Source organism: Tachypleus tridentatus, chromosome 4 (genome assembly GCF_004210375.1).
Source record: "Tachypleus tridentatus isolate NWPU-2018 chromosome 4, ASM421037v1, whole genome shotgun sequence".
Lineage (NCBI taxonomy): Eukaryota > Metazoa > Arthropoda > Merostomata > Xiphosura > Limulidae > Tachypleus > Tachypleus tridentatus.
Window position 1 is genome coordinate 66,317,101 of NC_134828.1, and position 106,058 is coordinate 66,423,158.

Genomic DNA, 106,058 nt, shown 5'->3' on the forward strand with positions numbered 1-106,058 from the left:
TTTGCACTAGCCATCCCTAAGTAAGCAGTGATATACTAGAGGGTAAGAAACTAGTCAACACCACCTGCTGCCAATTCATAGGCTACTCTTTTACTAACGAATAGTGTAATTGTCCATCGCATTACAACGTCTTCCACGGCTGATTCGAACCCACGACCCAAAGATCGTGTTTTTCTGTGTTCACCGTGAGGAATTGAGCCCCAGATTTTAGCATTGTACGTCCGTAAACTTACCGTTTTCCTATCGAAGGATGGTAACTACGTAGATAAAAAGGTGTGAAAATTACAAGTAAGCAGTATCATAAAATATTCATTTATTTATTGACAGCAATGAAATTATCAAATTAAAAACATTTAGACACACGGAGAGGTAAAACTGATGCTCTTCTGTTACATTTTAAAAAAATATTCATAATTTGTTATTAGAACCTGCAATTCCAAAGCTTGTTTTCAGTCGCGGGGATTCAGGAATTAATGGTTATAATTAGACTGTCGTGAGACATATTAGTTTTCCCCACCTACAAGAAATGGAGAAGGATTCTATGCGAACAGCGTTTGAACGTGGATTAGACAGTTTTAAGAAATAAAAGAAACCAATTCTGAAGTGGGACGTAAAAAAAACAACTGCAAGCAATTACTAGAAAATTGGAAGTTGGCTTATGTTACGTCTCTTGTTAATGGAGACGGTAACATGTATCACAGTAATTATCAGACTATTAGTGTTATATCATAACTGAAGAAAAAATTTTCGAAAGTCTCATAAAAGAAAATTTACAATTTCATTTAACAAAGTCGAGATTTCATTAGATAGTCAATGTGGTCTTACAACGAGAAAATGTCTTACTAATATTTTCCAATGTTTTGAAAACGTCACTGTTTATGTAGATGAGGATAATAATGTATATTTAGTGTATTCATATTTTTAGAAAGTATTTAACATGGTGCCACACAACAAGCTTCTTTAAACTTATTTTTATGGATATAGAGAATAAGTTGAATTGTTAGATCGAAAAATGACTGAATAGATGAAAGCAAAGAATTGTCAAAAATAGAGTTCCGTCAATGAAATACAAATTTAATACCTCAGTGCTCGATGCTAAAACATTTGCCTTTCTTGATTTACTTAATGACGTAAAGGAAGAAAGGAATAATAATTGCTCAAATTTGCTGATAATGTCAAGATACAGGATACATGGAAATGCAGGCTGTATGTGTACTGGAGGGAAGTTAAAAACAACAATGACGTGGTAAAAAGTTTGTAATTCTCGCCGAAAACTATAACACGACTTCTAAATGGAAAGTGGTCCTTAAGGAAGGCAATGATGAACGCTAGCAGTTGAAGATATTGTTAGCGTCGCCTAATTCTAGTCAGCAAGAATGTGTACAAAGCATTATACAGAGTTTGGCGAGTGTTCCGGACATCTGGAAGTTAAAACATAAAAGAACATGTATATGCAAAAACGGCTCGTTTGGGTTGAGAAAATATTTTACATAGAAGAGCGAACAACGTTTCGACCTTCTTCGGTCATCGTCAGGTTCACAAAGAAAGAAGTAACTGACCGGAAGCTGACCACATGTTTGGAAGGGGTTGTGTAACTGAGTGTCGGAATGTAGAGGGCGGTGTTAGATGTTTGAATATATAATTTTATTTTATTATATTAATATAGGTATAAAGGCGTTTCTTTATATTGGTTTATTTTGGGTTTAAGTTGTTGTATAAATAAGGCTTTAATTTTGCGTTTGCTTATGTTTGTTTCTTTATTTAGTATTTGAGTGGTTTCTATGGTTATGTTGTGTTTATTTGACTTGCAGTGTTCGAAAACGTGTGAAGGTGACTTTTTATGTTCTTTGAATCTGGTTTCCATTTTTCTACTTGTTTCTCCATTACAGAAGTCGTGGCAATTATTACATTGTATTTTATAAATAATGTTAGTGTGGTGTTTGTCAGTGTAGTTTTTACATAGTATAGACCTCAGTTTTGTGCCTGGTTTTTGAATAAATTTGGTATTAACTGGAATGTCATATTTTGTTACTAGTTTTTGACAAATGTTGGTTATTTGTCTGCTGATGTCGGGAATATATGGTTTGCAGCAGTATATGGTTTCGTCATTTTTTGATTCGTGAGATATATTTACTTTTGTTGGTTGATTTTGCTTTCTGTCTAGGTGTGTGCGTATAATGTTTTCTACGGTTTGTGACAAATAACCAACATTTAGCAAAAACTTCTGCTAAACAAGCTTCTGAATGCCACTTCTATAAAATTCTTGGCGTTTTGGAGGAAAAGAATGTGGCGAGGGTAGTTTTGACATTTTCATATGTTCCAAGTTCTTCTCCATCAAGATAGTTCTGCAAACTTCGAAATAAATGATAATCAGATGGGACAAGGTCTGGAGAATAAGGAGGATGTGGAAGTTTTTTCCAGTCTAGCTCTTCAATCTTTGCAGATGTGATCCTTGCTGTATGGGGCCGTGCATTATCCTCGTGTAACACAACACCTTTACAGTTGATCAAAGCAGGCTTCTTTTCTTTCAGTGCAACATTTAAGCGCTCTCAGTGTTGACTATAGAAGTCTGATGTAATCGTTAGATTGAGTGGCAGCAACTCAAAATGGATCACACCAGCAATATCCCCCCAAACACTTAATAAGACTTTTCTAGAATGGAGGTCTATTTTGGGCTGTGCTTTAACCAGTTTACCTGTATCTCCAGTTACTAACTTGTCCAAAAAAGTTGAGTTACGTTCACGAGAGTGCAGAAAAGTGCAAATGTCCATTCTTGCTTTAAGGTTGGCTTCTGCAAATCATGGTGGACCTATTTTCCAACTTTTGACACCTTTTCAAGCTGTTGCAGATGACGACGAACTGTTGAATAAGTTGAATTAAGCTTCTGTGCTAGTTTATCAACTGTAACAGCAAAATCTTCATCAAATGCAGCCAGCAACAGGTCATCATTAAACACAACAGGACGACCTGAATGTGGCACATCACTTAAGCTGTAGTCACCTGATTTGAGCTTCTGAAACCACATTTTACATTTTATTTCAATGAGTGACTCCGCACCTTAAACACCTTAAATGTTTCGTGTAGTTTCTGCTGCACTATTACCTTTTATAAACTCATAAAACATTATATGCCTAATGTGCTCCTTAGACACATCCATCTTCATAAGAGTTTATTTGATTAATGATCTGAAAAAGTGGAATTGGGTTAGTTTCTTTAAATTGTCTGAACATTTGTATACACGTCCTACAACATATTTTAGTCATTGAAGCCTTCTACAAAGACAGAAATGATGATGTACTTTCTGTATTAAATTTTCGGACATTACTTATGAAATGACTTGATATATATGTGTGTGTGTGTGTATTGTAAAATATTTCTTGTTATTTATTTGGCTTTTCCTTCAGTGCACATGTGTAGATATATCAATAATATATTTTATTCTATATATATATTTGTATAAGTATTTTGGTTTGGTTTTTATTTTTTTAATATACTTTATTTTTATATGCTGACTTTAGTAATTTCGAATCTGAAATAGTCATGTTTTGTTTTGAACTGGTTTGAAAACAACAAAAAGATTATTTTAATTAATAATTATTATAAAGGTTTTTGTGTTTTTAATATTTAAGTTTTTGATTTACGTAAAGTGTTTGATTTCACTACAATGTGTTATGATTATTATATATATTTTATATGTCATTCATAAGTTCATTTTTGGTACTTCATCTTTGTATGTACTTGTGTTGTTCTTTCTTGTGTTAAAGGGTATTTTATTTGTTTTTAATAAAAGAATGTTATTATGTTGCATTTGTTGTTAAAGAGTATTTTTGTGCTGTGTATTTCAGTGCTATTTTTGTAATAAGTAATGTTGAATTGTGAAATAAATTATTTTATTCCTTGTGTAATGACAATGGTTTGTTTAATTACCACTTTATTCTGTAAAACGATTAATTTAATTGTTAAATACAGTTAATGAGTTGTATCTTGTGATAAATGCATATCTTTGTTAAAGGATTGTGTCATTTATGCAGTGTGTGTATGTCCTTTGGAAAAAGGAAAGTTAATGTGCTCCTTGACCACTCAAAGATTATTAATTTTAAAATTAATTTCAATTGTCAGCTTGCGAACAAATCTGAAACAGGGGAAAAGAAAAAGTGTTATATCCAAGCATATTATTTGCTTTATGTCTGCTTTTAGTGATGTCAGAGTTTTGAATTTTTTCTTTTAATTTTTTTATGCACTTTGACATAAATATGTTGGCTATAAAGTTGTTAAAGATTATTATTGTACTCACCTTTATGGTTTTTATTCTCTATATCAGGTAATATATACTCTACTTGAAAGGATATTGCAGTATCTTCATATTAAGGTTGAAAGGATCAATGGCCATAAATTACATACTTGTTCTCATCAACTAGTGGAGCACTGGATAACACAGTTTGAAGCATCAGAAGAGATCCACAGAGATCAGGAATCTAATTTCAACGTCATGTTATTCTGTTAGATGTGATGAAGATCACCCATACTCTAAAGATGTAACAATGTGGTTAGTACAAACTATCACGTTTGTTGATCCTAGTCCATTCAACTAGAAAGAGCTCTTACTCTACATTATGATGGCACATAGAGTAAGTGAACAGGTGAACAGTCTACTGTCTTTCACAAAATATGTTCATGTGTGAGAGAAGGTGGGAGAATCTATTCCCTGCTTTAATCGAGAGTTGAGACTGAGAATGAGGAATTAAACGAGAATGAGGATGTCATATCAAGTCCTGTGGATTCACCTCAGTATAAGAGGAGATAGTTTATAATCATATAAGTAGGGAAGTTACTTTCTGTAGGGTCGCTTGCTAAAAAAAATTAGTCGTCCTTGTTTTCCAAGACATCAATGATGTTCACAGTACAATGTATGGATTACATATTGTCCTATTCTTATTTGACTATCACAAAGCTAAGACAGTTTGTCGACTGTAAGACTAACAGGACCATAAGGGTTTAGTGATTCTTGCGTTTTGAACTATCAACCAGGGTTTGAGGATTTTTAATGATTCTATATGCATTGAGTTAGTTGTGTTTCCTGTGACTGTATAATGATATACAATAGTGACAGCACGAATCTGAATCCTGACTGACCAGAATTTTAACTGAAAAGATTTAGCTTGTCTGAACTCTGGTAATGGTTATTTAATTTTTGTGTCTTCTGGTTGACCAATAATAAGTCGACAGACGTACAGTGTTAAAGTACGGGATTTAATTTCCAACAGTGACCAGAGTGCAGATACTTCATTGTGTAGGTTTGCACTAAGAAAAACGATGAACAGTTTACTTTGCAATACCCGAAAAGATGGTACCAAATTATGGAACGACAGATGCAAAGACTTCGGGAAATAGCCTAATAAGGATAATTAAGGAAGTACATTTTTGTGAAAGTATACAATTGTGGTGCTATTTGCTATATACAAAACATTCACGCACACGAACACATACTCAAACTTCAAGTTCTATCATCCAACCTCGATAAAACATGGTAAAACCCAAGCCCTAAACAAGCGCGCAGAAAACATTTGTATAAGATACCCATCAGAACAGAAAATCAAAAAATCAGGGAGTACTTTAAACAGAACGATTACATCTGATGGAAAGTTTACAAGACATTAAGATTCATTTGGTGAAAAAAAAAAACAACCAGAAACCTACCAGTGAGAAACATCATTTATAAAATTCCGTGTTCCTGCAACGAAACATATATTATAGAAACAAGAAGAAGATTTGTGACAAGAATGAAAAAACATAAAGATAGTACAAGTTTCATAAAAACATAAAATTCAACCATTGCAGAACACATCTGCAACTGGACACAGAATAAAGTGAGAAAAACTAGAATCATAGATACAGACAAATTTTGAAAAATAAGAAAAAATTAAAGAATTATTTTACAATAGCACAATAAAGCCATAACTAAACACATATTTCACATTAGATATGGCGACCATTGGTTGAATGTACATGAAGTCTCTCAATCAATCACAAACAGAGATAAACTAACCAATAAGAGCACATTCTCCGTATTCCGCCAGAATATTGTAAATATCTAAAACACTATATACATATCGACCTTTTAAAAGAACTGAGTTTCGCTCCTTTTTCAGGAGGGTGTATGTTCCGATCGCTCGTTAAGAAACTTTCAGATCACATTTTCCTTTTTTGAAAAAATAATAGCAGTGCAAGTTAGACGCTTTCTCGTTGTTACCTATTAACTCGACCGACATTGATGTAACAATTACCTCCTTCACCACCACACAATGGGGTGGAGAAACAGAAGACGTCGAGTTCCAGTCCTGACTCAGAACACAAGACTTAGTCTGTCGAGGGCTTACCTACTCCAGTTACCTCGCCTCGAATAAGTACCAGATCTATCTGCAAGACTTGTCCAACGCAGTACAACTCGCCATGATCGAGCGAGTTAAGCCAAGCATCTCCCAGCAACTCACTCACTCAGAACCAGTAGATCAAGTAACAAATCCTTACCAACAAAAATACGTTACCAGCTCACCAACAAACAAGCAATCAACCTAATCTCAAACATCAACGTCTACCACCCGCAAACCCAAAACTTTTCCAGCCATTTTCGTAGAAGGTATTCCCATTGAACTACGACGCCCAGAAATCATCCGCAAACTTAGAGACTCTTTCCGAAGATCTGCTTCACGAAAATCAGCAGACCAGCCAAAGAAAGAGTCGTCATGGAGACTAACAACACAGCAGAAGTCGTCAAGTTCCTCAAACCATGGGAACTCTCAACTTTCCAAAACGCAAAACTAAATGTCCACGTTCTCAGGAACAGCCAAACAAAAACCTCTCACTCAATAGTAATCAAAAGTGTTCCACTGGATATAACGACAGATGAAATTCTTAGGGCATCTCAGCCAGCAAAGCCAAAATAATAAAATTTGTCAGGACTGGCCAGGAAACTACTTTAGTACGTCTCAACCGAACCAACGAAATCTTCATAGCTGATCTGATCCTGAAAGGGATCAACTACCATCCAGATGAGCCTGCAAGACCCAAACAACTAGCCTTTCTACACTGCTTTCACTGCCAGAACCTTAACCACACCCAATCAGTATGCAAATTTAGAATCAAGTGTGTTTAGTGCGGGGGGTCAACATACAGTTGCAGAGTGCCGAAGTTAGCAACATGAAGTCACTTACGCCACTGCGGAGGACCTCACGCTGCCTCCTACCGTAGATGCTTCAAATACCAACAAGTATTCAGAGTAGCCAGAGCAACCAATGGTCCCACCCAAGAAGCCCCTTCCATCGTAACCCAGTCAACTTGCCACCAGCTCTACATGAACTCAATATATCCGCCCGTGCAGTAGCCAACGAGACTAGATCCAGGACCTATACAGACATCACAAGATTCTTGACTCGATCCCTGATCCTCGCCAATTGCATCGTAGTCTTCGTTGTAGACATACTATTCCGTCTCAACAGAAAGGATATCGTCACGTCGGGAGACCTCATCAACGACGCCTGCCACGCCGCTAGATATTACTTTGCCCTCTATGAAATTGACCGCTACAAATTGCTTAAATTTCTGCACATAAACATTCAAGGTGGTCTAAAATATAAAAACAAAAACGACCTCTATGTGTCATAGCAAGAAATAATTTCAACATAATAATGACAATACAATGTCATTAATTGTTAAATTTTTAATCATATGGTAGAATTTTTCCTCTGATCCATGATTTTCATCTGGTGGTTGTAACACATTCTAAATTCTTTCTCTCCCTTAACTCTCTAAGACATTAGTCTTGATATTCTCAACTTGAAAAGACTAATTCATTTATTACATAGCTATATAATATATACATGTGTATATACATATAATAGTGTATATCTGTATAAAAAAAGAGAAATAGAACAACAAATCAACACTGTACTTCACGATGAAACAAGAGAAACAGAAAAACAAATTAACACTGTACTTCACAATAAAACAAGATACAGAGATAAACAAATCAACACTATACTTCACCGTACAACAAGATACAGAGAAAAACAAATCAACCCCATACTTCACTATACAACAAGAGAAAGAGAAGAACAAATCAAATTTGTACTTCACTATAAAAAAAAAGGTAGGAGGCAAATAAGTAATATAATTATAATCTATCAAACTATGGTACCAGTATTGTTTGGATTTGAAAGAGATAGGATCACATTTCTGACCCATATTGTAGTAGACAAACGAAATACGGTGTAATCCAACCAGAAGTCTGGATACGCTGTTATCTTAAACCCTTAAGAAGCGGAACTCCATTCCAGACCGTTTTGCCCAAGTTACCAGAAAATAAAGATCGTATTATGAGAATTACTTGGTCTATTTATAAAGAAAAACTTTACATTATTAGAGTATCACAAATAACGTATTACTTCAGGGTATATTCGAAAGATATGTACAGATTATATTAATACAAATTTTTGCGTTGTATCAAGTAATTAATTTGTCACTAACACTACAAAAAACTATTGTTGTTTCACTCAATAATGTCTCAGTGGGTTTTACTTTTATTTTATTTTTCTCCTTTTGTGTTACACATATTTTTTTATCTATGCTTACTTAAATCTGAAAACAACACAAACAAAACATGAAACATCTCGAATGTGTCTAAAAAAGTCTTTCAAGGTTTTCTTTTACATTAACGTAATTGTTTTTGTATTACACATGCATTTAAAAAGCATTTCGATACAGAAGTTTAGGTTTTATTAACTGGAAATGTCTTAAAACATCTGTACTTTTAAAGAAAATTATCAGAATTTGAAAACGTTTATTTTGTGAGCTGTTACATTTTGTTTTATGTTTAGAAAAACTGAACATCAAACACATTATGCTGTGGTAAAATACAACAAAGTGATTATTTGATTAAGCAATAAACTGTAATGATTGGCTATATTTTAATTGTTGTTATTCTTTGTTTATTTTTACACAAAGCTGTTCATGTCTGATTGCTTTAGCCGTACCTAGTTTTGAAACGATAGATAAGTCATCATTCCCTCCCCTCAACCACACTAACCTGTTAACTACTCTAAATGAATAGCAGGAATTGAATGTCTCAATTTGAAACGTACTGTCGTAGAGAAAGCAATCGCATTCTTGATAGAAGGACTAAACTGTATGGGGTATTACCAATTCATAATTTTAGAATACTTTAAACATTCATTAAAATATACGTTAAAATTGGCTTGTTCTGGGATCAGGAGACATTTTAACAGAAGTGGAAAGGAGAATACGACTTGCTAGCATGAATGCTAAGTAGTACTTGGAATTAAATCATCATTTATAAAACAGAGCATTGTACCAATATACACAATAGTACCAGTTTCAGTTTCACATCGCGTACGTTCTGGAGTATGACACAGTCTAACAACTTGTATCCTAAAGACAGTATTAAATCTTCAATTAAAATAAAGTACAGAACAACTTTTCGATCTTCGGGTTAAGAAAGAGAGTTTGCACGAGACTCTTGCTGTGCACATATCTTAGGGAAGAGAGCGTAAACGGGTACGAGGTTGTAGGAGCGCTGCACTTAGATTTTAGGTTATTAATTAATATATGTATAAAGTTGTTTCTTTATATCGATTTAATTTTAGTTTCAGTTCTTGTGTATGTAGAGTTTCTATGATATTGCGTTTGTTTGTATTTTTTTAGAATGTTGATGTTTTCTATCTGGTTTTTAAATAAATTTAGTTGTTTTCTGAAATATTACGTTTTGAGCTAAGTTGTTTTTTTCCAGTGTTAGTTATTTTTTCGCTTATATCAAGAATATATGGAATGTAGCAGAGGAAGGTTTTTTTCTTTCTTTGGATTTATTATTGTTTGTTTATTGTTGAGTGCGTTTTTGGTGTATGTGTTTATGCATATTTTTTACGGTTTTTATTAATATATGTAAGTAACAATATTGGAGGGCTGAGGAGGGTTCTTTGTGGTATAGCAGAAAAATCAAAACTTTTTATTTTTACATATGTTCTCAATGTGACGCTTGTGCCTGCTTTCGAGAGCAAATCAAATTGAAGCGAAGCTCTAACGTAGACAAACAAGCTCGCATTTCATCATCGACTGTAAAAAGCCTCTCTCGTTTTCTGGCTGTAATCTCAGTCAATGCTGACAATTCAATTTCACAAAACCACGAAGATGCAAATGGAAGCAGAACTTCAACTGATTTTGAACTGATTGCATGTTATGAATTTTAATGGAGATCTAGAACTCATCCAAGCTCTTTTCGGGAAACAATGACTGATAAAATTTGTTGTTTCGTAAATCAATGAGCTGTTCTTCCTCCTCAGTTGTAAGATTTGTTGTCTCGTTGATTCCGAATGGATATGTCACCCACTTATACTCGTCGACAGCAAGTGATGGGAAGTAATGCTTTAGTGCGGACTGTAGGTCGTTTAATGTGTTCAAAATTTGAGAGCAAATTTTATTCTTTGATGGACATTCGTTAACAGAAGGAAAACAATCAAGGACTCCTTTCGAGATCTTATTCTTCCACAGCGTCACCTTTTTAACGAAGGCCTTCAGTTTGGACGTTGCAGTAATAATGTTTTCAGACGGTCCTTGGAGACTTAAGTTCAGAGAATTTAATTTGTTAAACAAGTTGGAGATAATCAGATGATGTCGAGAAAACATCTTCGAGAAAACATTTACAGACTAACTGGGAACGTAATGTTCTGATACCAGTTAAGTAATGAAAGGGATATTTGAATTGTATAATACCAAAACTTTGAAGAAAAGACAATAATCCTAGAATGCCATCAGTAAATATTAGTAAAATAACTCAAAAGTAATTCTATCAATAAGTAATTCAACGGATAATCCTTTAATAGTGTTGAAATGATGAAGAGCGAACAACGTTTTGACCTTCTATGTAAAATGTTTTCTCAACCCAAACAAGCCGTTTTTGCATATATAAGTTGGAGTGAAATTGAACCTTCATCCACCAGATCTCATCATGAACAGAAAATTCAAATTCTGCTTTCTCAACCTCCAAGAAAGAAATTACTTCAGTTTTAATTGGACAATACGCCTTAACACCTTTACTTTTGAAAGTTATCGAGTTTCAGTGTGGTACAGTAGCTTTTTGTAGTCTGAATCCATTGCCTCACAGAGAAGAGAGAAAAGTCGATATTGAGTGGCCGAGACTTGATCAAATTCACTACTTGAATAACTTGATTCATAACAGACTGCAAATCTATCGGCAAAGATTTGGAGGCGAGCGCCTCTCTGCGAATCATGCAGTGAACAATCCTAATGTTTGGATTTTGTTGGTGCACCAGAGTGACGAATCCCTTCTTTTTTCCTTGCATTGAAGGGCAGCCATCGGTGCAAACGCTGACACAGTTATTCCAATGTAATTTGAAGAGCAAAATGTTTTCATTCACCAACTCGAAAATGCCTCGGAAAAGAATTTTATAGTGAGTTGATGTTAAATTTGTACTCAGTACTAAAATATTATAGATAAAAACTACATTTTTGTAACATGTCATTAAGTTCTAAAGAAATATTATTGTACTTTAATTGTATCACTTCATCAGTCATTGAGCCCAGTATGGCCAGGTGTTAGAGTGCTCAATTCGTAATTTCAGGGTCACGGGTTCATATCACCTTCACAACAAAATTGCTCGCCCTTTCAGCTGTAGGAGCATTATAATTCTTTGTTAATTCCAATAACCGTTTGTCAAAGAGTTGCCAAGGAGTTGACTATGTGTGGCAATGACTTTCCTCTAGTTTTACACTGCTAAATTAGAAATGACCAGCAGAGATAACTCTAGTAACTTTGTATAAAATTCACAAACATAGATAAAAACTATTTCAGTGCTGCTTCTTATGTGTTAAGTTCTAGCTATTCATGGGAGAGGCTTATATTCAAAAGTAGTTATTTCATTCCCTGTAAAAATAGTTGTATATTTCAGAAATTGTAACAATTTGAAAGTAAATAATTTTACGTTGTGATTTAAAGGGGGAATTTGAGAAAATTTTCAGAAGAACACAATAATATTGAATGTTATTTTGTTTTGCCAAAGAGGCCCGGCATGGCCAGGTGGTTAAGACTCGTAATCTGAGGATTGCGGGTTGGAATCTCTCTCACACCAAACATGCTCACCCTTTTAGCCATGGGAGCATTATAATGTGATGGTTAATCCCACCATTCCTTGGTGAAAGAGTAGCCCAAGAGTTAGCAGTGGGTGTTAGTGACTAGCTGCCTTCCCTCCAGTCTTGCGCTTCAAAATTGGGGACGGCTGGCTCAGATATCCCTCGTGTAGCTTTGCACGAAATTCAAAACAAATCATACCAACATTTTGTGCTAGCTGTCCTTAATCTAGTATTGAGACAAGAAGGAAGGTAACTTTTCATTATTACAGACCACCAACTCTTGGACTACTCTTTTACCGAGGAACAGTGTAGAAAGACATCTTTTGACATGACAACTCTTAAAGTACATTTGATTACACACAAGGTTATAAGGTTTATAGATCAAAATAATTTATTGTATCATTAATATTGTAATGCTTTAAAGCAAATTGTCACTGCAATGGATTAATTTTTGGATGTTGACTTAGCTAAACCGTAGTATTAGAAGCTGGAAACTATCATCACATTATGAGTACATTTTGTATACAATGGCTAAACACTTACAAAAGTTTATTAATGTAATTTTAAAAGGTTGTACTTACTTTTGTGAATATAGTCTACCTTATATTTTTTATCAGTATGTCAGAGTAACATTTATATAATAACAAACATTTAATTGGGAACAATTTTTTAATTGCTGTATTAAGAAGCAATTTCATCACCTTCAAATATATAAGATTAGAAACATATAATCCTTTTTTGTTTTATCAGTAGTGCATGGTATTACATTCACATATTGGCACATTACAGATTCTTATGATATTTTATTGTTTCAGTTGTTCAGGAACTGTGTGTTCAGCAGTAGAAACAGAAACAGGGTTGGAAGTGGTTATAAAGCAGATTAACTTAACGGAAGAAATTAGAAAAGAACTTCTCATCACCGAACTTTCAGTGCTCCAGGAGAAAAAACATCCGAATATTGTGAACTACTTGGACAGCTTCATTGTCGGTGATGAACTCTGGGTAAGTGTTTTAGCGTTATATATTAGTTAACTCTGTTTTATTTTTAAATTTACCGATTATGGAGTGTAGGTAAAGGTACTGGCTTTATTTAATTAAGTGGGATAGTTTTGAGCAACCCTACAAGTATAAGAATGTTTTTTACATATTACTCGCAGATGTGCGAATTTTAAAATTGTTGTTATAGAGATGGAGACTGTGAGTTGCACTGTATACAATACTCTGAAATGGAGTATGAAATGGAAAATTGTAAACATTGTTTAATGTAATAAATATTAAATTTTCAGTTTCTTACACAAAATGCCATCCAACATAATATTTTATAAATGTTTTGGATGATATCACAACTTCAGTGATCAATATACATGAGTGTACTTCAAAAAATCTTTTCACGTAGTAAAATAAAAGTAGAAATAGATAAAAGTAGAAAGGATGTATAAAAGTGTTCTTTTGTAATTCACTCTTTAAATTGAATTTGTAATTTTTTCTTTGAACTGCACATTTTACTACATCATAAGTGTCTAACTCCTGAACAAAGTTAAAGAAGTGATTTTAGCTTGTTTCCTTCGTCATGAAGAATTTTTTAAACAACTTTGCTATTTTGATTAGGTATATGATTTTTGTCAGAATCTTAAATGAGGAAAAGTAAATTATTCTGTCTCATTATTATGTATAACTTTATTAAGTAAAAAACTGTAAGTTAAATCATAAACTTTTTTTGTTTAGATAATAATGGAATATTTAGAAGTTGGGTGCCTGACTGGTATAATCAACAAAACCTGTTTCTGTGAAAGTAAAATATCAGCAGTTTGTAAGTAAGTAAGTTGTATTGATTGTTATTAATAGGTTTCTCTTACTTGTCCTACTACATATTTCAGTCATTATAGCCTTCTACAAAGACAGAAATGATGATTCACTTTTGATATTAAATTTGCAGACATTACTTATGGGATAACCTGATATATATGTATGTATGTATATATGAATGTATATGTAAGATATTAAATAACTAAAGCACACTGAATAAAAATTATACTGACATCTTAAGATATTAATTTTTAAAATAAACTAATATTTTATACAGGTTCTCAAGAGATATATTCACCGAGATATTAAAAGTGATAACGTTTTACTTGGAAAGGATTGGAGGATAAAACTAGGTTAGTGTTTGGACATGTATGCCTTTGTGAACATATGCATTTCTAAGTGTTTTAACTTGTTTATTTCTCAAAGCATCATTATGTAAAGAATTTATTATAAATTATATGTACGTATGAATGTAAAGTAACATTTGGCTCCAGATACTATGAACCAGTAGTAATATGCAAAGAGCAAACGCACAAAACATATTGTTTTTGAAACCTGTCTATCTGAAGTTTAACTTTTCAAGATTTGACTATTATAAAACAAGTTATGTACAGATGTATTACTTTTGACATAGTTTTCTTAAATTGTGTGTTGTGGCTGAAAATCAAAAGTGTGTAAAAAATGAAAACATCAATCTTTCTTTTATACACCTCTAATTTTGAACCTCAATTAACAAATTACGAGGAACGTGTGAAATGAAATACAACTGTATTTAACTTGAATTCTAATATCGAATGAAAAGCTTGTTTGTTTTTGTATTACAGGATATAAAAGATAGATTAGAAGTGCTGTTTCTCACATAGCTTTAATTTTAACCCACAATGGAGAAACTGAGAACATTGGAAAAGCATAAATCGATATCTGTACTTATTTATGTTTACAACACACTTTAAGCCAATATTTTATCTATTTTCCATGCTTAAACCATAATTATTGTATTTAATTGTATTTTAAACTTTTTAACACCAGCTACTTTATTGATAGGATAACTTTCTTTTGGTTCTTTCCATCACACAGGTGATTTCGGACTATGTGCAAAAATATCCAAAGAACGAAACAAAAGGACATCTCTAGTTGGGACTCGTCATTGGATGGCTCCTGAAATAGTAAGAGGAAAAGTGTGTGGGCCTAAAGTTGACATATGGTCAATAGGTATCACAGCAATTGAAATGTTAGGTGGTAGCCCTCCTTACTACGACGAAGATCCTGATGTGGTAAGTGCTGGCAATCAGTACTTGAACCAAAGAGTAAAAGTAGATTGAATTTGAGTTTTTTCTTACTTGAATGTCTCCCATTTTTCTTTTATGTAAGTTGTTTAAGTTTTAAAAATCATCAACATTGAATTAGACAGATAATTAAAGACTTTGGTACAGCAATAGTATAAAATGTTGAGGCTTTCAGTGAATAAAATTATAGTCTTTTAATAATTTAGATGCATTAATGCTTTGATTTAATATTTTGTGTTGTTAAAGTTAGGTTATTGATTTAGTCATCAAGTCACAATTCTTTTTCAGGTAAAAGATTTAATAGCAAGAAATGGGAAGCCAAACATCAAATATAAAGATAACCTGTCTTCAGTGTTTAAAGATTTCTTAGACAGGTGCTTAGAAGTTCATGAAGATAAAAGATACAGTGCTTGTGAACTCTTAAAGGTATGGTAGAAAGTACTGTTATTTTACTAGGTTATTTTGTTTTGTTTTGAACCTTTTATCTTACAATGCTCATCTTAGAATCTGAGAGGTTCATCTTAATATGGCATCATCTGATAGTTTCATATTTGTTTATTTCATAATATCCGTTACTCTGTACAGTATCAACTTTTTATTAGTGAAAAATGGAGTAATTTTCACTTCCCTAACCAACATTTACTTAAATATTTTTACTTTATAAAAATGTCTTGTTACATTTAATCCCATCCATTCACATTTACTTCAGTTGATTTCTTATAGGTAAAAGTGTTTTAACTTGATAGTGGTGCCAAAGTTATAAAGGTGAAAATGCTGGATTTTATTTTCAGATACTTTAAATTGAAAAAAATAAATTTGTGTGTTACTATATTGTATGGCTTATCGAAGAGACAGTTCTCTATTTATATTTTTATGACAAAAGTTGTTTCAATGTTAGCATTTTCCCTTGTCTTTATTCAGATATAAACATGATGTACATTATTATCTACTTAGTAAAAAAACAACTCTTCCATAAATTTATTAAGGCACAATTTGTTTTTACAAGTAAGAGTCACTTAGCTGTTTGAGGTATTTCCATAAATTTTTAGAATTACAAATGTTTTTGTTATTTTAATATCTAATATTTATAAAATAAGCACGTTGTGAAGAATTGCATATCTACCATAAGAGAAACCACTTGTCAATTCATGTTGCTGTGAATGAAATATACCATATGATGTCTTGAAAAGGAAGTTGCACTGGAGCCTTAACAATTAGTCTATCTCATATCATATGATCAAGAGTGGTATGATTTTGTGATGTAAACCCTCAAAGAGTAAAATAATTTATGTAAATCTGTATAAATATCATTTTCACAAAGATATCTGATCCTTCGGTTATTTTGAATACTTTGCTAGATACATGGAGCATGGTTGTTTATATCATGTTTGAGATGAGTGGCAATCTTATTTCTGTTCATCAAGCAAAGATGTTCCAATTTTTCTTTTCTCATTTATCAATTTACCTCTTTTGGTTTCACAGTATAGGTGTACTTGACAGTGTTTGGGAAGTCATTTAAGTCTATATTTCATCAAAGGTTGGAGAGCGTAGCAGTATTACGTAACGCAAACTCCCTGCTCTACTTATTGTTCTCTATGCTTTGTGAACCATGACATAAGAAGAAAACGTAATATTTCGTGTTAATCACGTTCTTATCAACGTTTATATGTATGTTGCTTGTAAGTTGAATTATTCTTGCATATACTAGTATCCTATGTTAGCTGTATAGTTAAGACACTACATAGAGTACAATGGCAAGTATTTCAGGCTCTAAGTTTGATCAGTATGTTCTTCTAAGCAAAATCCTTATATGTCCTTGGTACAAGTACAGGGAATTCTGAAAAGTGACTATTTTCACATGGGTTCACACAGTTCTGAACAAGGTTCAGTGTTGAAATTTTACAATGAGTAATGGCAATGAAGAATACAATGAAAGGAATGACAAAATATTCTCTTGTCCTAATACAGTAAAATCATCTGTGTAACAAAAGTCTTTATTCTACATTTTACACATTTTGTTAAACAGATGTCTTTTTTTTGGGTTTTTTAAATTTCTCACACAGCATCTATTCATGGATCTAGCAAAAGAGTGGAAATTTTACAACCTCTCATAGCGACAGCAGTGAAATGTGTAGAAGAAATTATTAATAGATCAGAACCAGGTACCCCAATATATTACTAATGTATAATGCTGACTTATCATTAAATAAACAGAAATAAAGAGGCTCGTTTAATTGGTTAAACAGGAGATTATGAAATTAAAAAACACAAGTAAAAAACTATAAGAAATAAGGTTGGCTGAATGTTTGAATATTATTAATATGATTTTCTGTAATTACATTAAGAATAACCAAAATGTTAGGATTGTGGAAGGGATTTTTAGGAGTGATACAGAAAAAACTAACATTTAATGATTACGGAATGGTTAATAAACTACATTTTTTAGATATAATTTTATTTTAATTCTTGAATAGTGGACAGCTGTAAGAGATTATAAACTTTTTTTTCAGTGGAGGCAATACAAACTGTCCAGATATGTATATGTATTGTCTTGCTTCAGCAGTGAGAAGAGTGTTTGGTAGTCTGAGATGTTTAGGATTGTCACAGAGTGTGTGTTTTTCTTATAGCAAAGCCACATTGGGCTATCTGCTGAGTCCACCAAGGGGAATAGAACCCCCTCATTTTAGCATTTTAAATCCGTAAACTCGCCGCTGAACCAGCGAGGGATGATTGTTAAGGAAACGGGTGTTATTGAAGCATTGTTTTAGTTCTGACTTGATAAAAAGAAAAGTAAGATTAGGATACACAAGAAGATACAATTGTTTTCCTTTAAAAGGGTGGTTGGTCTTTCAATGTTTTTCATTCAAATGTGATATGTAATTTATTAACAGATCTGAATTGAGGACTTGATAAATATTTTAATCATATTTGTTTAATTTGAGTATTTTTTCTTTACTTTATAGATTGGTATTATAAATGGGATGGCCTGTTGATTCAACAGGTTCCCATGTTGTCCTTCAAGTATTTATATGTATTAATAAGAATCATTACTAAAGTCCGTTGTGTTAATTCATGTGCATAGTGATGTCATTACTGTTATGAATTCAAAGTATCAGTAAGAGTACCTTATTTATTTGATTTATTGCTTTAATTATGGCATCAAGTTTATTTGAACCTTTTGCTATTTTTGATATTATCTACATTTTTGTGTAAAAATCGAAAAGAAATATAGAGGTTTATTTGATACAGTGTATTCCATTTCTCTAATATTGTTCAAAATTATCGAGAAAATATCAATAAAATAAGATAGGAATTTTGCATAAGCCACATTTAGTTAATGTGTAGAGTATGATTTTGATAAAAAAAATGTTTTGTTGGTTAATTGTCATAATGGACAAACCTATATAATGGGATATCTGTAGTAGTTTTAATTGGTTTATATAGATTAAATATAATTGAACAAAGAAGGTAAAGACCCAACTATACTTATAAATACATTTTATTAACTGTAATAAAATATTGAAACTATAAATATCCAATTATTTAACATACACATGATGCAAATTTATCTTCAAAGCAAGATCTGATAGTTACAAAGAATTAACTATAATTTTAAGAAGTTTATTGCAGGTCATGAAGACTGTGGCATCTGAAATTGTATCCACTTTTTAGAAGGTCAACAAAAACTTGTGTAAGTCACAAAACTGTTGCACTTGTTTATCAGCTTATAAGCATCACTGTTATCAAAACATAACATGAACAACCCGTGGAAATACTTAAGACAATTATTACTGCAATAATATTAAACAATGAAGAGCATTATAAAAACCTTGAAACCCCTTTCTGTATGTCTGTTTTGTGACTAAATTATTACATCATGATAAGTACAAATTAAGGCAAGTTAAAAGGATAAAAGTTAGGTTTTATCTTGATAAAAGGCCAATTTCAGTACTAATATAGTGTAATTTCACCATGAAATGTACTTTATATATCTTATAAAATTGTTTTTTTTCTTAAATTCCTATGATATAGTTGTTTTTATATTTCTAAAATGTTAAAGTTGTGTAGTATTGTCTTCTTATCTAACAACTAGTAAATCATCTTTCTAGGTGGATAGCTTCATGGCCATTAGGATTTGATATCTTCAGTCCAGTGTACTTAATGGTCTGCCTTCTTTGGTGGTTGTCCGGCCAATATTGAGGATCGAGAGCAGAACTGGCCATTGTAACGATTACTAGAGTATCGAATCTTGACAATTGTATGACAGTTAGAGGGATAAAAAGGACTGTTCATGTATTAGGGAGAAGTTAGTGATTCTGTAATAGAAATACTTAAAGCCAAACTCATTAGTTATTTAAATATCGAAACACAGTTGTATAGGGCTCTTTACAGTTGTAAAGAGGTGGGAATGCAACAGAGGCTTTTACACATACCCTCTGAAACAGAGAAATTCCAAAATAAAATAACCCTGTGTCATTTCTCGACACTGATCTTCTTTGCGAGACTAAAATTTTTAATATTATATATTCTAAAAATTAATATTTAGGATACAATCAAAAGTAAGCATGGCATATTTTCTGTTTTGTTAAGAGTCCTTTAACACCAAAAAATATTTGCCTGAAAAGTATGTAACGTTTGATTTGAACTACCGGTTTTATATAAAATAACTTTATGAAAAATTATAATTGTAATTACAAATTATATTTGAACTCGACTTTTAATGCTGATTTTATATGTTAATGAAATATACATGGACCTAGCTAAGACACTTTTTAAAAGAGCCACAGATTTTATTTTTACACTGAGATGTAATATTTATGTTACAGCTCGTGTCTCCATGTCCAATCATGATCTGCCAGACAGCCATACATTTCTACAATAGTTCGTCAGTTTAAAATACCAAAAGGTGTGTCGTAATTCTGTTATGTTGAAAACAAACCACGTCTACCATTTGGTTTTCATGATCCAATAAGTATACAAATACGACTGCTTATTAGCACAGAAATCCCTTGACACCGTGTTTGGTAATTCAACTGATATGTTCTCTAATTTATTGACACAAATCCTTATGTTATTAATAACCTTCTTGAGATATACAACGTCAGTATGGGAGATGTGAACCAATAATACTCTGATGATCTCGTTTTTGGACATAATTTTCTTTTGTTTATGTTATGTACAGTTGCATATTCAAGACAGTTTTAATATAAAATACTGAGCTTTTTGTGGAATTTATTTTAAAATGATCCAGAAAAATAACACCTGCAAAGATGTAATAAATGTTATGAAAAAAAAATTGTTTGTTTGTTTGTTTGTTTAAAATTTCATGCAAAGCTACACTTAATAGTTATCTGCACTTGTGGTCCCTAAGTTAGCAGTGTAATACAAGTGGAAAGGTAGGTAGACATCACCATCCACCTCCAACTCTTGGGTTGTTATTTTAGCAACATTATACCGCCCCATACGTCTGAAATGGTGAAGTTGTTTGGTGTGATTGGGGATTCGAATCCCCGCCTCTTATATTTAGAGTGGAGCATCGTAAACACCTTGCCATGTAGGGTCCAACTGTGAGCAATAATCATATTTGATATAGAAAAATATCATTCTTTTGTAATTATGAGTAACGTTACTGATTGTTCAACAGGAATTTTAAATCGCTCTTTGAGGAAGGACAAATGTTTATAACATCATCCCAGATGATGGCGCTCTTGTATTTGGTTTTAATTTCCCACAAAGTTACTCAAGGTCTATCTGCCCTGACCGTCCCTAATTTTGCATTGTAAGACTAGAGAGAAGGCAGTTGGTCATCACCACTCGCCGCCAACTCGGGGGCTACCATTTTGCCAACGAAAACTGGGATTGACCTTTACTTTATAACGCCTTCACGGCTGTAATGGCGAGAATGTTTCGTGAGATAGGGATTAGAATCCGCGACCCTCAGATTACGAGTTGAGCGCCTTAACCACCTGGCCTGTTGTTTGTTAAAACCTTAAACTACACAGTAGGCTGTTTGTTGTTTTCGTGCCGCGGGTAATGACACCCGATTTTTCGAGGTGAACTTACTATTATTTTGCCTCCGTGTGGTAGAAGGCGGTCTAGATTTGAATTATACTAATGTAGACAAAAAGCTAAGTTCTAAATACGTTTTAGTTTCTTTTAGTGTCGCAGGCATGAAAAGAGAACAAATGTTGTTAGTATATTTATGGCTCTGGTTAGGTAAGTGTTGTTAATAAAATATAAATAATGAAATATCTGTTGAATATATATTTCTGCTTTAATGTAAATAATAAAACAATATTCTAAAAGTTTGACATGAAAATCATGCAGTAGTGCTACCTGTACATAATGTGAATTATAATATTTTTGAAACGTTTCATTAAAATCTTCAACTTGAGTTGGCTTTAATTAAAACTTTCATGCCCTTAAAAAGACAATTAAAACAAATGAAAGTATAAACCGTTTTTTCGGATTTTCTGAGAAATATCAATAGACCGGAATATCTGTATCGTGAAATATTATTATTTCAAGGAAATACAGGTAAATACCCACAATCAAAACTGAAAAATGAAATACAGCAGGCATGTTCAATAATGATTTTGAAATGTCTCATTAAAATCTTTAATATGTGTTTGTTTTAATTAAAAGTTTCATTCCTGTTAAAAAAGTCAAATAAAAATAAGTAAAGCAAGAACTAGTTTTCTGTTTTTCTAGTGATAGCAAAATATTAAAAAAAAAATCTGTCACGTGACATATCGTAAGAAGAAAATGTAAGCAAACGCCCAGAGCAAAACACGTTGCTGAAATATGATAGGAATGACATACAAAGATATACAGTGGAATCATGTCACGTTTCTTGTTTAATTTTTGAATGTATTTGTCCACTTGTTTTTCCAGAACCATTAGTTGACCCTGATGTTGTTGGATGATGTCGTGAAAATCTCTTACATTAAAGGTCTTTCCTAACAAGAAAGATAACATATCTTATTAAGTGGCGAACTAGAAAATAATGTTTTTGCTTTTACTTCCTAAACTTTTAAAACAATTAGAGTACTAACTGTAACTGAAATAATCAATTCCTTTCAAACATATCGATAATATAAACACGTACAACTTTTATACTGTTATAGTTTTAAAAGTTAATATTTAAAAAATTAAAAATAGCCAAATTATTAGAGATGAACAAACGAGTAAATAGACTACTCGGTAAGGATTATGTAATGAGGGTAAAATCTAATATTACCTAATGGTTGCTATCAGTGCAAAAGAACAAAGCTCATGAAATAGGTTCCAAGAACACAGTCTTTGAAACCCTACAATAAAAATCTTCGAAACGTTGCTATCATGATAACCTTATACACTTTATCGTTGGATATAAAAATTGGTTTGGGTTAAAAGGTCAATAAGTGACAGAAATTTAGCCAGTCTTAGGGATTAATGGATTACAGCACTTGCTAGAGAATTATTAGAGGAGGCCTTTTTAATATTCTTCGAATTTGAAAGCTACAAGAACCGCTAAGATTATAAAAGTTATATTCCAAATTACGGAAAATCGATGGAACTCTATGATAAAGGAATTTGTTAGTGGTGGTGTTAAATATATAGAAAAGTTCAAGGCGATTAAAGAGAATAAAAAAGCCCTTTTGGTGTGAGAGAGAATGAATAAACTACAATAAAATTACCTCATATGTGGGATTAATTAATTATTACTTGTGTGTAGATTGTTTCATAACTTCATAAAGCAATCATATATTCTCATTTGGAGAAACCATGAGCCAAGGTCTCATATTTTCAAGGCCACTATAATTCATATTTAATTCTTGATCTACCGTTTTGGGATATTTGTAAGCCTACTTATTTTCGTGTTCTAATCTAAGACTCTGACATATTTAGGATTAGCTTTCTGGGGATAAATGTAAAGTGATTTTAAAAAGCATCCAGTCCCAAAAAAAGTGGAATGGTGATTCATTTATATGCGAACATCAGGGTTGAGAAGATTAGTTTGGTAGCATTTAGTAGTCGAGAAATACAGCGGTTCAGACTAAGGGTTTCTTGAAGAAAATATTCGGGTTCCCCAAAGAATGATGTCAAAAGTTTTACGTTTGCGCAAGTTTTCGGACTGTAACGATTAGTTTAGTATCTTTTTACAGTTGATGTAACCAACGATGTAGGAAGAGTGACGTGACACACACAAAGACACTTACAGTTTTATTCACTAGTGCTAAAACTTCATGAAACGTTATTGAAGGGATGAAACAAAATATAATCGTATATGATGAGAAACAGATTGGTACAGTGTATGAAATATTACCCGTTTTAAGAAGAGAAAAAATACAAATCTTAAAACCATTTTATTCTTGATGACGGGAAATTCCCTTGAAATAAAAATGTATCTCAGAACGGCTGGTAAGGGTATTAACACTTTTGTTGATAAGCACAGAAGAACGTTTCGACCTTTCCAGGCCATCATCAGGTTAGGAAAGAGAGAATTTGCAACTGACCATTGTCTTAGGGACGAGAGTATAAAGGGGAACAAGATTGTAGGGTCTTTGCAGTTGGATGTTACAAATTTATAATTCGTCTTCAGCTTTCAGTAACATAAGTTCATTCTACTGTTAAACGTTGGTACGTAAGAGGTTTAGTCAGTTTCTTGCCAAGTTCCTTTTCCGCTTTTTCTCTTAATTCTGTTATCTTACCTATCTTGTATACACAAACCTAAACTCATGGATAAAACAACCACAACAATAAATGTTTTAAATATTAAAATCAGTTATCAAAACACCTTCGAGATTACTGCAACAGCCATTAACAAAATATGTCAAGCAGCGGGGAACATTAGATAAGTAATTCGCAAGATATACGTGGTCCTTCCTCAAAATCAGTGTTAAGATTTATTAGGTCCATGAAGGGTACACAAAAGTTTGTAATTTTGTGGTTTTATGAACATTTTTGCGTTACAAAGAAGCAGCTTTTCATGTCCTAAGATAATATTTCATAAATCACAAATTGTATACAGGTTCTGTCCACGGGACGGTTACTTCGGGTACTGTATAAAAAATCATGAAATTTACTCTCTCTGGCCAGACCACATGATTTAGCGATCATTTTTTTTCTGAATGATTTGTCTAGTTGATGCGGTTTTTTCTTACACATAGGTAATAGTCTCAGCCGTGGGAACGTTATAATGTGACGGTCAATCCCACTATTCGTTGGTAAAAGAGTAGCCCAAGAGTTGGCGGTGGGTGGTGATGACTAGCTGCTTTCCCTCTAGTCTTACACTGCTAAATTAAGGACGGCTAGCACAGATGGCCCTCGAGTAGCTTTGTGCGAAATTCAAAACAAACAAACAAAGTTAATGGTCTTATCCCGACTCCATCTGTAATTAACACACAACCAATCAATATTTTTAATTGATGCTTTACGTTTATTTTCAACAGTCTGATTAATATACCAAGTACAATGCTATAATCGCTAATATCCTCTATGTGAACTTGTATTTAACACGCATAAAAATAATATACTAACTACATTACATTGAACACTCTATTTAATATAACTTTCTCATCAAAACAAAACCAGAAATTTTCATTTCTAGGTGGCTTTAATTCGACAAGAATCATTGGACAAAATTCCAAGAAGTCAACGTTTAAGAAATGAAATGAGTAACTGTTGTTGGTTGATGAAATTTGCGCAAAGCTCTTCTACAGCTGTCTACACCAGACGTCCATACTTTGGAAGTGAATGATTAGACGGAAGGAAATTATACAATATCATTCACTGTCAATACATTGGTTATTCTTATCGAATATTTGGATTTGACTGTCTTTCTTATAGCACACCCATTGCACTAAAGTGCATAATACCTTTTTTCTCTCTATGGAAAGGAGGTGCGAATCACTGATCCTTGGACGTATGGTCCAGATCAATAACCACAGGACAATAAACACTGAAGTCTTTAATAGGAATATAAGTTAAATATTAATTACGTTGCAAACATTTCCTGAAAACTATAGAATAATTTAACACTAAGAATTGTGTGTTCATAAATCAAATATTTGGATGGATATTATTCTACGTAAACTTCACAAAGCTACACGAGGGCTATCTCCACTAGCTGTCCCTAATTTAGCAGTGTACGACTAGAGGGAAGGCACCTAGTCATCACCACTCACTGCCAACTCTTGGGATGCTTTTCTACCAACGAAGAGTGGGATTGACCGTCACATTATAACGCCCCCACGGTTGAAATAGTGAGCATATTGTTGCTGGACCAGGATTCGAACTTGCGAACCTCAGAGAGTCGAGAGCGCTTTGGAAAAGTGAACTTTTCTTCTTCAGCAGCAAATTATGTAAATGATAATCAAATGTTTCATTACGTATACAGAAAACATTGTGGATTTTAATTTTACAAGGAATAATTCACATAAAAATACCCTTATAACTATAATAATTTGGTTTCCATGCCCCCGGTGAGCACAGAAAAAATGACAAATTGCGTAGCGTAGTACTCAAAATACAGTTTTCACGACTTCAAATATAGCTTTGTTTTCTGTGTCAACGGTAAGCCTGCAATCTCAAAATATTTCCAAAAAATGTCCCAGTCTGTTGAGGTATAAGATAACGCCATGTAACACAAATCTTGTTCCTGGATAGTATGTGTTATTTTTTAATTGCTTATGTTCCAAAGTACAAAAAATGGCCATAATTCCATTCAAACTTTGCTTTTGTGATCTGGATAATGAAATTTAGAAATTAACCTATTTTCTCTGTAAAAATAGGCAAATTTGTACATTTTCATTTACATAACGTATAATAAAAACGAATCTAGATTTACATGTATTTATTCTAAGGTTATACAAAAATGAACAAGAATTTTAGAAATGACTAGTTTTTCGAAATATGCGACTGTAATGTAAATAACTACACTATAGTCCCAAAATATAGTCTCCCATCATGTTTCCGTTATACGCTCTCAGGTCGAAAAAAGCAAAGTTTGAAGATAAAAATTGGTCTTTCCTATTTACTTTATGCGTAAGCAACTGGAAAACTACACTTTCTTCCCAGAACTGTTGTTATTTAGAATTAAACACAAAGCTACACAATGGGCTATCTCTGCTCTGCCCACCACGGGTATGAAAACCCTGTTTCTAGTGTTGTAAGTCCGCACACATACCGCTAAACCACTGAGGGGCCCTGCCCAGGAACCACAAAAAAGAAAAATTTTGTTACATAGTGTAATACCAAGACATGATTCACTGGAAAATTTCAGATTATTAAGGTTTTATATAACTGAAAGCGATAATTACACTGAACAACAAAGTTTTGCTTCTTGAAAACTGTTGGGTATTCTTTATATATTTTTGGCTGCTGATCACAAAAATCACATCCATATTTGCCCATCACGTACCGTTTCATCGAAATCTTCAGTTTCGTCATGTTTTTTCTTATATTTGTGTCTAACAATTTTCGTTTCTGTAAAAGACCTATGAATAATGTTTTGTGCAGTTTGGGCATGTCCAGGCATGAAATCAGGCCAGGGTGAAAGCTGTTCTGTGGAAGCATGCAGCTTGGGCATGCCTAGGCAAGCGGGAGCCAGCTTGGCACTGTCTCAGCAGGCTATAAGTGGCTTGCATACACAGACGCTGCTTATTGGATTAATATAGACCTTATAGTGTGTACGTATTGTTTCAGCATATAGCATTGCCTCAGTAGCACTGTAACAAGTAAGTTAGATGTTATAGACGTTTAACAGGACGATTGGTGTCGGTCAATATGTCTTGTCAATGTCGTAACAGCCGCAACACATTCTGCTATATTTGTAGCGAGTATATGCTTGTTCATCAGAGACGCTCAATGACTGCTCATGTGAAGAAAGCATATCATCTGTACTTCGACTGTAAAATTGGTGATTAAGATCACGAATGGGCGCCTCACATTTGTTGTGCGACATGTGCTGTCTGTCTGAGAATTTGGCTCAGAGGCACTCGAAAGACAATACCGTTTGCTGTCCCGATGATATGGCGAGAACAGAAAGACCATGTGACGGACTGTTACTTCTGTTTGACTAATGTGTCTGGTTTCTCTGCCAAAAAACAAAAGTCAATTGAATACCCTAATTTGACTTCAGCAATGAGATCCGTGCCACATGACGACAGTCTTCCAATTCCAAAACCACCAGAGGAAAGGACCTCAGACGAACCAGACAAAGAAACTGCAATGCAGCGAAATTGATCCGGATTTTGAACCGTGCTCCTCAGGTGATCCACATCTCATAACACAGTCAGAATTATACGATCTGGTCAGAGATTTGGGTCTGTCAAAAGCAAAAGCCGAATTGCTGGGTTCGAGACTGCAGGAATTGTGTTTGTTGTCACCAGGTACGAAAATTTCTGTTTCTCGAAGCCGCTAAGATGATATAAACAAATTCTTTGCACACATTGACAGTCTCTGTTTCTGTGTTGTTATAAAAGGATTGTTCTTTGCTTTGGTTTGTGACTATGACCCGCAAGAGTGACGTCTCTTTATTGATTCATCAATGTTAAGCCTCAAAGCTGTTCTGTAACACAATGACAATGTTCACCCTTCAATACCCGTTGGCTATGCAGCACACATGAAAGAAACCTACGAGAGCATGGAAATGTTACTGAAGCACATCTAGTACAGCAAGTACAACTGAAATATCTGTGGAACTCTGAAAGTCGTTGCTCTGTTACTAGGACTGCAGCTCGGCTATACAAAGTACTGTTGTTTCATCTGTGAATGGGACAACCGTGCCAAAGAGTCACGTTATTCTAGACAGAGCTGGCCACTCCGTAAAAAGTTACTTTCAGGATAGAAAAATGTGGCGCATGAACCGCTTGTAGACTCGGCAAAGAGTTTTTACCTCCTCTTCACATAAAATTGGGACTTATGAAGAATTTCGTGAAAGCAATGAACAAATAATGCAAAGGTTTTCGTTATTTAAGACAGATGTTCCCAAGAATAACTGATGCCAAGATCAAAGAGGGCATTTTTGTTGGCCTTTAGATCAGACATGTTATGAGTGACAAGCGGTTCGAAGTTCTGTTAGTTGGGCCGGAAGAGATTGCCTGGAAAGTTTTCAAAGACGTTGTTGACAATTTTCTTGGCAATTACAGAGCCCCACATTACATTCAGCTGGTAAACAAACTACTCAAAGCATATAAAACAATGAAGTGCAACATGTCACTCAAGATTCATTTCCTCCACTCACACTTAGACTTCTTCCCCGCAAATCTTGATGCTGTCAGTAACGAACACGGGGAAAGGTTTCACCAGTACATTGCTACAATAGAAAAACAATATCAGGTCAACTGGAATCCGTCAATGCTTGCTGACTACTGTTGGACACTGCAACGTGATGCACCGGACATTGAATACAAACGAATATCAGGAGCAAAACACTTTTAATTATGTTGAACTTAATAGCGTATTACAAACGTAAACGCATTTAAATACGTTATTGCCGGTAAACAGTTAACTGTCTAATTCTCAGAGTTCCTACGTGATGAAACAAAACCCAAACTATATTTGTGCATACCCACCAGGTACCTGTCACAATCAACAAAAACTTTTCAGGAAGCAAAACTTAAAAAAAAAAAAAAATTATTGTGCAGCGTAAGAAGCTCTAAGTACTAGATACAGCCGAAACATGATAAAATAACTTATTTATTTGAAAATACTTCTCGTGGTATCACAGCATGACAGATGAAAAAAAGCTACTTCCAAGTACTTGGTGTGTTTTCTCATAACAAAGCCACATCAAGTTATCTGTCGAGTCCACCGACGGGAATCAAACCTATGATTATAGCGTTGTAAATCCGTAAAGTTACCACTACACTAGCGGAGGACTTTGAATACTGTCTACAATTAACAATGGTTACAAATGAGAAATACTGGAGAGGGTACCGCCACCATTCTGATGACGCAGACGTAATTTGTTCTTTGTAAAATTAACCAGATAGAAAATACAGATTGTAAAGGAAGAAGGAATTATATCATATGTCTTCCTTATTACAAGAGTGTGGCTTATATTCGGACAGAGAGGGAGTTTTCAATAAGCCTGCCAAACTTTAACCATGAGGCTTACATTCAAGTGCGGCTTATATTCAGTACAATACAGTATATAGGAATTCTGGTATTTGAATTTATCTCTGTAGTCAAAAAACTGTGCTGATATATATTTCTTAATTTATCTTTAAATTTATTATCATCATCATTATCATTTATGTGATTTGTTTGACTTTTTTAGATGTCAGATTATCCTTGGATAATGCTGCGAAGAAGAAAGGTCGGCAATATTCCATTGAGTATCTTGCCCGCAGATTTATTCCATCACCACACTACAGTGGGATGCCAGTGTGGTTAATATGTATAACTACACTTTCAAATGAAAACATGAGTCCATGTAAGTTGCGGTAGCACTTGGAGACAGCAGACAAGAAAGACAAACCATGAAATGGTTTTTGCTCGAAAGCTTACAATAGACATCAAAGGTGATATGTAACAATTTTTGAAGATGTGAAGAGTTGTTTAAAACAAAACAACATCTTTTTTGAAAATATAATGGTTTGTGCACGTGACGGTGCTACTTCAATGGTTGGTAAATACAGAGGATTTATTGTTCATTTAAAAAATGCTGAAAGTTTTAACGTTATAACGTTAATGTTAATCCCACTATTCGTTAGTAAAAGTGTAGCCAAAGAGTTGGCGGTGGGTGTGGTGTTAACTAACTGTGTGTCCTCTAGTTACAATTTACACTGCTAAATTAGGGACGATTTGCACAGATAGCCCGAGTGTAGCTCCGCGTGAAATTCAAATCAAGTTGTTTATTTGTTGCGAAAAAAGTGAATAATAACCAGTGTCTTATATCAATTTTTTATGTCTACTAACGATTTTAAATACTTCTAATTAACACCAAATGATATTGGAAACTTTGTGAACTACATGTAATTTTCTTCAACTTCTTGAAACAAATTATAAATGAAACTGTTTCACGTTAAATATAAAGAAAACACTTTTCCAATGTGCACTATCTTGTTTATTTTGTTGCTAAATGATAATGTATTACATACATGTGTATTTGTTATTTTTGCTATAATTTCGCTGATTTTTGTTACATGTTCTTGTATATTACATGTAAAAAACTTCAAATGATAATCACTTAATATTACAGAACGGTAAATCTAAATTTAACCACTTTTCTTGTTACCTATTGATAGATTTATACGACACATGTTTATCAAACTTTAAAATTTGATATTGAAACTTTTTAAACGTGCTGAATATCTTCTTATTCATTTAAAAGTACATAAATAACATGCCTACACACATAACTTATTCAATTTTCACAAGATCACCTGGACAGAATATTTTTCTGTTATTCCTGATACTGTCCACCGACTCGAACCAGTTTCTTCCTCTCAACAACCATGTGAAATGCTTACCCCTACACTTACAGGACAACCTATTCTTTTTCATTTTTAAGATAATGTGTTTACCTCTTTCTTGGAAACTAAACTTTTAGCTTTGGTTTGAATTCACTAGACCAAGATGATCCTATAAACATCATAATTCAAACTCATTTTTCTCCATTTTAACTCACTCCATTTGGTATACAAACTCAGAGTTATACCTTTTTAAATGTTTCTTTAATTTCTAAGTCTTTGAATGGTTCTCAGAGATTGGTAGAACACAACTGTCCAAACGCAGTAACTTATTTTCATCTAGACTATGTTTCATCATGGCTTCCTATTCTTGTTGCAATTTTCTACACATTTCATTTTCGGTCTGGATTTTATCCTAAACCCTTAAAAAAACTGACTATCATTCCGTTGTTAAAGTATTCCGAATATGTTGAACACTGTTTATTATGTCGACCTACAATTTTTTTAAGGATTATGATATACTATATAACTCACAAACAAGATTTCGACCACTCATTTCTACCATTATCCAAGTTCTCAAACTTTCTGATATATACATCAATCACATTGATTCCAACAAGCCGTCTAATACGGTTTCCTTTTATTTTGAACGCGCTTTCAGTTCAGTGTGGCACAGGGACTAAATCTTTCAACTTCACCATTTCTTACTTCCGCTTACATCCATTTTGTCGAACCTTTCAAACAAGTAGACGTATTACAACATGTATTGTACGATCTCTCTCAATTCCTTTTTTCTATACTCCAGAACCTCAAAAAACAATATCATATTATTTCTCTTCTAGATTGTATATTAGTGACGTGATCACAGTAACTCTTAACCAAATGAAACTAAAAATTTATAAAGGTTTTACATGAAGTAAGTGATATTAGTTTCTATATCCTTTGGAGTGCCTAATTTCTTTGAAACATATCTGATACCAAGAGGACACGAGCGTATATGTGTATCAATATTTTTGTTTATGAAATAATTGCGAAAATTTTGTATATGTAATTAAGTCAATAGTATAAAAATCCTATAGCATTACGGTCCGGCATGGCCAAGCGTGTTAAGGCGTGCGACTCGTAAGCTGAGGGTCGCGGATTCGAATCCCGGTCGGACCTAACATGCTCGCCCTTTCAGCCGTGGGGGCGTTAGAATGTAACAGTCAATCCCACTATTCGTTGGTAAAAGAGTATCCCAAGAGTTAGCGGTGTGTGGTGATGACTAGCTACCTTCCCTCTAGTTTTACACTGCTAAATTAAGGACGGCGAGCACCGATAGCTACTCAGCTTTGTGTGAAATTCAAAAAACAAAACAAACAAACAAACATCCTGTGGCATTAAAATATTATATAAAATTATAAGCTCACTTTTGTGGACTATTCTCATGTAACTTGTAATACAAAACTGGCTGATGATATGAATTTAATAATTTAGTTGTATATTGCCTGAATTATTACTTCGGATTACATATATTATGTGTTTTATAAAGACTTTTAAATGCTTGCGTACGTATATTGATATTTCACAACGTTTCTGTCTATACTTAAATAAAAATAGTTGTTATGTTTTAAGTGACTTTCTCTTTATTGCAAAATACATTTGTAAACTACAACAAACAGCATAAAAATATTTGATAAAATTCTGAAATAAAAAAAAGGTTTAAATAACATGTTGAAAATAAAAATAAAAAGCTTGTGTATGCAAAAACATGACGTAATTAAAATAAACATACAGACGTTGGTAGTTAAAACAATTTTGCGTTTTCGGAAAGCCGGATTTTAACAGAATCGTTCTAGTTACGATGATTACCTATATATCATTACATTTGATTAATATAATTCATCACAATTCTGAATATTAAGGCGAGGATAAAGTCCTATGTTTTCAATCGATAGACACGTAGAAATATTTCGTAAACAGTGAATATTAATTAACATTATTATAATTTTTACCTTAGGATACATATTTGAGTGTTATAAGTCTTCGTTTACTGTAAAACTAGCTTTTATCAGTGATATTGCTATAAGTAAAGTATATTTACAGATGGTTCCTCAGATGGATAAGTCTTTTAGCGCTAAAAATCGATTGTCGATACCCGCGATGAGCAGAACACAAATAGTCAATTGTGTAAGCTTGCGCTTAAGAGCAATCAAACAAGTCAAGGGTGACGTAATACGTTCTAGACATTAAAGGCTATAATTTTGTTATTTAATAGTTTATAACATTATATATTCCTTATCAGGTCGTTTTACAGAATTTGTTTCTGTAATTGATAAATACTATATTGATTCGAAACATTTGATAAATTAAACAGTTTAACAAACCAATTGTCTTCTTCACTGAAAGTAACAACGGCATACCTTACTTTAAGAGTACACAAAAACGTTAACTATTGGCTTGTCTTATCTGTCATTTAGCATACTCTCTAATATATGTAGTTCAAGTTTTCTTACAACCAGAAGTTTAAAAGTACATATTTTTAATTTGTGGATGTTTGTTTTGAATTTCGCGCAAAGCTACACGAGGGCTATCTGTGCCAGCCGTCTCTAATTTAGCAATGTAAGATTAGAGGGAATGCAGCTACTCATCGCCACCCACCGCCAACTCTTGGGCTACTCTTTTACCAACGAATAGTGGGATTGACCGTCACATTATAACGCCCCCACGGCTGAAAGGGCAAGCATGTTTGGTGCGACTGGGCCTAAATAGTGGATGAACAACGTTAATAATTTGATGAATGGCGAAATCTAAATATAAAATTTTATGTTACACATTAATATTGCATTGCTTAGGTTATGATAACAATTCAAAATATCAAAAACAAATTTAATAAGTGGAACTTATAAATGGAAGAAATTTTCAACCAGTTTGAATTAGAACATAATAATTTTTTTTTGTAATTTTAATTCAACCTTAGAATTTTTTTATTTTAGGCACTGGTGTACAAAAGTACTTATAAAACAGTTTCATTGTTTAAATTCCCAAATATTAAATGTTCAGAGTTTATCTAAAATTATTCTTGTTATATATTTATAAAATGAACGTGAAAGAAATGAAAGTAATTGACACGTTTTGTTTGAATCTTTTCCCTAAACAAGTTTTTGATAAACCAATCCATTAAGCAGAAAATGGAAAATTTATATAAAATGGCTAGCCATGAACACTACTGCTTTTCATTTTCTAAACCGCCATCTATTGGTTGCGTAATAATGAAATAGGCTTAGTAATATTGCAACAACCTGTTAAAGTTGGTTATTATTATTATTGTACGCATTTACTGAAAATAAAGGTTAACAGGATTACGGTTATATATATATATATTACCAACATTTGAAAATATAGTTATCAAGTTAAAAAAAAAAAAAAAGACCTCAATGCTTAGTGCTGGATTACGTTGGTTGAACGGGTAAGATATTAAAATGTTTATCTAGTGTTTTATTTTAAAATAATAATTTATACTTTATAGAAACATTGTGATTCCGGTATACTGTTTTCAATGCTTGTAGTTGTACGTTTTAATTTGTATTTTGTGGTAATTCAAATGAATAATATATGTGACTTGTAAGACTAATGTTATTAACGGACGTTATTTCTGATGTTTGAAGTTGAACTAAATTTGTTAAATTTCTGATGCAACAAAAAATTGACACCGCAGCAAAGATGACGACAATGAAACGAATTTGCCACGTGATAAAACATATTTTTACGACTGTTGGTGTATCTTTGTCCAGATAAAATGATTAGGTTATTTAATGTACAAGAATGGAAATACAGTAATTTAATTTGGTGTTTAGTGATCAAAGTTTTAACTTTTCTGGTAGCATGAAAATACGAGTAAATGTAATTTACGATCGTTAATGACAGACTGAGTAAAGTCTAAAGTAGAAGTTCAGAGCTTATCCAAACTGCTGACGATTTAATTTGACTGTAGTATATCACAATTTCTCAATTTGAATATTCATGGAAGCATATGGTTAGCCTGCATTAATATTATAATTTTTTTTTTTAAGTCCTGGACCTGATACAGTGGTAGGCTAGATTCAAAGTTTATATATATATTTGGTTTTTATTCTTATCTCATTGTTAATGAGTTGGATTTTATCAAGTTTGATGTAACAGTTTTTCTTGTAAAGATTTTGAACTTGCAAAAGTTCAAAAAAACAAAATAAACTTCTTCCAACCAAAGCATAAGTCCAAAATTATATATTGTGCTTCATTACAAATTATATTGTTCCAAGACATGTTTAAAGGAATTTAAGCTAGCAGCACACATGAATGTCCTTTCTAGGCAGAGTGTTTTACAAGATTATATAACTTAAACCATAAATTTATCTGAATGCAGATATAAATCAAGGTTTCCAGTGACTAACTTGTTAACTTTAATTTTTAACTTTGTAATTCACATTTGTCCACTCAAACAAACCATTTACAGAAAGAGGCTCACCAGACACCTGAATATTTTGAATACTGGCATTATTTTTACTTTAACTGATTTGTGATTCAAAGAAAAAATAGTCAAATTTTTAATCTTGTATTCATAATTAAAATTTGTCAAACCATGTATATACAAAGTCTATGCATAATATTTTTCAGCAATGTGAAGTTTTTGTGTTTTTTTTATTTGGTGAGGATGCTTAAATTATACACACTTTTGATAAGCCACATTATTATTATTTACTACTTTACAGTACTTTTAAATTCAAAATACTTGTAAATGGATATCAGTACTTGGTTAAGTTAATCATAGTTAAAAATCCAGTGATGACTGAAATGTTTAAATTTGTTAATTATACTGGTGAAGATGGTGAATGTAAAGCTTATTTTATTTTATATCAATACTAATATATTGCACAAGTTAAAGTTATGGTTGCAGCAACCATATTAGTCTCTTAGTATGTAAAAACCCTGTTGAAGAATAAAAATATTCTTGGTTTTAGATTTCCAGATTTTGTTTGAACACAATCTATGGATGACAAGGAACCAACTGCAATTTCAAGGTTGTCCTTGTACTTTCACCCTTTTAAAAAGCAAAAATTTAAATCCACTTTCTATTTTTAGGAAGTTATTGATTTATCTACTGTAAAGTGGTTATCAACTACTGCACATAACAACTCATTCCTTAAGTCAGTAACCCTCCTGGAAAATAAAACTTTCATAAGTGGAACCTTGTCTGCCTTTTCTAAAACTTGTTCCTTCTGGTCCACAAAATGTAACAAAAAGAAATCAAAAGCTTTTATTGCATCAGTCCTCTGATCAATTTGTACCCTTCTTTCCTCAAAATAAAATAAGTTGAGAGATTGTAAACTAATCATGAAAAATAACCCTTCCATTCCTGGATCATTCTAGTGGCCTTCCTCTGAACTGTTTGAAATAAGTCAGTATCCTTTCTTAGATAAAAACCAAAACTTTAATCAATATTTCAAATGAGACTTAACTACTGATTCATATAGAGAGATAATTATCTATTTTGACTTACAATAAACATACCTGTAAATATATCCTAAAATCATATTAATTTCTGGGAAAAAGAGTGCTGTTTATTAATCATTATACCAAAATCCTTTTCTTCAGTCTTGCACCCTCCAATGGCTCAGCTGTAAATCTGTATACTTATGTTAAAAACTGGGTTTTGATACTGATAGTAGGCACATAAGCATAGCTTTATGCTTAACAACAAACAAACAAGTTCAGACATAATGCTATTGAGTTGAAAGCTCATGAGAAAGTTATATTTCTGTGGTTAATAAAGCTATGAAGTATGTTTAGGCAGAAGTTTTTAAAAATATTCATATTAGCAGTTTATACAAACCTTGTAATATTGTCCTTAGCACTGATAGGAATATGTACAAGAAAATTAGTTATGATAGAAATATATTTATTTTTAATTTTTGGAAATTGCTTTTCTTCTTAGCATTTATAGCATCAAACTATATGAAAATTTTATTGAATGTAGTTGTATTATAAGCTAAGAGTTGTCTCTCTAGGTTTGGAAGATGACTTCCAAATATTGTATTATACAGAAGAAAAGCTACATGAATAATGAACAAAAATAGTTCTAAAAGATAACTGTAAGATAGAGATATCAATAGTTATTTTCTTTTTATTCAAAACACTTCTAGTAATCACCACAGTATTTGGTATTAATGTTTTAACTTCTCCATAAGATTCAACATTTTTTATGAAATGTTTTGTGAAACAGTTTATCAGAAGCTTTCTGATTTCAAAAATCTAAACTTACAAAATAACAAGATGTTTATCATTCAAAGAAAAACAGAACCTTTTTGAAGATGCTGCTAAATGGGAAAAGTAAAACTGTTTCTAAAGTTGTGTTGGTTGCTATTTAAATGCCAAACTACAAAATAAATTTGCCAATGGAAACTAATATCTTGCTTAACAACAGCTCTTTAAATGTAAAATTCAAACTGTGGCAGTTTGCTGCAATCATAACTTTTTGACAGTTTTGTCATTAATATATGATTCATTGTTCTTTTTATTTCAGAGAAATCCGAATGTCTGGACTGAAGGTATGTTTTAAAAAAAATTGTAATGTTCATTGTAAACCTTCTCATTGATGTACCTGTTTAATAAGTATCTGAATGAATTTATATTACCTTCACACACACACACACACACACACACACACACACACACACACACACACACACCACATCATGAAATGAACCATTCTAGAAGTTTTGTAATTCCTGTACACAAGTAGTTATGACTAGACACAAGTATGGATTCAGACCTTAACTTGTTATTTTTCATTCTTACGCTGTAAGTTTATATTTCCATCATTACCATTTCAGAACTCAAACAGACAGCAATGGAGAATATATCAAAACACCTAACAAATTTCAAATACCTGAGCAAAGTGGCATCTAATTTTACTGTACTCCAATGAAATGAAACTTGTTTTTAATAATTTAATATTTTTAAAATAAGGTATTATTTTAATACTTCTCTTGCCATTTCTAGCATGCCAATAACCTTTCCATGGTAAAGGGATGAAAGTGAATATTCTAAAATAGTCTTGAGTAGACTTATACAAAGGAAACGAGAACCTTGTTATTCATAAATTCAGAATTTGTGTTAAAACATCAAACACCTCTTTTCACATATATGAAGAACTTAAATACAGATTTTTTTTTTACAACACTATATGTTTAAGTCAAAGAAGATACAAACTATTTACAAATTTTCTAATGCCAGATGCATCATTTGAATATCATTTAATGCCATGGAGAGAAAAAATTTTATCCAACAAAGTCATTCCAACACTTATGGATGAGAGTATAGAAGAATATATAACAATAAGTAACAAAAAAGCTCATAAAAGCATAATTTTGTTTGTTTCTTTATGGTCTATCAAACATTACATGTTACTCGACAAGTTTTAGTGACACTAACTTGCTAACATTTATCTTCAAATGAAAAGAGTTATATAATTTTTTAGTATTCTACAAATTCATCACGTATTTCATTAGGAAGAGGTGGTGGGTTAGTCCCAAAAGTGCTGTTTTTTCTCCATCATTTAACAGCTATTTGTTTCCAAACTTTGTTGCATCTTATATGCAGTGTTTGGAAAACATTTGTTTGCTGAAATTTCTTAAACTTTCAACAGAATGGCAGGCATTATTTTACTGTCTTTTACACAAGTACTGTACTGATCATGTGTACACTACTGTATTTGAAAGTTTCTCCTTACACAGTTCTCAAGTACACAGCTTTCAAGTGAAAATATAAATGTATTTGATTTATAAGGTACATAGTGACACCTTTTTATTATTGTAGGTAAATTAACCTTCTGCAACCTGGAAATATTGTAAAAGAAAGTTGTCTCAAACATTGAGTTCATGATGTTTATAGAGAATCAGTCAATGTTGTATTTTGTGTCTTTGTAATAAGGGAATTGTAATTATATATCTTAAAATCAATTATATATTCCTTTATAAACTTTACATCTCCATACATTTTTATGCAGTTAATGTAACTGTAGTTAAACCTAAATTATTTCAATTTTTTAAAATTATTACATTTATTATGGAATTTGACAAATGTTCCAGTTTAAAATACTTTCTTCATGTTGAGTCTGTGCTTGTTAATAGCTTATGTTTTTATGACTTTCCAACTTCCTAGGGGGAAGAATTGTTTGTGGTTTTAGCATCATAGCAGAAAATAACAAAATGTACAAGATATATTTAAAGTAGTTTCTTTTGAAAAATTAACAAGCTTGTATTTTTGAATTGAATATGGAAACAAACTTTACACTACTCACAAAAATTAAGGGACAGTGAGATCTAGATATGTTTTCAAAAATTTTAAGAAAAAACCCAGAGAAACATTCAATATTAATGAAACTTTTTTTCTTTCAAACATCAGAGAAAAAACAGCTTTTTAAAAATGAACAAATTTAAGAATATAAGCCTTTAATAGCTGGTAGAACCTCCTCTGTTTGTGACATATCTCCACCTGTTTCCCATACTGCTGATGACATATTAGATGATTTGCTTGAGCAGCACCTCCATTCCTCCATAAGAAACAGCTTTTTTTTTTTTTTTTTTGAGCTCCATGAGTGTCATAGGAGCTCAAAACAGGATGTCTGTTTCTAACTGCTCAACCTAATAAATCCCAGACATGCATTACTGGATTTATCTTCAGTGATTTAATTGATAAAAAAACAACAACAAAAAAACTTGCTTGATCCTGACAATATGAAGACAGGGAAACAATTATCAGGATCTCATTCATGGAATGTATTGTTATCAGGGATCCTCCACTTGTATGCCCCTGTACACAGTCCCCCACACCATACTGTGATTGAGCCACTACTAAAGGCATTATATTGAATAATGTTACAAGCCAAATAATGCTCTCCTTCATGTTTCCAGACACATCAATCACTTGATGATACATTGAACCTGCTCTCATCTGTCAGTGGTATAGGAGTCCATTGCTGAAAGATCTAGGTGACACGTTCCTGGGCAAACACCAGCTGGGCTGATGGGTGTCTTTGAGTTAGTACAGTGCTCTAACTGGTATTCTGTATCTGATCTCAGCCTCATGGAGCCTGTTATTGATTATAGAGCATGATACATGCTCTTTAATCTCTTGCTGAAACTCATTCCTGAGATCTTTAGCACTGCTGATGCAGTTTCTGAGGGCTAATTTCTGCAGATATTGGCTGTGATATTGGCCTGGCCTCCTGATGTATTCTTTTGTGGCATAGTATCTGAACAACAATCTATTGACACAAATTGTGACACTCCCATAACCTGTGTCACCTCATTCTGGAGCAGCCACCCTGTAGCCAGAGCTGGCGCTCTGTGAACTTCAGTTTCAGTTAGTTGGTTCTGACACCTTTAACACTCTTTGCAAAAGTCAATACCAGCAAAAAATAAAAAAATCCATAAATCTAGCATTATCTCAGTAGTAAACATTTTACATAATCAATCAAATTAGCATTTTGTTTTGTAGAATTCAGAGTTATTTCTAATAAAGACCTATTTCATAAGGAATCATTTGTGCGTAACCTTGCACGTCCTAGGCATGATTAGTGTAAAGCCCTACAGTAATCGTGATAAATTTGAAATAACTTATAACCTAATATATATGAAATTAGAAAAATCATGTTATCTTTCGTGTGTTGTGTATTTCATAAAACAATACAATTTTAAAGATCACTACAATAGTTGTGTATGCCAATAATGCAAGAAATAAAAATACCTAATTATATTCATTTATTAGCATTAGCGTAGACGTTTAATCAGTTCAAGTAGAAGAGTGGAAAAAATATAGATGACCTACTTTACAAGTAGATAGTTCTTTTTGTATGCCCAGAACTTTTTCTTTAAGAGATGAAAGTGAAAAATACAGGAAGAACAAGAAACAGTTAATAATTCGCTGTGCTTATCTTTGGATGAATGAAATATCTAACAGCAACCACAAGCTTTAGAAAATATTTGTTAAAAACGTAATCGGTTTAGGATGTGTATATTCAACGCGCACGTAGACTCAAGAGTGTTCACTGGTGAAATTTAAGATTAGTATTTCATGAAATAGGTTTGTTTTTGTGCTGAAATAAACTTTTGATTTTTTTTCACTTCGTTTTTCATGTATATAACACAGCATACGAAATATATATTAATATATTAAATCGTGGGACATTAATAGAATAAACTGTCCATTTTACAATTCTTTAATGCTTTTACCTTCTATTACAGAGGAAGAAATATATTTCGTTGAATAGATGACGTTGTGAGACGAGCGATCGCTATCATTGTCTGGGTGATGCCTAGAAGCGCGCGTCTTTCATCGTTGATGTGATTGAATAGTCTTTTCCTGCAATTTATTAATATAGTTAGCAGCTCGCTGTCCAGCATTAGTATTATAGAGAGCATCCATGTATGAGACAGCGCACAAGTTGTGCTATAATTCGTCTGTAAGATGTGAAACAACTATAAATATTCCGAACTGGAGGTTTAAATTCCGTTCGAAATTTTTACTTTACTCGTACATTTAATGAACTATTTCTACCGAGGTAAAATTTCGTTGTTTGTTTTTATTCAATATTGTCTGGTACCCCATTAAATCGTTTTGGGACACCTAAGTCTTCCTCTTTTAATTTTTGTCAATAACCTGTAACTATAGCAAATGCTTATTCTACGTATTAAACACAGATGTCCTGAGACTCTTCATGTAAGGCATGAACTACTCTAATAGAATTCAAAATTTATGTTGAATAAAAATATCGATTTAATATAATATACAGGTTAAGCAAACAAATGAGAAACTGCGAATTTTTGACCAAGAAACAAAGTATTAGCTTAAAAGTTGGGTATATTTGGCGTTATGTTTCCTGTTTCATCTGTGGCACTAAGGAAATTGTCTTTTGATTAGTATTTTCAAGCCAGTTCAGTTGCTGCCAGTTTTATTTACGAGTATAAACTACAGTTATTTACCGAATATAAAGGGTTGTTTTTATAGGTTAGTCATGAATGTTTTTCTTAACGTGAAAAGTAGATCGTAGTCAAGCATGTGTAATTCATAAAATTTAACATAATGTATAGTAAATAATTATGTTTTAATCACTATAACTTATAGTATATAAATCAACCTGAAAAAAGTTCCCAATTTTCTCTCTGAATATTCAGAATCATGCGTTAAATTTCATGGGACTGTTAATTTCGTCTCGGGTGTTCGTGTTGTTCGTTCATTCGCAATAGAAGGTGACCGTGATTTTTCAGGCCTTGTCACGTGTCAAGGACTTTTGTGCTGTTTAGGTGCGCTGTCATGTATACAATTGGTCTGCTACAGAAATTCCACTTCTTTGTTAGGTGGTTGTACTCGGTCCAATCACGTCGTTCGGCGCAATCGCTAGTGTTCATAATTCGCTGGTTGTGTTGTGCATGCGTGTTATGCTCTTCTTACCCATCATCTTCATGGACTACAGCATGACAAAGGTAAGTCAATACTGGAGTATTTTCTTTTCGAAAATATTAAATTATATAGATTTGTGTAATTATGTGTTTGGTAATCAACTGTTTACGAACTAAACATTAAATCTGTTGTTTTGTTAGCGTATGTATGTGCTGTCATCACTGTGTTCCGTCCCGGGACGACATGCTGGTTGGTTTGAGTTCAAACCTATTGTAAGTGTGTGATACCGATCTGAAATTTGCTAACATGGCTTTTATGTTGGTAGAAATGTGCTGAATAAACGTCTGTCTAGTGCTAATTGTTTACTGTAACCCAGGAGAACTTTTTCTCAACTGATTCTTACGCGTTTAGACATTGTATACTCATCCTGTTTCTTGTCAAACACGAACTTGTAATAATAAACCATCCATTCGCAGAATTACTAAGTAATAAAATCGCGTACCTGTTCGTTTTTGCATGAGTCGTGTACCTCCTCAACCACGTATTCTTCCTAATGGCTGTAGTTGAACGTGATTCTGGTTACTGTAGTGATCATGTTTCAAGTATTGGAATGTTTGTGGTATTCATAATAATACCGTATACAGTTTATATTAACTGTTATGATGAACTGAACCTGTTAGGGGAAGAAAGTAAGAGAGTTTTAATTATTCACAAAACTTCGAAATTGTATATTTTCTTATATATGCATGTGATTTATACAAAGGAAGTATATGCTGTAAATCTAGGCCTAAATCTTTAATCCCGTCATATGCTAAGAGAAGCACAGATTTTTAAAAATAAGTCATAAAACATTCAATGAAATATCATAATTTACATTACACAATAAGAGAGAATCACCATATATCTAATGTGCATCTGAATCTTAATATTTATTGAAGTATTTACTAAGAATGGTGATTCAGAATTAAGGCTGGTTACTTGGAAGGTTATAATGTGTGTGTCTAGACTTAAGTTTACTCTTCCGATCGAGTTGGTGTTGAATTGTGGCAAACGGTTAGATCATTTTTTGTTATTTAAGTTTCATAATATTTACCTTATAACCGTAAATATCGTTAGCAGCGAGGGTAAACCATGCATTCTAATCTATATAAGTAGAAATGTGAGAAAATCGTGTCTGATGAACTATACTGGCAGCTTGCTTGATTTTTAGTTTTGGTGAGAGTACGTATCTTGCTCTGGTCGGATGTGATTAGAAATTTTAGTCAAGCACATTTTGAATATTTCAAGTGAATGTATGGCAGCATTAAAAGTAAATTTATTTTCTGTTGTTTTTTTAAAGCTGTATTATCCTATATGGATTGTTATATGCGAAGTTTTAACAACGTTGTGTAGCTATAAATGAAAGTGCAGTACAGATTTTCAAATTTAAGATTTATGTTTTTTAAAACAACTATCTAGCAACATTAATGATAATACAGTACCTGTATTGTTTTATGTTTTAAGCCTTATTATATACAGGTGTTTATATATATGTTTTAACATCATTAAGTAACTATGAAGGTACAGTATATCTTTTCAGTTTTATGTTTCATATTATAGGTACATGAAACAATAGAAACATTTTCTGGCAGCATTAATGATTGTTTTATTTTCTGTTTTAGACTTTATTCTACCTTTTTTGACATAGCAATAAGTATGTAGAGCAATCTGGCAAGTCTAGGGATGAGTCGTGTGTTTATGTAAGGGGTTCCCAGGGGGAAAATTCTGTGGTGCGGAATCTTCTGTAATCCGGCACTTGTCAGGTCCCAACGGTGCCATACTAGTTTAAACTATGTTAAACGGAATTGATTACGTGATGAATTCATTTTATACTTTTATACTTTTACAATCAAAACTAGAAGTTTGAAAGAAAGGAAATTACAATATACATATAATTGAAGAACAACAGAGGACTTATTGGCACATTGTAGCCGTTCCATCCGCTATTATAATCTTTATAAAATAAAACACTAAGCATATTTTGTGCAATATTTTGACTATCGTGTGAAGTTAATCAGTATTTGTATTATGATAAATCCTGATGACAGATGACGTTTAAATCATCGGTCCTGAATTTATTGACATGAATATCACAGTTATTTACTTCATATTGATAGGAGAAAACCGTTACTCTTTAGTAATGTCAAAACGAACGAATGCGATCGCGTTAAAAACAAGTATTCGATGAAGATAGTCGGTTGTAATTGTTTCAGATTCTAATATTTTGAACTCTTTATGTGAGTATCTTCATATTGTTTTGTCAGACTTGAATGTTTTATATTTTTTTCGTTAATTCCCAACTTTTATTTTTTAAAGTTACATTTAAAGTGTCGGTTATCACTGGCACAAAATACTTATTTTTTATGTCTAAAAGAGAAGCAACGTAGAGCTAAATGTAACTATATAAATAAAACGTACTTATCAAAAAGTTATCTCCTGATAAAAAAGTGTCAAGATGGTCGATCTTTCAAATGTGATAGGAAAGCACTTTCAAAAATTTGGAACACGCACAATTGTGGATAAGATAAGATAATACTTAATGTATTAAGTCGGTAAGTGCAGGCTACAGTAGGGTGAGAAATATACACGTGTAGTATTAGCTTTTACCAATTAAAATATATTAAAAATCGGGAAGTTTCAGATAACTTACTGGTTTAAGATACCAATTGATTTAGATGCACAACATCAGCAAGTTTTACTATTAAGATTGTACGAAAATATTTCTATTGTAAAACTGTTCACAATATAAACACCCCTGGGGTCCCTATCTCGCAATGTTTGGGCGTGAAATGTTACCTTGTTTTGACACTTGTGTATCATTTTCTAGATTTATTTGCTTTTCATTTTGTTTCAGTTATCACGTTGTAATTGTTTGACAGTATTTAGTCTTGCAGAGGCTCACATTATATTCAGAATTTACAGCTGCGATACTGAAAAAAGTTAAGTAATAACGGCAATTTGAATAACCAAGTAATAAAACTATCGAACTGAAGATGGAGATAGTACATTGACCACCACCAGTCAGTCAAGCGTAATAGAAATGGTTTATGTGAATTCTGCCTTATATGCCAGCATGGAATACTGTTATGAAGTTTCTTGAACACCCAGTACAAAGAAAGTGATAAACTATGTAATAGATATTAGTGTTGAGAAGGCTGTCTTCCACATAAAGGCACCTGCGTTGAGTTCTTTAAATTTTATTGATTTTATGTTGCCTGCAGATAGCTGATGATCCCAAAACCAGCTGTTTTTAATATTCATGTGTTTATTTTAAACTGAGATCAGTCAGTCCTGTAGTAAGTTAACTATTAGCGCTTACAGATTTAAAATCTGTATATAAATGACATTTTTTAAAATCTAAAATATTTTGTCAGGTTCTACTTTATCTACTATTACATATGTTAAAGTACAGTGGTTGATATTTCATTTTTGGAAAGATTTTAGATAAATAAAAATGTTATCTTCATGAAGCATGGGGGCAAGCATGAATCTACATCAGTAGATTTGTCGAACCACAAGTCACTGTATTATAGAATATTCTGTTGTTTTTTACAGTGCTCACTTGGGACTTTTGTGATGATTTTTGGTTCTTTAAAGTTCAATTAACAAACCTTTCATTTTTACACTTAAATATGTCTTTGTATAGAAGATGACAATACTTTTTAAACCTGTTATCTGGAATATTTTAAGCGTAGAAATGTGGAAAGTTCCACATGAATTGTGGTTTAAAATTTCCCGACACCTTAGTATAAAACAAAAGTTATATGTAAGCGAAAGATAGAGTATATGAAATCCCGCTGTGTTGATAAATACATGTGTGGTCTTCACTGTCTTTTCCTTCCCACCGGCCCCCTAGAGTTTTTGTCTGTGTCTGTTACCCTTATGGGTGAGGTTCAGTGGTGGAGTCTAAGATTTCGATATGGGTTTGAATCTGTACAATACCACAAAATGTTCTCCGCACGTTCAGCGACGGGTATGTTATACGATTGACACCGAGTCCTTTAGCGTGAGTTATTGAGTGCTATTTTAGTTACAAACTAGGAGCGGCGTCAGAGTCTTAATAATATTGCTATGAATACAAAGTACAAGTTATTACCTGTCAACCTCATATTTTCTGTGTCAAATTTTTACTATTCTATTGTGTGTTTACTTGCAGTTTGTATCCATACATTTGTTGCTATCTTTTTTGTGGTTATCTCAGTGACAGAATACAGTTATTATACTTTGCTGTGTATCTGTTTAAATACCTTTGAGTATGTTTTCATATTTTTTTATTTTTACGCTATTATAGACTTCGGTGACCTAACCGGCCAAAATAAACTGTTTAATGTTTTTTGTCTACTAAATGTAATTTCTCTTTCAGTAATATTGTTACTATTGTTAAGGGCATCATTGAAATATTAGTGTATTGTTAGGAAAAATTGGTTTAAAAAAATCCGCGTGCTGCTTTAACGTTTCCAACATTCTACAAAAAAAATTTATATATATATATATATATATATATATATATATATTCAGAATTTCCTTTCTATGAACATCTCGGTTTTTGAAAATGTGTGAATTACAAGTTATTGTTTTAAGCAGTATAAATTTGCATTTCTAATATCCTTGTTATCGTGACGGAAACTATATTCTTCGTGTACCACTGCTGTAAAAGCGTCGCTCTGCAATTTGGATCAATGAATGCATAATAAAAGTGAGAGTCAAATTTCACTATTCAGTTAAGGTTGTTACGTGTTATAATTTATCTTGGACGTGTCTCCGATTTATGTTACGTTTGACGTTTTCAAATAGTTGAAAATTTGAACTTTTTAAAGTTAATTAAATATCTATGTATTAAATGTGTGTATTTGCCAACACTATTAATACACAGAATTTCCTTTCTTAGCACAAATACATTTTAATATGCAAAATAAAAAAATAACTGTTATTACGAGTAATGCTTTATATACAAAAAAAAATCAAACTCGCAATATTCAGAGTTCTACGTGGGCCAGGACTGAATATTTAGTGGATGATCCAGGTCCACGACGAGCAACTTAATTCCGAGTTGATATTGTTACACTTCGCTTAAGCAAGTTAGCTGTCTTTTCTTGGCTGGCCTCTCACCGCTCACAAGCTAACTTTTTACCGATTAAAATATTTAATGTATTCGTAGAAATATTAACGTCTGAAGTTAAACGGTTTGTAATGTTCGAAATCTATAAACGTTTCTGGTCAAATACCTGTAGTTTTACAATTAATAATCGTTTATTACAATTTTAGCTTCCGAGGTTTATATCGACCTTAGCAATCAACAGTATTCAGACACTGTCTCTTGGTGTGTCGATTTAGAATCTTTTACAAATTTAGAGAACAGGTGGACTTGCGCAATACATATTTAACAATATAAATTACATACATTTCTAAATATGTATTAAACTGAAACGAGCATAGATATTAAAATAATAAATCCTTTATAAGGTATCCCGAGTTGGTTGATAATGTTGTTGTCTAACTGCCTTAATTTTACTGTATCAGTTTGAAATTAGTGACGGTTAGTACTTTATGTAGATTTGCCCGAACCTTTCAGCAAACACTAATATAATAGTTGTTCCTTCTGGATTTGAATATATTTCTTATAGATGGGTATTAATTTAAGATCAAGATATTGTTTCTTCCCATGATAGAAGTGATGTGACAGTAATTTTTTAGTGTGGTACAAACTGTAGTACTATGGAGGCAATAATGTGCTAAGTATGGTCAGTGAAGCCTAGTTAATCACCAATATACGTAAAAGTTAAATGTCAGTCGGTCTTGCCCGATTTTCTGACTTTCGTGAGTTACACAAGTTGAGTCCTACTTTTTTCCTATAATACTTCCTATTTTGATTGACTGCTGTTTTAATTGAATTTAATCGATAGCATAGGCGTAAATAGCTCCTGAATTTTTCCACTTTTTCTGCTATGTGTGTGTGTATGTGTGTTTTCCTTATAGCAAAGCCACATCGGGCTATTTGCTCTGTTCACCAAGGGCAATCGAAACCCTGATTTTAGCATTTTAGCGTTGTAAATCCGTAGTTACTACTTTCCCAGCGGGGGGGGGGGCTTTTCTGTTTTGTAAAAGCCTCATCATGGATGGAGTTTTTATACCAAATATTTATTTAGCACAGAGTGAAATTAATTTGTTTGTTATGAAGAGGAGTTTTTGAACGAAAAGTGTTCACAAGAAATGTAATTAGAAAATAACTGTAAGCAATGAATGCTTGAAAGAGACATTCTTTAGGTAAAGATATTACTCATAATAGGATTTGGTTTCTCGAAGCTAGAAAGGCATCTTGTTTTTAGGCCTGTTTACGTACAGCAAAGTTGCAAATGTTTATTGGAGGATTCATATTTGGTAGGCTTTGGTTTACCCTCATTTATGACGCGCTTTCATACTAGTTTCTAGATACTTGGTGATATCAATGATTTAATAAAAATAAACACGGTCGGGTCAAACAAACAAAAAAAGCGTTGTGTATACTTGTTCATTTTTCAAGTTATTACAGAAACAGATAAGTGTCTGTTAGCAACACAAGAACAGTTTTCTGGTTCATCGGGTCTTTTGAATGATAGTGAATTTAACTTAAAATTAATAATAATAAAAGCAACTGTTTGAAATTAAATGAATATTATTGATGTTATTAATTTTCACCATAAAAATCTGTTTTGTAAATTATTTAAGTTGATAATTATAATTTACTTATTAATGTAGTTCACACCATAACGTTCTTAGTCAGGCAAGTTGATTTAACTTGCACTACGCTTACGTCGTACTCCAGGCCTGACGAGCCTTGATATTGGGTGAAATGAAAGTATTTATTGGCACTCGATATTATAGGTTTAATGTGCTTCTTTTATTTTTCACTTCTAAGTTTTTAGGATGTTTGATTGAGAACAAAACGTACACGAACACATTACCAGCATTGTATGTGGGAAGGTAATGATCCATACGAAAAATAATTACCTGCCACCATGAAAGATAGTTAACGTTTTGAATACTAAGATGATGAAAAAGTGCATGTTATGCATGTAAAAAAACCTGGAGGAACACATCACCAACATGCAGGGGGGGGGGCGAAAAGTTAGCACGCCTAATCTCGCCAATTTAGATAGTGTTTAATTTGCATCATCAAAAATGGTTGATCCTTTGTCAGTTTGCGTGCCGGACTTATCTAATGTTCACATATCGTCGTTCCATTCACTGAAACAACGAAAAGTAATTAGTATAGTGAAATTTACTTAAATTGACGGCAACTGCCTTTTATAGAAACGTGTGTAAAGGACGACGTTTCGAAAGCCTTTCGTCTAATACACTGGAGGATAAGCACTTGTTTCAACAGATTACTTACTGGTATTATTTAAGAAGCCCGTCCTTAAAAAGTTTGGAGATGTATTCTTGGTGGACAAGAAATACACAAAAGATCAGTTGTTACATTCTTACCAAATATGGAAGATGGTACTAAAATCCCTAGCTATATATTGGTAATATGAAAGCTGTCTTTTAGTTTTAATTTATATTGACGTTGTGTAAATCACGCAATAAAAAACTTTGTCTTGGTAGGATGGGGTTTGTTGTGTTTATTTGTAGTCATTTTATCATATGAAATTTCTTCTGTCGATAAACGAGTTTAGATTTTAAAAAATAAAAGCCGTATACCTGGACTGGGAATTGCATCTGCTATAGCCAGCTTGGAAAGCACGTGTACACGTGTATTAGTTGAGTAAAATAGATTTTAATATTTCGCTAAATATAGTTATCCTATCTGTATAGGCTGTATCCTTCAGCCTTTTTTTTTATTGTTATTACTGTCAGACACAAATACACTATACGGAATTTTAACTTTAAAACATTTTTTTCGATTTAGTGCTTTTGAAACATCCATATTTCATAAAGTCAGAGTTCTTTCATACCTTATTTTCTGGAGACGTGTGGAGCTCGACTTTTTTCTTTTTCTTTTGAAATATATCAAACACATTCACACATAGATGTGTTAACACATCTATAGTGATGAGGCCAGTTACTGTCACTTCATCAAATTTACACTTGCTGCTAATAGTCTTCATACACATCCAAGAGGATATGTGCTGACCTTTGATGGAAAAGAAGTCCATATTCTCTACCTCGTTAATGAAACTTCTTGCACTCTATTTGATACTATGAAATAGTTTCAGTACTGAAAACAATAAATGTTTATACTGTCTGCTTGACCAGTTTGCTTGCGGAAAAAAAGTTAAATGCCTGAAATAAAAGGTATGGCTGTTGATGAAATAGAATTGGTTCTCTTGCTGTTTAGCTGAGAACTTAAATCTACAGTATCTCGCTCAACGACAACGACGTATGACACTCGTGATACAACGCCAACAAGCGTAGAACTAAGGGCTGAAAAACCTGATTTGATTTACATGGCTGTTTGTTGCAAGAGCTGCCGTAGAATATCACACATACATAATTAACCTATACTACATCTACGGAATTGTTTATCTGTTGCCTGAATGAACAAGGGTTAGTATACGTAGTACGCAAGAGGGAAGACTAACATATTTCCATTCATTTATGATTTACATCGAGATGTAAGGGCGAGAATGATTGTTCTGAACACACCCAACTTGGATTATTAAACTGCTATGTGTGTAATATTGATTAGCACATTTGTTATTTTTTTTAACGGTCTACCTGATTTGCTTTTATTTCTTCGCACCACAGTGGGATCCATACACACCATGTTGCCGCTTCCTTTCTATAACTATGCAGTTTTTTAACTCGCCACTGGTGGTACGCGAACGATGGTAAATTGAAAATCGCAGCACCAGAAGGTAATTGATATTTTCAACCCGAACGGTGCTTTATGTGACACGTAGACTAAACAGCCAGGTCAGAAACCTTTAGTTCAAGCATAACTATCCTTACTTTAGAACTGTTGACCAAATGAAGGGAAAACCTATCAGTAACACCTGCCGCCTACACAACTACTTTCACCCAAATAGCGAGAATGACTATCACCATTAAAATACGGATCTTGTTCAGCGACATACTGCGAATCGTACTTTGGACCTTTCGATCCGCATCCCTAGGTAGCAGATTTATTCAACATTAAAAATTAGACATCAATAACTTTGTGCTATTTTCTATTTGTTTTAAATACTTAAACGGTTATGTCTGTGTAAGTTACACAAAAAAGTGTATAGTTTCTTCAAGACAAATACGCTTGTATTAGCACGTAGTTTTCCGTTTTAAGTGTACTACTTTCACGAGTTCATATTAAAATGTGTAATATATATCTAATATTCAAATACATTTAGTTTCTGAGAAACTGTGAAATGTATATAAATTGCTCTTTGTATTAAATTTACCGAAACTCATATTGTGCACGTCATGAAAGAATGTGATGAGTCTTATCTGCTGTCATATTTACTCCAGTACATTTCATGTATTAAAATAATGGCATATTACTTGGAGATTTTATTCCTGGAAAAATACGAAGAAAACTGTCAGTAGTGCTTTTATGTGTATAGCAAACACGCCGATTTCTAGTCCCTTTTCAAACTATATTTTATGTTACTTAGATTGAAAGCGGTAATAAATTTTGTTTGAAGAAAGACTGCTGTAAACGTCAAATTTGTACGCATACCATGTGATGCTCTCTTAAATTGAACGTTGTTTTATTCGCATATATATTAGAATTGAGGATTTGTTTGTTCGTGGTTGCGGTCAGTACATTCTCGCTATTTTAAACTAATTGTAATATAACTTTTTTTCTTTTTTTTTCTGGAGGAACCTATATATATATATATAAAATGAAGTATTTATTTTTTGCGTGGTTCGTATAGGTCGTCAAAATGTTGGTTAGAATCTTTATTATGTTGAAGAGATCTCAACATAATGCATAAAAATCAGCATGTCTGACCACCTTGTCCTTGGTCATCCTCTTTAAAAGTCTTGACCCTCTTGTTGCATTTCACTTGGACTGATTTGAAAATGCAGATGGTGCTTGAAGTTGACATGTGTGGGAGGGTTACGTTATAAACTTTTTGATTTGAGATTACTGTATTCTATTATTAGAAAAGCGAGTAAAGCATGACGTTTAAGATTTGACGGATTTACTATTATACCTTTTCTAATATCGATGTCTAAATATATAAATTGATATTTAGAAATGTACAGTACCTTGTACTGTTTAAATATCTATTGAGAAATTCCCGTCAGTCCACTACAGTTGTAGAAAGTTCTCAACTGTAAGAATCAACGATATATGTATGTACGTAAACACGAGTGTATAGTGAGTATTGTTGCGCAATCTGAAATTTCTAAAAACTCCCTCTCACACCTGTAAATGTTTTTATCTTTTTTGAATTTCGTGCAAAGCTACTCAAGGGTTATCTGCGCTAGCCGTTACTAATTTAGCAGCGTAAGACTAGAGAGAAGGCAGCTAGTCATCACCACTCACCGCCAACTCTTGGGCTACTCGTTTACCAACGAATAGTGGGATTGACCGTCAAATTATAACGCCCCCACGGCTGAAAGGGCGAACATGTTTAGTGCGACGGGGATTCGAACCCGCGATCCTCACATTACGAGTCGAACGCTTTAACCCACCTGGCAATGTCGGGCCACCCTGTAAATGTAATCAACACGACTTGCTGAGAGACCATATATATTACTGATTTGTTAGAGTTGGTATGCTACTAGCCTCCAAAGCTGTGATTAACGCTTATTAATTAGGAACTTCAGCTATATTGATCAGGAATATTTACAGGTTTCGAACATTGCAAACCAGTTAACTTCAGAGGATTCACATCGGGCATTAATGTTTTTTATGAAGACATTATTTAACCTTAGTGGTGGAAATCTCGCGTGTGATCAGCGAAGAACGTAGAGCTAGCTAGCTTCCCGTTAAGTGAATTGTACCTATATAAATTCAAAATTAATTCGCTCGTTGTAAACCATTAATAAGATATACAGTTCCAGACCAGAAAAAAAGACTCAATAGCTTTGCAAGTTTTTAAAACTTTTGCACATAAATCATTATTTTAAATAAACGTTATTATAAATTGTAATTGTTTGTATATTAAAACATTTGTATTAAGAAAGAAAACTGTGTTTGAAAAACATCATAAATTGGATATATATCGACAATTAACTTTAAATTATCATTTAACTCGGTTCCAGACTGTTTTTAATTGTAATACGTAACAGAGTTTCGAGAAAAGAGGTGTCTGTAGTGTTGTAGGGGATGCATGATTTCAACAATCAAGAAATATTCTATTTTATAGCCCTCACAGTCCCACACTGGGGTTCTTAAAAAAATTAAGCAGTTAGTCACAAAAGAACACGACGAGATATTATAGCGAAAATAAGAGTCTCCTTTAGAACTGTAAACAAAATAATTCACAACGATTTGTCAACAGAGAGTAGCAAGAGCCATGTCGCAAAATTCACCCAAAGCACGTAACTGAACGGAAGTCGAGTGTGATTTATGAGCAATACCTGGCATGCGACAAATGGACGTGTGCCTCGCCTTTGACAAAACATATACGTCTATTTAAATATCTTCAAGAATGTCCGGGTGAGTTATTATCGTTCTACTGATGAAAAGACGTGGCACGTATGGCACAGAACATGTCACAAAGGTTGCAGGTTACGGCTTTAATGGTAAGTTAAATTTCCGTAAAGTTCGAGGACATTGCTAAAGTCAACTATGGACACTTTTAGACGAACTCACTGAAACTACTATAATGCGATATCTTCCACCCAGATTAGATAATCTGATCAGGGCATTCATCCAGCAAGATACAAGTAGAGAAACTGTAATCGCAGACATTTCCCATGGACTTCTGTGTTTTGGAGTTGCTCAATCGAACCCTCAGAAGTTGTCGTCTAGACCCAATTGATTGATTTTATAAAGAAATCATGTGGTGAATATTTGGCAACGCTGTCTTTAAGTTACTGTGTAAAAGTTCACTGTATGGAAAACTACGCCCCGCAACAATAATTTATAATCCATAACTAGAGTTATCAGTGGTGGAATATGGGTTGTAATGTCTAAACCAGAGGTGGGCAAGTTATTTTTCATAACGGCCACAACTGTGGCTAATGAAAACAGCGTTGGCCACACTATTAAAAATAAATAACATTGAAAGATGTTAGTTTCATTAAAATAATTGCATTTCAACTAAGATTCAATGTGAAAATTGATGGGTTTTCATCATCAAGTTTCGTGAAATTTGGCTTAATATCTGTGCTCAATGAGCATTTTACCTCTGCTTCTAAATTTATGTCAGTAAGCCGAGATCTGTATCTAGACTTCATAAAATCTAGCGTATAAAATGTTGACTCGCACACCCATGTGGATCCAAACATGGAAAATAATTTTGAAATTGCTATCTTTAAATTTGGAAAATCATTTATCAAAATAGTGAGCCACATCTCTGATAGAACATTTTGTGTATTTTTTATGCGTTCTACATCTCGTCTTCAAATCCACACTTATCCAAAGACAAAAAAGATGTAATTTCCTTACTGGAGTTTCCTAAGTCAAATTGAAATGGATAATGCAAAAATTCAAATATCAGTTTCAATATTTTTTTAAATTCGGAGAAATATAATTCAAATTTTTGAGATAAGATTTTTGATCCAGTTTACATAAAGATTATCTTTAGCATCGGAGAAATCAGTATTTATTATTTTCTAGAAAAGTATTCAACTTTAAAAAATGTGTCAAATCATTCTTTTGTAATTGTTCCGCAGGGAGGTTTAGCTTTAATTGAAATTCATGAATAGACTGATTGCTCGCGTATTATTTTACCTTTTCCCTAAAGCTTCGTATTCAAATTATTTAAGTGAGTCATCATGTCACACAGAAAGTGCAAATCACATTGCCATGACACAGTTTCAGGAAAATTTTCAATCTTACCTTTTTCAACAAGATACTATTTTTGCAAAATTAGAAAGATAATCAATGGTACAGTCAATGCTTTTCTTCATAGGCTCAAACTGTCGATGGATGAGAGAGCTTCCACTTGTAATATAATTCACAATTTTTACAACAATGTTTATCAAATTTTCAGTTCATCACTTTTAGACATCTGAGCACACCAGTTTTACTGATGCAAAATGCAATGAAAAGATGACAGCGTGAACTTCACATTATTTTCAATTAAACGCTGCTTCAAAAGAGAAACAAATCTCAATTTCGCTCCAGTCATGGCAGAGCACCGTCTGTTGTGACAAAACCAGTTTTTTAAAATCCAGATTGAATTTTTTTGACATTTGAAGAAATTTTTCAAAGATGTTTTTACCACATGTTTGATCCCGTAATCCACAAAAGCCAAGTATTTCTTCCCTCGTTTGAAGATCTGAAGTTTCATATCGAATCCAACATATCAACTGTGCAGTGTCACTAACATCTGTTGACTTATCTAGTGCTAAAGAAAAATACAAACAGTCTTTCAGTTGTTCAAGCAACTGATTTTCTATGCCTTTCACTAACTCTACCATTCTGAGGACAATTGTTCTTCGACTTAATTGAAAATTATTTACGTTTTGAAGAATGTCATCTTTTATTTTTGAATCATAATTCTTCAACAGTTTCAATGACAACAATCAATATTTCTTTTACTAGTTCATCATACAAAAATTATTTTTTGAGCTAGAATCGAAGCTACTTTATAGCTAGCTAACGTAGCTAGTTCTATCAATGATAAAAATATTTTCAGGCCTCACTTTTGTTCATGAAGTTGGGGTTTTAGGCGGCTAATTTCATCCATATGATTTTTGCTATCAACTGGAAAAATTTCACATAAAATTCGTTATGAAAATTGTTAAAATGTAGCTTAAGGTTGTATAATTTATTATTTCTAAAAACTTTGTTACACAAAAGATGCACTGGTTTATTATTTGCTGCAATCACTGCAATTTTCAGCTTTCAGCGTTCATCAACTTCTCGTTTCACGTTTTATCAGTCACGCACCATTCTCTTTTCGGCAGTAATGTTAGAATCAATTAAATTGTCTTTTATTTTTTGAATGTTCACCATCATCTGGGTTTTTTCGTTTTCGAATTATCCACTTATCCATATTATGGGATTAAAAACAAAACATTTAAATACTTGAAAGTTGCACAATAAAAATGTTTGCAAGCGCATGCAAAACAACGCACACTCGATAACAAATATCTAAACCAGACTGACGTTACAAAATGGGCGGATTCTGTGGCAGTAATGAAGCGCGCGACATCAGCGATGATGTGAGGCAGTGCAGTTGCTGATTACCAAATTTGCGATAAAAAATGTTGATAAAAGTTGGTTCCTAAACTCGAGCTAGCCACATTTGGCCATTGGCCATGGAGTTGCCCACCACTGGACTAAAGTCATTCGTAGATCATGAACATCGCTTCTGTAGTCAGGTTAACTTGCGCTTTTTTTAAAGTGATTTAGCTTTCTAAAATTCTAACTGTAAAAAATGTATTTGTCTAAATAAAGATGTCTAGTTGAACAGTACAAAATATTATCGAACTAAACAAAGAGTGTATATGTAAGTAGATTTTACCCTACGAACACTTATTCTGTGTGGTCTTTGTTTTCTGCGGTTTCTGAAGGATGTGAACAGAGTATTTACTATGCGAATAGTTTTTGCTTTAATGAAGTAAAGCAGTATTTTGAAAGACTAGATGGTACAGAATGTCCTTGAAAATCTCGATCTTGTATCATGCAAAATACCCAGTCTTTCTGTCAACTTTGGGTCAAGAATATCTTATCGCATTAGTTGCTGAGCAACGTATGCTATTATATGTGACGTTTTCTAATATTTCTGCGTATTTTGTTGTATAATAAGTAACCCCGTATTAATTCACATTGAAGTTTTTGTCCGCGAATTCCTCCCACGTATTTGAAGTTAACAGCACCAAAATTAGCAGACAGACTCGGAATGGCCGTTGGGGTATTTTTATATGGCGTAGCTCTCTTAATAAGAGAGTTTAAACGCTCTCAGAAGGGTACCCACGTATTAGGGGTGATATAAGAGTCAGCTTTCAGGGTCAGTGAACTAAAATTTGCCATCGCATTTCTCTCCTCGTATCTCATCATGTTCTGGGGTACCGTTTTTGAAACTGTATTCATATCTCCACTCAGAAGCTCGTTGGATGAAACCTGGTATTTACTGAAGGACTTGCTCTTTATGTGGATGTGGATGTGATTTCTGTTTAATTTATTAAAAAGATTAGCAACGTATGTAGTTGTAGGTATGTTTAATGAACAATCTGGAGCAATGATTCAGACTGTTTTAATTTAAATCTGATCATGTTTTTAAATCCGAAACCTGAATAGTGCCTACAACACTAGATTGTTTCGGCCTATACTTGTTGAAGTGTGTTAATAATTGTAAACAACTCAAGTACTTGAATAAACAACACCGTTTCTGACCCTTAGCGGAATTGACTTTGGTTGTTAAAGTGCAAGTCATAGGAATACCAGAGGCGGTAGTGACAATGTTTGTCTTGAACTTCGCGCACAGTTACACGAAGGCTATCTGCTCTAGCCATCCCTAATTTAAAAGTGAAAAACTAGAGAGAAGGAAGATAGTCATCACCATCCATCGCCAACTCTTGGGCTACTCTGTTACCGACGGATGGTGGAATTGATTGAAAGTTTACAACGCCCCACGTCTGAAAGTGCGAGCATATTTAATGTGACGGGGATTCATGCCCGCGACCATCAGATTACGAGTTGAGCAGCTCAATCACTTGGCCAAGACGAGCCTATAGTGACAATATATTATGGACTATATATTAAAGAAACGTAATGTGAACAATAAATTATCGCTTCGAAAATTTTTGTTATTGGTTTGGTGTAAAGATGAAATACGTTTTGTTTTTCTATCCGATCGTACTTTAAGCCTATGGTTAGAAAAGGGATAACTATTTATATACGCTTGTTAGCTAAACTTGTTGAGCTTTAAATAGCTTTAACACTGCACGACACGTATGTTTTTTCGTTGCGGAAACAAGAACCATCTTTCTGGGATTGGAAAGTAAAATGATATATACTGTGAAAATGATTATAGCTATTTTGTTTTACCATGGAATTTTCAAATTCTTTAATATATAATATATTGAAACAGAATCATCGGGAATTCAAGTGTTTGAAACTGTTTCATCGGTTTCACTTCTCATTCTTCTATAAATTACCAAACTCATGCACTTGCTTTCAACACAACCGTTTTACCCTTGATCTGGTGTGAACGTTTCTTTCTGAAATGTCTACAAGATTATTTTTATTCTATCGTTTGTTTTGTTTGTTTATTTTTGAATTCCGTGCAAAGCTACACGAGAACTATCTGCGCTAACCGTTCCTAATTTAGCAGTGTAAGACTAGAGGGAAGGCAGCTAGTCATCACCACCCACTGTCAACTCTTGGGCTACTCTTTCACCAACGAATAGTGGGATTGATCGTCACATTGTAACGCCTCCACGGCTGAAATGGAGAGCATGTTTGGTGCGACGGGGATTCGAACCCGCGGCCCTCAGATTACGAGTCGAACACGTTAACCCACCCGGCCAGGCCGGGGCCCTTTTATTCTTTTTCTCCTTAATTTTATTCAGCATATACTTTTACTTTTTTTTTTCGTATTTTTGTTAACAGCTGGTAAAACAACGAAGCTTGTGATAAAGCAAAACATAAAATTTCTCCATAATTTTGAATTACATTTTATTTTACTTGTTTTAAGTACGCTTACTTAATGAAAACTAAGCTCCAGCGAATAATCATAAAAAATACGGGATATTTTAATTTCTTAGAATCGTTAATATGTTTTTATTTAACTACATGTTAAACGTGTTCACTTGTGCGGAAACTGAATATATATTTTAATTTTTTATTTTATTTTATGGGTTGATATTTTAGTACACGTACTGATAAGACGTAACGCGTCCAAAAACCACTCTTCCGTCATCACGTGTGTCTGTATATTCTGGACTTTTCTGCGGTGTCAACAAAAGCAAGCTGTATGACTCAGAACTCGCTTGAAAATATTTTCCTGTTATTTGTCACACAAGTATCTATAAAACTTTTATCTATAAATTATTTTAGATATGTAAATCATGAGATTAATTGGACGGTTTTAAATAAGAAAGATGTGAACTGAAATTGTTTTAGAATAAACTACGTGTTTTGTTATTTTTGCTAATATTTACGTTTGTCGTTATTTCGGACTGTGAAGTTTTTGAATGATTAAAGGAAAGAATAGGAAAGGTGTGCTATTACCAAACACTTTCTACAGCGCTGTTAGGTGTCAAGTAATAATTAAAACTGATAATTTATTGTCTGTAATGGTATTTGGTGCCTGCAGTTAATAAAATATAAACGGGTATATACGAAGTACGTGTTGGTGAAATGTACTAATAGTATAAATCACTGAAAATAAGGCTAAACATTTCAAACTAGAATAACAAGATACTGGAAAATGTTATCGGTATGCCACTTGGATAGGAAATAATTACCTGTTACCGTTAACTGGATTTACAAGCTAAGATAATTAGACTCGCATTGTTCTCACAAGCTCATTTTATTGGTTTATTGACAGGAATAAACCTACCGAGTTTCATGATTTTAACAGGTCTTGTTTTGTCTCAACGTTACAGTTGTTTTTTGTGGGTTTTTTTTTTAACTATAAGTACACGTTGATTCTCGGAGCGTGAACAGATAGCTTTTTGTAAAGGAAAATCAAAATAAGTTGAACGTCATTTTATGAAATTGATCTAAATTTCATATTTTTGATAATGTTGATTTGTATAATCCTAGGTGTCGCCATAATTCCATATGAGCTTTGCGCGAAATTTAAAAATAAATTCCATACGAATAGAACTACATTATATTTTCTTATTAGAATGTACACAAGGTGGCGCGGGCTTTGTTAAGCCTGAACAGCAATCATAAGTTAATAGTCGCGTGTATTTTGTGATATGGACCGTCAAACAGAAATAATTGATGTGTGTGGAGTCACTGAGAGATACACAAATGAAAATAAGAGAGAGGAATCGCAACATTTATACCACTTGATTTATGTTGAGGGCATATTAAATTTGTTTTGTTGTTCAAATAATTGTCTTTTTATTTAACGCATATTTGGGGAAAATACATTGAATTCAGTAGTGCTTGAAAGTATGACCTTCTATGTGGAAAACACTAACTTTGATGAAAGGGTAGTATTGTCACTTGCTTCTGTCTGCTTTTATAGCCTAAATACTTGCATTTACTTGTGTTTTCAGTTTTGTGCTACGGTAAACAAGTAATTGGGGACATCTTGTCTTGGGTGGTTAAGATTAATCTTTCATGTTAGTGTGAACTCAGTAAGGTAGGTTGTTAGCATTCGGAAAACACAAGTAAGGTAAAGTGTTTTTGTACGTGTGGTACTTGTAAAGTGAACAGTTACATGAATGAGCTTGTTGGTAATGGAGTTAAATGTGAAATCACTTATTTTGTACATTTTTTTTTATTCAAATACCAAAACGCATTGAATTATTAACTCGTGGGAGAAAAGGGGAAATTGATAAGTCTTTCTGTGTAACTGGCAGAATCAGCTATTGCACATGATGAAGTAACGTAACTACTGCTGTTTAAAACTTGATGATTGCCATTAAAGTTAAGTATGTTTAATATATATATATATATATATATATTGAGAAACTTTTGTTAAACAATTGGTTCATAAGTTATACCTGGTGACTTAGTTTCCACTAAGCTTTTTCAAACTAGTTGAGCCTTCGTATTTAAAGGACTTAATACAGTAGTGTTTCCTCCGCCCTTCATAGAAGTCTATTCTATATACGCAGTTGAATGCGGGGGTGTGTGACTGATAAAGTGGTGAGGCAACACAGAACTTTTTCTTTTTTTACTTTCTCCATGTTTTGTATATCTGATGTCCCATTATTTCTTTTATTACTATTGTTTTTCTAACAGAAAAGTTAAATTGTTAACTTTCCTAACAGCTTTGTTGAGGTACTAATTGCTTCTTTTAAAACTGTGAGGGAACAAAATGAACAGTTATGAATGCTAGATACTGTATTATAAAATATATAAAAGACAACCTTGCTAAAGTGGCACTTATTAAATGTATAACGTGTTTTTTAGATAATTTAAACTTTTATGTAATGGAAGAGTAGTGTTTCAGTAACGCACGTTTGAAATAAAGGTATTGTGAATAAGTTTAAGGTATATGTGTGTACCTATATATATAATATAAACATGCACACAGAGAGAGACAATCATAAAAAATATATAAGTAAAAGCAAGTAAGTATTATCACAGAATATTTTGAATAATTCTGGACTATGTATGGAAGACAAACTTCTAAGCTAACTCTTTATTATGTCTGGATAGGTGAATTCTACCTCAAGAGCAAAACTGTACCACTGTATTAAAAAATAAACTTGTATTCGTTCTTCCACACATTTAAAAATCAAGATGATTCATTTTTGAAATTTACTAAACTAGAAATTTAATTAATTTTATACATAAAAATAATACGTTTTAATTTTGGTTCAATTTCAGTACTATTCAACCAAACTTGTTACCGTTTTTGAATTTCCTGAATTTCTTCTGAGCTTAATATGGTAAGAAAGTGATAATATCTTTGAAATAAATGATGCTAATTTGACCTTGTAACTTGATTAAAGATATAGTATCAATTTTAGCCAATAACCGTTTCTCAACTTCATCTGTCATCATGTCATATAATTGTCTATATTTCTGCTTCAGTGAATAGTAAATTAATAATGTCAACCACACAACATACCACATCCAGTGAGGAAGAGGTCTTTCACCAGTAGTAATTCTCTTCAATCAGGACTACGACAGATGTGATAGAGGTATAGACGTTATTTATGTTACTGATTGTATGGTGTGAACTAGATTAAGAAAGTGAATCGTAATTATTATCAATTCTAGTAAAGTCAGTTAAAAATCAAACTTACGTTAAGGATTAACAACACAGTAATTATTTAAATTATTCTCTGAAAGAAGACAAGAGGTAGTTTATTTTAAAAAATAAAACGATTAAAGAGGAAATAGCATACAACACTCACAAGTGTTTAGTGACGTTTTTATGTGGCATATGAAAAACGTCCCACCATGTTTACTGTTTTTTTTGTTTTTTATAACCGAACATATTCGGCAGTTAAAAACTTTCGACAGACCATTTAATACTCCAGGTTGTGTTGTCATTTGTACGTTATATTTGTTCAAATAAGTTGATATTAGTGTAGTTTAGGTAAGTATAATGCTTTAATAAATTAATTGTTTTTGTACAGCAGTATTTCTGTTTAATTTCGTGGTCATGTTTTAGAGGTTTAATGTTACGAGAGAGAGAAAAAAAAACGTTTATTTATGAACGCTGTGAAGTAAATATTCTTATCCTACAGTGTGTAACAATGAACTTATAAATACCCGAATTTGCTAGACACTTAAATAAGACTACCAAGGAAATAATCATAGTTGGTGTTTGACCACAGAAATTACATTAAAGAGGTCGAACCATCTGCAAATAAGATATGAGCAAAGTTGTTAATTTCATTCCGAATAAGTTAGAAAAGTTCGAGTAAAATATGAAAAAATAAGTAGCTGCAACCGTCTTAAATAATGTTAAAATTTTGTTGCACAAATGAATGACAAATAAGATAAAAGTAATGCTCCAAACGTAACCTCTTAGAAGTGAAACTCCATAACTAAAGTGAAAGAATTATACACTGAACTTGTATTTCTGACCTGTTTGAATACACCATGAAGTTAGTTAACTCGTTCATCAATCACTAATTAGATCAAAATTAAGAGTAACAGTAACTTTGCTTAAAGGAAACGAAAACATGAAACTAAAAATTAACTTTATAAGCGTTAATATTTGACACAGGGAGAGAACACCATTGGCATGTCTGCGGATTTTCAACGCTAGAAATCGGGTTTAGATACCTGTGATGGGCAGAATATAGAGATCCCATTGTGTAGCTTTGGAAAATTAATACCTTATATTCACGTCTCTCTGTTGAAATTATGTCGGTGACTTCTCACTCATGAAACATTCCTCCATTCGTATGATTTTGGTATCAGGTGGAAGAAATTATGTACATTTTAATGATAAGGATTGTTTCCCTTAAATTAGCTCTGAGTAAAAGTAGTCGCTAGTAGAAATATAAATTTTGATTGGCTGGACCCGTAATTAAATTCAAGTTAAAAGTAACTTGTTGGAATTTCTAAGTTTTATAATAAGCAGCATCATATTGTGTACCGTAACGAAAGAATGGTTTAAATGTCAAACATCATACTATTCACGTCTGTTTCCGTATATACTTAATTTCTGTTATGTATATTTCTTTAATTTTTTATAAATTTTATAATTGTTTAACTTAGTTGTAGACAAGTACTTATTTTAAATTTTTTCATTGTTAGATAAAACTTTTTTCATATTTTTTATTATAATATATTGTGATACGTTTCATTGAAATATCAGGTAATCAAAACATTACAAGTCTGTAATTGTTTACTATAGATATTGCATAATTTTCAGTACCCTCAGAGTGAGTAAATTAGAAAAGAAAATACTGCTGAATAGACATGCGATATGTAGTAATGTCATAAATTACTATAATAGCTCGCTATGAGTATCAGAAATGGGCATTTTGTTTTGGGAACTTTGAAAATAACTACGCTATCTGTTGTCACTAACACGTGAAATGTCATTTTGGAACGCATGTGATTCATCAGAGCCGTGTACATGTGTGATACAAAGAAGACCGATAATAATAGTAATATATGGTTTGAGATAATTATATGATTGGTTTTATAGGACTTGTACGGTATAATTCGTGCTTTCCAAGTTCAATGTGTGTGTAAAATATGTGACTGTTGTGATTGTAGGTACTCATACTTGTAAATCTGTTCGGTGAAAAAAATACCTGTTAGTCAGTTAGGGGTTGGGCGTTGGTCAGAGGTTAGCTTTTCCATTTGCGGATTGGAAGATCCAAGAGGCGCGCTTTGATGCCGCAAACTCTACTTAATTTCAGTTGTATGTGCGTTATAAGAGTGACATTCAATTCCATTGATTGGTTTTGAGCCGGCAGTGGATGCTATTGACTTCTTGCCTTTTCTCTGGTTAGTAGATCAAAATTACGTATCTATACATATTAACCCCATGGATGGCTGACCTGACCGTTTAACCGATATGTCGCATGAGATATCTATTAGGTTGAAAGTACGAAATAACCCACTGTATACGTAATAGCACTTACGACAAGCATGAAAACGAGAGTTTTTACGTCATACTATAATAAATATAATATTAAACTTCTTGTAAAGTGTACTGACTAGATATTTGTTGCTTTTATTTTAAAACTAGCTTATAGCTCGTCAAAAGTCACGAGGCAGTTACTAACCCCTTATAGTATACCCTAACTTTACATTTCATAGCTAAATGAAATAAATTTTGCGAAATTTAAATTTAACCAACAAAAAGGCAGAATAGTACAGTCGAGGCAGTCCAACGTTGGTTAATTTGTTTGTAAACCTATCAAAATTAAGGTAATTTATGAAATGTATTCATAGAGTATTCATACCATAATTATTGGGTTAAAATCAGCTAGATTAACAACTTCTAATATATATACATGCAGAGAAAAAAAAACTGCGTTTTGGTAACACTGTGTTCTAACAATAATTTTTATGTCATGTTGTTTAGTAACAGAAATATAACCTAGTTAGTCTATATACTGAAGGTATAAAATGAAATGTCTAGACAACAAAATTGGAAAAATATTTGTAGATTTCTCAGTTAGGTCCCCGTTGATTAAAGAAGCATTTTTTATATATTAAAAACATTGTGGATATAAAATTAAATAGCTTAATTCAGAAAAGGTTTGTTTAAAATTGAATCGATATTTTTACTTTCATGATAAATTGTATGCACTTGGTTCCAGGCTAGGTAATCCCATATTACGTCTTTACTTTAGGCTTATTGTATTAACACTCACTACACTTAAAAGGCTTCACAGCCTCCTTATATCCTCATCACTAAACACATAATAGGCAGAAGCGATCAAACTATTTTATCTGGATAAATGCATTTTAGCTTTTCTGACACCTATTTTGAGAAACTAAGCGTTACATAACGTGACGCACGCTGGTTTTTACATAGGTTAGTAGATTCTTATGTATTGCATTTTACATTGATTTTATTGGTTTGCGACATTATTGTGAACTACTGCCACTGGCATTGTTTATTTTGTTGTTTGGTGAAAACGTGTGTAATAATTAAGAATTAAATGATGATTTTTTGTTTCATTTTTCTTTATGTTAAGTACGATGTGATTATAAAGATAATTCCATATTTACATTTTTTTTTAAACTACTTGTTTTAGAGAAACGAAACACAGAGGCCCGTTGTCATATAGAGACTATCAAGTTTTATTCAGAGATGCAAGGTTTTCTAAAATTGATAAAGAAAATGAATTTTAGTATGCTCTCCATCGTTCCTAACATTTCAAGTTTAACCCTAAATGAAACATTATTTTAACTGTGTGCGCGATCTTCGTTAATCCAAGCTATAATATTTTATTCAAATTGTCTTGCTGAAAAAGTAAAAACTGTGTTAGTTTGGGAGAAAGTGATTTAGGTGTGCATTGTAATGTACAAGTCCAGAATCTTCTGAATGTAGCCTGTGGTTCTCAGTGTGACTTGACATTTTTTCTCAGCTCTAAAAACTGAGTTTCTTTACCCGTGGTGGAGACATCTCAAATGACCTATTGTGTAGTTTTGTGCTCAACAAACAAAATCCCTAGGACAAGTATTTTTAAGATATTTTAAACGTACAGGTTTTTTGAAAATAACCTTTTATACGCTGTACTATACTTTAGGGCTCAAACTACGGATTTCAGCACTGCTGTTAATTGAATGTTGTCATTAGTCTTATTGTAAATAAGTTTTTAAACGTGATAAATTTTTCAATTTATTTCGCACTACCAGATTCTGCGAAATATCCGTTGATATCCATAGTCCTTGGTAAAAGCGTCGCTAGATACTTAAAAGATTCGGGACTTAGGCCCATAGGCGCGTGAATTTTGGGAATTTCAGTATGATTTCGATCATGTTTTTCTAATCTAATTTTTAAAGACACCAACTGGGAATTGAGGGGAGGCACTGTAAAAATATATCGGGGCATAAGCTTCGTGTGCTAGCGCCTAGCGACGCCTCTGGTCCTGAAGTAGGATACAGCAAAAGATGGGAAATAAGCCACATAAATATTAATGCTTTTACTTATATATCATGTAACAACTTGGTATATTCTAGAAAAGCTATTATGCTGTGATAGATTATTTTCTATATGTGTATATATATAGTTAGTTAATTTGCAGTAACAACAAAAATATGTTTGTGACAGAATGAATTTATTCTTTAATAAACGTATACATTGTATATTATTGTATCAAATATTCATAAATTCGTGTTTTAAGATACATTTGTTTGATAAGCTTAATGGCGGGAAAAGCGTTACCTAACTCTTGAGTATGTATGCGCAAGTACACTATGCTTCTGACAATCTGGTTAGCCTTCTGGTCTGTTGCGTGCAGCTCCAACTCTTGTGAACGAGACTATCACCATTGGGAGAGAAACACTAAACATACTGGTCGTGTTTAGATACTCTCGTAACTCTTTGTTCTCGGTTAACGGGAGTGAGCTAACACTTATCAGAGAGTTTGCGCCCTGCTGTTATTCTCGTTTATATAACTATTCTGTTGTAACGCTTACTAGCATTTTCATTCTATCCCAACTTCCATCTGTATATTCTGTCTTATTATCTTGCCCTAAACCTGAAACACTACGGTAGTATAATTGTCTTTACACTGGAGGAAACTGTCGTAAATATTGTGTGGATAAATCGCACGTAAACTGAAGAAAGAAAGAATCTCGTAGAACAACGTTACCAATTTGTCATTACTAACCAGATGGTGAGTATAATTATATAGGAGTTGTCTAATAATGTTTGCTGAATACCTTTGTTAATTTAAAGTGTCTTAACTTTTGAGGAGACTAGGATTGTGTTATACAGTGTGATTAGGTTATAATATTTGTTATGGAAAAGCTCGTGGGCACGTTTTTGTATATCCCGGATGTGACAACTATATAAAAACAGAAGAACGCGTGGCATGCCTATCTGTTGTCTGTGAAGTCCATGGTCGTTTTCTTGTTCCTCCTTGTAAGAATAAGGCCATACAGTCACGGGTTCTGTCTAGAGGACTCTGTGTGTGTGTGTGTGTGTGTGTGTGTGAGTGAGTTATTGAAGTTACTTATTCTGGCATTCATTTTTGATACCCTAGGTGAGTGGGTACTTAACCATACTAAATGTTTGGCTTTTAAATATCTAGTTTAAATGTGAAATCATCTTGATCTCTCCTCCCCCCCCTTTTTTTTTTAAGCCACCTGTAAGTATTGACACACGTTTAGGTAACGTGCAACTGCAACATCTTTTATTAAAGTATTTAACTTTTTTAATTCATACTGTAAAGTAACTTGCTTGATTAATAAAAGAACAAGACTTGCACAGTGTGCAAGACTTATTAGCACCATATTCCGTGTAGCATATTTAAAATTCGTTCAGTAGATTTAGAGAAAATAATTAAAACTCTTATTAACGTCATTATTTTTCACTTGGTCAGTATACGACATCATTTCTGTTCCTAAGAACAGTAGGCCTAATTTATAGAAGGCAAAGGTAGATTGTGCGAATTATGTATAAATTGGCTACTTTTGAATAGCGTTCAGTTTACAACGTAGCGTTGTACTCGGTTTTTGTATCGTATGAAATTTGTTAATGATGAAATATCGCGCCGTGTAATATTTGTAGAGGTTTCATTTGTGACGTCAGAGCATCTAGTAAGTATATGTACGTGCCAGTCTTTGAAACCTAAATACTAGCACTTTCAACAAGTGAGCCTGTCTCGTATACAAAAGTTGCATCTGATGAAGATAAACTCGCTTGTAGAAAACGTTATTTGTTCAATCTGCATTGTTTTTATAATTCTAGGCGAAACTATTCTGTGTATACAAGATTATAAAACGTAGTAGTATTGCAAGGTGTTTTATGTACCCATATAATGGCATAACGTGATAATTTATATTCCATTTTCGCTCTGCTAGTGTTATATTTAAACCTAAACATTAAAGCTGTGGCTGATGTTCGTTCGAATAATTGTAACATTTATTGAGAGATGCAACAGATCTACATCTTTTTCTTTTCTTTTGATAATATGAACTTATTTGTCGCTGTGTTTCATTATGAAATTCTAGTGATATAACAAACACTGAGGCTGGCATATTTTTGTGTAATCGTAGTTAGATTTCACTGATGTGTATGTGCTGCAACAAGGAAATCAGTTGTTTTTGCATTATAACCTGAATATTTAAATTATATTACGACTAAATTTCTTTGGGTTATGTAATTCTGCAAGAGAAATTAGAAGTTTGTTTATTCATTTTTTGTAACCTAAATTTTAATGCATACTTTAGGAACATAGATGAACCTCTTAACTCGTCGAGGTTGAAAGTTGACTTGTTTTACACGTTAGCACACAAACGCAGACAGACGGGAGCCAGGTTGTTATCTTTTCCCGCAAAGCACTTGGGAAGCATGAGTTAAAAAAAATAAATCCATGTAACATGCACTTCAATTCTATATTTAGATTATGTCTGATAAACGTTTTAAGTGAAATGTCCAAATAAAAGTGTTAACGCTGTAATACCACAGTTTACTTTTTTTTTTTAATCAATAGAATAAGTTTACTGACTAACAACGCTAAAACAGGAGGTTTGATACCCTGCAATGGATAAACAGAAAATAACAATAACTTTTAAATAAAATGTATATTAAACGAGACCACATATTTAGTTTAGCTCTAAGAAATAGCACGAGATTTCCTTCTGGCAACTGCGCGGTAAGATTTAGTACATACGCTAGTGCCCCGTATGTTTAAATAATAATTTCAAACAAAACTGATCTTGTAATTTCACAAAGTTCTGATTGACGCTTCGTTATATTAGTTACTGTCGAGTAGACACTTAACTATGAACACTTTAGAAGCATATTGATTTTCATTACAACTTGTTATTCTGTGCGGTTTAACAGTTGATATATCTTATGTTGAATTCTGTTTATTCACACTTTCACAGATTGAGTGTAGCTATATTTAACCTGTTAATACACTAAATTAAAAATACGAAATCTTTTAGTCCAACAGTCAAATGTATATTTAGCATTGAAACCCACAAATGTGTCTCATTTACTAGTTTGATTACTATTGTTGAATTCTGTTTATTCACACTTTCACAGATTGAGTGTAGCTATATTTAACCTGTTAATACACTAAATTAAAAATACGAAATCTTTTAGTCCAACAGTCAAATGTATATTTAGCATTGAAACCCACAAATGTGTCTCATTTACTAGTTTGATTACTATTGTTGCGTTTCTTGCAAGGAACATATACGTGACATCTTGAAGCTTTTAGTTGGTTCAGAGACAGCTTTGACCAGAAAAACCTGCTTAGTTATAAGTACTATCACACGTTGTTCTGAATGTTTCCGGGTTATTTTGGCGTTTCTTTTGTGAAGTATATCAAAGTTTTTGTCGTATTTTTGAGATTTCGTTATATAGATAACGTGGTTAATTAAAGTGTTACTTTTATATCCGTAAGCTAACATCTTAAGGCATATACCTTTTTTATTACCTAACTGAGAATATTCGCCGTCACTCTATCGTTATAACTGTAAGAATAACTTTGTGCAGTTATCCTAAAGAAGTCATTTGTGGTTAATTTGTATTTTATTAATGTGAAAGGTAGAAAGAAGACGTGCATGTACTGTTACTATAAAATCTATGTTAAAGATGCAGCATTCTAAGTTGGTTAAATAAACAGACATTATTTCATCTTCATGTCCTTTAGAAGTAATCGTTGTAACAGCGTAAGCTGTAACTCAGCCAGTTGTACTTTCTCAAGCTTGACGTCATCATGGTGATCAGTATGTAGCTGTTTATAGAGTGTGTTCCGGGAAATGGTAAGTAGGGAGTGGTGATTGGGAAGGAAAATGGAAATTTGAATACGAAGTTCTATAGTTGTTTTTTCCAAGAATTGTAAGCTAGGCCTAAGTGCGCTTTCTAATGCTGTGTGAAGATTATTAGTGTGTACTTCACCCCTACATCTGGCCTACAAGTAGTCATGTATTTTATATGGTAATTCTGAGATATTATTACAATCACACACACATACACACACACACACACACACACAATAGTCTGGAGTTTGTTTTATTCTTTGGGAAAAGAGACTGGTATCTTTGTAATCTCATGTTTAAAGCAAAAGTATACAAATATGTTTTTTTTTTGGTATTGTACTTACGAGTAGTCTTAGAATCTTGTGAAAGCGTATGCTTAAAATTTTTATAAACACTGGCTCATCTTGTCATGTGAGTTTTAGATTGTTTTTAAAAATTGCTGGTAACAAGTTTAAATGATGCCCTTTCTTTTCAGTTTGTATTCTTTAATACAATCTGCTTAGCTTTCATGATTAATGAGATGGTGTAGGTTGGTTTTCTCTGGTATCCAGAATAAGGTATCGTGAGTTAGTGTCACTTTCTTCTTTAATTTAAAACTTAATTAGTATACGCTTTGCATTATTTATTGTTAAAAGTTGATATTCCGTGCAATAGTGTCTTCTAATTTAATTGTTTTTGTTTTTTTTTCAAGCGAGGTTCTGACGAACTACTTTCTCAAACAGCTGCAGTTAGTAATGGTGGTATTATGACTCCTAAACCTGGCCATAAAGAAAATAATAATGATGCCAAAAAGGTAAGTAGAATTTTTACTTTGAACAAAGTTAACACAAATCAAATTGTTACCATTTTCTCATTCAACTCTTCCATGTGTCCTTTTACTAGCTCAAAAATATTATTTTTTTTTAAATGTGTTTTTACAGCATTGGAGTAAATAATTGTGAGTAGAATGGTAATCTTTTACTCTGGGAAAGCAGCATTATAAAATGGAGTAATAAACTTCTATGATAATAAAAATAATAAGGTATGAAAAATTACTGGAAGACATTAATTAATATAACAGTTAATTACAATAATTTCAAAGTATAGCTAAAATCATTACCTTTTATTATAAGCTTGTGAACTGTAAATTAAGTATGATGAAACTAAGTAACAGAAAAACAAAAATAAAAGATCCATGAGAGTGAATAAGGTTTATGCTACATCAGATGTAGCAGCATTTCACTAAATGAGAAAAAGTTAAAATATGAAAAGTAATAATACCCTGTAGGATATTTGATTATGTGCAGTGGAGGCATTGTAATTTGATGGTCAGTCTCGTATTTTTTGTTGATAAGTATCCCACCAGTTGATGGTGGGTGGTGTTGAATAGCTGCCTTCCTTCTAGTCTACCATTTCTAAAGTATGGATGACTAGTGTAGGTAGCTTTTGAGTTACTTTGCATGAAACTCCAAAACTAACTTGTTGAATATACTGATGTGGAACTGTTATATCTTGTGCCATAGAACTATATTCTGAGAAATCAGTGTCATGAAAACAATTTCTGAATAAATTTTGAAATTAACATGTTATTTCAGGCAAAGCTGGACAGAAACTTGAACAACCCTTCTCGAGTGGTCCATGTACGGAACATTCCAAATGAAGCCGTGGAGACTGATATCATCAATCTTGGAATTCCTTTTGGTCGAATTACAAACCTTTTGCTTCTAAAAGGAAAAAACCAGGTGAGTTTATTTCTGTTTGGCCATTAACGTGCCAGAGATCTTAGTGTTAATTTACAAGAACTGTATTAGTTTTTGATAATGAAAGAAATTGGATAGAATAAAATAAGTATTTGTTTTCAGTAAGGTTGAGCATTATTTGTTCTCATTAAGAAAGAATTTTAATAGCAATTATTCATTATCGCTCTTTCATGATAGACTTTTCAAGTTTAACATTGTATGAGAACAACAGTCTGGAACTGAGTTTAAAAGAGTGGTTAATGTTTTGTTGTGTGTGAAATGTTATCATTTGGACCAAAGGTATTAGGACAAAACTTCAAAAATGTATGAAGATGAACTTTGCTATGATTTTGCTTTTGTGATTTAGAAATTATTCCATTTTGAAGTTTCTACAGCCATTTGTTTATTTATGGACAAAGAAAGTAATTAAATAATTCCTTTATACCTTTTTTGCATTTTATTTAAATAAAAGAAGTGATAAAATTAGGATAGAGAAAGAAAAACAAAACAAGACAGGGAACAATCTACTAAATGGAAGCTGTAAAATGTATTAGTGATATACCTGAAGTGTATCTTTATAGAATGGTACTTCAGAAAGATACTTCAGAGTTAATCATTTTTTACAGCTGTCGTGATTTAAATAGGAATAAATGTGAGTACTCAACCCAACTACTGTATTACCTCTCACTGCCTACACTCAGTATACAAAAGTGGTTGATTTCATTAAAGTTAATTATTAACAATCAATTTTTGAAGTTGTTAAATGAATAAAGCTTGTCTCTCCAGGTTAGGTTTTTCAAAAGAGTTCCATGATGTGATTGAAATGCTAATATGTACTTCTTGGAAAAACCCCTAAGGAACTGAATAAATAATGCAGCATTTAAGAATACATTAAACCTAATATTGTTGTCTTATCAGAAATATAATTTATTATATTCATACTTAGCCAGCCTAAAAAAGTGTTCCAATCATATGTTAACAAAAGAAGAAATTGTGTGAAAGACTTATTTGGCCAGTAGAGAAATTTAGGAGTTACTAATATGGACAGTCTTTGTGGTGAGCTTGTTCTTAGAGTTTGTTCTGATGGCTGTTTTGGTTTGTTAAAATAGTTATGAGATGGTTTGTAAAATTGTATGTACATTTGTAATAATGGGGACTCTTTGTTACTGATACCAAAAGTTGAAATATTTTTGCCTGATTTTTCCATTGTATATTACTCTGTTGGAATGCATAATTAAAAGAAAACTTGCATAGCTAGATTTTTTTATGCTTGGAATATGTTTCAGCTAAAAAGCATTCAAGTGTCTAATAATTTTCCTAATTTTGTAAGTTTTAAGGGAAAGTAAAGACAGTTTTAACTAATTAGAAACTTAGATTTTATTACTAACTAGCTCTAATACCAATCTAGGTCAGATATAAAGGTAAGATTGCATTATTCTTTGAGTGACACCCTTTGGAAATAGGATGATAATTGATTAAGAAATGCAGTAACTTTTAATGTAATGGAAAGAATTGGACTGGGTCTTACTATCTTGTGTACTAGAAAATAAAGAACTATAGATAAGTATTCATGATTTGTGTTAAGGATATTAAATCTTTACAACTCATGCTTAAGCCTTTGATAGTGTTATATGTCATGGTCCTTCAGTGAAATGTTTAGGATACTTTTATGTAACGTGAACGTTGTTACTTCCCTACTTTTTGTATGATCTTCAAAATGTGTTAGTTGCTTCCAAATAATGACTTGCTAAGATTAATTTTTTAATGACTGAAAGATCAAAAATAGTCTGTAGATGTTTGAAAATGATATTGTATAAATTTGTGTTTGTGAGAAGACTAACATTAACATGAATGGAATTATATTTTTCAGACATCCATTACATACAAAAATATTTCCTTGCAGTATAGTGGTATTAGCATAATTACCTATTAATAGTGCTGTGCAGAGTTTACTTTAATCTTGCTCTTAGTTCTGCATTGTTAAGGTTACCATTATAGCTGTAACCTATAGTAACATGCAAATCACTGAGGGAAAAAAATTGGGACATCTGTATATCATTTCTGAAATTTTGTATCACTGGCAGAACAACAGTGAATTATCTGGATTTTTGAAGGCACTTTAACTTGATAAACTTATAAACATAACTCTTATGTTAATTTTCTAGTCCTAAAATCTGTGTAAATTATATTGTTTATAGCTTTAAAGTGGGAATCTATTTTAGCTACAATGGACCATTGTGTTATTTGTTTACTTCCAGTTAGAGCTTGATGATTTAATCAATGTGATCAAATACCTCTAAGCAGGGGTTATTATCAGTTAGTGTCACATAATTAATCAAAATTAAGATTATATCAATTGCCACAAAAATAATCAAACAGTTGATTAATAAAATTGTAATTAAATTGTCATCAAAATAACCATCTAATCATCATTAAGGTTTATGAATTTTCCAGTTATTTAAATAATTAAAATATTGTCACAGAATCTCCTTGTCTTATCTTTGTTATGATAAAGCTAGTTAGGCTATCTGCCACTGTCACTAATTTTGAACCACCAATTAGAGGGACAACAACCAGCTGATAGCAACTATCACCACTTTTTTTAACAGCAAACTACCAACAAATGGCTAGCAAAACCTTTTTTTTTTTTTCCTTGCTTGCTGGTACATACCATGGTTTGAAGAACACTATACTAATTGAATAATGGGGCCATTGATTAATCAGTTAATAATTACTACTAGTTGTTGAGCTAAACATCCAGTTTAAGCTCTAACTTTCTTCACTATTTCTAGTGGGAAATTAGTAGGCAGTCATGGAATTACATTTTTCTAGTGAGAACACATTCCATTGCTATATTAGTGTGGTTCAATCTTAGATATCCCTTGTTTCAAAACATTAACATTTTGTGTATTGCATTTTTTTCACTAGTGTGGAATAAAAACACTTCATGTTTAAAGTCCTTAATGTAACCCTTCCAAAAGGTTTCAGATTTGGGAACTACCTGCACATGCAAATCACAATACTTTAATTGAACTGCAACAAGAAGGTTGGGGATTTTAAGATGTATTGTCACAGAGGACAAGGTAATTGAATATGCAGTTGATAAATTAGATATTCAACAACCCTATACAGATAAATAATCCATAAACACACTTACATAGCAGTAAAGATTAACGAAACGTGTACCAGAAATTATACACTAAGGATTCCAAAGAACCATGCAAGATATTAAAAATATTCAAATAGACAGCAAGAAAACGAGGATTAAAAGAATATAATAAACTTAAGTTTAAAATCAGATACAATTTTAAAACCATAAACAAGACACCTGTTACAGACTTTCAGAAACTTTATTTTTTTCTGTAGGCATTTCTAGAGATGGCTGATGAGAGAGCTGCCTCAAAAATGGTAAACTATTATAATAATTCAGGAGTTCCAGTTATCCAGGGCCGTACAGTCTATGTACAGTTTTCTAACCATAAAGAATTGAAGACAGACAGCACACATCCTGGTTCGGTCAGTAGCATGGTAATTTTTGTGAAAAAGATTTAGATGATTTACTAATTAAAAATCTAGTAGTTTCCCAAGTTATATGACATGTTTAGAATTAACAAAGAAAATGTCAATAGTTAGAGTAGTCTGTTTATTATGCATATTTTTGGAAATGTAAGAATAGTCATCTGATTAATAAGTTGCAGGTATAACAATCTTCAGTTTTTAACTGTTACACACCAGATATCGACACAAGCAGCTTTACAAGCAGCCCAAGCCCTGTCTAACAAAATTGAAACCCAGGGTGGACCAAACACAGTACTTAGGGTCATAGTAGACAACCAGGTCTATCCCATCACTCTTGATGTTCTATACCAGGTACAGTTTGTAGTTATTGTTCTTATTATCTCAGTTTTAATCAATAACTATGCATGATTGAAAGCAATTTTTTTCTCAGGAATAAAATTTGTTTAAAGTGCTACTTCACTGTGTAACTTGCTTTGGTATCTGTGTATGGTGTTTGTTGTATGCAGTAAATGTAATAGTATAATTTAGTGTACTGTGATTCTGATGAGAATGTCTGTTTCAAATATGTATTAAAAGTTTCAGTAACCTTCAGTATATTATGTCCTTAATTGTTACTTGTTTCTTCTGTTTTGTTTCAGATATTTTCTAGAGTTGGAAAAGTTTTGAAGATTATAACATTCACCAAAAACAGTAAGTATTTGATATGAATAATGAATAAATATTCAAATATTATGTGCTGAAAACAAACATTGTAATGTTATTTGTAAAATGACTGATCTTTTAAATTTTTATAGAAGTATTTAAAATATTTCATCTGAGTGTTTTGTAAAGTAAAATAGGTAAATGTTCTTTTAATGCTAGTGGCAGGTTCTCACACTTAGATAAAAGCTGCGCTACATCATTTGAAATTTAGAAAAAATGTTTAAATGTATTTCAATTGCTTTTGTGTGGACAAAATTACGTAGTCCTTTCTGTGCAAGTTGTTTTTTTTTTAATGACTTCATAAAAACTTGGATATTTAATTTTGCTTTTTCTTAACATATACTTATCTATTAATGAAGAAAGAATTTCTTATGTGATCTGTTATATTTTTACATACATCTATGGCCTCTAAAATTTTAAATCTTCTTGATTCAGTGTTTCTCATGTCATTATTACGATCTCACTTGCAAGGTAATAGTATCATATTTATTTTTCCTTAACTAAATTATGTGACCAGTACTTAGGATTACTATTTTTACATAATTCTTAGAAAAGGTCCTGTCACATTCTTACACAGATATTCAGATCTCCTCTGTTTAATAATTCATTTTTTAAAACTTTATTTTTTCTAAAGAATCTTAGACATTACTGGCTGTAATTTGCCATGTAAAGTTCTGTAAAGAAAAAGATACTGCCTGGTTTCTAACACTGCACACATTATTATTTTTTTGTTTTCTTTTAGACACATTCCAAGCTCTTATTCAGTATCCAGATGTCATCACTGCACAAGCTGCAAAATTGGTAAATAAAGTTTGAATAATTAAGAGGCTGAGAAACAACATTGATCAAAGTCAGTACCAGGTAGTATCTTAAAATACATAGAAACTTGGATTTCTTTAGACTAGTTTAGCTAAATGGAGCAAGCAGAAACAAAATGGTGGATGTTTACGTTTAGTTCATACATAGTGCTGTTCTGTACGTAGAAAAAGAAAACAAGTTTTTAACATATTAAAATAAAATGATTATATAGAATGTTAACATATTTGATCTCGTTTGTAAGAGGATTTCATTTAAATAATTTTGTCATTATATTGACTCTTATTTCTGGGGGGGAAAGGAATCTGCTACTGCAAAAAGTGAAAAAAAGATACCAGAATTTTCTTATTTGTTATAAAGTCCAAGGTACAGTTTTGAAGTGGTTATTAACAGACATGTATGACACTGATGTATTGAAGCAATGCAACATAAGCATGGGTTGAAATAAAGGAGTCCGAGAAAGTAAAGAAATGTGCAAGCATAATGAGGTAAAAGAAGATATATATTCTAATACAAATAAATAAAAACACCATTGAAATAAGAAAGTTTTTCACATATTTTATGTATTATTCATAGCTCCTCAACTGCGAGTTAAAAATCAGTACAGAAATTGTTTTGGGAGGGTGTTTAGGGTATTTGGGGATGCAAAAATCCTTTGACTTGACAGTGATAATTGTATTGGTTATTGACTGAGTAAATCATGAATAGTAGTTTGTAACTGTAGCTTGAGGACAGTTAGTTTTCAAAGTGTGAAGGCCATAGCAAAAGTAATTAACTACTATATATTGATTACAGTTTTAAACCATTAATAAGTCCGAAAAGTTTTAACATTAGGTAACCTGTGAAAGTTATTGATCTTGTAGAAACTAACAATCATGTAAATAAATGTTATTCTTGGTATTTGAAAAATGCAAATGTCACTAATCCAATTCTTTAATTCCTACTGCTGATAAAAATTCAATATCATACAAACTGCTATGCTGGTTAAATGTAGCTGCAAATCTAATACTGATGTATGCTGTGGCTTAAGATGCACTTGTCAACATTACAGTCCCCATCGTAGATGTATATGTGACAATTGTTTGACAAAATTGCATGAATTCCCAGCTAGTTATGTGTTACAAAAATATTAAGTAACTTGAGTAGGCATGATGAACTATAGATCCTGATTTCTGCCTTATTCTTAAATTGCATTGTTACTTTTTATTATTGGTGAATGGTAAATGTTCTGTTACTAAAGCATTGCAACAATAAGTTATCTTGTTCAAAAACATAGTTAATTCTTATCCCAAAAACATAGCATTCTGTTATATGACCAGTACTTATTGATCTCTAATCTGTAAAATTCTTGAAGTCAAGATTTTCATATACTTCAAATAGTTGGCTACTCATAGAACCATTTTCCATTGATCCATTTTTTCCCTAATATTTAGTATCTTGTCAACCATCTACAACTTTATAAGTTAAAATATGAAAAACAGTCATAAGCCTCTACTTGCTAGATTATATAGTTAAAATTTTAATGACACAAATGAACAGTGAATTATTGAAATATATCAATCAAAAATATTCTTACCAATTTTAGTAACATACCACTTTTTGTTATGTGATCAATGCTCATTGATTTATGATTCATATAATCTCCAAAGTTACTTGGAATACAACATACTGTTATAAAGAATGTGTCTTGATAACACTGTAGTGGAGTTATTTCTCTTGCCATTTTTTCCTATTCAAACCCTCTTTCTATTAAACTAGTAATACTATATCTCCAGATGAAGTGTAATTAGAATATTATAGAACTTGTAACAGTAATAAATCAGTATAGATTCAAAAACTTGTGTGTCAAAATTCCCCTCTTACAAAATTGCAATATATTCACAGTATTTTATCATAACCTTATTGTGCTCGTGTAGGTTTTTTGACCTTGAAACCCCTTATTGAAATCCTACTTTAACTTATTGTTCAGATACTTTGATATATCATTAAGTACTGTGTGAAGATATTTTTCTGCTAAATACTAGCTTGAAAACTCAACTATGGATTTCAGATTGTGGCAAATGATCAAGTTCCAACAATTTTTTTTGGTATTAGATCATCCATCTTTTTCTATAAATAATTAAATTAAAAATATACAAATAGAATAACTTACATAATTCTGTTATACTTAAAGTAGTCAAACAAACCAGTGTAATTTTTTTATGTAAACATCTTTGCATTTTTGTACGTGGTAACACACTTTGAACAAAATCCAAATGTTGGTCATCTTGTTTCTGTTGACCCTGTTGGCCTAAAATGGTTGTAAAAAAAGTCCATTTTTCTATGTATTTCAAGGAAATAGTACTTGAAAACTAAACCTTACTGACTTTTAGTTACTAATTTTGCTTGTTCTTTAAAAAATTTAAAGGATAAATTGTGTGAATATGAAATGGTGAGAAATTTCTAACTTCATGTCTCAAAATTACATCTTGTTAAGAAGCTAAGTAAAATTAATTGAAAAAACTTTTATAGGTCAGTGTTTTTTAACATAATTTGAACGAGATTGTTTGAGTTTTAAAAGATGACATTAGTTATACATGAGAGGTTCTCAAGATAGAAATGTAAAAGATATGCTGTGTAGTACAAGTAGTGAAATGTCATTTATTAGAATTTTTTATTTACAAGTAACAAGCATTTTTCAAAAACATGTCTACAGTTAAATTTAATATATCTGTGTATCCTGCAGTCTTTGGATGGACAGAACATCTACAATTCTTGCTGCACATTAAGAATAGACTATTCCAAATTGACAAACTTGAATGTGAAGTACAACAATGACAAAAGTAGAGATTTTACCAATCCTACTTTACCCATAGGAGATCAGGGATTAGACAGTCTTGGGATTGGAGGTGAGAATGAGTTACATGTGTGTGTGTGATGAAAAACAAATCTTTTAAAACTGATCTTTTTTTTTTTTTTCTTGGGTGATTTTTTGTGAATATAGTAGTAGTATAAATTGCATGTTACTGCCACGAAGCTGACTTATTTATTTCAGTAGTGAATAAATGCTTTGTAATTATTGCCTGTTTAAACTTAAAATGATTTTGTCATTTTCTGTTTCTGGCTGCAGATAAAAATTGAAGTTAAAAATAGTGAGTGAATTAGTATCATGTTATGGATATAATAAGAACCTTTTTAGATGTGTGTTGATTAGTTTTTGCCATTCCAGTATATGATTTTCAGTTGTGTGACTTTTTTTTGTGACTAATTTTGTTTTTGTTCATAAATGTATTATGTGTACGAACCTTGTGTTGTGGCACCTCAAGTTAGTAGTGTAGTTTTGCACTTAAAAGAAGCCAAAAATTGTATTTTTCTTATGGTTTTAAATAACTCTTTATTTTACTAATAGAAATATTTTTCTTTTTCTGTTTTTATCGCTTATCCAACAATGAAATGTCTTTGTCATACAATATTATAATTAAAAAATTGCAAGGTTTTTTATGCATGAAATAGTTTGTAGATTTTATTCAACAAATGAAAACAAAGATTTAGTTGCATCTTGAATGTACGGTTTGTTATCCTAAACAAGGTGCTATGGGCATGATGGGATCCCCTTTCACAGGTCTGCCCAGCCTTGGATCACCACTAACAGCTGCCTATAGTGCTGCTGGAGGTATGCTGTTTACCATTTTTGTTTTCCTTAAATGTGTGCTTCAGTGTATATATAAAATGATATACTAACTTTTTTAAGGAAACCTTTTTATTTAACATTTCAATTTTCTGTATTTTTCTTTGAAAGTATATAAAAAAATTTTAATCCTTTGTGTATTTTCAGTTTTTTTTTTATTACCTAAAAGTATGGTTGTTTTCTTGTACAATTTGATCTTTATTTGTTCATTTCTCTTGTCTGGGGTGCACAGAGGAGTATTTCAATTTAAACATTTTTACTTGATGGCATACCTGAAAGTAATTTGAAAGTGAAGATATTTCTTTGTCTTGTCCTAAACTAGAAATTGTTCCATTCACATGATAGAATAATAAAAGAAAGAATACCTATTGCAACATTTAAGAAACTAGTTCTCTTTTGTTTACACAAGCATGCACAATAAACTATATTTGTCACATACACTGCTGGCCAAAATCTTAAGGCCAATGAACATAGAGAAAAAATGTGCATTTCGCATTGTTAGACTCAACCACTTATTTGGCAAGAGCTTTGAAAGATGAAAATAAGAAAAGGGAAAATAAAAATAAAAAAACATTTCACATTTTCCCTATTAAATGCTAAAACACTATGAAATTAATTTAAATACTAGCTGGTCAAAAGTTTAAGACCATACTGAAACGAAGCATTAATCGGTAAACACGTAACGAAATTTAGTCATTTGTGTTCAAGCATTAGCATTGTCAACATCTCCCACTGACATCTCCTGCATTACATTGGGTCAAAATATGGCAAAGGCTAAAAAGTTGACAGAATTGTCGAGCTGCAAAAGCAAAGTCTCTCAACGTGCCATCGCTGATGAGATTGGGTGAAGTAAAACTGCTGTTGCAAATTTCATAAAAGACCCTGAGGGATACAGAACGAGAATTTCAAGTGATCGGCCAAGAAATTGAGCAGGAGGATTTGACGGGTTATCCTGCAAAACACCAACTGATCGTCAAGTCAGATTAAGGCCCTTAAGGACACAGAATGCAGCTCAAAAACAATAAGACAGCATCTACAAGAGAAAGGCTTTAAAAACCATAAATATCTTCAAAGGCCACACCTCCTTCCACACCACAAAACAGCTTGGTTGAACTTTGCTGAGAAGCACCAAACATGGGATGTAGAAAAGTGGATGAAGGTTTTGTTCTCTGATGAGAAAAAATTTAACCTGGATGGTCCAGATGGCTTCCAACATTACTGGCACGATAAGGATACCCCACCGGAGACATTTTCTACATGACACAATGGAGGAGGTTCCATCAGGATCTGGGGTGCTTTCTCCTTTCATGAACAATGGAGCTTCAGGTTATACAGAGGCATCAAACAGCAGCTGGCTACACTGGCATGTTGGAGAGAGCATCCTTATTGACTGAAAGCCCTTGCTTGTGTGGAAATGACTATCTTTCAGCAGGACAATGCTGCAATCCACAATGCCTGCAGGACAAAGGACTTTTTCATGGTGAATAATGAGATTTTTTTTAATCATCCAGCGTGTTTGCCCGAACTGAATCCATTTGAAAATGTTTGGGGTGGATGGCAAGGGAAGTCTATAGAAATAGACATCAATTTCAAACAGTGCATGATCTTCATGAAGCCTCTTCATCGTTTGGAATAACATTCCAGTCAGCCTTCTGCAAACACTTGTATCGACCATGCAAAGTGAATGTTTGAAGTTATTCGCAATGATGGTTGTGCAACTCACTACTGAGACCTCTTGTTGGGCATTTCCTACCCTGTTTAGGACTTCTCTTTGGTATGGTATTAAACTTTTGACCAGCTAGTATTTAGGCTAATTTTATAGTGTTCACATTTTTCCCATTAAATGCTAAAAAGATTTTGATTTTGATTTTCCCTTTTCTTATTTTCATCTCTCAAAGCTCTACTCAAATAAGTGATTAAGTCTAACAATGCAAAATACATATTTTTTCTTTATGTTCATTGGCCTTAAGATTTTGGCCAGCAGTGTATATTAAAAATATTTTAGTTGCAAGCATCAATATTTTATTTTTATTTTGTGAAGTATATTTTTTTAGTAATTTGTTTTTTCTTGAATAAAGGAGTAAAAATCTAATTTCTGTCTGGTGTAAACAGGAGAAGTTTTACTGTTAAGTAGTGGATAAATTTGCCTTTTTTACAGTAAGATTGAGGCTTGTAAAATGAAATTTAGTTTCTGTTCTTCATATTCACATAAATTATTTAAGGAACAATACTAGATATGACCAATTCATTGAGTTTTGTCATGCATTTACCTAAAATGTTGCAGAACTTTCATCTGTTATGTTTTTTCTTTTATGTCACAAAGTATTACAACAAGTTTGCTTTTAAGTAGGTGTAAAACAGTTGTGTTACAGACCTTGCAAGCTTTGCATCATTATTGGCATAGTAACATACATGCAAAAATACCTTATGTATAATTTTTACATTTTCATGTGTGACTTTAAGAGCAGACAAAATAATATTCATCAGTTTCACACTTTATTAGTTTATTTCACCTGGATGTACTGTTGTTTTTTTTTAAAGGCATTCCATTAGGGGCATTTGCTCTATCTCCTGTTGCTGCTACCAGTGCAACCTTAGGCCTAGGTGGGATTAGGCTTTCTGGTCAGCAGTCATTTGGAGGGTGTGTTCTGTTGGTCAGCAATCTCAATGAAGAGGTATGTGATGGTTATGTTTGTGACTTTTAGCCTGTAAGTGGAATGTGCTCACTGAAACTGGCTCACACTGACAATAATCTACATTTATAACATGAAGTTTCCATTTAATTATCAGAATTAATTAGATTGATAAACTGTAATTTTCACCTGAATAATTTTGTAAACTAATGACACCTGTGTTATGATATGACGTTAGTTGCTCAACAATTAATAAATTTCACGTTAAAAAGGCTTTATAGATACTGTATAGTATTTTGTATAATTATCATGTTAAAATAGTTGTATATGATGTACTGTAAATCATCCAGTTTTTAAAGATAAAGTGGAAAGAAAAAGTTTCATATTTTTTGGAACATAAAATTTTATATATTTTCTAGGTTATACATCATTTACATCAATATAAGAACATAAGCTGGAGCTGTAACATGAGTTAATGTGTTAGTAATTCATTTTTAATTGTGCCTTTTACATTAATGGTAGTGTATATACACATATTATACAAAATGGCTCTTTCTTTAAATTTATTAAAGGAATATCAGTTAACTGATGATTGTTTTATGTAAACATTTCTCTGTAGTACTGGCTGTAAATACTCTGATTTTACAAATATACTTTCTCTTTATGAATCTCAAAACTTTATATGTATGTATTTACTTCAGAATGTTTGTATACTTCGTCTTTTTCTTACTTTCATAGTTTAATAATCATCAGAAAACACAACTTTAGTGTCTTGTGAATAACATTCAAACCTCACATATTTGCAAAAGTATTCATAACATGTATTCTGTGTGTCTCAAGAAAAAGTATTCTTAATACCCAACATGTACACTCCATGTAAACCAGTAACTTTTCGAAAAGTTCAAGCCTTGTAACTTCTATAAAGCATAACTGCATACTTTTTTTGTGGAAGTATTTAACATGCATACATACATGTTATCAGTTGTGAAAGTTGATAGGTTTGAAGAAGCTTGACTTATTCAGAAAGCTAATTCCATTGTTCTTGTGCGAAACTTTTCAACTCTGTTCACTAACGTTATTGTCAATAACTGTTGAATGGATAATGTTAATAAAACATCATTGTTTTCTTAAACACTATCAATTCAGGTTAAATAATTAGCACATAGGATCACCTATCAAAGTTGTAATATTTTCAAAACGAGACCCAAAACTCAAGCACTTTCAATTAGTTGATTCTTCTTCTTCAGCAGAATAAAGGGTTATGTTTAATGAGCATGATTAAATATATAGGCTCGGATGTCATTGTCACATTAACCAGATGTTCAACATGAGTTAGCCTTGAGAACTAGCTAGTCGTAACCTAGAGTTACTTGTGTCAGGTTTAGTTTTGTGTAAAATTCATAATAGTTATAAGAACTATTAACTAATTTATATAAAGATAAAAGAAACAATAAAATTAAGTAACAGCAAATGGCAGTGGGAAATACAGAAAGTAATGTAGCTCACTATATAGGAAATCAAAGCAGTATATGTGTATATGTATATATATTTATATACACATAGAGAGAGAGATTTGTAAAGAAGAATAGTACTAATAATGTAAAGTAAGTTTAGTCATGAATTTAGTTTTGGGAATCTTTTCAGAGACTTTCAAAAGTCAACAACCCTAGGATTGAGATTGATACCATTTGGTGTTACAGTATTTAACAGTCCCAGTTTCTGTTATATGCAAAATTTGTCTTTATACCCATAAGTTTAATGTCTCCAAGAGAGTGTCCAAGCATGTTAAAGTGTTTTGCAACCAGAAGCTCTTTCTTTGTTTCTGTTGATTTGTGGTTATTAAAACATCCTCGTATAGTTGTTTTGGTTTGACCTACATATTGAAAATTGTATTTTTGACATTGGATTAAGTAAATAACATTTTTCGTAGATAAGTTTATGAAATTAGTGATTTTGAACTGCCTTTGTTTGTCTTTACTGGAAACTTTATCCATTTCCTGTATGAACTTACAGGTTTGACATTGCTTCCTATTGCAAGGTTGACTTCCACCTGGTGTTGGCTTAGAGTTTACTTTAGCAGGAACTGAGTGTTAATGCAAAGTTTTATTCTTTCTGAAAGAAATGACAGGAACGTCCGTAAAAAATATATTTTAATTGATCATGAAGTTGAAGGAGGTAAAAGTATTCTTTCCGTATGCAGGGTAGATTTTTTAGTTTTGGGTTATAGGTAATAACTAATGAAACATAAAAAGAATTGGTTTTTAGTGATTCTTTTTGAGCAGGCATACATGGTATATTGTTAACTTTCTCAACTTGTTGGGTGATAGTGTTTTGTTTATAACCTCTTTCCGTCATAGTCTGTTTCAAAGAATTAATGTGACAGTCATAGTTCTTGCTATCAGAGCATATCTTTAGTCAAAGTGCTTGATTGAATGTGATATGTTTGAGGTGTGGAGGGTTTTGAGTACAAATCAGTGTGTAGATCATCATCTTTTAATATTAGGGTTACATTCAAGAAACTTATTTAGGTAGTGGAGTAGTCTAGAGTAAATTTGATAGACTTGTGGAAGGTGTTTGCATGTTTATAAAATGATAGTAATGAATCTTCATCTCCTACCCAAATGAAAAAAATGTCCAAAAATGTGTCCAAAATGTTGGTTTATCTGTGCAATTTCGAAATGTTTCTTCTCTAAGTCTCCCACAAACATGTTGGCATAGTTTGGTGCCATCTTGGAGCTCATAGTTGGGCCTTTTGTGTGAATATAGAATTCATTATTAAATTCAAAACCTTTAAATGTAAGTACTAGCTCAACTAAGTCTGTAATAATTTGAGTATTGGGTTCGTCTAGTTTTTGCAGAGAGGATTCTAGGGTTTTTAGGCCTCTGTCATGGTGATTGTTTGTGTATAGAAAAGAAACATTCATAGTACAGAAAATAGTGTTTGAAAGTTTTCTATTGCTGTTAATGTGAGAGATCATGTTTAGAATATATATTGTGTCTTTAATGTATGACATCAAATGTGGGGGGGGGGATATTTTTGATGTGGTGGTCAACATAAGCAAGTAAGTGTGCAGTACGTATACTGCAGTTAGATATAATAGGATGACCAGGATTATTGAGTTTGTATATTTTTGGTAACATGTAAAAGCAATCTGGAACTGGGTGTTTAGGCAAAAGGAACTGTAATGTTTCACAGCTGATGCATTGGCTAGTCTCTTAAACTACATCGCTTTTCTTCGACAGTTTTTTAACAAATTGCCATGAGGGGGTACAAATCAATCTTTTTATAGTGGTTTGTGTCATTAAGTTGTCAGTAAGCTTTGTTGATATAGTCAGTTTTGTCTTAAATGACAAAGGCAGTGAGTGCACTTATCATTTGGTTTAATAATAATTTCATTTTCATGTTTCAGTGAAATTAGAGCTAAATTCTCACTAAGGGAAAGATTGTTTTGTACTTTTGAATCAAAGTTTATAACTTCAATAGCTGATTATCCAATCTGAAGTCTGTCTTGTCATGAGATTTCCATTCATATCACTAATCCTAATCCTTCTAAGTTAACTATTTGAATGCTATTATTTGTACATTTGCTTGGCTATTAAAGCCAGGAAATCAAAATTCATTTTTCTGGGACTAATTTTATAATAATTAATCATTGTCCAAGGAAGAAGTGATATGCCTCAGACTAATGCATATTGTTCAGTTTTCCATAATTGCTTACAAATAGTTGTTCTCTGAAGGTAAAACATGTATTATTTGCTAAGCACACTTTTAATATTGATCTTCATTCTTTTTTTATTATTTTAATCATTTTGTGTGTTATAGATGTTATAAATATTTTTCATGTTAAAATAATGAAATATGTTTTACCATTGAAAAATTAATATGCATATTAAAGTTTAGTGACATAATGAAAAGATTGACACATTGGTATGTTTAAAGCAAACATTTGATTCAAAATAACCATCTAATGGTCATAAAATTAGAAATATTTAACCCTTTCATGATGAGCTAAGGCAATTTGATGAAATCAAGTCACAACACTCTCTTGTACAATAATATATGTAGGAACTTTATTTCTTAACATATCCTCTCAAGAAACTGGTGAGAGTTTTTTTAAAGATTTTGTGCACAAACTATGACAGCTTTATAATTGTTTTTTACTAAAAATGTTATTTTTCTGTTGTAGTTCCTTGCATTCAAACTGTTAACAAATCAAGTGTGAGGTAATATCATTTTAAGTATAAAAATAGTTTTTTTCATATTTTGTTTGCATAATGTCTAGAATCTCATGAGAGGATGCCAAAAGTTTTTAAGGTAAATGTTTATATCTTATTTTTCATTTTTTCTACCATATCAGTAGCTCAAGCTATTATAATCAAGAAACAATGCAATGAAGTAATGAAAATTAGGAAATAGGAAACAAATGCATATCTTTTATTTTTTGTAGAACATCTTTAAAGATTTTCCTTTTGAAATTTCACCAATTTTTTTTTTCTTTAAATTTTAATGTTTTATTTTCCTTTCTTGTCCTTTATTACTTTCATCTTGACACAAGTCAATGTTGCCCTCCAGGCATATCACAGTTTCTTTGAGAGACACGCACAAACCATGGACAAATTTTTGTTCAGATCATAATTTCATACACCTTGAGAGTGAAAGCAAAGCATCACGTATAATACAAAAATGTTTAGACCTTCTACTTGTGTATTTCAAAACATACCTAATACATTAACTAAAATAGAATAGTAAAATTTAAATACAATGTAAGCTGTATCTCTAACAATAACATATTTAGTTAAAAAATAACCTCATGTATTATAGTCAATCAAGCACCCAACAGTACTAAAGCCAATTTTACATGAACCGTGACAACAAGTACAGTGGAGCGCCGTTAAGCAGCGGTATTTGGGGGGTCAACCTGCTTAACCGAGGCTTAAACTTTTGTGACTGAAAAGCCGAAGTCGCCAACACCTCCGCCAAGGAGCCTCATCCGGGCCATTGTGTGATCATTATATCGGATTATCGAATTAAAAATAATACTTCAATTATTGATCACTTTTTTCACGGATTAACTTTAATGTATGGAGAGGTATGATTTGGTAACAATGGCAGCCTCCATAAAGCTGACATAGAGAGCGGATAAGGTAGATTAACGGTCGATTTCTATTGTAATATATTTTATTTATTTCCCAAATTAAAGCAAATCCTTTTTAAATATCCCCTTGAAGTTATAAAGCCAGTATTAAATTCGTAAGCCGCATTTTTACACGTTCTTAAATTAGCAGTGAGCCGCGATAATCCTCGCTCACAAGACTTGTTACAGTGGCTTAAGTGATTTCATGGTATACTGGTCTGCAGCTTAATGGTGCTCCACTGTATGCACCAATGCAAAATAATTGTTATTAAATTATAGTGTAAAATGACCTTTTTCTTATTACTGTATACATGTTATGTACACATCTACATGTAGGCTATAAAACTCAGATCTGTTATAGGTGGATATGGTATCTGTTAGGAGTTAAAAATGTGTTACTTGTTTTAACTGTATTTATTCAGAGTACTTTGGAAACAATAAGTCAAGGTTATATAACATTTTTAGTGGCTGGATATACTTTCTATTACCATTGCGTAACTAAAGATTCAGAAAGCCAAAGTAGAAATTTTTCATAGCTGGTTGGTTGCATAACATTACATCTGAAGTTTTAAGTAGTTTTAAAGGTTTGGTTTGTAATAAAGGATTTAACTTATGACATAAAACTTTGAACCATAACACATATAATAATTTTATTCACATACCTTGACAGTAAATTTGTTTAACTAAATTTTGAAAGTGACACAGTGATTTGGGCAGAAAAGTATTTAAAGGGAACTCCTGTTCCAAGAGGGTTAAACTTTTACATTAATGTTGTATTAAATCATCTCAATGGTCAAGAAGACTCCATATAACATGCTCTCTGGATTTTTACTTTGTAATATTGTTATGCATAATAGTACTTATGGCAACATATGCTAACAGCACATATTCCCTCTGCACTGATACATATAATATAAAAAAAATAGTACTTTGTAAGAAAAAAAATGTCATGTTTCAAAAGTTATAGAATATAACCATCTAAAAAGTTTATTACCTTTAATGTATTAGATTTCAAGATTTCAGTTCATCAGTATTATTAATTGGAATATCTGTTGTTTCCAAACTGAATGTCACCATCTATATATGTTTTAAAAAGAATTAAATCCATGCAAGCTTAATTTTTTTAGATAAGCTTGAAACATTCTCTAACATTTGGTGATAGCCTATTTTCTTTGCCTGCTCAAGATTGCTATGGTTACAATATTTGTATTTTAGACCATTCTATACTTATGTAATATAAAGTAGTTTTAGTTAATTGTGAAAAGGTTCAGACAGAACCAACTGTCAAAATATGGTAAGTTTGAAAAATAATTTTTCTGTTTAAAAAAAACAGTTTGCAAAACATTTGTAACCTATTGCCTGGGTCCTTAGGTTTTTCTTTTTATTTATTTCAAGCCTTTCATCTCTTGCTAGTTGTGGTTTTTGTTCAAGAGCAAGTTTGTACTTGTGACCTTTAACTTACTATTAATCTCACACTGATCGTTTATCTTTTATGATTTTTCTCTCCCTACTTGGCCCGCTGATGTCTTCCTGTGTGGACTTCTTTATTCATTCGCTCGGAACATTGATTCCTTCCACTATGCTGCTCTGCTCCACACCTGTTGCTCTGACCTTTAGATGGTCACGCCCGATGCTCTCTTTACCCTTTTTGGTATGTTTTTTGATCCAGCACACTTTTTTTTTGTTTGATCTTTCAAAATTCTAGTTCTAGATCTCTTCTCAGTAATAACACACTTACTTCCCTAGTTTGTTTTACCTTTGAATTTTACAGTTTTCATTTCACTATACATCAGTCTTTGTTGAAGTAGCTTGCCAAGATTGTACTTTATTTTCAGACATTCTAAAAAGATTTATTTTTGTACATAGCATCACAATTATATGTACATCTGTTTCAACACAAAAGTATTATCACAGACCAAAAGTGTTGATAAACTAAGAAACTGAATACTTAAATTAAAAAAGAACAAACTTGAAATCTTAATGCTATAGGACTTTTTAGTTGTTTTCATTAAACAAGTATTTTAATAAATCTTCAAATATGGACATAATATTGTTTCATTTTAATATTCACAAATTTGTCTACAAAACTTTATCCCTTGATAATTGTGAATATTTGTATTTTAAACTGGCAGAGGTTGAATGTCTTGCTTATATTTTGCAAATTAAGTGTCATTTTGTATTTAAGTATTGACTAACTCAGTCAGATCACCCAAATATTATGTTTGAAACACTAACATGAAATTTTAGAAACAGTGAACTTCTAGTTTGTCACTTTCTTTATTTTGTGCATGTGTTTTTTAGAGTAGTGGAGAAACAATGTGTTAAGAGGTTTGCTAGCATGTATTTTTCAAACTGTATGTAAATTTTGTTTTTACTGTAAACATTTTCCCTCCCTTTCTGTCTGATCTTGTTTTAATATATAACAAGTAGGCTGTGTGCAGAACTTTCACATTGCTTCTACCTGTGTTGTTGTTGTTTAAATTTCATTAAAAAATGTTAACATTTCTTTGTAAGCTCATATCGATCTATCTTCATCCTTTCTCTCTCTTGAATATCATCTTCTATTCCACCAGGAGTGTACGGAGATGTTGTGCGTGTTAAAATATTGTTTAATAAAAAAGACAATGCCCTCGTCCAGATGTCTGAGCCACATCAAGCACAGTTAGGTAAGTTTTCAAATGATTGCAGTTGTTTATTAAAGGACAAGTTTCTATAAGTTTGGATTTTTACCCACTATTCATTACTTGCATATATTCTGCTCACCTTCCTCCAAAAATGTTCAAAGCCATAGTAATTATCTGAAGTCAATTTTAATTTTTTTTCCAAAATTCATATGTAGAAATTCCCTATTTCACATTACTGTGTTCACTGAATGTTCACATTCAACATTTAACCATTCTCTGATTCATCAGAAGTGTAATTGGTGATTGTACTAGCATCCTGAGCACCTTCAATGATGGAATTGGTCTTGCGAACTTGTGGAAATTGAGTCCCTTACTACTAACACATATTTTAACAGCACTACTGTTTTTACAGTCAGTATCAGACTAGTATAGCTCATCACTCTGTCATGTGACATCTTGCATCTAAACTCACAGGACATAAAGTTGACCAGTTGAAAAGCTTATTATGATCTTCAGTATATTTGATTGGAAGAGTGCTTTCTGTCTAATGATTATTGCAGCACCAAATTCCAGCAATAATGATAATACTATGCATATGACAAGTTTTCTCTGATTGTGCTTCAAGTGATATAACAGTCTACTGAATACCTTTGGACAGATAACTCAGGTAACATACTTGTTGCCCACTGATTTGATGTTTGGTCTGAAACACTAAGGGTGTGCTTGAGAGTGTATCAGAAGCAGAATCTAAGAGAGAAACATACTTTTGATTACTTCGGTTAATTTTATTTAATCTGAAGGGAATTCATCAGGCACACTATATTTGGAACAATGGTACTTTTGATGACTCTTGGTAAAATGGCATCACATTTTGGTGGGGTTTTCTTCTTTCTCTTTGAAGATATACCTTAGTTCAAAATTTATATAACCCTGGCATACTCCTTCCACCTTTAGATTCATATTTCAGAATAACTGAATGATATTCCTCACATTACTTAAGTATGAGTCTTTAAAACTACTCAATAAGCAAAATTACAAAACTATTGGTTCCACAATTGCAACTTTATTGAGTAATCTCGGTTCCAATCTGTAACCATACAGTTGACTGTATTGGGCAAATTGTAATTTCTTTAGCTGATTTGTAGGAAGGTTATAAGAATAGTTAAGAATTATTTGGTGGTTATATTTTGCATGTTGTACACTTCACTTGAAAGGTAAACAGTTTAGATATCTAAAAATGAGAATGATTTGATCTTGAGACAATTGTTAGATTAATTTTACCAGTATGACCTTGTAAAATATACTTCTCATAATTATAAACAACGTACTGAAGATTAATGTTGTTGAGAAGTGGCACTCATAATTAAGTGTTGGAAAGTAGGAAAGCTTACCTTAAACTGGATAAAACTACACAAATGAACTTGTATAGCCTTTGAAAACAATGGTCATATTACATGAGTTAATTTCTACAAATACACCTTATGATAGCTTCACTACAGGCAGAACAATTTTTATAGTAAATATATTAAGTTTTTTTTGCCATAACCAGGAGCAAGAACTTGTATATTGTAGACTCTTGTCTTTTTCACATTTTAATCCAAATGATTGGATAAAAACTCGTTTTCATGGCTGTTACAGATATTTCTTTTCTTCAGTAAGAAAACTTATCTTCTATGTTGAATTAAGTTTTTACATTCATTATAATTCAGTTTCAAATTTGAATAATTCTGTATCTGTTGTTAGCCTAAAACAAGGTGTGGGAAGATTTGATATAATATTCTGTCTTTAGCTCTTACCAATTTGGACAAGATTAAACTGTATGGAAAAGAAATCAGAGTGAACATATCCAAACACCAGGTTGTTCAGATGCCAAAGGAAGGTCAGCAAGTAAGTTGCTGATCTCATAATTAAACAGTATATTAAGATATATTTAATCAAGTTAGATTTGCAAATGCCTACTGTATCAATTTTTTCATCTTTATTTTTGGCCTTTTTTTTCATTGGGAAAAACTAAAGGGCATTTGGGAAACTTTTGTGATGTATTACATAATTTGGTTTTTAGTTTTTTTGAAAACATAGAGCTTTTAATATAATCTGACATACAAATGTACCTGGGAAATAATAATTTTGAATGGTTAAAATTAAAAACTTGTAAATAAACACAAGTTTTGGCCATTTATTAAATATACCTTGTTGATTTAGTGATACTGTTGTGATTTAACTTTAAAAAGTAGTTGTGTTTTGTACTTTTACCAGTTTCAGGTTTTTTTATGGAAAATTAATTTTTCCACTTACTGATATCAGGATGCTGGTTTGACCAAAGATTTCACCAGTTCACAGCTTCACCGTTTTAAAAAACCAGGCTCTAAGAACTACCAAAACATCTTTCCACCATCAGCCACTCTTCATCTTTCAAACATTCCGTAAGTGTTATTTAGCAGTTTTTCTTAGTATCTTAACTTTTTTTTATTCCCATTAGGTAGAATTGATACTCTCCTAGTATGATAGAACTGTGACATTTATTTACCTCTTCCCTTTCAATAATTTATTTACCATGCAGAGAAGTACAGGATTCAATGAAAGTTACTCACTATAATAAGCTTATTGCTCAGACAAAGCATAATTTTTATAGCCTTTAATCTTATTTGGTTTCAGAGCTATAAAGTGGCCAATCAGAACTCTCTTGCCACACCCACTTGTCACAAGTTGCCAGTAGTTCTAACATGCATATTATTTATAACCATTAGAAAGCCAAAGTTTTATTCTATAACATGTAATATTGCATTGTTTTCTGTACATAGAACTGTTTACTTCTCTTTCAATTTAAACTATTCCCACAGGAAACAAATTAATGAGCTTAGCTACATTTTTAAATTCATAATTATAAAATGTATAGCTTTTATGTAATTATTCTATATTCTTAGGTCTATTATTTGATTAAATAAAAAATATTTATTGCAGTAGTACCATTAGTATAAAAAAATGTAGGGTCAAGTTTAATCAATAGTTGACAGAAAAATAAAAGCTGGATAAGTACTGTATTTCTTATTTTTCACACTATTATTATTGTTATAAAGAACAACTAAAACATAAAAATTATAAACTTTAAGGTTAGAAAAGGCTAGATTACATAAATAATAATTTTTCTCTAAGTATTCTCCATGTAGCCTATACTTTACGTAATTTGATAGGGTAATGTGAGCTACAAGTTTGCTAAGTGATTTATAACTCATGTGGGAAGTTATACATGGTTCTGTCTATATAGAAATAATAATATTGCCTGTTGTATATCCATGTAACTACTACTCAGGATGTGGATGGATCTTCACTTTTGGTATGGAACTTCAGATTTTCAATTTTGCATTTTTTGTTGTTTTTTTTATGGATGTTTTTGTGTTTCTCCTACTACTACACCCAATTTGGCATAACAGTGTGTTGGGTCCTTGCATTTTTTTTTATGGAAGTTTGTACACTTTTTACTGTTACATGGAAGCAACTTTTTAATGTTCTAAGATAACCTGTCATTAACTATGGATTTACATGATCTGGGGGACAGGCACTCTAGCTAGTAAGGCAGTAAACTTAAATAGATGTATACTGTTACCAACTTTAAAATACTTAGGATAAACAGTTGTGGTTTTCTGTTATAATGTGCATTTGTTTCAGGTTATCTGGTTACTAGGCCTGCAAAAATATAGGATCCTGTTGTGATAGGATTAATAGTTAACACAGGCATGCATTTTTTCTTTTAAATATTACAACTTACAAGACATCTATAAAGAGTGGTCTTGTCAAACTATTGTATATTTGATTTTTAGGACAAGTGTGAGTGAAGAAGAAATAAAGGATGCTTTCCAAAACACTGGAGGGGAAGTTGTAGCTTTTAAATTCTTTCAGTGAGTATGATTCTAAGCAATTTTTTAAGAGCAAATTTCAATATTTTGTGAATATGCCAAATTAAACAACTTGTTTCCTAAAATGGAACAATGGGTAATTTTTAAAAATTCTTTCAACAGTCAGTGGCAGGAAATTTTCACTTATTCTGTATCTTAAGTGGGAGCATAATCTCAAAATGAGATGAATTAGTTTTTTACATCTCTATAAAATTTTATTTGTCATACTTACTTTAGAATATGAAATATTAATTACACTGTATTATAAGGGACTGTTTTAGTAAAAGTTGTATGTGTATATATCATACATATAATACGGTAAAATATATTTATTGTTTCTGTTGTAAGAGACTTTTATATTAACTGTTAGACTTAGAAAGCATTTTTCAGTTGTTAAGTGTATGTATAACTTCATATCAAATTTGAAACTTCAAATAAAAATTAATAATTCTAACTCTTATTTTAACTAAAATATTTTAAAATTGAGGTTCTGTTATTTTATATTGTTTATTGTGATTCACAAAAGGAAAAAGTTCAAACTTGTATTTTTCTACAGCTCCAAGGGGTCTCCATATAAACACCTTTATCAGTTTTCTCAAGTTTTTTACTGATCCAATGTAGGTTTATACCTGCTAAAAATATTATTATCCATTGAGCACATAATTACTCGTATTTTATTTCTCACATGATTTTCCTTTCACTGTTTTTGTTAGTAGAACCTCTCATTCTTGCTCTTCCATGATCTTGCAGCACATGGTTACAAGAACTACAAATGATGCACAGATTTGAAAATAGCTATAGACAACATTTAAATACCATTGAATAGAGAATATTAAGTGTTTACATCAAAATATAGGAATGTGGGAGTAGTATTTTTCAGGAAAATGATACATTTCCTGCATAGAACAACAGAAACTAGTGGGAAGTTTAAAAGACTTACAAACAAGGATTTTTTTTGTTTATAGTTTCTTTTTCATTTTTTCACTCTTGAAAACGTTTGTGTTAAACTATTTGTATGAAAGCTGTTAACATTTTCAGGAAATCCTAGTTAGGTTTATTGACTACAGAAGGCGATAGCAAAATATTCTGTTGTCTCAGGTCCATATATATTGAATGTTGTGAATATAATATTGTATTTGTGAAACATATATATCAAACAAGTTGTACGTTATTGAAAATAGATTATAATTATTAGATATAAGTTGATCTTGACTAACAATACTGTTACCTAGTTTGATTCGATGATGCTTCCAAAGGTCAAGTGACAGCTCACCATTAAATCTTCATTAGTTTCTGTGGTGTTTTATGCATTTTATATTTAGGAATGATAAGCATTGCAATTGGAAAAGTATAAAAACAATATTTTAATAAGTGATGGTTATGTTGAAATTTAATAGGTATATAGAAATAGAAATTTCTCATCAAGGTTCTTTTAAAAAGTAAAGTTTAATTCTTAGATGAAAAGAAATATTTTTAATGTTTCTTCAGAACAATATCTAAAATTATGAAAATCCACAGAACATAAGACAATAAAACTAAAAGAAGTTGTGTTGTTAGGTTCTCTATGGTAAGTGTTTTCTGAGTTTTATTAAATGACAATACCAATGACAGAGGAATAGCATTATATCAAAGTTGTAGCTCAATGGTATATTTCAATACCCATGTTCGACAAAACATTGGTAGCTCATTGTGTAGTTTGGTACTTAAAAATTTAACTTCAAGATTCACATCTTATCTGGTAAAAAACATCAAGACTGAATGTAAGATTTAGTTTATTTTTAAATATTTAATTGTTTTAAGTACCTTTCTTTTCTTATAATAATGAAGTATTTTTAATAGGTCATACAAGTTTAACTTTGACTTCTTAAAGTTTATAACTACTTTTTTCATAGTTCACTTTGTTATGTAGCTGTTGCAAGATATACTTAATGAATTATGTAAAATGTATTAGCTAACTTTTGATAGTTTGCTAACATAACAGTGATGTGGGAAGTTGTGTAGTGTTGTTTTGACTGTGTAAATCAAACCTTAAACCAACCTGGAACCTCTCACCCACAAAATAAAGACTGATTATAAAACAGACCCTTCTATTAAACAATAATAAATAAGAATTTGAAGTTCACAGGAGGTCACAAAGTTCTAGCCACAATTCAAAATCAACAGCTGTTTTCATGGAAAAGGTAATCCAATTTGACAACATGTTTATCAAATCCTACAGTGAAACTTGTAGACTTTTGGGCCTTTCATTTAGTTAGAAGCCAATACTAATGTACAGCACCAAGTTTGTCAAGATGTATGGTTTAATCATGACCGTCAAATTAAGCACTATAATTGGTAGAGAAAGTAATTTCGAGGGTAATACATAGCTCAAAGTGTTCTTCGTATGAAGTGTTATTGATCCCAGTATTCTTAATGTAAGAAATTATTAAATGGTACTATGATTTATGTGGTACCTGTAAAAAGAACAGGTGTTACATTTATACTTGCTGTAAGATTGGAATGCTGTTTATTAAAATGTTTTCATTCATGTATAGTTGATAAAATATGAATAACTACTTTCTGTGGGATTAAACAGCTGCATAACAAGGTGTGTTATGGCTATGATACCAAAAGATATTTCATTGGTTTCTGCAGAAAGGATAGAAAAATGGCTTTAATTCAGATGGGATCCATTGAAGAGTCAGTGATTTCCTTGATTGTAAGTTTAACCTTATTTTTCAATTTTTTATAATTGTTTTGCTAACATTCTATATACTTAATGTATATAACATAGTAAGTAGTAACATTTGTGTGTTTGTGTTTAAGTTGATGTGCTAGACAATTTTAAACTGTTCAGACACTATGGCTACTTTTCTGGTTGTAAAACTTGTGTAAGTAGGTAATAGATTCTGGCATGCGAGGTTTTAGTGAACACGTAGTACTTATGATCTTTTATTTTAGCCTTTTGGTTTTCCTTCTTCTTTTTTTAAAACTAAGTGCCACCTTTATTCTTGTATTGTCTTGTGTTTCTAAAGCTAGCATTGTATTCACTTTCTTCTACTTCTGTTATTTTCCAAGTTTAAACTACCAGATGTTTTATCATAATTGGCTTTAATGTAAACATCTTGCTTAAAGCATGTATGAGCTGTTCATGTTCTTTTGTCAAGTTAGAAGTATTTGGTAATGTTAATTTTTTTTTAATGAAGAATAGCTTGAATGATGTAAACATTTTCTGTGCTAAGATGTTCTTATGTAAGTTACTAAAAGTTTTTTATGCAGTTTATCACTAAGTATGATAGTGTTTAGTATGTGGGGATAAGCTGGGCAAAAGTGGTTAATGCATAATTATTTAACTCATGATCTCAAATCTCTTATAACAATCTAAGAGACATTTATAAACACCTAACTTAGGTTTTCATGAGCTATTAAAACTTTTAGTTTAGCCAAAAAACATCACTAAAATAGAGAACTGGTGAGCAGCATAATAGCCAAATGATTCTGATTCTGGTGTCCGAATGGTTAGATCACCAGTGGTTAATGTTGTTGCAGTGACTTACACACCAAAATGTTGCATTTTAACTTGGAGTGTGCAGACAGTGTTTCACTAGCTTCAACATGATGTCCATTAAGACAACTTACAACATCAGGCTAAAACTGCTGTCTTCGTAGCAACTGGTATTCATTATAAAATATTCATTGGTATTGTTTAGAAGGAAAAAAAAAGTAACAAAAAAAGATAATGTAGGGGGTGGCAGTGCAAAAACAAAATGGAGAAACAAGTAAGGATGAATATATAAACTATACAAAAATTCCTAAACAAGTACCTGCTGAGTAAGTGTTACAAGCTTATTGGAATTAACCATTGTAAGACTTTATAGCATTATTCAGTTTAAATGCTTTTATTCAAACCTAAACTCATGTAAGTAAAAAGAAGTTAACATTTAGTTGTACGTAAACTTTGTTTTTGTTGTTTTTGTATGATCTTGTTTCTGTATTTTTTGGCATTCCCATCCCTGTATCATTCTTACTTTCTTTGCATTACGTTTTTTTTAGTTTTAAATCTACTCTTTCAGAATTATTTTCTATATGTTGCTGTCTCATCCAATTTATAAATTCAAAAGTTAACCTTATTAAGAAATTCAACAGGATATGGTTTCTAGTGTTCTCTTTTGTCATTATCCATTTTTATATTCATACACTTGTACAAATTTAGATTAATATAAAATTAGTAGTGTGACTCAACAACTTGTTACCAAATATGAAAAGTAATAAAGTTTTGAGCTTGGATCTTCCTATACTAAATGCTAAAAGTTTATGAGTAAATAATGTTGTTTGGTGATTTATGATAACTCACTTTTATTGAAATTTACAAGTGATCATTATTGTGAATTATGATAATGTGTATAATATCTAGAACACTGTGTGATGTCCCAGCCAACCTGATGAGCATTGTATCAATATAAGGTTTTGTCAGTGCTGGATGAAGCATATGTAGTGTGGTTAACTTATATTTTCCTTTGCTTTCACTTGTGTGTTCTTTGAATTGCAAATAGTTTTATTCTCTTGATTCTTGAGGTGTGCTTGACCCACTCTCAGAACAAGAAATATAGCTTTTGGTTTACCAGTTGTTGAGTTGCTAATTAAAAATGAAATAATAAATACAAATAGAAATGAAATACATGATGTTAACTACTACTCTGAAAACTGGGTTTGTAAATAATTTAAATAAAATTGATAGTAACTACAATTCACCTACTTCACCTGGCTCAACTGTAGTGATCAGTGTTATAAAAATTGATTCTTAGACCACTTCTGTGTTTGTCATACCAAAGTTAGCCTGATGAGTCTTGGTATTATGTTATGTTATTCTTTGCTTTGACTTACAGATTCTTGGAACTACACCTAAACTTTTGGTTGGTATTTTTTTTAGAAGTTTTTACTAATATATTTATTGTTTTGTTTTCACAGAAGATGCACAATTACCAGTTAACAGACTCCAGTCACCTCAGAGTGTCCTTCTCCAAATCAACAATTTGAACAGTGACCTTCAACCTCTGCTGCTTCATTCACTATATTTTTTGGTTTATAAACCATGAAACGACCTTTTGATTGAGATGGTCTTCTTTCTGGTTCATGATGAGTTAGATTACCAGAATGTAGAACAACACAATCAGCACTGCATTCTCAGGAGATATATTTTTTTGTTATTCTCTCTGACATTTCTTTAAACCTGTAGGGCATTCACTGCTAAGTTATGAAAAGCTCTACAAAAAAACTTTCTTTATAACAGTACCAGTTTCTAAGGGACACTAAGAATTAAGTTTATAAAGTACATAATAAAAGTCTGTCACAATCAGAAGGGATGTTTTTAGGTGTTTATAGGTTTTTAACTGTTTCTTGGTATTCATACTTAATATCAAGACTTGCATTTTGTGAGCAGTTTGTTTAGATGTCTTGAATGGAACTTTTTATATCATATTTTTTCAGGCTTTCTGTGTTCCCTAGTGCAACTTTAAGAGGTTGTAGCTAATACTATTTATGTTTGTAAATCTCTATTTTCATACTTTGGGACAACATTTTTTCATAAAATACAGGTATCAATAACACACATTGAGGAATATTAAACTGTTAGGTAACTTGTAAGAATATTCTTCAAGTATTAGTTAATATAGACATGATATTTAAAGGATATTACTTGCTTTTTATTATTTAGAAATTGACTTAATTGCACTGTTAAAACCAAAGAAGACAGTGGTAAGAAATGGAAAAGTAATTTTAAGTATTTAAATGTTTATATGTAAAATGTTTTTCATGCTTGTATGTTGAATAACAAATATAAATACATATTTATGGATGTGACATGCATTGATAACTTTGTCATCCTCTTTTATTCATATTGATATTTTTTAAATGCACTTGCAAATACCTACAGGTTTATGAACTGTGTAACTCTATTTTAAATGTGTCACTCATAAGATTTCACTTGAAGTTAAGTTTTGCTAATTTCATAGAAAAGAAATCTGTTGATTTAAGCTACTGTTTTAACATTTCATCTGACAACACTTTATCTTAGGAGGAAACCCTCCCTCTATAAATGATAATAATTAGAATCTGCCATTACTTATAACCAATTTATTGTATTAGAACAGGTTACAGCTCAGGTAAATATTTTAATTTCATGCTGTTAAAATTGATTTGGTACAGAAACATTTCAAGGTTTTCTTTTTCTAGCTAATTTGTTTTGATATCTTACTATAAAATAGTGATTGGTAATTCCCGCTATAAAAGAAACTTTTTTGAGATATTAATAAAATTGTTAAAATTTGCATATGAGAGGTTATGTTAAATATTTCCTTGTATGCATTTAAGTAAATAGGACATAGTAGTAATCAGTATTTACGTGTTTTTCAGAGTGTATCTTGTGTGTAAATTTGTATTTTCTGTAGTTTAACTTGCTTAAGAAGAGAGAAAAAACATCTGTTCCACCCCAGCCCCCCCAAAAAGGAACAAATATATTTATAAAACGTTTTTATATTTCAGACAGTTGTGAAATTTAATGAAGTCATTGATTTTAAAAAAATGAAATTTTTAAAACAAAAACAGGTTTAATGTTAAAAATGTGTTGGTCTGTTTGAGAAGGAATGTTGGTTATGTATTTGATAAAATGCTTCAGAAAGTTTTACTTGGAATTTTTCATTGTTACATGTCTTCTCAAAATCATGACTGAAAGCTTTGTGTAAGGGGTTGTTCATAACTTATGTAATGGCATGTTGTTTAATTAAACTCATAAATAGGAAACTCGCGTTTATCAGGTTGTTGTCACATTATTATGGTTAAATTACTTAAATAATATTGTAGCTATAATCTTTTATGAAACTGAGCACCTCTGTCAAAGTTTTAACTCCATTATTAATTACATAATTTGTGAATGACTTTTATGTACAGAAGAATGTGATGAACATTGAATATTAAGAAACCTCCTCAAAATAGGTGCCTTTATCATAAAGGTGGTGCTTTTGTTTTTTATTAGCACCCTATCAAGAAAAGAGCTTTTACATTTAGTTGTATCAGAGAGACAAAAAGTTTTGAAATAAAAGTTCTATTTTAGCACATCCCTGTCAATCCATTTACCCATGAGAAGAAAATTTACAGAAATTTAAGTAGTTGATACAAGCAGAGAAGAAACGCTTTACATATCTCACTGGCTCTTATAATAACGTCTATAAATCTTTCATATTGTGAACATTTGGTTGACGTCCATCTATTTTTGGAAAACTTTAACATTTCTCATGTGCAAACAAATGAATTTATTTGAATGGAAATGTTACTAGCATTTACGTAATGAATGTATTGTTTTATTCCTCTCTCCATATCTCCGTCTATTGAATTTCTTTTCATTCCTGTAATGTGGTGGAAAATGTTCTTTTGAATATTGGGATTTTCTTATTTTTTGTGTATATTAATAGCATAGTCTGGAAAAAGTTGTATGGTCATAGCTTTTTTTTTTTTAATCTGTCACACTGGCTAGCCTTTTAAATGCCAATTTTATCACATTATATATATTTGTTTTTGTAACTTGTTTTTTTCCTGTCTTCCCCTATCTGTAATAGGGTTGTTTATTATCTTGAGTATTCTTTCTACACTATCTTTTCTATGTATTTCACTATGTTATTAAAATTCTGAACTGTATCTATTATCGTTTGTGCTCTGTCACCTCTTATCATTTCTAAATAAAATACTAAAAATTAGGCAAGATAGCTCATAACAGTAAAGAATTTCACCATTAGAAACATTTGAAAAGGTGGCTAAAACTTTCTAAAAATGCTGAAATGTAGTAAAATGCTAAAATCGTTTTATGTAATTTTATACGGGACTAGAGTAAACCTGCCAATCAAAATTTGTAATCGTTATCTATAACATTGTACGTAATGTTTAGTAATATTAACACTTACAAATACCGGCATGTGGCGCAGCGACATTCTGAGATGGCCATGCTGTTGATGGAGCGAAGAAATGCAATGATATTTGTAAATGGCGCAAAAGACAATCTTGCAGCATTAAATGTGTTTCGTTATACTGATTTACATTAAACTTTTCTGTAAAAATTTCCTTACTAGTATTTGTTCCACAGTAGAGTAATAGTCTTTAATCAAGGTCAGTGTTTAAATCATTTTTGTTATGTTTTTAATCAAACTTACTGTTAAGACGTTAAAGATACCGCCGTAGTATTAACTGAGATAGTAATTTCCAAACTGACTTGTGTTGTAATATTTAAACCTGTAATTTGACTGCTTCAGTCGGGGCAAAAAGGGGCTAGGGAGGGACAGATACTATTTTAAACGTGAATATTATGAAATTAATCCAAATTAGAATTGTTTTAAACCCTGGAGATAGTATTCACCATTGCAAAAAATTAGTTTAATGATAAATATATATGTAAAAACGGCTCGTTTGGGTTGAGAAGTACATGTGGTCAGCTTCCGGTCAGTTACCTTTCTTTCTTTGTGAACCTGACGATGACCGAAGAAGGTCGAAACGTTGTTCGCTCCTCTACATAAAATATTTTCTCAACCCAAACCAGCCGTTTTTACATATATATTTCTCGACATCACTGATTAGTTTAATGACAACCGTTACAATATATATAATGTAGAATATATATATAATTAAATAGAAATTTATCATTGAACTAACCTATAGCAAAAAATGAACTGTAATATATTGAAAAACGAACCTGCAGTGACTAGTAAGTGTAAGAGTGAATTTGTAACCATCAATGGTTAATATTTCGAGCGTAATTGTGAAAATAACAACTAGTATGTAGCCCCTCAACAATGATAGTGTAAGTACTACCACCTTAACCCTATAATATATAACTTAACCTCGGATTTCATAGCTACCTGAAATAAGTAGAGTTTGCGAAACCAAGTTGACCAACAGAGGCAGTCAAATATCGATGAATCCCGTTGTGAGCCAAGCAAAAGCAAGATCATTCATGAAACTAACTTGTGGCGTATTCATAGAATAAGTATTGGTAAAACTCAAATTAACAACTAATATATTTTGAAAAGCCAGTGCTTTTTGGTAACTGAGCTTCAACAATGGCTTTGATGTAACTTTGCTTAGAAACAGAAGTATAACCTAATATTAGTCTGTGTACTGAAAGTGTAAAATGACAACAAAACTGGAGAAATATTTGTTGACTAATGGTAACGCCCGTCCCTCTGGACAGAAGTTATGTACATTTATTATTTATGAAATGCTATCTTAGGACGTGGAAAATTGCTTCCTATATATGTAATAGTAAATAACGGCCATAAAATCAATAAAAAATGTGAAATCGTAAGTATGCATGGACCTAACAAACTTTTATGTCAAATGTAGTAAAATCTATCAACATTAAGCGAAGTAGTGGCAAAACTGAAAATGTGTTTCTGTGTTTGTTCCATGTGGGAAAGCAGCAAGTCTACGAATTTACAATGATAAAACCAAAGGCACGATGATACAGAAGATAGTCCGCTGTGCCTTTGCTATTAAAAACAAAAAAAAATGTTTCTGCACGCATATCTTGACCACTAGTGAACTGATGTAAACGAAAATTTTACACAAATGGGGGAGTCGGTGTGTAACAGTCCTCTCCAAATTTAGTTAGAATCCTAGATATTTTTTAAGCGTTTATTATTGTTATTTATTTATAATATATCGTGGATCTGAATTAATAACTGTAAAGTGTGATCGGATTTGTACTAAATTCATAAACACACTATGATTGAGACTCTTCCTCATGCCACAAAAATGATTCGGATATTTGATCACTCTGGATTTGGAAAGAATTTTCGAGGGTGAAATTTCATAACAAATATAAATGAATCCAAGCTCGAAAAGGAGTGACTGGGCGAGGGTATGTAATCTCTCTGATTGCTGTTGTTTGGATATCCAAGTATAACATTTTTATTCTTCATACATAGCTCTCGTGTAGATTTACGCGAAATTCAAAAACAGGCATGAAGCTGGTGAAGTTAAATGGTTTATGTTATTCGAAATCTATAAACTTTCCTGGTCAATATATCTTAATTTCCTTAATTAGTAAGTGTTAATCACAAGTATAACTTCCGAGGTTTATAATATTCCAACTACAGCAAACCCATAATATATACTGTCTCTTGGCGGGTCTCGTTGGTTACGTTAACAGAGGAGAGTTTCTAGTAAGTTCAGCCTGATCAATAACATTGACGGTACACCAGTGTTTACGTACACACACATTGTTGATTCTAACACACGAGAATCTTCTATAACATTAGTGAATAGGTGGGAATTTCGCAATACAGATTTAACAGTATAAATTATGTATATTCGTAAATAAAAATTTAACTTGAACAAACATTGATATTAAAAAGATGATAAATATATCACACACCCCTTTTCAGAGAATTAAAAATTGGCATTAGACACTTTTTAACTGATATATACACACGTTCACAACAATACGTTGAACATAATATATTGTCAAAAATTACAATACTTCAATAACCATGACATACATAACACAATCAATACAAATAGTCTCAGAAAATTATATAACACTAATGCACTTTTATGTGTTATCAACCCTTTCGAGATGGATTCTTTTCTAATCATACTGTTGTAATGACAAGCTCCAACTTAACCATCTTCTGTTTTGTCCCTTCATTTGGTTCAAAAACGTCAACGAGTTATGGTAAATGTAAATGACAATAGGTTTTTGAAATATTCTAAAGCTAACACTAAAGCCAATGTTTCTTTTTCCACAAAATAATTATTATTTTGGTAACAATTAAACTTTGTAGAAAAATAACAAACAATACGTTCCATACCTCTATCGTGTGGTTGTAATAAAATAGCACGAGTACCGCATTCACTGGAACCAACAGTTAATGCGTCAGGCTTATCAATAAAAATAAGAACACTAAAGATTTGACTTTTTCAAAAGCAGATTGTTACATTTCAGACCGCTTGAACTTTAGGTTTCTTCTTCAATAGGTTTTTTTATTCTAATGGTACAGCGATGTATTTGCAAGAAGTGAGGTTTTGGCTGGGATATCGCAAGATAGTAGATAGGGACAGTGGGAATCTTGTTGGTAGGAGATGGATAATTCCCAATACAATCAACTTTTAC

The 106,058-nt window shown here is 32.1% G+C and overlaps 2 protein-coding genes across 15 annotated transcripts; both read left to right on the top strand.

The window, feature by feature from the left end:
* Positions 1-12,985: 12,985 nt before the first annotated feature.
* LOC143249334 (serine/threonine-protein kinase Pak-like) lies at positions 12,986-21,276 on the top strand. The gene is made up of 7 exons (XM_076498983.1): positions 12,986-13,161; positions 13,885-13,973; positions 14,243-14,318; positions 15,043-15,239; positions 15,540-15,677; positions 18,882-18,942; positions 19,361-21,276. Exons 4-6 carry the CDS (start codon positions 15,117-15,119, stop codon positions 18,921-18,923), a joined length of 303 nt encoding a protein of 100 aa, XP_076355098.1. The 5' UTR covers positions 12,986-13,161; positions 13,885-13,973; positions 14,243-14,318; positions 15,043-15,116; the 3' UTR covers positions 18,924-18,942; positions 19,361-21,276.
* Positions 21,277-33,769: 12,493 nt separating this feature from the next.
* Positions 33,770-102,015, top strand: LOC143249335 (polypyrimidine tract-binding protein 1-like). 14 transcript variants are annotated; one of them, XM_076498984.1, is made up of 18 exons: positions 33,770-34,100; positions 37,194-37,218; positions 70,909-71,010; positions 71,792-71,938; positions 75,302-75,451; positions 75,671-75,805; positions 76,093-76,144; positions 76,899-76,957; positions 79,698-79,860; positions 80,541-80,624; positions 83,181-83,314; positions 90,025-90,058; positions 90,981-91,073; positions 92,821-92,918; positions 93,336-93,454; positions 94,850-94,927; positions 97,559-97,622; positions 99,872-102,015. In XM_076498984.1, exons 1-18 carry the CDS (start codon positions 34,069-34,071, stop codon positions 99,938-99,940), a joined length of 1,638 nt encoding a protein of 545 aa, XP_076355099.1. In that variant the 5' UTR covers positions 33,770-34,068; the 3' UTR covers positions 99,941-102,015. The 14 variants fall into 14 exon arrangements, with proteins under 14 accessions (XP_076355099.1, XP_076355104.1, XP_076355109.1 ...); XM_076498989.1 differs by having other exon boundaries at positions 33,776-34,100; positions 97,500-97,622; XM_076498991.1 differs by lacking the exons at positions 33,770-34,100; positions 37,194-37,218 and adding exons at positions 66,760-67,117; positions 70,109-70,220.
* Positions 102,016-106,058: the final 4,043 nt, after the last annotated feature.

What these genes read in the sequence shown, in the direction of transcription:
- LOC143249335 (XM_076498984.1), top strand. Translation starts at nt 34,069, where the DNA reads ATGCTTAGTGCTGGATTACGTTGGTTGAACGG. An exon ending in ATAATAATGATGCCAAAAAG is followed by an intron (nt 71,011 to 71,791) that starts GTAAGTAGAATT and finishes ATGTTATTTCAG; the next exon opens with GCAAAGCTGGACAGAAACTT. An exon ending in TGCCTATAGTGCTGCTGGAG is followed by an intron (nt 80,625 to 83,180) that starts GTATGCTGTTTA and finishes TTTTTTTTAAAG; the next exon opens with GCATTCCATTAGGGGCATTT.
- LOC143249334 (XM_076498983.1), top strand. Translation starts at nt 15,117, where the DNA reads ATGGCTCCTGAAATAGTAAGAGGAAAAGTGTGTGGGCCTAAAGTTGAC. An exon ending in ACGACGAAGATCCTGATGTG is followed by an intron (nt 15,240 to 15,539) that starts GTAAGTGCTGGC and finishes ATTCTTTTTCAG; the next exon opens with GTAAAAGATTTAATAGCAAG. An exon ending in GTGCTTGTGAACTCTTAAAG is followed by an intron (nt 15,678 to 18,881) that starts GTATGGTAGAAA and finishes AGTTTATTGCAG; the next exon opens with GTCATGAAGACTGTGGCATC.